General features: G+C 38.7%; 3 protein-coding genes across 10 annotated transcripts; 1 reads left to right on the top strand and 2 right to left on the bottom strand.

The window, feature by feature from the left end:
• Positions 1-27,718: 27,718 nt before the first annotated feature.
• Positions 27,719-43,529, bottom strand: DDX24 (DEAD-box helicase 24). Its single transcript, XM_050336341.1, has 9 exons — positions 43,411-43,529; positions 41,495-42,235; positions 38,852-39,229; positions 37,000-37,153; positions 36,116-36,631; positions 33,953-34,028; positions 33,186-33,374; positions 30,608-30,741; positions 27,719-28,864 (listed from the first exon to the last, which is right to left on the bottom strand). Exons 1-9 carry the CDS (start codon positions 43,508-43,510, stop codon positions 28,636-28,638), a joined length of 2,517 nt encoding a protein of 838 aa, XP_050192298.1. The 5' UTR covers positions 43,511-43,529; the 3' UTR covers positions 27,719-28,635.
• An 8,479-nt stretch (positions 43,530-52,008) lies between these two features.
• Positions 52,009-120,602, top strand: PPP4R4 (protein phosphatase 4 regulatory subunit 4). Of its 6 annotated transcripts, XM_050337102.1 has the most exons (25): positions 52,077-52,497; positions 53,011-53,084; positions 78,639-78,741; positions 87,124-87,271; positions 87,955-88,028; positions 88,453-88,559; positions 91,116-91,223; positions 95,230-95,351; positions 96,384-96,506; positions 98,716-98,885; positions 99,893-100,012; positions 101,509-101,586; positions 102,969-103,052; positions 104,324-104,506; positions 105,220-105,325; positions 106,090-106,237; positions 108,784-108,928; positions 109,791-109,832; positions 109,926-110,000; positions 112,003-112,078; positions 112,509-112,589; positions 112,929-113,022; positions 113,463-113,533; positions 114,322-114,460; positions 119,419-120,508. In XM_050337102.1, exons 1-25 carry the CDS (start codon positions 52,384-52,386, stop codon positions 119,441-119,443), a joined length of 2,610 nt encoding a protein of 869 aa, XP_050193059.1. In that variant the 5' UTR covers positions 52,077-52,383; the 3' UTR covers positions 119,444-120,508. The 6 variants fall into 6 exon arrangements, 5 of the variants coding, with proteins under 5 accessions (XP_050193063.1, XP_050193059.1, XP_050193060.1 ...); XM_050337106.1 differs by lacking the exon at positions 119,419-120,508 and having other exon boundaries at positions 52,070-52,497; positions 114,284-114,456; XM_050337103.1 differs by lacking the exon at positions 109,926-110,000 and having other exon boundaries at positions 52,082-52,497; positions 119,419-120,602.
• SERPINA10 (serpin family A member 10) lies at positions 118,129-131,584 on the bottom strand. 3 transcript variants are annotated; one of them, XM_050337109.1, is made up of 6 exons: positions 131,422-131,584; positions 127,782-128,522; positions 126,563-126,836; positions 125,681-125,828; positions 123,045-123,242; positions 118,129-118,360 (listed from the first exon to the last, which is right to left on the bottom strand). In XM_050337109.1, exons 2-5 carry the CDS (start codon positions 128,488-128,490, stop codon positions 123,051-123,053), a joined length of 1,323 nt encoding a protein of 440 aa, XP_050193066.1. In that variant the 5' UTR covers positions 128,491-128,522; positions 131,422-131,584; the 3' UTR covers positions 118,129-118,360; positions 123,045-123,050. The 3 variants fall into 3 exon arrangements, with proteins under 3 accessions (XP_050193066.1, XP_050193065.1, XP_050193064.1); XM_050337108.1 differs by lacking the exon at positions 118,129-118,360 and adding an exon at positions 119,349-119,536; XM_050337107.1 differs by lacking the exon at positions 118,129-118,360 and having other exon boundaries at positions 122,958-123,242.
• Between the last annotated feature and the right edge of the window lie 12,595 nt (positions 131,585-144,179).

The raw sequence follows: 144,179 nt of genomic DNA, 5'->3' as shown, positions 1-144,179 counted from the left end.
GGATTGTGTTGATGCTGTTAGGCAGAGGTTGTTAACTTTTCCACCCCCAACTCTGATTCTTTTCTTTTCAGTAGAAGTCATCAAAATGCATATATGACTTAGTGAATAGAGCACTATGTGTTGGGAAAGCTCCTAGTGTGCTCCCAACTTCATGTTGGGAGCAACCAGGGGTCCCCAGCAATCTCAAATGAGGTATTTGCTGAAAGTGAAGAATAGCAAAGAAATGTTTTGTGACCCAGTTGGGTGAGTTCAGGTGGGTGACTTCAAATCCCACCATATCCTTGAACAGAAAAGAAGAAACCTTGATGGGGAACATGGTGCCTGGAGATTCTCAGAAACAACAGTGCTTCTAAAGAATTTAGGACAATAGGGTAGAATGATTGGGTAGTAACTTTCCTGTGCATGTAAAGCAACTCTATCTGTAAATTTAGCATTGTACACTTAAGGGTGGCATCCCACAACATAAAACCAAACTGGCTGATGTCAGTAGAAAATGACTGAATTTAAATTTGTTTTGCAACATGGGGAAGGGAGATTGAAGAAGGCAGTGAGATGATTCATAATTGCAAAATCAGAATTTATAGCAAATAATATGGAGTCAATAAAAATAAAAAGGCAGAACAACATCATGATTAATACGACACATGTGTGCACAAGTGGTTGACTCAGCCCCAGAAAAGCCTTGAACAGATCTGGGAAACTGAGTATGTGCAGCTGCTGCTCACATTAGTCCATCTAATCCATCCATCAACTCTACTGTGCCCACCACTGTGCTATCTATTTACATGGCACGGAGCTCAGGCAAATACATGTATTGACCTACTTTATCTAAGTTGCTGCACAAACCTACTTACCTAGTTGCTTATGACTAGCTGAATTGCCCATCAGCCTCCTCAAAAGGCTTCCCATGTATTTTGGCAGTATTTCTTTCCAATAGAGTATCTCTTCATAAGAATCAGCAACGTACCAGAAACGCCCATTAATTTTGCACATTTCAAGACCATTCTCTTACAGTTTGACTTCAAAGACTTCCAACTCCAGTAATAAAACATTTTGGACTTCTAAAATTTATAACCATAAAAAAATCAAATACATAAGATCACATAAGACATTTTGTATAGCACTAATCCTGGAACAGAAGCCTCATTTTTCATATCATATCTGCCAGACTTATTCTGTGCCCAGTGGGAAATCTGTTGCTGGGCCTAAGAGACCAGGTACTTTCTTCAGTATTCCAACAGTTGTGTCCAAGAATTAATCTCTGCAGAGGTGGCAAGAAAAACATTTCATCTAAGGAAAATCTTCATGAGCTGTTTAACATCCATCTATACCAAGAGATTAATTCAAGAGACCATCACACTCTGAATTACACTGATAAATATATGCCAGTCTTGCTGGGCAGGTCCTGAGAGAATGGCCTGAAGTTGTGTCAGAGGATGTTTAGGTTGGATATTAGAAGATGATTCTTCACTAAGAGGGTGGTTGGACACTGGAACAGGCCCCCCAGGAAAGTAGTCACAGCACCAAGCCTGACAGAGTTCAAGAAGTGTTTGGACAATACTCTCAGGCACATGGTGTGACTCTTGGGGATGGTCCTGTGCAAGGTCAGGAGTTGGATTTGATGATCTTTGTGGGTTCCTTCCAACTCAGCATATTCTGCAGTTCTGTGACCTGGGCTTGCATATCTATAAAATTTCAAATCTTTGAAGTTAAACAGTGATGTTAACCTTAAAGAAAAGTGCAATTTCAAGACTGTCAGGTCGGTAATTTTTGGGTTGACTCTTCCTGTTGGAAACCCTGCCGGCCTCTTGAATGCCTTTCTCCATTGTGCAATATGATGCAATGTATTTGCTGCCTGGCCCCTGAATGCACTCTTAAAGTATAATCTTTGCACCAACTTGTCAGAAAGCTGGACAGGTCTGTTTTATGTTCTCTCAATCTGTATTTAGTCCACTTTGTCTTCATAAGGAGCCCTGCCCAGATAGATATATACATATTTATAAAAACACCCATTCATTTTATATACAGAACATCTCAAAGTACAGTCATCTCTGTAAACATTCAGGCCAAACCCCCTCCGGTATTGAAACTGCTGATGCCAGAGCAATGAAAGAAACTCTTTTCTTTGTCTCAACACAACCCTTTCTCCTCTTTGCTATCATGCACTACCGAGCAGAGCTGTGCGACCGTATGCCATGACAAAGCACCCCATATCATTGCTATTATCAGGCTTAAGAAAGGTGCTAGGAAGAAAATCTCATTACTGCAATCTGGTATTTCTCATACAATGTCTGATTCCAGGTTCAAATTCTTGATCTTTTTGTAAACATGAAGTGCAGTTTTTATTTCTTGTTACATTTCCACTTAATATTGACCCGAAAAGAAATGTTAAAATAACAAAAATATGACCTTGCTTCACAAAATAAAATTTTCCAAGTAGTGTAATTGCTTTTGAAACCAATCAAGCTTTATAAAAATCAGAATCTTAAACTTCCCCTATCATCAATTCATAAATTTTTTAAGAACTTCTCAAACTGTCACTGTATTCAGTATGCTAAGGACAAAACTATGAGAGACAAGGAGATATATCCTGCCCTCATCTCTTCTAATTAACCTTATTGTAACACTAACAAATGCAACTGATTCCCTTCCAATTCACATCAACATTATTGAGCTTATGACTTGGACAAAGAATTATTTGTCTCAACCAAAAATCTGTAACTAGAAATATCATCAAAAGAAATACGATGAAGGGTGTTGACTGGTCAGTCTTTGCTGGCAAATAAGTAATGCTAATTTTTTAAAAACGTGTCGATTGTGTAATTTTCTGGCTGATGCAAACATCTTGTCCCACATCAGTGGTGTTACCTGCCAGCAGAGAGAGTCCAGGTCTGGAATGAAGATTACCAAGGTGACTTGTGATTGTGCCTGGCACGGCTTAGGTGATAGACAGCAGCATCAGTATAATACATGGACAGTCCCTTCTGCTGGTCCCCAGGGGAAGGGAGGAGAAAGGATCACCTTCAGCCCTCTCTGTGAGATGAGCTCTTGCCCTCCTTACTTACATATTGCAGGTATGAGACCAGAAAGGTTGGAAGTCCTGTATGACATTTTGTTTTTTCTGCATATCCTTGGGTAACCTGCTGCTTTAACAGGTTTACACAGGGAAAGTCAGCTATGAACTCTTTTCTAAGGATGAAACGCCTGCTGAAGCCAAAGGTCATTTCACCGTGTACAGGCAAGTAAATATGGAGTAAGAAATTAATGATTTTGGTGATGCTTTGGTTGATTTGATGACTGTTGTATATTTTCCGTGGAGGAAGAGGGCAAAGGTGTCACTCATGTCCCCATCATCCACGAGGTGGGACAAATGTCTTTGCCTATTCTCATGTATGCCAGAGAATCTCAGGGAACAGCATTTTCTCATTAAATCAAAGCAAACTCTTCCCTATGAAATGATCCACTGCCCTCTCAGTGCACAGGGTCAGCTAAGCTCACCCCAGATGTTTCCAGCTAATTGTCTGTTGTCAGTTGGATCCAAGTTTGGGCCCCTAGAGAAGTGAAGGTATGGCACTCTGTTCTTCAGGAAAATTACCTTCTTATGGTTTATGGACAGCCCAGATGAGGCAGTGTCAAGAGTGCAGGAAGCCAAGCATAGGGTAGATTTAAAATGTCTGTTCAAATTTGAGTTGAGACACATTTTTATAGGGAGACATCCCTCAAAGAAAATTCTATATTTAAAAAATGTGCAATTTTTTGTACATACAGCAACCCGAAAGCAGTTATTCATTATGAGAAAAAGGCAACAAATCAGCAATGTAACCAAAAAAGAAAAATGTACTGTGTTAAGGAAATAAATCTTACTTCCAAGTCTTCAACAATAGTATCTGGATAATTCCAGTTTGGTTTATGATGTGTAGTCCTACCTCAGGTACCTCCTTCCCTCCTCTGTGCAGAAATCGGCTTCTGTGCTTCAATTCAGCCCATGTAACTGTGGTCAATGAGCAATAATCCACAGTCTGATCACCTTACACTGCCCTGAATCATGATAGAGAGAGATTAGTGGCAATAGGCAGTGTAGAAATATCATTGGCCCGTTACAGGATGAGGATGCTCACCTCACAAACAGAGACAGAGACAAGGCAGAGGTGTTTAACGTTTTCTTTGCCTCTGTCTTCAATGCAGATGACAAACCAAGGGGTCTCAGTGCCCTGAGCTGGAGGACCATGACCGCAAGAATGATCAACTCCCAGCTGACCCTGAAATTGTGCTTTCTCATTCTGGTTCAAGAAGTGTTTGGATAATACTCTCAGGCACTTGGTGTGACTTTTGGGGATGGTCCTGGGCAGGGCCAGGAGTTGGCCTTGATGATCCTTGTGTGTCCCTTCCAATTCAGCACATTCTGTGATACCTCCTTGGGTGCTGCAGAGCCTGAGAGGGCTACAGTGACATCTCAGGATGTTTACTTTTTTTCATTAGCTCCAGGGTTGCGTAATCATCTAACTTTTGCACGTCTTTGAAATGCCTAGGTGCCCCAGAAGACCAGCACATCCTCTACTCAGTTAAAAACCCCACACTAGATTAGATCTTTCTGGAGGTTAGGCCCATATCTAGCAAATTTGTCCCACACAGCCAGTGTGGACAAGTCACTATTTATTTAAATCAATATACACCCAAACCAGCATAAAACCAGCACTGTATGACGCAGGGCTGCACTCTGGGCATTTCCCATCTTGACCTGGCCATGAATGTACGAGGCTCTGAGGACTGCAGAGTCCTACCAGCCTTGCTGGTCATAATAGTGTGAGTACAGCCCAGCCTAGCCCACCACCTTCTCCTTTGCTGCACCTTAACTGCACCCTGATCAAAAAGTGCCTTCCCACTTTATGCTTCTTGGGGGCAGTGAGGGGATGGGACCTTGAGTCATGGTGGCTCCTTGCATGCTTAGAGGAAGTCTCCCAGTTTATTTCAACCAAACAGGGACTTCCTAAAACTGTCGTGCTCCTATTCAGGTTTGGGATCACCACATAAAGGGTATGACTGTACTATGAGGGTGAGGACTTGGAACATGACATTTTGACCAAATTTAGGACAAAGAGATTGTGCTCTGAATTGGCTTTATGCAGTCACAGGGGGGTTTGCTGTGTGCCTTTACTGGGTTGCAAAGCTGGTTTTCTTTGTTGGCCCCCAGCAAGATGCTGGAAAGCAGCACAAATATGCTCCAAAATAGACTCTGTTTCTAAAGAGAGGTCAAAGTCAATTGTGTCACAGCAGAGCTTGTTGCCAAGTGTCAAGAAATTAAAGTGAGGATGAAATCTGCATCCCAGCGGAGAGCAGAGCTGACCACCAAGCACATCAAGACATACGCATCCTTCTCCACTGTGCTAGGAGAGGTGAGCCCTGGCATCAGGGTTTAGTCCTGCTTCATTCCCTTGTAAGTCTCTTCTGGCTGTTCATGGGTAGTCTTTGCACATTCCCACACATTGCAATCAGTAGGAGATTTAAGCAACAGGCATAGTCCATTAGAGCAGGGGAATTGCTGCAAATTGTATTCTTTCTCCAAGGAACAGTAGTGTGCTCACTGCCTCTCTATGGGACATCCCACATGCAGTGACAGGAGTGACTTTCATAATTTACCATGACATGTGAGTCAGTGCTGCAGCCTGCATGGACTGCAGCCTAGGTCTAGTTCGATTTAGCAATGGCACTGAGGTCAGTTATTACATGAACATCTTCCCCCCTGCTCCATTCCCAGCATGAACACTTCAATTGTTTGGGACTTGATCTGATGGAAGCTAACACATCTATACAGGGCATATCTGGCAGTTTACCAAGCCCTTGCGTGGGGTGTCTCATCCACCTGTTAAATGCAGCATTTAATTTCTTTTCTGCCAGAATGCGAATCAAACTTTTAATTTTCAGAAGCTTTTTTAAGACTAATGGGAAAAGAGAAAATGAGGCAGCACAAACTGCCAAGCAGAAGTAGAATCAAATGAAATGACAGAGGGATAGAAAAATAAACTTGTAGCAGAGCTGAAAAATTGAGAGTCAGGTAAGGGCTAAACTCCCCCTGCCACAATATCAGACTAGTACATCTCCATTGTTCCATCTATTCTATTAGTAAAATAAATTAGCACAAAAGTACAGTACTGATAATAGGAACAAGGTACTAAAAGGGACTCACTGCATCTTTAAGTCGTGTGCCCTGCTATTGTTAGTAAACATTATGTACAATCCTCATTCAGATTATAATGAGAACCATCAAAAAGGAGCAAGGAAATACCAGCTAAAAAGAGTAAGGGGTTTAAGAACTGCTTAGCTGGACAAGATGCTGTTTTAAAGCCAAAGAGGACTCAAAAATCTGTGAGCTTGGGTTCCTTCTGCAGTCAGTGGGAATTAGCCTGTGTTATCTAGCCTGTTCATCAATAAAGCAGCTGCGTAAAAAATGTGGACGATGGAGCACTGCCTCCCCTCCTCTAGTCATGATTAAAATACAGTGCCTCTTGACCAGGGTCAGAAGTCCTCCAGATTTAAATTCCAGGACATCAGTCAGTGATCAGCCACTTTTGATGCAGCTCAGAGATGAGCAAAGAACGAAGTTGCTCAGCCTGAGCAGTGCTGGGCATGTGGTGATGCAGAGCCTGAAGCAACCAGGAGGCTCTCAATGCTTATGGCAGTGTGATAAGTGATTTAGGCACCTCCAGCATTACAGGCCTTTCAAGAAGTTGCAACTTGCAGTAACAGTGTGCCAAGGGATGGTGTCCAAAATGGCTGTAGCCCCAGCTCCTGTTAAACCCAGGAATATATTGTTCAAGACCTCTTTCCACTGATTACATGCTTTCTTCTAATTGACTCATGGTCCTTTATTTCTTTTGCTGCCAACTCTCTCCTTTAGTTTAACTGGCTCTTGGTTCTCCCTAATGTTATGCCCTTGCTTTATTTATAGAAAGCACTGGTATCCACTCTGGGATACTTTCTCACTAGCGGTGAGCCAGCCAAGTTCCCGTTGTCCCAGACTCAGCTCCCCTGCTCTGCTCAGCTCTCCCTGCTGCACCTGTGTGGTCTCAGTCTGCCTTTCAGGAACACTGCACGCAGTAATTGGGAGTAGATCTCATTAAAGTCTAGTACCATGGGACATTTATACTTGCTATTATTAAGTATTATGATTATTAGCATTTCTATTATTTCAGGAGACCACTGGGAGGCTGAACTGTCAGAACTGCTGGATTTCCCTGTCAAGGGATAGTTGTTTTATATACTTCTCCAACATCATGGAAATCAACCTCATGAGGCATAACACAATTAAAAGCTCCTTTGACACCAAAAGATTCCTTTAACAACATACTTAATTCTTACTGTTTGAACTAACTCTTCTAAAATAGTCATGTGTTTCTTCATTTTCTTTTCAGCCAGCAAAGGTAGAGAGAAAAGTTGCTAAATATGAAGTATTTGATGGTTTCCTGCTGAAAACCAGTGACAAATTGCCTGATGGTGTTAATCTATGGCACCTGCTGTTTCCTTTACTGTAATAACAGCAACTGACACTGCCTCCCTTTGCTCCTGAGCTGGGCCCAGTACACAAAGTCAGTCACCAGCACTCAGCTGTGCAGAAGTGCAGCTGGCACCTGATGGCAGGAGTAACAGGTCACACAGACTGGGGCTGAGCCTGTGTGTCTGGTCAGCACTGTCCAGTGGTAGGCAGAGGGTGAGGGAGCCAGATCCCTTCTATAATAGCTGCATCCCAGTTTGACCCTGGGATCTGCATAGCCTTATGGCTGGGAACTAGTAGCACAAACTTCTCCAGGTGATATCAAGGGACAAAATTCTTCCACTTACCAATATAATTGTGCCTGTGAAGAAAGTAAGTTAGGACTGCATAGTGCAGCTTAGCAGCATCACCACATTTAATTGGTGGGGTTGTCTGCTTGGGCATTGGGTTAGGCCAAGATGACATGAAGTTGCTGAAAGGATTCACAGAGTATATGGTTCGTTTCTGCCTTGCTGAGCTTGCCATTGAAGATGGGGTCTAAAGCATACCTCTTGCACAGGAAGCTCTGAGACCTGCAAACACCAACCATGTACCACAGACAGCAGGTCCGCTGAGCCTGCAGAAGAGGGCTGTGATACCTGGATGGCTCCTGCATTATCAGTGCAACCACAGGCTGAACTGAAAGTGACTTTAAGCATCCTGAGCCTCCTGAGCCCCGTTTCCCATTTCCATCATCAGCTGCTAGTTCTGTTTTGCTCCTGGCTCCACACAACCATACAACACTCAGGTGGAGCCAACCTGAAGAAACCTGTCTGGACAAATTGCAGCCTACTGGCCTTGCTTAACGCTTTTCTCAGAGCACATAGGCACATCCTCAGGCCCCAGGATTTGGGGTTTGACTAGGGTTGAATTTTCCCCCTCCCGATGACTGTGGATCTTGCCCTGAAATGCTCCACAGCACATGCTTACGTGGGAGAAATGTGAAGGGGAAACAATTCTGAACTTCTGCTTTCACCCTTTTGTGAGTGACACAGTCTGTATTTCTTCACTTCTTTATTAGAAGATTAGAGTTGCAGTAGAAGAGGCTCCAGACTGTTTTATAGCTCAATATTTTTTAGCAAACTGGTTGTGACCCCTGTAGCCCCATGTAAGACAAGCAAGAGGACTGTAATATGTTGAAACTTTTATTGCACTATAAAATGAATACAGTCCTGCTCCCTGACCTGCCCTCCTCCGTCATGTCTAAGGTCAGCTGTGCTCTGCCAGCTTCTCCAAACAAGCAAATCAGTCCAACAGGCTTTGATACTTTTTTCTCTTGCTTTTATAAAAAATATAGTGGGGTCAAGGGAATATTTGTGTTAGAATGAGGGGGGCTAGCATCCAGTGGAGGCTGTTAAACATAGATCCAGCTTGCAGAAGGCTCATTGGGTATAGATAAATCCATTTGTGCTTTAATTTAAACACTTAGGTGATTTTCTTTTAAATAAATCACTCTTGGGTTGTTTACATACAGATGAAGGACCTGTTTATCATTACCAAAAACTCTAATCCTGCTGAGTTACACATATCTTAGAGATGATGCATTAAATGCATCTTCATAAATGCGTCTTAAATCCTATCCAAATCCTTTCTAGCATTCCAGGTCTTTGGGTTTTTAGTCCAGTCTCAATCTGGAGTGATAATTTTGCACCAAAAGATTTACCAGACAGAGCTATTTAACACCTAGTCAGGTGTTAAGCCTATAAATAGTTTATCTCTTGGCAAGATTTAGACCTTGAGCTGTGAAAAGTCACTGGCTTGTTTTCACTGTGAGGTCAAGTCTCTTTGAAGGAGTAGCCTGTTTAAAGGACACAGAAGTCCCCCTGCAGACTTTGAAAAAACTACAAAACACAAAAAACTTTCAAAACTCAAGCCAAAACCCAAACCAAAGAGTTTTCTTAAAAAAACATTTCACTCATGGATGTGAAGTCTCGCACTGGATTGATTTCCTTGTGGGAATACAGAGTCCCACTGTATTCATTCTCTACTAATGGAGCAACACCTTACTTGGTGAACAGTTTTCCTCCTTTCTGTCTTTATCACCATGTTTTCCAGAAATTAGATTCCCTGGGATTAGAATTTTAAAGCTCTTTGACATGAAATCACTTCGGCTGTGCTGTCTTGTTTTCTTACCTTTCACATTCTCTGAGTAGAACAGGGTTGTTTCCTTTTGCCAGACTTTCACCAGCACAGGCACTTCACATCATTTTCTCACATCTCAATCCAGCCCATGCTTTGGACTCAGCAGATTAAGTAGCAGTCCCTCCTGTTCAGGTAGGGGTGAGAAAGAAGACACAGTGTGGTTTTGTCTCAGGAGTCTATTTCAAGCCTCTTCAAAGTTGCAGGGAAACCTGCAAGTGCATCTGAAAATGTGAAACTCTCACATTTGAAAACTGGCAATTGCAAAGCAATCCCAATTTCTGTTTTTGTAATTCTTCACTGCTGAGATGACCTCCAGATGTGGTAGAGGGGAGCAAGCTGAGAGCTGAGATACCAGTGCTCCTAATGAGTCATCTTGAATCAATTCCCACTACTAGACACACTCCCCAGAAGTGAGCTTAGGTTGTTATGCAGAAGTCCTGATTCTTTGTGGATTTTATAAGATGTAGCCACTTCCTCAGAGGTCCATGAGAATAATATATCCCACAGGAAGAAATCTGCACATCAGCAGGATTTGGCTCCTACCATGACAAAAAAGGACCATTAGGTATATGTGACAGATGGTAGGTGGCACCTCTATCCACTTTGTGGTCCACTTGCCTTCTGTCCTTCGACCGAATATTTGGAACTTGTTGAGAACTCAGGGTAAGGGGAAACACAAGAGTCAGCTGCAAACCAGAACTTGATAAAGAATTTAGTCATCCTGTCAGATGACCACAAAAAGAAGCCAGTATGACCTTGAAGCCATGCTATGGAAACATGATAGCACAAAAATCATGATGTTACTAAGTACGTTATTTATGGTTTATAGGATGGTATGTAGGTCAAGTCACACCACCTAAAAATCATACACTTTTTAGTGAATCCCATCTTCTTGCAAGAATTCTTTAGGGCTCAGACTCACATATAACAGCTGAAGAGGAGAATGTTTCTCCAGTTATTGCTGACCATAAATATAAAATATATCCCCCTCATTTGAAGAGGGTAGGAAAAAATCCCTTTTGTCAAATGAGTGGTGCCAGTGGCAACTGCACAGCCTGGATACCCTTCCTGTTGGAATCTCTCATGGGTATCAAGTGGGTTCCTGGAGGGAGGCCAAGTGCAATCCAGGCCACGGTGATACACAAACACGGTGACTGAAGCCTATTTTTGAACCATGTTTACAAAATGTTGCTGCTGAGGCTGATTTCTATGGTTAAAAGAATACTCACAATATTTTCGGTTAAACTAATCACCCTTATTCATTATTTAATTGGTATAAATTGAGAAACCGTGCCCTTGCTGGGAGAGAAGGCAGTCTCAAAAAGCCTGTCTCCTCATACCATCACCCTGGATCTGATCCATATTCCAGGCCAGCTCTCAGGGAGGCTCCAGTGGTGCCCATCAGGTGTGGGCTGTGTCTGGGTGCCACTACTCCTGGCATTAACTACTCCTGGCATTAACCTTTCTGCTCAGCAATGGCTGAGTGCTGATGCCAGAGCTGCTCAATGGTTACCTCAGCACTGACAGTGAGAGAAGGAGATGGTCCTGCCAGCAGGCAGAGCTGCACAGCCCCTTGCAGAGCCTTGGTGCTTGGGGACCAGCCCAGCCTACACTTGTCCCTGCCCGGCCTCAGAAGCAGGCTTGGTAAATTTGTGAAGACTCTTCTAGTCACTAAGAAAGCCACTTAGTAACTGGAAGCCATTGCAGGCAACAAGTGTTCTGCAAGTGAGAGACACAGCAGCAGGCCAGCTTTCTGCACTCTTCATCCTGATGAGTGAGCTATCACACTCCAGATGAAGGGTAGCATCTTGTAGAAAAGAAAAGAGGTGGTAATACACACCACCCAGGAGAAAAGTCACTTCAGACAGCAGGTGAGCAGTTTGCATGAGGCCAGACAAGATTCACAGGGAGGAAATGGGGACAGGGACAAAAGCATTAGTGTCATTGGGTAGCTGCCAGAAGAAATAGAGGATCTCCCAAAGGGATTTGTACTGGGCTGAACTCAGTGAGTTGCCCTGCTCACCAAAGCACTCTGGCAAATGCAATACCATCCAGACCAGCAGTTACGCCAATGGCAGCAGGAGTACAAACAGCCAGGAACAAGAAGCTCCAAACTGTCTCTCAGCTCTACAAGCAAGCTACAAACAGACTGGGGAAAGGTCACATAACACCATGTTTCAGTTTCCCCACGAAGAGCAATATTTCTCTACCTCTTGCTTTTATTCTGAAAATACATAGGTATATTAAAGAACTGAAATACTGGGGAAAAGGTTTTAGGAAGGGCTACATATCATCAGCAGCACATGCACCTACGCATTTGTGGTATGCACATTGCACAAAGCACAGTCTTACTTGCTGCCAGTCTGCAACATTAACAACATTAATGGATTCATCTCCTTTTAGGCGATCTGACAACAGACAGGCTATAAAGTCAGGACAGTGAGACTTGTACTTCTTGGCCGAGATATGTCACAACATGTTCTTCAAAGCCGATTTTTCAGGATTCAGCCCCTGGGAATGTAAACCTGAGGAGCAGAGTATCGTTGGAGAAAGCCATAGAGCATGCAATCTGCTAGGATAAATAAATCCGCTTGGAGACTGCCTAAGTTTAGCTATATATGGACATTTCTAGAAAGTGGGAACTGCCACGGTTTTCCCATTTATATTTCAAGGGTTTTCTCCAGCCTTTTCCAAAACCCTGTATTAAAGTGGCTTAGCAGAATAATCCTGTCTTAACAGAGTGATAACAGAGACACAGAGAAGTGCTTGGTCAGAGGAGGAGCCAGTGAAAGGGCCAATAATAGCATCCAGACAGTTCCCAAGCTGTTACCACTTTGGGTTTAACTCTGAACCTTGCCTCAGATCTCTCAATCTTCAGTTGAAATCCTGGTCCTACTGAGACAAGACAAATTACTTTACCTTGCAAAAAGAAAGAGAGGAGGAAATCAGTTGAGCTTTATGTCTCAGATCTCAGATTGTGGACCTAGTCTGTACCTATGTGCATTTCTTAGCAAGGGTAGGAAATCCTAATGGTAGTACATGCTAATAACAATAAATAATCCCAGTACTGGCCAGGACTAGTTAATGGTGTACAGAAATAGACTCCTTCACTTGTTCTGATCCACTCTGCTTGCATTCCTGGCTACAGCAAGTGCCTGCAAGGGACAGCACAGCCCCATGACAATACTATGGTGTTGGGCACAGGCTGAAGACAGCAGAGCTGTAAACTCAAATCCTGTCGATTAGGAGGTTACTTAAGGCAATTAATGGTTTCCTGCAGAGGAATCCCCTCTTTTTCCTCACTAGAATTCACTTCTGAAAAAATTCATATCACACACTTAGTGACACAGACTGAGGAATCTGGAACATTGCCATTTGGAGTTGGCTCAAAACAAGCTGATGGTGGGTAGTGGTGGAATAACACAATGTGGTGATAAAAAGTGGAAAGCATCCACATAGGCACTATTTTAGATGAATGTACTGTTGCTTCAACCCATTAACACTGCAAACCTCAGCATTAGGATAGCTGGTTTTTTTTAACTAGTTCTTCTTCTAATGCTCCTTTTCATTGCTTTTCAATGCATATCCAACTTGGTACAAATAGATATAATTGCTGCATAATAGAAACACACTGGTAATAGAAAATATTGACATTTCACTGGTTGTGCTACGAATCAGTGGGACCAGTGCACATTTTGGTGCTCTCTGATTCAGAGCATCCACTTTGACATTAGTGCAGAACCCTGCATTTTAATTCCTTCTTCTCCGGGAAGAAGAAGGTGTAACAAAATGGACAAATTATTACATGCCAGAACATCGTGTGGATGGAAGAGAGAGAAGAGTTGCATCAGGAGCAGAGGCTCTCCAGGGACAGATGATGTGAGCAGGACTGAGGGAATAAGGAAGGGCAAGATGCAAACCCAGCATCACAGAGCTCATGATACCATGACAGTACTTTGGTACTGGCCAGTAACACACACATTGTGCTATGTTATCACAGCATCCATCACTTTGTATGAGAAATTATTCATTACCTATGAAACACAGGGGCTCTACTGACTTATGCATGGTGAAAACCTTACCCAGGATTTCCATTGACATAACAGCACGTTCCATTCAGTTTTTCTGCAAGCTGCCAAATCTCTACACTAGGGCAAGCTTGTTAGAAAACACTACCTAATTAGAAAGGAAGAATCTGACATTGCTCTGCACCAGGCTGCAGTGAACTAACCCCTTAACTTCTTCCTCACACTCGTATAAACAGAAGGGCAGGTTGCTAAAGTTTTGTTTCCTAAGAGTCATGTCATTAGGCACTCCTAAGTGACTCACCAGAAGATGAAGCTGGAGGCACTCATTGCAGGCATCATGAAGTTCTTTCAGATCTAGCATCAAACTCATTGTCTTTTGTCTCAGTCCAAAGGTAGCATCAGTTTTAATAGCTCAAACCACTCCTCAAGACCAGCCCTCCTTGAGTCACAAAGAATTATCCAGCTACTAAAAGCCCTGTGTGACAGCAGCTGAGTACCGGTCACACCCCACGCTTATTGCCAAAGTCAACAAGGAGTGGTACTGGTGCAAAGAATGCTAACCTTTAGGACAGCAGCAGTGGTAAAAGCTTGCACTGGTGTCTCTGGCGGGTGTGGAGCTGTGTCCAGAGCACAGAGTACAGACTCACACATGCTCTCCAAAATGTCCCACCACAGATCCTGCTCCCCTCTCACCTTGTGAATCCTAAGCTACTCCCTGGGTAGCTGCTGAAGAAGGAAGGGCTTGGTACTCCCTCCACCTTGCTCTTGCCCAGGCACTGCCATGACACGTAATTTGGTCTCTCAGCCTGACAACAGGGACCTGGGTAGGCACTTGTGGTGAGAGGTTTGTTTCTGGTCCCCCCATACTCTCCAGTGAAGGTGTGGTAATGATGGCTCTTCATCCAAAGCATGAGCCAGTGGGCTGGAAAGGAGTGGGCTGCTCCGTGGACTGCACTGAATAATGTTTTCAATGAACATTTCTTCTGCTCACAGAGAGGATGGAAGTAGTACCTTTTCTCCAATTGCACCACAGCCCCATGTCCAGTGATTCCACTGGTAAATGAATAACAATTGCTTCTTTCAGAAAAGTGTGATGTAGCAGTTAATTCATAGAATGGAATTGGAATGAAATGGAATGGGTTGGAAGGGTTGGAAAAGACCTTAAAGATCATCTAGTTTCAACTCCCCCTGTCATGGGTAGGGACACCTTCCACAAGACCAGGTTGCTCAAAGCCCTATCCAATCTGACCTTGAACACTTTCAGGGATGAGGTGTCCACAGCTTCTCTGGGTAACCTGTTGCAGTGCCTCACCACCCTCATAGGGAAGAATTTCTTCCCTTTATGTAACTGAATACTGACCTCTTTCAGCTTAAAGCCATTACCTCTTGTCCTATTCCTACATGCCCTTGTAAAAAGTTCCTTTCAGCTCTCCTGTAGCCCCCTTTAGGTACTGGAAGGTGCTATAAGGTCCCTCCGGAGCTTTCTCTTCTCTGTCTGAACAACCCCAATACTCTCAAGCTGCCTTCATAGGAGGCATGCTGCAGTCCTCTTGATCATCTTTGTGTCCCTCCTTTGGACTTGCTCCAACAGGTCTATGTCCTTCTTATGTTGGGGCCCCAGAGCTGGATGCAGTACTCCAGGTAGGGTCTCAAGGAAATGGAGTGCAGAGGGAGTAGCACCTCCTTCAACCCAACTCAGTCACCCCAGATTCTGCTAAGTTCCACATTTCCGATTTTTGGATCATTTTGTGCTACTATAGTTACTATATACAGTGCTGCTGCATAGTTAAAGACCAGAATGAACCAGTACCTCTGTGGTTTCTACAAATATGAATAAAAAAACTGAATAAAACCACCAAAACCATATCACCTGTACTTCTTCGGAGAAGGACATAGATTTTCCTTTCCATAGGCTCAATTCAATAGTGTTTGGAAGCTGATTCTGTTTGATAAGTAGGAATTATCAAAGCTCATTTCACAGCTTTGAAACATTTAAAAACATCCCCTTTATAACAAACGACCAACCAGGACCAAGTCAGAAGAACAACTGACAGCAACTAAGTTGTACAGTAAAATAAAAAAGAAAATAAGAAAGTGCCTAAAGACCTGAGGAAGGCAAGTGTTGCTGTTGCTGATGTGTTAAGAGAAATGATTGAAAAACAGTTTATGAATGTGAAGCATGACCCTGGTAACTCTGTCCAGTTCAGTCAGCTGAGGGACAGGGTCCTTTACCAATGGAAGGGACAGGCAGTGCCATAGAGCTCTGTAAGGTTTCATTTACCATGGATAGCGTCATGAGTACCTTGTCTGATCAGCCTCACTGGGACTTAAAAAGCAGGATTTAGAAGTGACTGGATGCATCCTACACTTTCTGGATGCCTCTGCCCATCTCTTTACTCTAAGTGTTCTTGCTCAAGACTGCTACCTGGGTCTCTCCTCCCATGTTTTATCACTGTGCAGAAGAGAGGACAAAGCACCAGGCACATGGAAAAGCCTGTCATGTTCCAGTCCCAGAGTGAATCTTGGTAACTGCTGATAGGCACTGCTAATGCTGAAACTGCTTCTGAATGTAAACAGGACTTTCCAAAATTGTGCAGTTTGATAGAAAATGAAGCTGACCTTTGAGAGACTATAACAGATATGTAAATACCTGGAAAATGGAAGTCACAGGGTCTTTAGACTAGAGCTGAACTTTGCTCCCTGTATTCTTTAGTTTTCCTAGAGGCCAGGATCACCCCCTCTCCCTCAAGGAGCAAGGGCAGCGTCTCCCAGGGCGAGGAGGCTGAGGGGTCACCTCAGGATCTCAGCTCTAAGATGAGAATGACAGCTGCAAATGTAAAATGTGACTTTTCAGAGGCATGACAGCTCCTGTTTTGACTGCAATCTTTCATGTTTTCAGAAATTAAGTCAGAGTTTTCCACTGAATGAAACATTTCCATTTCAGCAACAATTTCCCTTGCTTCCCCTCTCCTACCAAAATGCTTGAAAGGATTTCAACTAGAACTGTAAACCACATACAATTTTTATTTTTTACTTTTTTTCTTTAGGCCACCTAAGGCCCCTTTTATGTAAAAAACCCAAATGTTTGGAGTTGCTGTAGTCTTTCTTTCAGTGACAGGCCTAGAAGGACAGAATGGTGCCTGTGCTGAACTTGGTTCCTTTGGTGGAAATCAGAAGACCTGGATGGACAAAACTCAGAAACGTCTCATTTCACCCTTTTGCACCTGTGCATTGTGTAAAATGCAACTGAATTGCACTGCCATCAAGCAGCTCTGGGTGCAGGACAGTGGCAACCAGGTGCTTCTATTCCTCACCTACAGTTCCCCACCACCTTCTTCCAGCTCCCATGGAGATTCCTGCTTTCAGCTGCTCATCGTTGCCCACTGCAGGGACATGCTTTTAATGCCAGTCCAGGTCATTACCCTCTTGAGCAAATTGGGATTCAGCTGCTCCAGCTTCTTCAGGGAAGGCCAAAAGAGGGTAGCAATGTCACCTATGGGTCGTGCTTATGGATTGCCCCATTGCAGCCCCACTGCATGCATCCACATTCCCACAGCCCAACTGCTGGGCCATGAAGATCTACACACAGCTAACCAGTATAAATGGAGAGCTGGTCTCAGCCTGTGTGAGCATCACAATTAGGAATTTACAGAGTATAAGTACCAATGACTGAAGCATCTAAGTGAGCTTTCCCAAAGGAGAAACCCAGAAAAAGCATTTTCTGAGACCATTTATGGATGAAAGTGTGGAGACTTAAACAATCCTTATTTCAGGTAGGAGGCAAATAAGAAAACAATCCATAAATGATGTGTCTGGACAGCCCTGGGACACTAATGGGGTTTGTCCATCTGAGCACAAAATGCCCATCCTTGCTGTCAAGCCCCACATCTCCTTCCTTCACACCATGGTTTTGTTCAGAAGTTTCCCGGTTTCCTTTAGCCTGCTTCACTGGAGTGGACTTCAAGGACAACCTTGATCATTGTCATCCCTAAGACAGAGATTCTGAGGATTTAAGTGAGGTTAAAGCCTAGTCTGCTTCATCGTCTTTGTTGCTGAGATAAATGAGTTACCAAAAAAATGCAAGTTTGGGCCAAGTAAAAGAAGCAGTGCAAAATTTACAGACACGTAACCTTGGCCTGGGACACCTCTCGCGGAGGCTAAAGGAACACAGGCAATTACACTGGTGGCTCACAATTATTCTGGTCACAGTCCCTTATGTTTCTCTGCTGCAGAGGCCCAAGTCCTGCTCCCGGGAGAGGGGAGGATGCGGGAGGCTCAGACCGGCCCTGGCTGCGCCCTGCTTTCCCAGCGCATCGGTGCCACCCAGCGTCTGCTCCGCCGCGCTGCCGACACGTCCCACTGGAGCAGCCCACGGCTGCGGCAAAGACAGTCTGGAAAGTAACGAATCCGCTAACTGCTCATGAATTTAGCTGGCTGAAGATAAATGTGACACGGAAGATGCACAATCTCTTTTGCATCCACAGGCATGCGGTCTTTGCAGCATCAGACATCAGGGAGAGATGAATGCTGGTCGGTTATTTCATAGAGTCATTAAATGGCTTGGGTTGGAAGGGACCTTACAGGTCATCTCGTTCCAGCTCCCCTGCCACAGGCAGGTTGCTCAAAGCTCTGTCCAATCCGGTCTTGAACATTTCCAGGGATGGGGCATCCACATCTTCTCTGGGTAACTTGTTCCAGTGCTTCATGACCCTCACAGTAAAGAAATTCTTCCTAATATCTAATATAAATCTACTCTCTTCCAGTATAAAGCCATTATCCCTTGTCCTACCCCTACATGCCCTTGCAAAAATTCCTCTCCAGCTTTCTTGTAGGTCCCTTTAGGTACTGGTCTTTGTAAGGGCTTCCTGCCCATGGCAGGGGGCTGGAACTTAATGATCTTTGAGGTCCCTTCCAACCCAAGCAATTCTGTGATTCTGTGTTTTCATCTAAAAAGTCATCATACTCCACAGCACAAAGAAAAAAAAAAAAAAACAAACCAAAAAACAACCTTAAATAATCCATCTCCAAATCCATCAATTTTATTTAGCCTGAATTTTACTATTAACTGTTTAAGCAAGACACCAGAGTTTTGAATCCTTTTTCCAATTCAATAGAAGCAATAGAACATTTTATCTCACCTTGTATCTGTGCAGTTTCGGAAGACAAAAAAAGGCTTAAGGATGACTGAACAGTCCTCCTCTGATGTTTGCAGAGGATCAGTACGCTCTGAAACATGGAGCCTGCTGCCTCCTGCAGGAGACAGAGTAGTGGCCTAGGCAGGCCTGACACAGCCATTGCCAGTGGGAAGGTGAGGTGAAGAGCAGCCAGCATTTTGCTTTGCTCAGCAGTAAGGTATTCCAGCTGTCCAGGAGATAAATGTGGGAGGTTTCGGCAATATAAATAGCTATTGCGTTAGCACTGGATTAACAGGAGAAAGGCCAAGCTTAATCCCTCTCTTAACATGCTCCTGCATGCTGGGAAAAGGGCTAATAAAGAGACTCTTTCCAGAGGTGAGCTAACAGATAGGTACAGAGTATTTTGCTTGAAAGAGGAAGACACTGAAGGAAAATACATCACCCAGAGTAGGAATCTCCTAGCATTAGTGGCTTAAATTCAAACAGCACTGTCCTATGGTGATTTTTTTTTTAAATCATGGTAACAAGAAATAGTATCTTAGATGTTGCTCCATTATTGTTTCCATGAAATGAACTATCAGCAATGTAGTTGTTATGAGTATTTATCATCTTTCAGGACCTCTCATTGTCTTCTCAATCACTGCACTGCAATAACACTGGGAAGATTTGTTTTTAGTGCAATAGCTGAATAAATAAATATGAGGAAAGCTGCAAATGAAAAAAGGAGAGAGGGATTGTTATTATGATAATGCCTAGAGAAGCAGGGCAGAAAGGTGAGTGGTAACTACATGTAGCAGTAAGGGACTTAGAGATACAAGATGCTGAAACAGAACTGAGAGGAGAGCAAGGCTCTTCCTTTCATCTTAAGGGATTTCATTTCCCTCTTTCAAGGAGGAGGCAGGATTACACAAGGAGAATAACCATGGCTTGTGCAGCAGCATCACTCTGGGTAAGTTTTGTATATGAGACTAAACAATATCTCCATAAGAGATCTCCATGTGAAACTCATCATCATGGCTAGGCTTCGCGAATGAAGATTTGAGAAGGGCTCTACCCATGCTTGCTACAAGTGCGCTGATGGCCAAAAAGGCCAATGCGAGACAGACAAGTCCGGTTGCAGAAGGTACAGCAGAAAGACTTACCCCCCAAATGCATCCACTGCTACAATGTGCTGTGCACTTTATAATCCAACAGTGAATTTTTTAACTGAAAATTTAGTGCTGGCTAAGCAAAAATGCACTATCAGATTTGCCAGGATGGATAAAGCCAGTGGCTAATGTAGAGAGACCTGTTTACTACTCACAACAGCTGTAGCCTTTTGAATTTGATGGTTTTCTTCCAAAACTTGAGAAAAGTTTTTGAAGGGTCATGAAATTTTTGTGCAAAGGGCACACAAACACAATGCCTGATATTCACCATTCACCAGATATTAACTGAGGAAGATGCCTGTCTATCCCCTAGACACCACGCAGCCTGCTGAACAAACAGGGTTTTAAATTGACGAACGATTTGGCAACCAAACAGGCTCAGACTTAGAGGACTTGAACAATCTTTTGCTCAATGCTTGTTAAGCAATGGCACACAGGAGCCTGGTCTGCACCTGGCAGTTCTGGCTGTATTATTAATAGTATTGGATCAGTAACTAATGAGAGCTGTCAGGAATTAGCAAGCACTGCTTATAAAGCTGTCACTTGAATACAGTTCTCCACACACACACTCTAAGGTACTTAATCAATTTTCCTAAATTAGTGTTTACTTTTCACATTAACTCATCTGAAAAGTTATGTTGATAGCTTAAAAACAAAACAGAGAGGGAGAACATGCAGTTCTAGCAATTGCAAGGTCACAGAAATTTTTCCTTGAACTCCCTCCTCCCTAATTCCTGGTTTGGTCATTTGGTACAGCAAAGCACATTTACCAGCCCTGCATGTACCTGTGTCCAGCCCATTAGTCCTCTGCTGGGGAAACAAGGCCATACATTCAAATGCCTGACTTGCTTTTCAGAGCATATGAAATGGTCATAAATATAAGTACACTAAAGAGCAGCAATGTTTATTTATGGCATCAACTGCCCAGCAGTGGAACCAGTGTCTCATGGCTGTTTGTTCTTGCACCATAACCCAGCTCTGGGAGGCATCACTCATTGTGAACTGAGTTCTGGTTTCACCATCTGTGTATAAGGAATAGTTTAATTAAAATGCAGGAGTAGCAAAGACAGTTTCCACTGATAGACATAGATAAACCTTTCTCAGTCAGAATGATGCCTTACAAGAGGCAGTTTTCCCAGTCTAGGTTTTTGGTTCATTATTTGATTTTGTATTGTTTTTAAATAATAAGGCATTGAAGTATAATGTGAAAGCAGTATAATGGAAACTACAAACATTTTCTTTATTCCAAGCTGAAAGTTGTTCCTGGCTATTGTAACACCCAGACATCTGTGTACAGAGAAGTTTTGGATGAATGGTGGTACTCTTTTCTAATTAAACAGCCCCTGATATATGTTACTCAGTGCTTACTTTTGTTCTCTCATTGATCATATTTGAAACAACGGGAAATTTCAACTTGATATATCAGGTCTTGATTACCTTCCTTTTTTTTTTTTTTTTTTTTTTTTTTCCTTTTTTTGCCTATGAATCAATATAATTTTTGCTATCCTTGGGCGGGAAATAGGAAGAAAAAAGGTAAGACCGTATGAGGAATCTTGTTTCAAGATTAATGGAAAGTGAACTTTTTTGGCTGAGATGCAGCCGAGATAGAACATTGAGATTTTGTTTCTTCTGAAATCTGTGTTGGCAACACTGTTTCCAGCTCCCTTTTGTTTATCATTTGGTAAACAAATATTTCATTTTTTTAATGAAACAACTCCTGAGGGAAGGGAGCTAATGACAATACTTGTTCTTATATAAATATATGTAGTTTAACTGGCTATAAGGTCAAATTGTGTGTATGTGTATACCCACATATAACTGAAACACTAGAAAATAGATTTTTGAAAGCTTCTATGATGAAAGGGACATACTTTCCAGTTATGTTTATACATGTATATATCTGCAAGAATAAACTTTTTTTCCCAACTGGAACTTATGAGATTTTGAAAACCTGAGAAAAGAAAGAAAATTAGTGAGAAATATTTCAGCAAATTTAACTCTCACAAGTTTTTATAACTTGTCAAGAAAACAACAGTGTGAGGTCCTCTCAGAACTGAGACGATGTAAATGGCCTCACTTGAGCCAGCTTAGGAGTAGCACTATAAGAAACAGTAATATATCACACCTTATACCTTATTCCTGTGTTATAGAAGAGATTTAACTATTCTCTCTAAATAGACTCCTTTAGCATTAGTTGCTTAGCACGTGAAGCTCTGGGCTGCAAGAGGCGACTGAGAGTAAGCTTTTTGAGAAAACTAAGGCTGCTAACAGAACTAACTGAATCCAGCAGATATGAGTGAAATGAAGAAGGTGGGGATGATGGAGACAATTTCAATTTCAAGAGAATGAGGTAATTTCAAAAGAAGGCCAGCCCTGCAACAACCAAAACCAATAAGAAATCAAGAGACCACAAACCAGAATTAAGTGACTGGACTTGTGGATTGAGTGATAGGTGGTACAAGTGTAACTGAGGGGCATGATCTGGGTAGGGGCACCTCCAGGTTTTGGTATTCCTGCAGCAGAAGACAGCCAGCATCTGTTTGCATTTATGTGGAAAGGTCAACAACTAACATGGACCCTCTTGCCCCAAGGGTTCACAGAGTCTCCTATGATATTCTCCTATTTGCTTAAATATGATTTGAAAGATACTGTGAGGATTTTCAGGCACAGTGGGATACTGCAGACTCTGGGCCCTGGGGCAGAAGCTACAAAGGCAGAGGGAGTGGGGCCTATACAGTGGGGTCCAGAGAGAGAAAATTAATTTCCAAAGTGTAAAAGGATATTTAGCTTCTGCTCCAGCACTGGGATCGCTGGATTACTCCAAATCCTTTGCACTATGGGTGCGTGAGAACAAAGGAGCAGCGAGTGCAGTCCTTACTCAACAGCATGGTCACACCGCCGCCCTGTGGCTTAGCACTCAGCTCAACGGGATCCTGTAGGGGCGGGGAATAACTTGCATGAAAGCAACAGCAGGATCAGTGACTATCACAGGAAGAAGCAGACCACTAACCCCGGGTCACCCAACAACCCTGTATGTCCAGCATGAAGTAAAACTGATTTTTAAGCAATATGTTATGCAAGCATTGTCTCCACAAAGGGTACATCACTCTGTATTAATGATCTTAAATTAGGATAATATCACCTTAAAAAGATGTAATATTCTGAATCCAGCAATTTTCCTGTCTGTCTCTTACAATGATGAGCCCCTATGCTAAGGTAGTGTTTCACTCCAACTGCATAGAGGAAGATCTGCAGGATCAGCCTCTAGAGAACTCAGATCTAACCCTTTCCACAGATCTTTATATTATGTGAATGTAAAATGATACACGGGCTATGTAGTAGCAAGAAACCTAAAGGTATTTGAAGCAGAACCTCTACAAGCCTTGATGACTACCCAAGGGTCTGAATTAAATGCATTAGCAACAGCAGCCTGGTGGGGACATTAGCCACATTTATTCTTATTGCAAATAAGTTTTTGGAGTGTGTCATGCAATGGATAGGCTACAGAAATAATGAAGTTTCCCTACCTCAGCAACAAACAGTATTTCTATCAGAGATGAAATCTGAATGCTGTTGAAAGCTATTCAGCTTCCATGGGAAATTGCTGTACTACACTGTCCAGCTCATACAAAAGGATACAGTAAAAGTGGAACAAATAATGAATTGGCAGATAAAGCAACTAAAGGTGCTGCCCACCAACCTATAATGAGTGTGGAACCATAATAACTCCCTCTGATTATAGCCGACCAGAGATCAATAATCCAGCCCAAATATATGCAGAGGATACCCTGGAAGAATGGGCTCAATGGGAAAGTTGCAAGGCTATGAAAGCTGAAACTGGAATTTGGACTCTTGGGAAATAATCCATTTTACCAAGAAAGTATTTAATTACCTTGGCTAGGTGGTTTCATGATAAGACACATGGAGAGATGATGGCCTCTAGGAATAGTGCTATGGGGTATTAGAAATACTTCTTTCCACCCTCTGGGGTTGTCACCAGCAGAAATAGGTTTTGGCAGGCACTTAACTGTGTCTGCAAACTTTGTCCCTGCTACAACCAGACTCTTAGATGATCATGTTACTAAATTGGTACTGGGGATACAAAAACATCTGCAAGAAAAGAGGGCCAGATGATTTCAACCTTTTTTATTATACCTTAAGATTTTTTATACCTTAAGATACTAGAATGGTTACTCCAGTTCACGTATTAAATCCTTTCTTCTATAGATATTTTGGTTCTCTAGAACACCAGGACCAAGGAAATAGTTCCAAAAGAATGAGTTAACTTCAGAAGAAGGCCAGCCCAGCAGCAGCGCAAACCATTAAGAAATCAGGAGACCACTAACCAGAATTAAGTGACTAGATTTGTGGATTGAGTGATAGGTGGTATGGGTATAACTGAGGGGAATGATCTGGGGTAGGCACCAAACTCAAGCTGTAACCTGAGAACTAACAAAAGAGGAATTGGAAACCATCACTTGGACATTATGTTTATCAGGGGATCCTAGAGTCGTACCCTGTAATGGTGGCCCATGTGTGTAAATCCATAACACTTAGCTTATACTGCTCAAGGTATTGTCATAAGGAAAGGAAAATAAACTTTACTCCTAAAAAAGCATCCACATTACTGATTAGACTGATATATCAATATTAAAAGAACATCAGACATCTAATTAGCCCAATGGTATCAAAGCCCAAGAGTAATTTGCAGTACCTGTTCTGCTTTTCCAACTCAGGTTTTGGGTCCGTGTTTTCTAACTGCAGCTCTCACCTAGAGAAATTTGGCAATTTGTACCGTCTAAAGTTGGTTGCTCTGGAAACTGGCTACAATTTCTTCCAGTTTCACAGCAAGAGCTGCTGAGCTCCAAGGCAAGCAAGCGTAGCAGCTCTGTTAACTTGCTTTCCCAGGCCAATGAACTTGCTGCAGGAGTGACAGATTATTTTTCTCTTTCTTACTCACTCCGTGAGGCCAACCCTTGGAGGAGCTTATGACTGATTCGTGAAGACTGAAGCCTTGAAATATCTTTCACAAAAAGAAGGTGAAATAGAAAATCTCTTACATGTCAGAATCAGGCAACATCTGCCCAAATATTAGAAGGGGGCACATAAAGGATCTATAGAGGGTTACAGAACCCTCCTACTCCCTGATCCCATGACCACTGACATCAACATACTTTTCTGCAATGACTATTGGGTATTACAAACATATTGTTGCTTGCCACATTACCAGTCTGTTACTAGTCACTCAAATGATGATCTTCTGAGCTCCTTCCCTCACCTAGCCATTCATTAAAAAATCTGGAATAGCTCAGGCACAGGACTAGCAGTCGGTGTTTTAACACCCAAGAAAGCACAGGGCTTCTTACCAGATTTTCCTCCTTGTGTAAGGCAGTATGAAGTGAGATAGTCAAAAAGTGTCCATTTCCTGTCTTCTCTCTCCCTTAGGAACCTGGATACAGAGACTGATTGCTTTAAGCATGCAGTACCCAACCCTTTCTCAGGAAGGTGCGAATTACCTCCCCTGTGCCACATGACCAGCGTGTGCCTGGGCTGCTGGCATATGGCAAGGCAGCACTCCAGTTTCTGCTTTGCTAACTTGCTGTTTTATTTACAGGGAAGGAAAGAAAAGGCATGGGGGATGTCAGGAAACTCTCCTGTTTAATGTGTGAGATCCCATCCAAACTATCTCCTCAGCAGATGCCTTAAACTGCAGGGACTCTTCCTTCTCTTGATAGAAGTATGACAGACCAGGAACGCTGTGGCAGGGATGAGGTCAACCAGCCCCATGCATTCAGAAAATAAAAATAAATGTTCAAAAGCTATTAGGGTTTCAATTTTCTGTTAGGCAGTACTGGTTGCTCTTGCTCTGTATCAGCTTGTACCCTACCACTACTCTGCTGAGCTCATGCTTTTATTAATCTGCTTGGAAGTTGCTGTGACAGCTTAAATAGACTTAGCAAGTCCTTTAATTAATGGGTGTTTTAGCAGACATAAGCTGCCACAAAACACAAGATTACTTGTTTGAGGCCTCAGCGTAACTGCTATGCCAGCAGAGCATTACAGAAACCATTTGATACTACGTTTCATTAAATACTAAGATTAAACTGCCCATATGGACTTGATGTAAAATTCTTCATGTCTAACTTGCACCAGTGGTACACATGCAAATCAGAGCTGGAGAAAACATTCAGCCTTCCTCTCTTCCTGCAATAACTTAATTCACATGGGCGTGGGACAGCTAAGTGGTAATATTTTCCAATTTATTGTTTAATTTCTTTAAATTAGCTAAAGCAAATATGAGGTTTTTCATCTAGGTAAAACACTCAGGGTGTCCTGGTAAGATAATGACAAGGCAAAACAGGCAGCTGCAAGAGAGTTTTCAAAGTACCAGACAAGTATTCTTTTTAAGATGAGATATTTTTAGGTTCCAAGCTCTGCTTGAGCTCCTGTGGGGGGCAGCATCAGTAGATTTAAGCATCGAGAGTTCATGCAGAGCACATCAGAGGCTGCAGAAGAAAACTGGCACAAGAGCATGTCCCACAAGCAAACAAGAACCATCAAGCACTGGAACAGGCTCCCCAGGGATGTGGTGGATTCACCATCCCTGGAGTGTTCAAAAAACAAGTGGATGTGGCACTTTGTGATATGGTTTAGTGGGCATGGTGGCATTAGGTCAAAGATTGGACTTGATGATCTTGGAGATCTTTTCCAACATTCATGATTCATGAAGGCAGCAAGGAGGGCACAAGTGTCATGCTCTGCCTTGGGGAAGACTGTGAGTGTGAGAACTAGACTGTTAAACACAATGAAACAGTTGAAAAACTTCATAGCAATAATGGAGAGGAAATAACAATACTCTCACTGTCCCCAAGTTCAGTTCACCTCATGATCTCATGGAATCAAGAACTGCCCAAACTGCTACTTCATGCAGATGGGAGGAGATGCTGAGCTGTATTGTCAGGATCCAGACTTCATTTTGTTGATGAATTGTAAACAGAAATGCATCACAAGACACAGAAAAGGTCCACCTGGTCTTCAAATAATGTGAAATGTCTTTTCATAATGTGAAAATGTGACTAAAATGGCACAGAAATGAGGGCATGATTGTCTTTTCAGTTCCTTTTTTCAACTTTCCTTACAAGGAACTGTCTTTAAATTGTTTTTATTTTTTAGATGTCGCATTAATGCCAAAGATGTGGCTCTTCACATGAGTGAGGAAGCAGAACCTTACCATCTCTTCTCCCTCAAAACTTTCTTCTTTGCTCCCAAGAGCATGAAACAAATAGCAAGTCTCACACATAATTGATAAGCTCTGTATGCTTATGATTAAATTGTCACAGCTCTTCTTCAGTAATGCATGGGAGAAAGAAAAGCCCTCCAAAGATGGGGATGGGAGGGCCTACAGTTATTTACATGGATGAAAGAGTGAAGACTTTGTTATTCTCATGTAACCAGCAAGTGGTTGAAGGGGGCATTCAACTCCACAGACAAATTTCTCCAAGTAGTTGAGTAAATTGGTGCTTCCTATCATGACAGTAACATTGGTTCCATACTGTATAAGACACAAAAACTCAGTCTTATCCAGAGCTGGCGGGTGAAGGTTACCTGTCCTCCCACCAATACAAATTCCACTGTCTTACCTTTTCGATGCTTTTCCCCTTTCCTTCCCTGCTAAGTGCAGACAGCATCAGCTATGAGGGATTTAGAAATCTCAAGTGACTGAAAACAGATACAGACTTAGGGTTTTATAGCCGATATAATTTAACAAAAATTCGCAATATATTCTTCTGACATTTTTAAAAATAGTTTTAAAAAATATTTGCCTGGGTCAGGTTAAAATGATTTAAAAGCATAATTATCAGGAAGCAATCTTCAAAAGTGACATTTCACAACATCATCTTTTCCATTAAAGCAAAGATTGTGGTTCTAACATGTTTTCAAATACAGGTTTAACTCCAAACATTAATTAAGAAAACACTGAGTAGCAACGCTTATTCCTTAAAAATCTACACATCTCCCAAAGTCTGTCCTGGCCTGTTGCCACCTTCACTTTTTTTGCGCATTCCAATGTATATTAACACAGAACTAAGAGAATTAAACCCAGTGGAGAACAGAACAGAGAAATATTGTCAGAGGAGAAAGAAAACTGGGAGACATTTCCATAACCAGAATTGTAGACTTGTAGACCTCTATTTGCTGCCTTTCTCACTGAGCTGACTGCAGGAAAAGCCAAACCTCCCATCACCACCACCTCTGACTGTACTCGCACTACATACAGATGACCTTCCCCTGTCCTTTAAAGACATTAAAATTCAAATCAAGTTTTATCATTAGACTATGCCCACAGTGAATTCTACCCACTAACTTTTACCCATCTCACAAAATGGAGTAATTATCAGAACTATGTGAAAAATAATTAACTTCTATTAATATAGAGAGTTAAGAAAAAATAAGAACATAGAAAAACAAGATCCAAGACAAGATTCAACAGTAAGTAACCTGGTGTTAACTGAGCCCTTTAAATCAATATTTTGGTTTTGCCTGCATAACCAATACACAGGTAACATCCTTATACTATTTGTTTTCTAGCCTCCATAAGTACTGACAGCCTTGATCAGGATAGTCCTTGCTTCTGTCATACTGAGTGATCTTGCTCAGTTATCTAATTTTATTGATTTCTTCTTCTTGGCTTGCTTTTTGGACACGGTACTCAGAGCTGAAATGCCCACTGATGTCTGAGGCAGGAGTAGTTTTCCAGACTGTGTTGGGTACTTGGTTTTCATAAGGACTTTAAAGAGTGGCTGGGACAACAGATGTTTCAGTTGTTTTTTCATCCCCTTCAGCATCTTTTGCTTCTGGCTTTCTTCTTGCTCATTAGCTTTTCTTCCTTAGGGCAGAAATCAAAGATACAGCATGTTACAACAAGAGAACAACTTGCACTGGAGACCTTTGTAGGGACAAGGGCAGATGCTAATGGCAGCTTTCTCTCTCTAACAAGGTCACTCAACTCCCATACAGTCTTCCAGTCATCTGCGTCACTTTCAGATCACCCAGGCTGTCCACAGGATGATGAGATCAAGAACAATCCCAAATACTGAGTAACCACAGCCCAGGTATCATTCTGCTAAAACATTCAGTTGGCTCTCAACCCTGAGCAGACTGAGGAACAAAAGGAAGGGGGTTCCCAGAAGATAAGGTATTCATTCACCCAGGGCCTCTAGCTCAGGCAAGAGCTTCTTCTGTGTATTTTGTTACTTTATGTATGCCTCATTTCAGCACCTGTAAACCAGGAAGTCCTTTCCTCTTTATACATAAACAAAAAATGAGGTGCTCAGATTTAATAACACAGGATAAAGAAGGGCATAGAAAAGATTTAAGACAGTTAATTGGGTCAGAGGTCTGAACTGGAGAGAAAATTGAAATCAAAGTTGCTGTAAGGTAAACTTGAAAGGGCATTACTAAAGCCTTTGTAACTGTGTAAGAGGCACTTCATTTATGGGAGGAATGACTGAGATTTTAATTGGTCTCCAAAAAGCTACAGAAGAATCAGAGACTGAGTACAACATGAAGCTGGCAAAGTTTCTGGATGGCAATTACAAAATGTGTCACTTGAGAGCCACAACTTACTTGGACTGGATGTGCTGTTTTGAAACTCATTACAAAGCACAGCATACTCAGATTATGTCAAAACAAGACAGCAGAGTGCTAATTATCTGAAAGTACCCCTGAACAATTTAGACAGAGATGATGAGCGTTTGCTAGTGGTTGAGAACCAGCTAGTCCAGCCACGAATAAAAGAAAGAAAGAAAGAAAGAAATCTAAACATATTTCAAAATTAAGGCATCTGCATATTTAGCAGCTAACAGGTTAGAGACAGATTCATCTGAAGCGACCTCTGCAGCACCTCTATTCAGCCTGCCTTCAGAACTGGTAGGAAATCATACCTTCAGCTTCTAAAATATGAACACAATGTGGCATCTTACTGTACATCTAAGCATTGCAAAACTTCATGGCATTGAACTAATAGGCATCGCAATCGCACAGCCCTTCACACTCAGGCACAGCCTGCAAAACGTTTAATTTATAAAATATAAAATATTATTTACTTATAACACTCCACCAAAAGCCTCAGCAACTTGAATGTATGTATTTGCCATTCTGCCCACACAAGTCAACGTACATGAGGCTCACATAATATTTGGTGTTCCCTAGCACTTCCTAGCTGTTCCCACACAGAGCTGTCAGGCTCCTGTCCTGATGCCTGACTACAGGGAGAGACAAGCAGAAGTGAGGTAACAGCTTTGACACAGGGAGGACAAGACTCAATCAGGACATACTGGGCTGTTTAGATTACTCTGAAATGCTTGCCAGAAGCTAAAGAGTTCTTGTCCTATGTTATGTAGACTTGTCTGTGACTTGCCAGAACTGTCACACCTCACTCCCTCAGCTCCAGTACTATCTGCTGCACAATCATCCTGAAAACACCAGTAACACCCTGTACTAATGACACTCCTTTCCTTCCCATTCTGCTCTGCACAAGTTGAAATTTGTCTGCCATGGTGAGGCTTCTTCCAGTCACCAGCACTGTGGGAACAACTGAACACACCCATGGACAAACACTTCTACTTGCCCATCAACATGTCATCATCAAGATCCATCTCAAGAGCCTCTGCAGCTTGCTGGAGCCAGGAGTTATGTTGCTTTGCCCGACTGTTGAAAAATTCTGCCTTCTCAATCTGCCTTGCCAAATTCATCCGCTCCTGCAACAAAAATACACTCAGACATTATGATCAGGTTTAAATGTGAGGTACTTTAGCAGAATCAGTGTTTGAGGGTATGCAGTGCAATGCAACTGGGGTACAGAGACACTTTTGTTCCCTACCCATGTTCCAGGAGATGCCCCACATAACAAAGACGTCATAATTTGCTAGTGTTTTACTTCTTCAGATCCATGACAGAATCTGGCTTCTAAAACATCTCAACTACTAAACATACTTGAATGTTAACTCAACATTCTATAAACAAATCATTACAAACACTTGAGAGACATCAGGAACAAATCATGATTCAAATACCAATCATTTCCAACTTACATATTTACATAGTACAGATCTCAGAGTTACTAGACTCAGCAGTAAGGAGCAGCCACTACCTTCACTTACTCCTGCAGGCCACAGGGATGGAACAGCTCAAGTCTTAAGGAATGCACCTGGTTCTTGTTTAGGCACAGGACAGAATGTCCTGTCCTTCCCGGCTGCACACAGGTGGAACAAATAAGTCCAGCAAATCTAACCTGACCTGTAGCCTTCCAGCTGGGCCAAAAAAATAATTAATTCACCGTGGAAATAAAATCTACACTAACAGTAAATAATAATCAACCAGCAGCAAGTTCTGTTGTTTGGAATGCGCCTGCAGCTGTATGAAACAAACCCTGTGCAGGAAACTGAATAGTTTGGTGCTACATGGTAACAGCACCAGCCAGAACTGGCACAATAATTAAGACCCAGAGAGAGAAGAAATTAAACGTGCCATGAACTACTAAATCAGTCAATTCTAAGATCATTACAAGAAATTTAAAATAGTTTTTCCATCTTTGAAAAATTTAAGTCCTCTTTAGGTCTATCCTCTATCCTGGTTCAACAATTCTATTCCTACCAAGTGTGAAACCCTTCAGACTTTTTCTGGACTTGGATGAAGGCATACAGAAACAGGGAAGGAGTGTGCCAAAGGGACAGACATACAGAACCAGCAGCACTATTAGTCTCAACTACAGTGACTTTGTGATTAGGCCCAGGTCTAGGTGTAAATGAGACCTGACTGTTTACAGAGCCCTTGAGGCTGAACTCCTGCAACTACAATTACAAAGACATCTCTTCTGGGAAGAGGAGCACTATTACAGACAGGAGAGAAGATCGTGAGATGGCAGCAGGAAAATTAAAGTGTGTAAACAATATTTATTTGCTCATTAATTGACAGACCATGATAAGAGCCAAGAATACTCATCAAGAAACACAGAAGGAACCTCTGAAGAAACACTTTTAAAAAACAACAGATTTTTTCAGTAGCCAGAAACATTTAGTGGGTGTAAGGGGGCAGTAGAGGAGATGGGGAGGAGGAAATCAAATTCTCTTCATTACTACCAAGAGGATAAAAATGAGTCTATGGAAGCATTTATTGATTTTCTTTCTCTTTCAGAAAGCTGCATCTCCTGAAAGATTCATGCTAAATACCCTATCTGCAGCAAGCCTGGGCTTTGAAACTTGCTGACGTTATTCCCAAGGTGAGGATGCTGCTGTTGCCACTGGGGTAAACTCTGAGCTCTGTCCAAGCCAACTGGATAAGCCTGAATCAGAATACTATAAGGAAGATATAGCTGTTGCATTATCTGACTGCTTGCGTTCTCCCTTGTTCTCAATGACTGTGTAACATTCAGACATTCCAACCCTGAATTCCTTTCAAAGCCAGTATTTAAGTACAGTCCATTTGTGCATGGCTGATATCACTCAAACTGTTGAGAGAATGCTGAGACATGAAATGGTCTCTTATTCAAGAAGTAGAAAATCTGCAGTGACTAGATGCTTTCTAAAACACATTGTTTTGTAAACTCTAACCATTGTCTATCTTGTGAGTTAGTGAATGACTGAATTCTCCTTAAAATGGCCAATAATCCAGAAAAGAGAACACACCCAGTTTGGCAGGGTTCAGTGGCAGCTGTGGCCTCATAGTATAGGAACTTTGAGAAAAGCAGACAACTCACTACTTCAGCTGGGAAGAGGCAGATGAAGACTGCTGAACACCCCTGGACCTGCTACTATTCTCCAGTCTGTTCCTAACACAAGAGGCTTTAAACAATGTACTTAGCAAAGCCATCCCAGCTCCCCAGCCAAAAAACATGCTTGCTTCCCTATACTGTTTCTGGAAATCTAGTCAGGAGAAGCTCTACATAACACCATACAAGAAAAACATGGGTGATGTTTATGTTTGAAGGCTTTTCTTGGGCCAGTTATTAGGGAGAAATCATAAACCTTGCTTAAAAAAATATAAAGTGTGATTAATTTCGTTTTCAAATCCAAGCCCTAAAAAGTAAATTTCACCTGAAACCTGGAAAGAACCACGATAAGCAATATCATATCAGTAATGTAAGTAATACAAGCAAGCAAGCAAGCAACTACTCAGGCTGCAAAAAAGACTGTTGTTTCTTTACCTTGATAGAAGTCATGCACTTGGTATCAACTGGGAAAAACGGCAGCTCCTCAGTCTTCCCCAATGTTTTATAAATTTTCCGAAAATTGATCAAGTCGTCAGGGCCAATCAGCAATAGGCTGAGGCCTTCGTTGGCAGCTCGGGCTGTTCGACCGCTTCTGTGCACGTACAGCTCAGAAGTACGAGGGACCTGAAAGTGTTGAGAGAAGCCATGAAGCTGATAGGGAAAAATAGCAGTAGCCTATCGTGCTTTGGACAAGAGGTTGCCAAAGAACATTGTGTTTTATGCACACATGGTAAACTGCAGGTAACAGAGAAAGTAATGTAAAAGATGATGTCTTGACACACTTTTTGTTCCCTGATCCAGCATTCTTTCTCGCATAATCTTTTGTGAGTCTCTCCTAACTTCTGACCCTCTGTCATTTCCCTTGAAAAGCAGGAAAACATTTTATGTGTCCTCAGAGATGAGTTATATGGCTGAGTCATTTGATACCTTTGGATATCGAAGCGAAGCAAAAAGCAAGGAGGATAATATCTGTTATGTCATTTCTAATATATAATCGCATATAGATGAAGTGCTACCCACTGCAGTCAGTCACTGAAGCAATAGGATCTGTAACTACAAAGCACTAAGACAGTTAAATGATTAAATATCTATACTTGGGACTATACATGGGATCAAGAATTACAGCTTTATAGCATTCAGGATTTGGATCAGGAAAAGCTTATTTCGAAACTGAAACAGTAAAACCATTAAAAATACTTAACCTGGTAGTGGATGACATGCTGCACATTGGGAATATCAAGACCACGAGCTGCAACATCTGTTGTCAGGAGGACACAGCTGAGAAAGTGACAAAATTTAATGAACTTAAAATTGAAAAGTAAATCATCTGTCGAGGAACATAAAATACAGCAATATAGAATCCTACCACAGCAGTTTAAGAAACAGATTTATACTATATCATCTGCTGGAACTACACATTCTGCTTGCCCTTACAGAAACGATACCCAATATTACATCAGAGGCAGTCTCAAAAAGAGAATTCTTAAAATAAAACAAAAAGTGTAAATGTTACCCTCAGCAAGTCTACTCTGTTTCCAATACAGAAATTCACTACCTTGCTGGATCCTGTTTTCCTATGCTTTTCTTCTCTCTCAGTTCACAAGAACACTAGAACAACTTGCTATCTAAAGAAGGGGAGTATGTTCCCCTCTGATGCACTTTTCATTTCACTGCCCAGGTTGGGTTTAAAAATATCTTTAGTGGTTATGACTACACCATTAACAACACAGCCGATCCTTTGGTAGTACAGACATGTTATTAAAAGTTTTACTAGTTGAGAAAAATTACATTATTAACATTATATATTTAAATAACAGCTTTGGGGGCTAAAATATCTTCTACCAACTTGCACTCAAATAAGCTCTCTCAGTAAATTAAAAGCTAGAAATATAAGGAGTAGATTCTGTTCTGACAATTAGTATTTCTCCTAATCCGTAGATATGATGAACTACTCAAAGATGTGGTTCTTTTATATAAATAGTCTAGTACAGAGACAAAATTGTCCTTAGGATTCGGAACAATTTGTTTTAAAAACATCTCCCAGCAACTGAAACCACTTACTTCTAGGTAATGGAGATTTATTAAGATTTTATGGCATCTGACTGCATATTCTATTGCTACAAGGTTCAAAGGAAAAAAAAACAAGAGAAAATTCTGTGGCTTGCAACCTGCAGAACATTGTGAGAGATGGTCTCATAGATTTCTTTCTCGCCTTGAAAATCTGCAGTCTCTGAAAATGACCCGTCAGACCTATGCCAACGCTATCAATACTTCATTTGCCAAGGGATACTGCAGATCCATCACAGCAATTCACCCTGTCCTCCCTGCCTGAATCTATTAACAAGGTACAAATTCCCAGACAGCATGCAGCAGTTTACAGCACAACTAAAATGCGAGGCTTCTGGATTACGGAAGTACCGAGACCACCCAAAGCCAGGAGGAAACAATGTTTCTTAAAATGGCAGGACAGGTCTGCCTGGGTAAACCCTGGCTGCCCACTGCTGCTGAAAGGTACAACTGCCCCTTCGCTTACATTGCTCCAGGATACCTTGACCCCCTGGAAGCTAATTCATCTAACTAAACCAGCAAAACTGTAACAAGCAAAAAATGGTTAGTTTTCTAATGGCTTAGTGAGATTCAATGACTTACAGAGGCTCGAATGAGCTGCAGAGCCAGGACACAGGCAGAGAGGTGTGCAGGATGGTCATAAAAGCCTATGTCTGAAAACAGGGCAAGTGACAGCTCCATCAGCAGCAGTGAGCTGCCAGACCACAGGATAATTCAGGCTCCAGAAGACCTCAGGAGATCTCTAGTCCAACCTCCTCCTCAAAGCAGGACAAGCTGTAAGGCTGGATCAGGTTGCTCAGGGTTTTATCCAACTGAGCCTCAAAAAACTCCAAGAACAAGCAGCCTGTTCCAGTGCTCAAGTGTCTGCACAGAGAAAAAGCCCTTTTCCACATGTAGCCTGAACCTCTCATTTCAACTTATCTACACTTCATCCTCCTACCATGCACCACTCTGAAGAGCCTGGCTCCATCTTCTTAACAACCTTAAGCTGCCATTCGGCCCCCATAAAGTACTTTTCCCAGGTGATATAAACTCTGTGCCTTCAGCCTCCCCTCTTGCAGAGCCAGTGCTTCTTGAACATCTTGGTGGCTTTCCATTGAACTTGCTCCAGTTCATCACCTCAACTATCCTGTGAAACCCCATCCTTCACTGTTAATAACTCGGGCTCATAAAGTCAAGGGTACTCAAATCCCCAGCTAACCTCCTCAGCTTGCTCCTACTCTAACAGAGCTATTTCCCTTTTCCACTACCTTTTACATGATTTTTTTTCTCTACTAGGAAGTTGAAAATCAACCTACCTCTCTCGCTCAGCAAACCTCTCCAGGTTTTTCAGCCTTTGCTTTTGGTGCATGTTGGCGTGCAAAGGAAGCGGATCACAATTTAAGATTGTGAGGAGAGAACTGAGGCGTTTTACACAGTCTATGCTGTTCGCAAAGACCATGGTTCTTCCTGGGTACTGGAGAAGAAAGTAATAGAGATAATAGTCCTTCTCATCTGTATTACAGTGGATTTTGGTTTCTGTCAGAGTCTCAACAGTAGCCTCCTTCCTTGTTAAGTCTATCACTTTGGGTTTGCTCTTTATTCCTATTTTTTCCATTAACAATTCTAGTTTGGTCTTCTTGTCCATCTTTTTAGCATTCTTTTTTTGTAAAACTCTTGTAGGAGTCTGATGGACTAAAGTCAACGTGGCAGAAAAAACAAAAGTCTGTCGATGAGGGTTATACTGTGAATCATTTAAGACTTCCAGCAACTGAGACAGCTCTAAGAAGTGACCTTTCTCAACCATTCGGTCTGCTTCATCAATCACAAGGCACCTGTCAAGTGGAAAACACAGTAAAAATACACTTGTGCAGATAAATACAAACCTGATATGCTTAAAAAGAACTTTTCCTGCTAAACACGTAAGGGATGTTCTGCATATAAACACCAAAGGAACACCAGGTACGCTGGGGCAGCTACAGTAGCCTTCTGCACCTCTTATTGAAAAAACAGCTTTTTAATACTATCTTTAATTGACATTTCCCTCCATCAAAATAACCACTGTGCATTTCAATACAACACTATGAGACAAAAAAATAAGTGATCTTATATAGTCTAAATTATTTAATCAGTTAGTAAACATAATCAGGGTGCAAGGATAACTAGTTCAGTATCCAGCAGTTATTCTAAAAAGTACATTTACCTGAGCTGACGAAGATTTGAAAGATGTGGGTGTCTCTCTTTAACTAACTCCCACAGACGGCCTGGGGTTGCAATTACAATTTCTGGCTTTCGATTCAGTACACGTTCTTGCTTCTGTGCGGCCATGCCTCCAACTAGAATTGCAGTCTTAATGCCTAGAACATATAATAGGTTTTATTTAACTAATTTATCAGTCAGTGTTTTTATGTAGATCCACTCAATGGTTTTAAACAGTTTATCCTGCAACTTTCAATTAGCATTTTGGTCAGGAAACTTTGGGGGTTTTATGTAACATTGAACATACAGCAACATGCTCAATTTTACAAAAAAAAAAATCCTCATTATAGTGAGATGTCAAAAATAAAGTAGTCTTTCTCTTAGTGCACCTGTCTTTTAATAGCATGAAGAAACACATTAGTTAGTTTTGTGTACCCATACTTCAGAGTCTCATGTTTTGTCAATTACATTTGCATGAACAAGCATATTCCTGGTATGAATAACCAGGAGGACACTTCATAGAATAAGACTGAGAAATGCTTGTCTTGCTAAATAACTGCTGATTTGCTATGGAATAATCCTACCAAGAATGCTCCTGCCCAATTAATGATTCTTGCATAGTAGTACAGACCTTGAGTTAGCTTTAAGAACTTTGCTGAGGTAGTGAAAGGAGTTTAGTTTTGGAAGGAGACTACACATGGCTTATTTCATCCTCCTTCTTCAAAGAATACATTGGCCCATAACAAACTCAATGCTACTGCCCAAGACCCTTCCAAGTATCCAAGCTACCACTGATCTCTCTTCCCTACTACTTGTGGAACACCATGCTTTCAGGCAGGGATTTTTTTTCAAAGTGTGTTTGAGGCAATAAAGCAAGCCTACATTAAAGCATTTTCCCTCCTGCTGCTGCAACTATGTATCACTTGGGCAACAGATTTTTACACATAAATAGCTCTGCTCCTGTCAGAACTGTATGACACAAACCAATTGTTTCAGGCTAGCAGTTAAAATAAGCCTTGTAATCAGCTGCAGACTGATGAACACAGCAGGATGTAGAGACACATCCTGTGTGCTTAGATGTGTCTGTAGAAGATGTGCTTAGAAGTAGTGCAATGCATTACGTATCTTCTTCAATAAATAAACAATTACTGGTGTTGGAGAAGTGGTGAGTCCTTTCACAATTCTCTCCCTCCTTAACAGTTTCATGTCCTCACTCATTCACTTAATAGATGTACTGACTTCAGGTTTGGAAGAGAAAGGAACAGGATGGAATTACTTTCATCAGGCACGTTACTCAGTAATACTCTGTGGCTTGACTGCTACAGGAGGCAAGTCAGACAATCCAGCAGTGTCATCTACCCTAAAAATTTATGGCCTTACTTTACTTTTTTTGATAGATCAAAATCATATATACACACACACATACATACACACACACATAAGTATCTACACTATATACAAAGATTGATATACCTGTCAAAAGTTGAAATTATTATATATATTAAAAATTTTATATATAATGAAATTATTTTTTATATGTAGCATACATTATCCATAACTAGGACAAAGTTAGCTGTGGTGAGGTATCTAGTACTCATTCTGTGTTGTGAGAGCACAAGTCAATAGCTATTTGAAGGAAGACACATTTTAAAGCAAAATATCTCACATTAACTGTTTACTTCTATGTGCATCTCACTGAAGAATCTTCATGCGTTTCTCACACATCAGGGACCACAAACCCTAATACTTCAAAAGCCACAGCAACTTTATGATTTTATGGAAGAAAGTGTGGCATGTTAGCTCAACACCAATGCCAAGATCCATAATCCGGCACATGGCCTGCAGGATCTACTTACCTGTAAACTTTGCCACTGCATCGATGTGGTGCTTTACTTGTACAGCTAATTCTCTTGTAGGAGTGAGGACCAGTCCTAAAAGGGGTCTCCTTTTATGGGAGCCAACAGTTTGTGTCTTGTCACCCAAATCAAATTCAACATTTTCCAGAACCTTCACACAGCCTGTTGTGAAAGATGCATCATCTTCATCTCTGCTATCTTCAACCTGCTGATGGGTTACTTTTTCTGCTTCATCCTCATTTTCCCATCTTGTTTCATCATGATGCTGATGGGACTCTTTAGAAACACTGTCATTTCTAGTTGTTGAGCTATTTGATTTTTGCCACTGCAGCACAGAGTGAATCATTGGAATTGCAAATGCAAGCGTTTTGCCGCTTCCTAAAAAAAACAAACAAGAATAATAGCACAGACCGACAAGTCATTTATTTGAAAAGATGAGAAAAGCAACAGCCAATTGCACACTGTTCTTAAAACATATCACTGTAACAGACTCAAATTCACAATTTTTAGAACACCAGAAACTTGCAGAAATAACATCTTTTCTCCTGTTCCCTTTATACATCTCCTCCAGATCAACAATATCATATTTCCTGGGGAACAGGTATTTTACCAATCTCTAGCAGGGCAGGTAGACTTATTTTTTCTGAAAGTGTTTTTAAAAGCTGCAGTTGCAATCAAGATATTTTTAAAGAACTGTATGCCCTTAAGGAGAATACCATGTCCTAATTGAAAGTTCTGATCAACATTCTCCAAATAAAGGAATAGCAAATGAGGCCAAGGACGAGCTGGAATGTACTTGAAGGATTCACTTCTATCTTCAATTTATAGTCCTGTATTTACAACTCTCTAAGAAACTGTACTTTGAAATACTCCACTGTCTAATTTCCCGATCTAGCACCATTTTTATAATCAGAACACATAAATCTGATTTAAAACAGATAATCCACTTTGGAGAGAAGGGGGTTGTCAAAAATGCTCCCAACTTTAATTTCAGGGGTTCTTGGTACCAAACTGCCAGTTACATCCCTGCCACATATTCCCTTCTGAACGATCTGTCAGTATTGAAGACATTAGGGAGAGCCTGCTAGCACATCCATTCCAGTTAAGGTTCTCAGATGTATCAGTTCATTGATCATGAATGCAGCATCCAGAGTACAAGACACTATTACACCATTCCTGTAATAGGCCACTGCTGGGAAGCAGTCCTCTGGAAATCTTAATTCATGTCCACATCACATTTATGTCACAAGCCATAAAGGTTTGCCAAATTCAGCAACACAGAATTTTTCCTATTTAGGAGAGAATCTTAATATTAGTTAATAAACAGCTAAGCCCAGTGTCATTATCCTGATCAATGCTGCTGCAAAGTCTCCTCGTATGAAAAGGAAGATTATTAGTTCTTTAACTTATCAAATTCCTCCCTCAGGCTCAATGGTAAGTGATGCTGTAGGATGTAGAAGAAACGACTGGAGAGTTTCAACCTCTCCCAGCTGCAGCACCTCCTTACAGAGAGTTGTCCATACCTCTCAAGTTGCTACAGGAACACCAGTGATCCACAGGGCTCTCTGGAGAGAACCTGGATTTCTCTAATGAAAGAATAAATGAGCAAAAACACAGTCCTCCTACCTCAGGGTTATGCAAAATTATAAAGCAACAACACAGCCTGCCACCAACCACGCTTTCCGTTCTGTAGCTAGAGAGGGATTTGCTTACCAGCACTGCAAAATGGCACTTTTTTCCAGCACATGAACACCACTTAAATTTTCAGTTCCATTTTCAAAAACACTCCCTGCAGGGATTTCTAATCTTATTAAAGCTAATAGCACCAACCTAGCTTCTAATTAAAATAAAAATGCAAATGACTGCATATCTTATTAGTTAGTATACCTTCTTGCTCGAGAGCAGTAAATGACTTTACAGACAAGCAGTGAGATAAGGCAACTGGAACAGATGAAAAGAGTGCAAAGGAAGCCTTTAAACCAAGGCAGCTTCCAATCGTGCTTCCTGTCTTTATGTTTTTAGGGGGAAAAATGTTGCAGTGTTAAAGAAGACAAAACTTTAAAGGCATAAGCAGAAGAAAATGTTTGAAGGAATATAATGCTCAGACTTCACAGCAATAAGTAAAAAAGGAGCTATAACAAACATGGCCTGGGCCATATTCATGCTTAACATTGTACCCAGTGTTTATTTACTGCTCCACGCTGGCACTGAATCACCTCCAGAGGAACCCAGTTCTCCACTTTGCCTTTCCAGGGGCACAAGTTTGGCTGCTGGAAAAATGACCCTACTTGTTTCATTAATTCTGCCTTTTGCAGAGCATCACCCTACTGCTCCCAAAGCAATTTGAAAGAAAAATTTGACAGAAAAAAGACTTGTGTCAAAGGCATAAAAACTATTGAGATTTCAAAGCTGTGCAGGCTGTACTTTGAAAAGACGGAACATCCCCATGTTAGTAAGTTACGAAGTTTTAAAACTTTACTAATATGTTTAAAACTTTACTAATATGTTGGATTTGCAGAAGACAGCTCTTTTCTTACAGATAAATGTTGCTGCTTCTAAATATAAAAACCTTGTAACCATGGGCTGCTTTAAAGAAGAGATGGGATGCTTGCAGCACACACAAGCAGTTTAATAGATTTGTACCTGTTTCTGCAGCACCAAGAACATCCATATTATCCCGGATGGCAGAAGGTAAGGCTAAGGCTTGAATAGGAGTTGGAGCACTAAACCCCAGGTAGCTCAAGGCCTGCAACACTGGTTCAGGTACAAACAGGTCTTTCCATGCAGACACATCAGCTTTTTGATCAGCTGAGGCAGATAAAACGTCTGTTGTCCAGTTTTTGCCTTTTTTAGAAGAAGTCATTGGTGGAAGAACTTCCTGTGCTTGAGAAGCCTTGTTTTTAGCTGCCTTCTTTTTCTTTTTCTTTGGAATGTCTTTACTGCTTGATGTGCTCTCAGTCACATGTCCATGGTCTTCACAATTTGCTTCTTTGATTATCTCACTACACTTTTCCTCTTTATCAACCAGCACATCAACTTCTGCTGCATTAGGTATATTGCCTTTATCTGTTTGGCTTCTCGAATCTTTGTTTTTCTTTTTCTTTTTGGGAGGCATGACAGGTTCTTCCACCTCCTCATTGCCTTCTTCTTCTGATGCACTCTCAGCTTTTCTCTTCTTCTCTTTCACTTTCCCCACTTTGGAAGAACTTACCAGCTTGTACTCTGTAAGTTCCTCCAAGCATACTATATCTCGAAACTCCTCCTCAGCAAACAGATTGGGGTCAATTTCCACAGTTTTCCATTTTCCTATTACTTCAATGCCTTTTTGCTTCTGTTTAAAGAAAGATTTAAATCTCCCTCCTTTTCTGGCCCTCATTTTTTTACCTGAAACAGACAGATAGGAAAAAAAAAAAAAAGGAACAAACACTAACTTGATGATGTTCAAACAAACAGGAAATCCATGGCATCCATGGCATTTTACTTTCTTCTTTAAAATACTAACAATATAACTTAGACATTAGTAACTTATATATTAATAATGTCAATATAACTACAGGCTAATATATATCACTATAACATATATACAATAGCCTGTTTAGGTATATATACACAGGCTAATATATGTAACTATTATATATATTAGCTTATATATATCCATATAGGTTAATATTTATAACTATTATACATATACATATTAACCTGTATAGCCTATATTATCCTGGAGTATTGTGTCCAGTTCTGGGCCCCTCAGTTCAGGAAGGATATTGAGGTGCTGGAGCAGGTCCAGAGAAGAGCAACAAGGCTGGTGAAGGGACTTGAGCACAAGTCCTATGAGGAGAGGCTGAGGGAGCTGGGGTTGTTTAGTCTGGAGAAGAGAAGGCTCAGGGGTGACTTCATCACTCTCTACAACTACCTGAAAGGAGGTTGTAGCCAGGTGGACATTGGTCTCTTCTCCCAGGCAATCAGCAATACAACAAGACGGCATGAGCTTAAGCTCTGCCAGGGGAGATTTGGGTTAGATATTAGGAAGAAATTCTTTACAGAGAGGGTGATCAGGCATTGGAATGGGCTGCCCAGGGAAGTGGTGGATTCACTGTCCCTGGAGGTTTTTAAGACGAGGTTGGATGTGGCACTGAGTGCCATGGTCTGGTAACCACAGTGGGGTTGGATCAAGGGTTGGACTTGATGATCTCAGAGCTCTTTTCCAAACCCGTTGATTCTATGATCATATATATATATATATATATATATACACTAGCCTGTGGTTATACAGCTATACATATATATGCATGTTATTATATATATTATAGTTATATACTACATATACCTATAACATAGCTACAGGTTATTTTACTTAACCATATTTAACCAAACACAACAGCAGGCCAGGCACACTGCCTGGCACACCTCCGGGGATAAAGAGAGAACCGCCGGATAAATCCCCGCAGGCCCGAAGCGCTCCCGCCGCTGCCCACCCCGGGTACTGCCCGCCCGAGCGGCGGCAGGGCCCGGTCCGGCCTCCGCCGGCGCACGCGGGCGCTCCGGGCCCCTGCGCTTACCGAGCTCAGGAGGCCCCGGGCGGCGAGGGACGGAGCGAGCCCTGCGGGCGGTGCCGCCGCCGTGACCGCCGCCCGCCGCGTGTGCTCGGGGCGCCGCCATTGCTGCGTGACGTCACTCCACAGGCGCCGCGTGACGCCACTGCGCGGCGCCGCCGGCGCGTGCCCGGGTTTGTTTTGCCCTCGACGCTGTGGGAAGGTGGCGTCCTAAGTGATACACTGCGATAGGAAATAAGCATGTTAAATGTTTTCAGGGACAGTTTCACTTCCCGATAATCAGCATTCTGCCATTGCACAACATGAGGAGTTGCTTCCCATTCACATCCTCCTGTGAAGCAAGGCTGAAGACCATTTGATGCGTGGTCCTCGTGTTCTGTACGAAATGAGTTTAAATCAGTGACTGTCAGGAAGTCAGTTCAGGGAGTAAGGTTTTATACAGTACTTTTAACTCTACGGCCAGCCAACCCTATGTAGTATTGAACTGGAGACAGCGATGCCCACCAGTGCTGTCTCACTGACAGAGGCTGGGACTGCGTCTTCATTGGTAATTGCTTTAATGAGGGGTCTCAGCAGTCTTTATGCATTCCTTCGTTAAAAGTGTATTTCCTTACAGGTTATTAGATTCAAATTTGCTTGTTTACAGTTTTTCAAACAAGACAATTATTGTTTACAATTTTTCCATTTTCTCTCTTTTTATTTTACTGGATATTAGCAGAAGCAAATTTGCAGCAGCAAAAGAAACAGATTACGGTGAAATTCCGGTGTGGCTGACTTAATGTTGTTCCTGAATAAAAAGTAAGAAAACAAATATGGACAGGAGAGTTCTTAGTTGTTAATCTTATGTTCTTATGCTATATGTATGACTTGCTGAATTATGCTTTTTAATGTATTTGTGGACATATTTTCACAGGACAAAGGCGTTATTCTGTTGTTGGTTTTTTTATTTCAGTAAGAATTCTTTTGTAAATGCAGCTGTCTTTTCTGCTTGATCAGTATTGAGCTCTATGTACTATTTACAGACTAAGGGACTGAAATTATAGGCCCTTAATTTGAAAGCAGGGATATGCCTACTTGTAATGAGCCTGGAGATTCAGAATGGTCTTAACTAAATAGACATGGCCCCTTTTCTGATTGCCATGGCGTGGGCTGCTTTTACAAGAGGCATTGACTGTTTGAGTTGCTTTGAAATGTCATAACCAAGGGAACTAAACATTTGCTTAGTATTAGAGTGACATTAATCTCTCTGAGCCTTTGTCACCTGAGAGAGACGCAGCTTTGTTATGTTGCGACAAGGCTCTGTCAATGAGAAGTGCCCTTTTGTGTCCTAACAGAGAGTCAGCTGACGGACTCCTGGTAAATACAGTTCCCTTATCTATGGTGCCAAGTGAGCTCTTAGTAAAAATACCAGTGAAAAATGAAACAGAGTCCTGCTTTACCCCCCTAGGACTTTTTTAGCTCAACAGTTATTTAAATACCAGGAAATTGTGAATTGAAGAGAATAACCTGTATTAATAAGTTAACGAGTCATTTCATTTGTCTGCTTGCATAACTCATGTCAGTACATGCATATTTTATTATTTTATCAATAATTTCCAAGTTATTTAAGCCAGTATTTCTGAGAGCCAAAGAGAACTTGAAGGGTTTGATGTCTTCATTACAGAACTTTACCAGACAACAGATCCTGTTCTTCCCAGCTGTAAACTATGGCCCTGCAGACCAGTAGCTCAGAGACTGTGGTTTGGTCCCTAGTGTGCAATATTAGATATTATATGTTTTGTCAACATTTTAGTTTTTTATAAAATATAGAAGACTTCTTCTAAGGTAGGTCAAGTCAGAGATTGCTTTGACCAATACCTTTAATTTTGGGGTTCACGTAGCTGAATTCAGCCCCAGTTGAATCTGCATGTGAGCAACTGATGTAGGCTTTCACATGCTAATCAAATTCTTTGGCTTCTCTCTTTTTTTCCTTTCTTTTGTTTTTTTGGCCTCTTGCAGGAATGTCAGTATCTGGTTAATTACTGATTTTAATAGTCATTACTGCTAATGAAAGAATGTCACCGTACTGTGATTTATATTAATACTCATGGTACATTGTGCACATGAAAAACATGCAGCTGCTGGTCAGTGGGGGACTTGATGCCTCCTGTGTTTTGAAGTCTTTGTGAAATTTGTTCTTCTGTCTTTTCTGGCATGAGGCCAGGTGAGGCTTGTCGTCCTATCCTGAAGTGAAAAAGTAAAGTCTTGGTTCTTGGGATCAAGGCCTGTATTTTCATACTCAGAAGTTCTGGAATGTCATTCTATGACTGACAATATCTTAAGACATAGCAGCATAAAAATAATAACTCTGGGATATGGGTTGTTTACTGGAGGAGTTTTAGAATGGATTCTTCTTTCTGTCTTCTGCAGCATTCCACAATATTTTTCTATATTTCTCCAATTTATTAGTTCTCTATCATTAAACCTATTTTGAAAATATATGCCCCTTTGCCTGTGCTGCCTATTTTTTTCTTTTTCTCTCTTTATTCCTTCTTCTAGCTTCACAGATGTGTTTCTTACTTAGCTCTGTGAAGCATTTTGTCAAAGACACGCTGCTCCTTCAGCTAATGTGTTCACAAAGCCAGGAGAAAAAGGTAATCTCCATGCATGAGATTTAAGAGTACTGGCATGTTTAACTCTAGTTACAATAGCAAAGACTGTTTCAAGAACAGAAGAATGTGTGATTGAAGAATGGCAAAGACACCTCCATTTAATGTGAGGGAAACATTTGGAATGGTTGCAAATGCAGTCAGATGCAGTAGATACTTCAGAATCTATTTTCAAGGGAAGAATTATAAAGAAAGTTAAGAAGATAGCAGGAAATTAAATAAACATCAATATTGATTAACCCAGGGGCAAATGGCAAATCAGGTCATGTCACTTAATAAGGTAACTGCTTTTCTGGGCAGAAAAATAAATGTCATCTAATCTATATGGACCACCTCAAAATATTTTTAATATGGAAAATGATTAATAACAAGGAATAGTAGAGAACTTTGAGGTGAAAGGAGTTTGCTAAAGAGGAAGAGCAATATATGTTTCATTTGGGGGAAACATGGTGTGTACATTGATAGATTATCAGTTATATCGAGTTTACTCGAGGAGTTTTCTAAAGTCTTGTGGACTAATCTTGTTTCATGAATAACTATGATACAATGTTAAATATGCTGATGACACAGTTATTAATACATAGGGGAAATATGATATCAAGGCAGATTGAAAGGACCTTGAGGACCAGAATAATTGGATGAATTTACTTATACAAAGTACAGCACCATTCAGGTAAAGCTAATAGAATTTAAACCATTAAGATGGGAGCTAATTAGTTTTAGATCACTGTGCATGACAGAATTATTGACCACAAGATAACTGTGAGCTGTAATTCTAGTATATTTGGTAAACTAATTACTGTACCAACATTCATTCTTCACAAGAGGCATTACTTCCCTGAATTTTTATTTTCAATACTGTATTCTGATCACCTTAATTCTAGAGAGGTGAAGTCAAACTGCAGCAGATACCAAGGAGACTGCTAGGGTGATCAGGGGAATGAAGAGCCTGTTTCAGGAGCAAAGACTAAATGCTGAGCTTAGCTTGTTTAACCCATGATTACAGCAGATATGACTGCAGTCTTTAAATACCAGGAAAGGGAGAATAATTTAAAGGAAAGGACAACACTATCACAAGAAGAAACTCAGTAAACTGGCCAACAGTAATTATAGGTAAGAAATCTTAAGTTTCTATGGCAACCCATGAGTAAAGAATACTGAAGGCAAAAAGGTGTTAGTTTTAATATAATGTTTGACATGAGTATGACAGATTGTTCATGATTGTCATAGCAAGGAACTGGACTCATTGGCTTCCTCTTTGTTATGAATATACCAGTGCCAGTCTTTGGTTTTGCAGCAGGCAGGTGTGTCTTGGTACACTCTCTTCATCTTCTGGGTCAGGGTGCTGGTAGAATGTGGTATAGACATCCCTACTGAAAAACTGATGACACTGAGATTTTTGCCACTATTGTTCCTATTTCTAAAATGCAAATAAATTCTGCTTTATCTGTATATTTGGAAAAGCTAGGAAACATGGGAAAAAAGTGTTCTGTTTCTACAACAGAAAATTAAATTTTGTAGTTTACTATTAGGTCCTACTACCAGGTGAAAAATCCTACAAATAGCTGGACAATATGAAGAAAAATGGCCCTTTCTATTTGCTCTGTTGTTATTCTGTCTTTGTGCATGTGCTATTAACTACTTTTGGATAGAGAGTAGTAGATTAGACACTGTAGGAGAACATTACTAGTTCTTACAGAAGGACAGGGAGAACACAGGGGTTGCAGTCTTACGGATTTTGTATATTACATGCAAACAAATTTAAGGATCTCTTCTGTGTTATCATAAAATAATCTTTTTAGGTTTTTAGAGCTTATTGGAGGGAAGTAAGTTACGGGAGAGAATATGGGAGACCAGGCTAAAGACAATGAAATCACATTGAATGCAATCCAGTACTTTTTCCTTTCTAACCATTTAATTATGTAGCTGGTACAGTGAGATGATCCAAGTGGCAAAAGAACAATCAAAACTTTTCTGCAAATGACAGTAGTAAAATGAAGCAACAGTTTCTTAGCAACAAATTACAAAATATGCTAAATAATATTTTTTCCTGCTGAGGTTTGTGTACGCTACATTCCAAGCATTGTTCTGAAGTAGACTAATATTTTTGTGCATGTTTCTTTTATATTAATCTTCTTACAGGTTTGCCTCAACATGGAGTTTTTCTGAAGAACCACTGTTCATGGAGACATTCTTACCTGGAGTACAAAAGGAATTAAAAATAAAAATCTTGTTTGGTAAGGCTAAGGCATTAAATGGAACGTTAAAACCGCCTTTTTTTTTAAGGGTTTGGTGAACTGTAAAAACCAGTTCCAGTCAGAGGTTGCTCATTTGGAGATGGTGAGCAACAGTTGTTACAGCTCTGGCTGTCTCTCGGTAGTGGTGAACACACTGAACTGAACTTCTACACAGTTCAGGTGCTCACAGTCTGGAGCAGAACTGTGATTACACAGTGCATAATCTTCACAGTGTACGTTATGAAATAGTATTTATTTTTCTGTGGATTATTAAATGAAAGAAAATGGGAAATGAAGAATGAAATGTTTAATTTAATTCTGATGTTTACGGTAATTCTTCAGTTGTCTAAATTAAAACAAACAAAACAAAACCCCAATCAATTACTTTCAAGTATTTCAACATATTGCTTAGCCCCCCAACATAATTTAAAAATATTTTGCTGATTTTTTCCTCCTTTTTTAGTTTGGCCATTGCATAAGAAATTCTGGCTTTTAATCGGGAATGGACACATTTTGCCTGAAAGCATTTCTTGGCATGTCCTTCTGTATCCCCCAAATCGGTAACTTCATATTTCAGCTGATTCAGGCATGACAATATATGCTGAGACTTCACAAATTTTCCATTTCTCTGAATAATTTGATTTACAGGGTAATTCTTTGGGTATATGTAACAGGTAAAGTATGGAACACAACTGTTTCCAAGCAGTTTCCAGAAGGCAGACAGCTAACTGCTGGGCAGCAAAGGAGATTGGCATCTCTGTCCAACATGTCAAATCCTTTCACCCAAGAATACTTCGGTTGAGCCAGTGTACCTAAAGAATTCTTCAGGTACAAAGTCCTTCCATCTGTTTTGGTTGTTTTTTTTTTTTTATCTTCACCTGTATTGCATTTAGAGTTCGTTGCTTTGGAAGGCCTGAATAACACTCTCTCTTCTCTTCTTCTACTAGTAAAGGGTGCTATTTTCCCAGGTTCTCTGTGGTTGTCTCCATTAAGGAAGGAATATTTGAAATTAGTATTGGTATTGGCTTTGCAAGCTTACACAGCTCCTGTGTTAAAGTGAAGGTTTCAATTCACTCTGGATTTCACAAAAGCAGCATGAAATAGCTCTTCATTCTACTACAGTAGCTATGACAAGGTTAGAATGAAGCTGAGAGTAGAGCTTTATTTGAGAGAAGAGAGGAGTGAAAAGGGGAGGAGCTGAAAGCAGCAGCAGTTGGAGGGGAAGTCATAGGTAACTTTAATCATAGATGAGAATGAGAGACTCCTTGCCTGCAGATTTACTATCAGAGGGGATTAATTTTTATATATGTGATTCTGGAACAAAATATGCAATGTGTTTTTGTTCTTCAAATGTGTGGGTCAAGAGGAGATTTGTTTATATTTAATCTAATTCCTCTTGTGATCTTTATTCTAGTCCAGTATTCAATTTACAGAAAAAAAAATCTTATTTTTATTCTGCTTTTAATGTTTACAGAATATGTAGATCTCTTTGACGTATCTGCTAATTTTAAAACTAATGTAGTCATGCCTGCACAGTGTTTCCTGGACTGAGTTAGAAGAACAGGAAAGGTTTTTAAAGGAGCTGTTTAAATATTTATAAGAAACTCTCTTCCTTAGTGGCTTACAAAATTTATGTAAAATATAACATCATAAATCAGCCTAATTGTATATCTAAACTCTGTGTTCTTCATTTTTTAATACCGAGTTATGAAATTCCTGGTTTGAAAACTGCACTGAGTTCCTAATTCAAGGCACACATAAAGTCGCATAAGATCTCTAAGATTCATGAGAACTACTTGCAAGGTGAAGTAACCACAGATTGGCTGTGAAAGAACTTGCAAAAGGATTTTCCTAACTAATTGCAATTTGGATTTCAGTATGTTTTCCTAATACTTATCATTGGCAGAAGCCTGCATGTCAGGATTCTGAGTTTGACAAAAGAAAATTTTATAAAACTCTTTTTATTTCCCCTCGTGGAGCTCGTTACTTAACTACTCTGAGACAACTTAAGTTCAGTTCTAACTATTGTACTTGCTGTCTGATGATGTTCCCTGATTAAAAAGATAATGCAAAGCAGATGTTCAAAGTACTGTTTCTCATTTTAATTTTTTGTCATGCCTGGAAAACTCCAAATGGTTTTGGTTTTCTCTTACATAATACTTTGATTATATATATATTTTTTGGATTAGACTTTCTGTTGTACATTTGCAATTAATGGAGAAGCTCTAATTTTTTACTGTTTTACTTGTTTAATTGAGCACAGGATTTGGCCTAATTGGTAGGCAGAGAAATAACACACAGGGGACCATGTTTATTTTTTGCTAGATGAAAGCTGAGGTCTTTACCAATCATAGAATAAAAGTTACTAAAATTCTGGGTAATACACTACATAGTAGTATCTAATCCTTACAATGTTTGGAATTACTTTTATACTTTATCAACAAAACTTATTGGGTCATGGGCATTTCACAGTAATAGTAAAACATTGCACTCACTCAAGCCCTTGTGAAATATTTACAGGAATTTTAACTCCTGTGTGTGATTTGCTAAGTTGTGTTCCATATAATTACTGCAAATACCACTGTCTAGAAGCCTGGTGAATAACTTAGCTCAGTAAATGCTGAGTCCAACTGTGTGTAATGATTTTTGTCCTGCATGAATTTTGCATCACTGACCCACCCCAGCAGCACCCACGTTTTTAAAAAAGATTTCATCCTCCATGCTTATTTTTCCGTGAAAGAGTGGTAAAAATGGTTTACCATTATTGTGAAAAAAATTCTCTTGTACCCCCAGTGCACTCCAAATTTGTGAATAAGCATGGTAAATCCTACAGCATCCAAGGCCTAACTGCATGTATCAGAAGACTATCCATATGGAAATCTGTGTTGCTGTGTGAGTGGTGTGTAATCTGGGTCTGGAATGTAAAAGGTGAAGATTAAGAATTTATGAAGAGTGCAAGTGACGTTTTCGGTGTAGATTCATAGTTTACTGCTGTGGAAGATTTTTTTTTTTTTTTTTTTTTTAAGATTAATATAAAAGCAATCATTGGAGGAGGAACCTGCTTTGGACTTTTCTTTAAAATCAGCTCATCTAGAGGTTTGTCCGGTGTAGTTCTGCTTTGACAGAGCTATGAGAGCGGGGCAGGACAGTGGTAGGGGGTCCCAGCACCACTGGCGGGGGACACCGCCCGGCTGAGGAGATGCCCCACAGGAGAGGCCGCAGCAGTGGACGAGGAGCTTCAGGGAGGCTGCAGCTGTGGGAGGGGAAGACAGCAGAAGCCACAGCTGTGGACCACCAGCAGACCCGCAGCAGGCCGAGGGACCCCGGCTGGGCAGGCTGGGCTGCGGTGGCCGGGGCACCCCCGGCGCGGTGCCGGCTCTGAGGGGGCGGCGCCCCCCGCGTGTTCCGACGGTGCCGCGCTCGGGCGCTGCTCTGCCCCGCGGAGGCCGCGGCAGCGCCGCGTTGCCCCGGCGACCGGCGAGGCGCTGCTGGGGCTACCCCGGCCGCGGTCTGTGGCGCTCACCCCCGCGACGCCGGGAAGGGAGCCCGGGGCGCCGCGCCGCGGGACGGGGGCGGGGAGCGTCACTGCACCACGGCAACCCTCCCTCCTCCCGGAGCGGGGGGGAAGAGGCGGCACCCGGGCACAGCGGTGGGGCTGCTCTGCTCCGCGCCCTGCCCTGCCCTGCCGGTGCGGAGCGAGCCCCGCAGTCCCGGTGCTGCGCCGGGTCTCCGCCGTGCCCTTCTGGCGGCCGTGGGCAGCGCGCTCCCCGGCCCCCGCAGCAGGCAGGCGCGGCCCGCGACCAGGGGAAACTTGGCTCGAAACTCACGCCCGCCGAGGCACCCGCGGCTGCACCGGCGCTCCCGGGTCTGCGGGTGCCGGCCCCGCTCGCTGCCCTGCCCGCCTGGGCCGAGCGGAGAAAGTTTCCCGGCAGGAGGCTGGGCGGGGGCGGGCGGCGCGGCGGGCGCTGCCGCAGTGAGTGCGCCGAGCCCGGGTTGTGCCGGCGGCGGCAGCACCGGGAGCGAGCGGTCCCGCCGCCCGCAGGGCGATGTGAGGCTCGGGGACAGCGTCGGCTGCCGAAGGCTTTAGGTGTTACATGCGTCCGCTAACCTTCTCCAAAATGGATTTTAGTCAGAGCAATCTGTTCGGATACATAGAAGACCTGCAGGAACTAACTATTATAGAGAGGCCAGTACGCAGGAGCCTGAAGGTATATAACTCAAAATAGATCGATCCTTTAAAATCCGTTTTAAATTGTCTGTTTTATTTATGCACAGCTATGTGAGAAGACAGTACTTTTTTTTTTCTTTCTTTCTTTTTTTTTTTTTTTAATGACACCAGGATGCTAAGCATTGTTTCCAGTCATTTTTGGAATAAACAGGCTTGAATATTATAGAGTAGGGACTTAAGATTTCCAGTATAAGAATATTAAGCTGGGGAAAAAATAGACTAACTTAGGTCTTTAGATTAATTTATATGTGATTTGCTTTTACGTTAGTAGTGATAATGCCTGACATGGAACTGTGCAGCTCTTAACATTACATGTTTTCCTGGTGGAAGATTTATTTGATTGAATTTGAAATGTTGGCTAGAGATTTCATGAATAAATTCAAGTTGCTCATGAAACTGTCCCTGGATATGTAGGGAGGCATGTTTTAAGAAGCTCAAAATGATGAAATAATAAAGCATTGGAAACTCATAATCTCTATTTCACACTTGACAGACACCAGAAGAAATAGAAAGATTGACAGTTGATGAAGAACTCAGTGATATTGAAAGGGCTGTTTATCTACTCAGGTATTTCCTAAAATATTGCTCTGAAACATTGCTGACCATCGTGTTTGCATAAAACTTTTTTTTTCTTTCTGTCTTTCAGTAGTTGTTTTAACCTTCCACTGTGTTAAACATATAGGCATGATAAAAGTATGTACTGGAATTGAAAAAAGCCACCCTGGAATAGGGTGTCTGTGTACATGTATAAACATTGCTGACTTTTTAATATGGCCCTCACCAACACAGAGCTGTACTTAATCATCTTTTTCCCTGCAGTTAATTTTACAAGATGCTGTGAATGTTAACGTTAAAAACACCAATCGTTCAGGAAGTTCATATTCCCTTTAAGTGAATATTCACTCATGGGCAGTTAACACAGGCTGAAAGAAGAGCTGTTCTAGCATCCTGTATACGTTTGGACTTTCAGATCAGAAAATTTGAGATTAGTTTTATAGTCCATAGGAATTACTGTAGAAGATACTGTCTTAGTACTTCTTTCTGTTCTGGTTTTTCATTTTACCTCCTTCTTACTGAAAGTATTGATTTGCAGCTACTGGAATAACTTAAATTTTGGTAGTTTAAAATACAGATCTTTCAGTCATCTTTAAAAGTACAAATGTTCTGAGGGATTTTGAGTTGAATATGCATTTTTAAACAATACCTAGTAATTGAAGAACCAGCTGCAGCTCTCTCTCAGTTTGCTTAGTCTGCTGTATTAAGTGCTTTTCTTGTCTATGCCTGCGCTCAATGTTTAGAGTTTTGCAGTGCATGGCATTATTTTTAGGTAAATGTTTTTGTCCACTGATAGTACTTTTGATATTGAACTTTGTTTATTTTTTTAATGCTGAAACGTACTAAATAGAGGATTTTAAAACATGCTGTACTATTAGTTCCTGTAATCAAAGCAGTCTGTTGAAATGGGAAATAAGGAGAAAACAGTTTGTATGTGGTGCATATCATTGAAAGGATGCATATCACTTTTGGTTTTTACCTCACAACAATCAGTAGAGCTGACTTCTTTTTCTTTCCCTGTGTGGCAGCAAATTTCTTTGTGCTTTTCCCAATTAAAGACCGTGTTTCCAGCAATCTGTGTTAAGTAGATCATTGCCTTGTTAAATGGTAAATGTTCCACTTCATATCTTTCCTCTTACCAATTGCTTTTCAACCTGGCCTTGACCTTCTCCTGACATCTTTATCTGCTTTCTCTCTACTTGGGCTTCTGTTCTGGAGACATAACATTCTTCTTCTTTTGATGAAGCTTTCCTTTTTGCCTCTACATTGTTCTTATTGCTGAAAAGTAGCTTCAACTCTGCTAGATACGCTTTTTGTAAGGCAAACATGCTGTCCAGGTATGTTAATACAATAATCCAATGGAAGCTTTGCTGTTCAGTAGTAAATTGCCTTTCAGGTACTTAGTGGAGTAAAAACAAGCAGTTGTAAAGCTACCTGTAACACACAGAGTATCTTTTACATAATGTACAAAGGTATGTACTTTTGGCTTTTCAGGAATTTTCTAATTTGTTGGAATAGAATATCCCTGCCCATTGCTGTTTGACAATATCAGTCTGGTCTTTTTGTTCCTTATTTTCTCGTGCAGATGCATTGTTTGCTGGCCTTCAGGTTGTACCTTATGTGGGATGCTCCTTGATATTATCCAAAAAGCCACTGCCTTTTCTGAAAATCCACCTATTAAAATAGCCTTGATGAGATTGAAAGGAATTGTTAATGATGGCTGTTATACCCCATTTGAAAAGGATGATATCTCCATATACATTAAAAATATTCAAGAACAATGTTAGAAAGTAAACCTTTAAATATCTGCAAATAATATCTAAATACTACTTGTGTCACAATGTCATTTATATTGACACTTACTTGTGGAAACCTAATCTGTAAATTGAGTCAGAATCACAGAATATTCTGAGTTGGAAGGGACCCACAAGAACCATCCAGTCCAGCTCTAAAGTGAATGGCCCACACTGAGATCAAACCTACAACCTTGGTGTTATTAGCACCATGCTCTAACCGAGTTGAAGATGTTAAATTTACTGAGAATATCTTTAGTGTTGCTTGTACAGTGCATTAGAGCTAATACTGAGTGAAACCTTTGTATACTACAGCAAAACTAGTGTTTACTAATGTTCTTCTGTTGAAGTTCAGAAAGAATCCACACATTTTAATGGCTTTCTTTCTGAATGAAAAACCCCAAACACTTTCTTCTCTTTTCATATGCTTTCCCTTGAAAAGCTGCCCCCAGCTTCTCCTTCCCATACCTGAGCTTGATACTCTGGTTTACTTATATACAGAGTTGTTCTGTGTTTACTAGGTACTTGTTTTTTTTCTAGAGTTCTGCTCCTGAAGTCTTACTATTGTAGTCTGAAAATGGGTTGACATCTGAGTTGGAGAGAATAGTTTTCTTTTTTTCCTAGTGATTGATTCTTTCTTTGCTGTGTATAGAGCAGTCAGAGATTTCCCAGCTCTCACTGTTTCATCAGTTCATTCTTCTTTTTTGACTTCTTTTGTTCTTCACTTCTCATTTGCCAGTAATACCATGGAGTCTCTGGCATGGTCTTTTACTTCTTGATATTGCAAAGGTAATTGTTTTACCCATCTGGTATTTATTTGTAACCACTTAACGATTATTTTGTATTTCCACAGTGTCTTGTCTGTGTCTAGACATGATGTATGGTCACCAATTTTGTAAATTTCTGTTCATTGTCTTCTCTTAAATATGGCATAATTATATACCTCTGAATTTTTTAGCTCACGGTAAATATCTGGACACAATAATCCTGTTAAAGATCTCACTTTCACAGGACATGATTTAATTTTAATTGTTTTTTAATGTTACCTATCATGTTTGTTACCTGTCAGTTTGCTTTGACATTCTAAAGTGATAATAATAATAATTTTGATAATATAAGTTTCTCTCTCTCTTTAATTATTATTTTAGGGGATGACTCTGCTTTCAGTCTTCCCTTTTCTGCTAGTACTGTTTTCCGGGTAACTATGTAATGAGGTAGATTGGTAAGATGATCTAGCTAAGGCTGATTTTTTTTAGTGACATTAATTTTCAAGTAAATCAACTCCTTGATTTGCTGCATCATGTGGATATAGAAACAAGCAAAAGGAGAGGACATACAGTAGCTCTCCTGGTGGCTAAAGTCACTTTAAGGTGACATGAGCGTGAGTGAACTTCTGCTTTAGGTTACTGATGCCCTGAGTACTCAGTTTTAATTAGATAACATTCTGCAGTTAGGCTGAGCAAATCCTAATTTAATAAAAATGTGGTAACAAATTGGACTGTCGTCTGTTTTAATCTTAATTAACCTTGATTCTTTTTGAGAAACTGGGCTTCCTTAGTCTTAATTGTCAGGGATGTTTATGAACTTCCCATTGAAATCAGATGGATTTAGGTACCTAAAGAGGGAGAGGTGTCTGAGTGTCTATGTTTTAGAGCTTCAGCCCTTGTGTTTGGTGGTTTCTGGAGGGTCTAACAGGAATTGCCAAAGAGTTGTATTCTGCTGGTGTTTTGCACACTGATTGCCCAGAAGAACAAGGACAACAGAATAACTGTGCATCTCAGCCATGTCAGTGTCAAGATTGATGGCTTATCATAAAACTTTCAGCATATTAAGACAAGATGCCAGACCACACTGAAACAATTGAATAGTTTGCATTCTACCTCAGGGCATCATGACTTCTACCAGGACAGTAGCAATAAGCAACTCAGGGACAGTAATTTTTATTTCTACTGTGAACTTTTGGCTGTTTAATTTCCATATTTTCTGATGTTTAATTAATTTTATTAGTTACATTAATTTGTCTGATTGTAGCTCATCCTTTTAGGGTATATGGCCAAAGTTTTGTATTCTTTGCCTGATGCGAATCTGGTTTTGGATACAAGGGTACTTACTGGTGTGTGCACTGCAGTGTGGTTTGTTTTCTGAGGACTTTCCTGATAGATTTCCCTAGGGCTTTTACATTGTTGTGTTGTATTATTTTGTATTCAGCTACTTTTTTTTATTATTATTTTTATTTGTGCCTGCTTAGTGTTAAAGCTTCTAGACCTTGACTTTTCTGTCATACTCAAAATAACAGGGTAATAATGAGTTATCAAGGTGGAAGACTGAATTATTCAACCTTTTGGGAACATAGTGTACTTTGGATTTGGAGAGATCCTATCTATTGATGTAGAAAACACAGTCCCTCTCCAAAACAGTTTTTGAAGACACAATAGATACTCTATCTATACTGAAAAGTGTTCAATGCCTCTAAACTTAGCACAACTTAAAAAAACCCAACAACAATAAAAAAGTTGTACTTTATTATAACCATTCTTGATTAGCTAGAGTCTTCTCAAATTCTAAAGATCATTTAATACCCTATGTAGTTAATTGTGAATGTCAAAACCACTACTGTTTAAAAATTTAGGGTTTTTATTTTTTGTCTAGTTTTTAGTCATCATGTTAGTTTTGGAAAATTTCTCTGAAGGCGAAGGCAACTCACCTGTGATTTTAAATGAAAGCTTTCATTTAAATGTGACTTTAGGAGCTGATGTGTACGGAGTTTTTTTGTATTACATAATCATGGAAACTGGCTACTCTATTCTGATTATACAGCTGCTGGTCCTGATGCATACATGATATCCTGGAAGATCCAGCTCTAATGCTAAGAGTATTGGAAAATAATTCGTCCATCCATACTGCTGAGCTGTAAATATTAACGCAAAAAGTACTTCTTCAGTACTTCAGAATTTCTTCAGTCTTCTTTTCTCCATCTTTTATTTTGTAAATTGCACCCTAAATTTTATAAAAGTTAAATTCTGATTCACTTAGTTGGACAGATAAACTATTTACTTGACACTGTGTTACACAAATAAGTTAATATATATGAAATTGATTCTTTCACCTTAAAGTGAAAGACGTACCCCTAGACTCCTAAAGTGTTGCCAAGTCACATACTTCTATTTAAATTTAGATTTGTGCAAATACTTCTGTTAATCATATTTGCTGAGTTGAAACTGCAGCTGAGGAACCAGCTGTGAATATACTGAGCAGAGTTAATATCGTGCTTTGAGAAGCCTCAAAAAAAAAAAAAAAAAAAAAAAAGGAGAGGAGAGAGAAAAATCTACATTTCAGTTTTCTATCTCAGGCCCCAGTCAGCGCAGGAAGATGGCAATGCCCATCCTCTCCCTTTTCTAGTAATTGTGCTCAGTTTATCCTTGTGCCTGCACAGCACATTGGGGAATTTATCTGAGGCAAACCCTGAAAGTGATGGTTAGTTTTAAAACAGATAGACTGTGTGATCCAGAACTCTGTGCACTTCAAGACAAACCAGTGCCAGCACAAAGGAGTTGGGTAGCAGCATGGGAACAATGCTCATGAGTGGATGAAATGTCTTTGAGACTTAGCACTTAGTTTAGCTGGCTCATGGTGTTTATGAAGGTAAGGTTTCCTGGTGTCTAGTTTCACAGTCAAACTTAATGAAGCTCTTCCTGTATTAGAGAGGAACTCTCCTCTCCTTTCCTTATGTGATTGCATGATCCTTATAAGTTTTGTGTATCACCATTAGTGCTGTTGCAGCCACAGTCTCGGTCAAATTAGAGAATTGATGCAAATGCTAACATTTTTCAGATGCCCTCTTCCAGCAAAGTGTGGAACAAAATACAAACAACTGCTTGTGCTACTGTAAGAGGGAGTATGAGCAGAGAAGTCACAGCTGATAGATGGCTCTCCCATCAATAGCAAACCAGATTTAGTTCTGGTTACTCTAATTTCGAATGTATACTTTGAATTTGTTAAGTCAAGTACTGGTTGAAATGACCAGAGAATATGAAGTATCAGCTGTAGTATATTTAATGAACTCTTTGACATGAAATGGACTTTAAGAATCATTAAAGTTGGACGAGACCTCCAAGATCATTGAGTCCAGCCTTTGACTGAACACTACCATGTCAACTAAAGCATAGCACTAAGTGCCACATCCCGTTGTTTTTTAAACACTTCCAGGCACGGCAACTCCACTACTTTCCTGAGTAGCCCTAACCATCCTTTAATTGAAGAAATTCTTCCTGATGTCCAACCTGAACCTCCCCTGCCACAGCTTGAGGGCCTTTGCCTCTTGTCTTGTTGCTAGTTGCCCAGGAGAAGAGGCCAACCTCCACCTGGCTACAACCTCCTTTCAGGTAGTTGTAGAGAATGATAAGGTCCCCATTGAGTGTCCTTTTCTCCAGGCTAAACATCCCCAGTTCCTTCAGCCGCTCCTCGCAAGACTTGTGCTCCAGACCCTTCACCAGCCTTGTTGCCCTTTTATGGACATGCTCCAGCACCTTTCTTGTAGTGAGGGGCCCAGAACGGGACACAGGATTTGAGGTGTGGCCTCACCAGTGCTGAGTAGATGGGGATGATCACTGCCCTGGTCCTGCTAGCCACACTTTGCTGATATGGGCCACTATGTCACTGGCCTTCTTGGCCACTTGGGCATACTGCTGGCTCATGTTCAGCTGCTGTCCATGAGCACCCCTAGCTCCTTTTCTGCCAAGTATCTTTCCAGCCACTTGGCCCCAAGCCTGTAGTGGTACCTGGAGCTGTTGTGACCTCAGTGCAGGACCTGGCACTTCACCTTTTTGAACCTAATACAATTGGCCTGAGCCCATCAGTCCAGTCTGTTGAGATACCTCTGCAGAGCCTTCCTACTCTTCAGTAGATCAACACTCTCAACCTACCTGGGTCTGCAGACTGACTGAGGGTGCACTTGATCCCATCATCCAGATTGTTGATAAAGATATTAAACAGGACTGTCTCCTGAGCCTGGGGAACTCCACTTGAGATTGAATGTAGCACCACTGATGACCACTTTATGGGCCTGGCCATCCAACCAGAGTTTAACCCAGTGAAGAGTGCACCTGTCCAAGCCATGAGCTGTCAGTTTCTCCAGGAGAATGATGTGGGAAACAGTGTCAAAGGCTTTGTTGAAGTCCAGGTAGACAACATCCACAGCCTACAACACTATTAAATGGTTCACCTGGTCATAAAAGGAGATCAGGTTCTGGAAGTCTGCGTGATAGCTGTAATGTGTGAGTTCAGTAGCTCTTCCTTATGCATTGTCAAATTCTCTGCTGGAGATGTCAATTACGTTTCAGAGCATCTTTGTGCATGACATAATAAGGAGAAACTAGGTAGCTGGATGTGGATGTGTTTTTTGATATTAAACACAGTTGGAAAATCTGTGGGTTTTCTTCTAAAAATTGTTCTGTTGCCCTGGGAAAACCTTATCATCCTCTCCTAGAGATGTTCTACGTAGGAATATCTGGCTAAATATTTCCCATGTTTCTTTCTTTCTACACAACTGATCACATACAGAAATAGCATGTTGCTCAGCAGGAGGCTGACTTTCTTTTGGTTTTGTTTAGATGAGCACTGGAATTTAATAAATAACAGCTGCATGGTTCATTTTGAGATGGCATATAATTAATATATAAGTATAATAATTCTCCTTTATATCACCTTCCCTAGAAAGTTACAAGTATCTATAAGAACATTTTGTACTTAAAAGGAGCTTTTATCCTCATGCTTGCTCAGTATGACCAGTTTAGGCTTTTATCATTTGCCTGATTTGGCAAGAGATGATGGTATTGCGCTAGTTTATGTCAGGACCTGGAAATGCATCCAGTAGAAACTCCATGAAGGTGTAGCTGGAAAAATGTAATATTTTGTGTTAAAATCCATCAAAGGTACAGACTTCTGAAAGAGTTGGTCAAGCTGTCCATTTATGGCAAGTCTGAGTACACTTGCACACTGTGATGCCCTGTAAAATAATGACTATTGTATGCAAGTGACTGAAGCAGTCTAGCTGATTTTCATAAAATCATAGAATAGTTTAGGTTAGAAGGGATCAAAGATCATCGTGTTCCAGACCCTTTGCCATGGGCAGGCATACCTTCTGCTAAACCAATTTACTCAAGGCCCCATCCAGCCTGACCGTGAACACTTCCAGGAATGGGGCGTCCACAGCTTCTCTGGGCACCCTGTTCCAGTGCCTCAGCATCCTCACAGTAAAGAACTTCTTCTTAATGTCCAATCTAAACCTACTCTTTTTCAGTTTGAAGCCATGTCCCCTTTTCCTATCGCTACGTGCCCTTGTGAAAACATCCCACTTCAGCTTTCCCGTAGGACCCCTTTAGGTACTGGAAGGCTGCTATAAGCTATCCCTGGAGCCTTCTCTTCTCCAGGCTGAACAATCCCAATTCTCTCAACCTTTCCTCATAGGAGAGGTGCTCCATCCCTCTAACTGTCTTTGTGGTCCTTGTCTGTTCTTGCTGCAGCAGGTTAATTTCGTTTCTCTGTGGAGGAGCCCAGAGCCGGACGCAGTGCCCCAGGTGAGGTCTTACCAGAGTGGAGTAGAGGAGCAGAGTCACCTCAACCACCCTGCTTTTGAATCAGCCCAGGTTATGGTTGGCTTTCTGGGCTGTGAGCGCACATTGATGTCCAGCTTCTCATCCACTGGCACCCCCAAGTCCTTCTCACCAGGGATGCTCTTCATCTGTTCATCCCCAGTCTGTATTGATACCAGGGGTAGCCTTGACCCAGGTACAGCACCTTGCACTTGGTCTTGTAAAATCCTGTGAGGTTCCAGCAACGCTCAGCTTCGTGTCATCAGGAAATATGCTGAGGGTGCCCTGGATCCCTTTGTCTGTGTCATGCAGATACTAAATAACAACGGTACCAGTACTGGTCCCAAACCTCTGAGGGACACCACTCATCACCTGAGCCAATCACCTCTGGATGCAACCATCCAAACAATTCCTTATCCACCGAACATGTTTTTCTTTCAAATTCATTCTGATGTTTTGAGGACTACTTTGTTGTAGGCTTGGGAATTCCAACACGCCTTGAACTCTGTCAGGTGTGGTGCTGTGACCACTTCCCTGGGGAACCTGCTCCAGTGCCCAACCACCCTCTGCATGAAGAACCTTTTTCTAATATCCAACTTAAACCTCCCCTGACACAACTTCAGACCGTTCCCTTGGGTCCTGTCACTGATCACCACAGAGAAGAGATCAGTGCCTACCCCTCCTCTTCCCCTCCTGAGGAAATTGTAGACTGCAATGAGGTCTCCCCTCAGTCTCCTCCAGGCTGAACAGACCAAGTGACCTCAGCCACTCCTCACATGGTTTCCCCTCAAGGTCCTTCACCATTCTCATTGCCCTCCTTTGGACACTCTCTAATGGCTTAGTATCTTTCTTACATTGTGGCACCCAAAACTGCACACAGTATTCAAGGTGAGGCTGCCCCAGTGCAGAGCAGAGCAGGACAATCCCCTCCTATGACCACCTGGCGATCCTTTGCCTGATGCCCCCAGGACAGGGTTGGCCCTCCTGTTGGCACTGCTGACCCATGTTCAACTTGCCATCACCCAGGACCCCCAGGTCCCTTTCCACAGCACTGCTTTCCAGCATCGCATTCCACAGTCTGTACAAACATCCAGGGTTGCCCCATCCCAGGTGCAGAAGCTCCTGTTTCACTAGTTGAACTTCAAATGTTTGATGATTGCCCAGTCCTGTAATTTGTGGAGGTCTCTCTGCAGGGCCTCCCTGCCTTTGAGGGAGTCATAGAATCATAGAATCATAGAACTAACTGGGTTGGAAGAGACCTCCGAGATCATCGAGTCCAACCCTTGATCCAACCCCACTGTGATTACTAGATCATGGCACTTAGTGCCACATCCAGCCTCATCTTAAAAGCCTGCAGGAGTCAACAGCTCCTCCCAGTTTTATCTCATCTGCAAACTTAGTGTCCCTTCCAGTCCTGTGTTGAATTAAATTATGAAGATGTTGAAGAGCACAGGGCCTAAGATGGAGCCCCGTGCGACCCTGCTAGTGAAAGGTCACCAGCCTGATGTTTCCACATTCACTGTTACCCTCTGTGCTCGACTCATGAGCCGATTGCTCACCCATCACATTATGTGTTTATCCAGCCATGTGCTGTATCAGTTCATATTGCATGACTTTGTAATCTTAATGTGAAGAGAAGATGTTTTACTGAGGTGAAATTCTGATCATAATTTAAGGACTTCAGGAACTAGGACTGCAGGCTTGGGCTTGTATCTGTGCCTCAGAAGATGTTCTATGACAGAATAATTTGGCATGAGACAAGAAATAGCTTTGTTGAGATTTAAAATTAATCCTGTTCTCTGGGGTAAACTTGTAGAACTATTTAGCTATTTTTAGAGTTAACTTTAGTAGTATTAATATTTCTGTCCTTTTTCTACCGGCTGATACTCTAAATTCCAACACTGAGTTACCCTGGATTTTGTCAAGCCTTGAAACCCAAAGCTTTATGTCATAGAAAAAAACCCAGGATTATTTAATAAATTAAACAAAAAGTTTTACACTGGGGAAAGAGATTGGGAATGTAGACAGTTCTGGAGACTAAGAACTCAAGGAGGTCTGTATTATTCATTGAGAAATTCTCCAACTTTGTTAGGGGCACCTTATTTAATCTTTTATGTGCAATTTTTCTGTAAGAGAAGTTCTCTTTAGCCCTTGAAGACAAACTGAAAAAGAAATTGAAGTTTCTGTGGTAAGGATTTCTATTGACATAGTCTGGCAAAAACTGTATTATAGCTAAAGAACCAACTGTTTAAATTCTGCACAATTATAGGCCACTGTACCTGAAAAAGAACGTCACTTCAGATTCCAAAACTGAGACCAGAAGTAGCATCTCTAGCCAAAGACTCTTATGTCCTCAGGGAATGATTTTTAAAGATAGACCACTGAAACGTAAGTGCAGTGACAGGAATTGTATGTAATTGAGTTGTTCTTGACACCCACCCTTTGAGAATGAACATATCACTGGCATTCTTGCACCTTGATTCTCCTCTCCTTCCCCTCTCCCCCCCCATGTATATTTACCTTCCTGAATCAGGTTTTGTATGGGCCTTTCCAGTCTGAACAGTAACAGTATCCTTTACAGACTTTGAAAATAAGGGTTCTCAAACTCTTGTGCCTCAGTCTCTTAAAACTAGTTTTACATGGCTATCACATACACTGCAGTTTTTGAAGTCACTCCTCTCTCTGAATAGCCTTGCTGCTCTCATGGCGACGCTTTTTGACAAGATGGAGCCTTTCCCGTTGAATGCTAATTCCCTGTAGCCTATCAGATGAACACAGAATACAGAAGAAAAATGTCTTTCTGCTTTATGAGTAGTAATTAAGCAGAATGAGGTAAGAGACAAAGACCCAGTTGGAAACTTCTGCTAGATTTCCTGGTACATCTGTGTGAGACATGCTTTATTGCCTCTGCCTGATACTTTTACAAAATCAGGAAAATGTACCATATGTTTCATACACATGTGATTGATTGAATGAACTCTTGATGATGCAGGTATTCTTATTTAAATTCTTCAGTTTAGCTTCTTTTGTATTGAAATAAATATTTCTCTTTGCAAAACGTTACCCTACAAGGGGTTAATGTTAAGGAATAAAAATATCAGGCTCTGGATGTATGTCTGCGTATCTTGGTAGCAGTTGTTTTAGCAGCAGTTTTCTTTATTCGATATTATGTGACTGTGGGTTCTGAGAATTTGTACAACTCTCATGTGCAGATTAGCTGAGTCATTCCTGAGTCGGTTGTATCAATTCAGAGCAGGACCAAGGGGAATTACTATGCTTTATTGAACTCATTAACTATTGTTGGAAATGTCTTCCCCATCTACCCCTGACATACTAATGGAATTTAGATACCTACCCCTTTCTAACAGGACGCAGATAGACAGTACTTCTTAGTCATTGATTAATTCCGAAATTACAATTGCTTTGTTTACAGAAACATACTACAGTGTGATTTTAGCCCCAGTGTTTCTCTGTAATGCCTGCTTTCATGTTCTTCCACTGTTCTTAAATTTACTATAGCATAGACAGCCAGATTCAGGCAGTATATAAGCAGGGGTAGATGAACTGTCATGAAGGGAATTACATCATTTTGAGTGTGTATGAATCCAAGCTGAGTATCGTAACTAGGGGTTTGTTTTATTGACTTAATCTACTTAGAGTAACCAGGAAGGTATCTGTAGGACTTCAAACATTTTTTTTTGAACTTACATTTTTTGTAAGATTATATAAATCAAGATGACCAGAGTAAGTCAGAAAAATGTATAGTGATGAACGAAGACTGAAGCCTCAAAGAGCAAAGTCTGCCATGCTTTCTAATGGAATGAAAACTTAATTTATGCATTCTTCTTGTCCTCATCTGATTTTCAATAATTGTCTAGTTCAAGAGAATACTTCTGGCTTTGCAAATGGATTGATACAGACATTTTTTCCTAAGGCATTTTTTCATGGGTTTTTAAAGTTAAATCTATTTGATTTTTTTTCTTTCCCCAGTTTATCTTAAATCAGAATTATATAATTTGTTATTATTTCTTTAAAATGACAGTGCCTTGTAACTTTGAATAAAATTACAAAAGTTCCCACATGGTTTTCTGTGACAGTCCAGGAATGTGAAGAATGGTATAAATGAAAGATCTTGGAGGCCTTGTTATTTTTTTGCTTATGGTAATAGCTTCGTGTCCAAATCGTTAATTATGGCTCTAGTAAGAAGTCCGCATTTCTTGAAGGAAAAACAGTGAATTAATTTGGGTAGGTATCAATTACCTTCCCCCCTCACCTCCACCCCTGTGACTGTTGTTGAACAACAAAGAACATTAAGCAGTGGAGCCACCAGTTTATGCTGTGATTAAATAAAAGTTATTCAAAGCTACTTGTATAACTCCAAAACATTTCTCTTTAGCAGGAAGAGCAGGAAAGGTGGATTCAAGATGGATCGAAGCATTTGATGATGCAATTCATTAACAGAGCTGCACAGCAAAAGCAATGTTGCACTCAATAATACCATTGCATTTTGTTTGCTGTGGTTTATGTTTACAAAATGGGATAATTTACTATTTACCTGTGCTGCATGAGAAGGGCAGCTGATCAGCTTTTTTCAAAGTAGTATATATTCTTCTTTTCTTTTCTCCTCCCTAGTGAAACTGCTTGGTAACTTCTGTTACTAAGAGTATATTGAAAAGACTGGACTAGGGAGTGGAAGAAAATGCTTTAAACATTGTAACTGTGTTTGTGTTGTAAATAGAAATTGATTGTATTGTCTCTGACAGAATAAACATATGTAAAAGAGAAATGTGAAACGTGTCTACTTTAATGTGCTTATTTACATGGTAATATTATTTACATTGTTGGGCAGGCTTGGAGATAAAAATGCAGTCTTTAAAGGGAGAAACATAAAAGATGCCATTTTCACTGCTGAAATTGTAACTGAGCTTTTTGAGGGGGAGGATTTATGTCCATATTAAATAGCAAAACATGAGTCACTGCCTCATTGCTGCTTGCACCAAAATTCTTCTGTTATAAACAGTTAACCTCTTTTATGTAATTTCATTTCAAAGCTCAGGATTAGGATACCTATTTCTCTGCCATTTTGGGAGCTAGAAGTTAGATTATAGTCTTCAGGGAGAGATTCAAGTTTATTTTTGGTTTTTGCAACTGCATCAACTGGTAACCATTAAATCAATGGAGAAAAGAATGACTATCTAAAATGAATGTGCTTCTTTACTACAGTCTTTAACCCAGGAGTATGTCTATTTCCTTTTATTTTTATCACCATGTAAAACCAGCTGTAGGTGTATTTTAAGGGTTACTCGTAACTTTTGAACCTTGCATGCTTGTTGTATTCATCATCATCATGGCTAGGCTTCCTGAACGAAGATTTAAGAGGGGCTCTACCCACGCTTGCTACAAGCACGTTGATGGCTAAAAAGGCCAATGTGAGATAGACAAGTCCGGTTGCAGAAGGCACAGCAGAAAGACTCCCCAGGTGATATCAGACGAGACGCGATTCTTTCTGCGTTGTCTTTTGTCCTCAAGAGTGATCCTGCGTGTGTTCTCAAAAGCAGCAGCAGCGTTATAGATGATGTGTCTCCAGGCCTCTCGATTGGAGGCCAGGGTAGACCAGTGGTGATGATCAGTATGGCCAAGGCTGAGGGATTGTTTCAGGCAGTCCTTGTATCTCCTCTTCGGGGCTCCTCTCTTGCGGCAGCCAGTGGCAAGTTCCCCATAGAGCACGATCTTAGGGAGGCGGTAGTCCTGCATCCTGGAGACGTGCCCTGCCCAGCGCAGCTGTGTTCTCAGCAGCATGGCCTCAATGCTCGTGACTGCTGCCTGTTCAAGGACAGACGTGTTGGTCACACAGTCAGTCCAGTGGATGTTTAGGATTGTACGGAGGCAGCACTGATGGAAGCGTTCTAAGAGACACAAGTGGTGCCGGTAAATGACCCATGATTCGGACCCATATAGAAGAGTAGACAGTACAATGGCTCTGTAAACGCTGATCTTTGTACTTTTCTTCAGGTGTTTGTTTTGCCACACTCTTTTATGGAGTTTACCAAAAGCTCTGTATGCCTTTGCTAACCTGTTGTTTATTTCTACATCAATCTTACCGTCTGAGGAGATGATGCTTCCCAGGTAATTAAATTGCTGGACTGATTTGAGCTCTGTTTCACCAATGGTGATATGGGGATGATGGAAGACTTCCTGAGATGCAGGCTGATGTAAAACTTCTGTCTTCTTCAAGCTGACTTCCAGTCCAAAAAGCTCAGCAGCCTCTGCAAAGCAGGATGTTAAACGCTGCAGAGCTACTTCTGTGTGGGCGACGAGGGTGGCATCATCAGTGTAAAGCAGCTCACGGACAAGATGATTTAAGGTCTTAGTGTGGGCCTTCAGTCACCTTAGGTTGAACAGGCTCCCATCCGTACGATATCGAATGTAGACACCGTTTTCATCATCGAGGTCTGCCGTGGCCCTTTGGAGCATCATGCTGAAGAAGACTGTGAATAAAGTTGGTGCGAGAACGCAGCCTTGCTTCACACCATTGGCTATTGGAAAGGGCTCAGAAAGTGCATTGTCATATCTGAATTGACTGTGCTGGTCCTCATGAAGCGAGATGATCATTTTGAGGAACTTGGGGGGACATCCTAAACGTTCCAAAATCTGGCACAGAGCTTTTCTACTCCCAGTATTGAAAGCCTTGGTGAGATCAACAAAGGTAACATAGAGTCCTTTGTTCTGTTCCCTACACCTCTCTTGCAGTTGTCTGAGAACAAATACCATGTCTGTGGTACCTCTGTTGGCTTGGAAACCACACTGGCTTTCAGGTAGAAAATCTTCTGCTATGGTGGGTATTAATCTGTTCAACAGAATTCTTGCGAGGATTTTACCAGCAATGGAGAGCAGAGTAATACCTCGGTAATTTGAGCAGTCTGATTTATCTCCTTTCCTCTTGTACAAGGTGATGATGACAGCGTCACGAAGGTCTGAAGGTGGTTCACCTCATTCCCAGCGCTCACCTATCATAGTTCTGATTTTAGCAAAGAATTTTTTCTTCCCCTTCCCCCTGCCGTGTGTGTGTGTGTGTGTGTGTGTGTGCTCTGTATATTGCCCATTAGGTGAACAAAAGAATCGGCCTGGCCCAGTAATAGCCAAGAGATTAGTCTCCTTGACAACGAAGGGGGAAGAGTTGAGGGGGAGCTGGTGTGTGGGCTGGAAGGAGGTCGGGAAGAGAGGTGTGGCTGGTGTGTGTGGGCCAGTGAGGCGAGGACCTGCGGTAAGCTGCAGAGCTACCTAGTTTGCTTCTTTTCTTCCTGTCGGAGTGGAGTTTGTTGCTGTTCTCTTCTCAGCTGTTGCTGGCTGCAGGCCCTGCTTAACACTAATCCTAATCAGCTGAAGTTCGTGAGTTTTCTTCCATTGGGAGAACTTTCTGTTTTATTGCTGGTTTTTTTTTTCTTTTCCTTCCCCCTTCCCCCCCCCAGTCCCTCTCTCTCCTTCCCCAGTGTGGGAAGGGAAGGGGAACTGAGTTTTTTTTGGTTTTTGGTTTGTACCTGGAGAGTACTGTTTTGGTTTTTTTTCGCCATCCCACGGGGCGGTGACTAGGGATTCCATAGCGCTGCCTGGTGACGGGCACTGGACATTACAAGTTCTGCTTCCTCCAGTGATCCAACAGCGCCACCTGGTGAATGGTACAGGACATTACAAATTTTGCATCTCCAGTGACCCGACGGTGCCCCCTGCTGACTGTGGTTGGAACTGCATCAAAGGGTGCAAAAAAATTGAACTGTTTGATTTTCTTCTTGCCGGTTTATCGGTTTTGTTCTTAAAGGGGATTATTGGTGGGTATAGGAGTATTGCTTAGTTATTTTACTTGGTTTTTTTCCGTGTTCCTGTTAATACACACATACCTTTAATAAAGGGCTGTTATTTTCCCTTTTCCATAATTTGTTTTCCTTCAATCAAAGCCTCTTAATTTTGGATTTATAATTGCTTGGAAAGAGAAGTTTGGGTCTTTTCCTCCTAATCCATCCTCAGCAAAAGACCCTTGTCTCATTTAAACTGGGACAGCACCACAAATTCATGAAACTTATCATGGAGTGCTTGGCCACCGTGCTTCCAGATTTCAGGTGGGATTCCATCAACCCCAGCTACCTTGCCAATTTTCACCTGCTGTATTGCTTTAAGAGTTTCTCCCATGATGGGGGCAGTATCCAGTTCAGTCTTCATTGGTTGTTGTGAAATGTACTGCATTGCTGAGTCTTGAACTATACAACTAGTACTGAAGAGAGTCTGAAAGTGTTCAGACCATCGATTCAAAATGGAAACTTTATCTGTGAGAAGCATTTGGCCATCTGCACTGAGTAAAGGGCTTTGAACCTTGTGTAGGACTGTAGGCTGTTTTCAGAGCCTCATAGAATCCCCTGTAGTCACCTGTATCTGCGCATAATTGGATTTTTTCTGCTAGATTGGTCCACCGCTTGTTCTGGATGTCACGAAGTTTCTGTTGGAGCTTTCTGCATGCGAGTTGAAAGGCTGCTTTTCTTATATGACAAGATGGCTGAGCAAGGTGGGCTTGGTGAGCAGTTCTCTTCTTACTCAACAATTCCTGGATCTCATGATTGTTTTCATCAAATCAGTCCTTGTTTTTCTTGAAGGAGAACCCTAAGGATTCTTCAGAGGACTGCAGAATGCTATTTTTAATAAGTTGGCAAAGCGCTTCGAGAGAGGGATCTGTGGAAGGAACTTCAAGCCTGGATTGAAGATTTACCTGGAAACTGTCCCTCACTGTAGCTGTTTGAAGACTGTTAACTTGAAGTCTCCTTCTAGCTTACATATTTTTTGCCAATTATGAAGGTATTAATAAATACTTTTCAAGTGTCTCATCTTACTTCCTGATTAAATGAAGGAAGTGTTTCCGGTCTTTGTAAATAAACAGTTGGAACATGGTGACTTTTGGACCTACTGTGTCTAATGCCCCACACCTGTAAGACCAAGGAGTTGAAAAGATTCCAAGTAGGTACTTAATACATCATTTGAGATGCTCATGACTCACTTTACCTGCCTTTTGGTGAAGAATGGGAGCACTAGGGTTTGTTTTTTTAATTCTTTTGTTCCCACTTCTGAAGTCCACCATACAAAAGACTCACTTTTCCCAAAATACTATTTCTTCCCTTCCATCTTATTTTCCTTCTCTTTGCCCTCGTCCTGGTGATGGAGGGTTTACCTTAAGTTCATGATCTTCAGGGCACTACACAGTGGATACAGTTGAGATGGTTTGTATGACATCTGTGAAGACTGTTGGCCTATGGTGCTTGTACAGAGCTTTGGAGTTCTTTATGTACTAGAATAACATTGGTATCTTGAGCCCTGTGTGCTGTGTTTAAGGTGAAGTCTGCCAGTAGATATCCACTTTCATGGATGCCTCATCATATACCTAATAAAAGTATTGTTCATGAAAATAATATGTTGTGTTAATATTCCGCCATGGGTTTATACTAAAAATTTCTGTCTCACACCTTTCAGTTAATTCTGTTCTTCTTTAGTTACAAACCATAGGGAGGAGGAGGGGGGAATGATGTGCAAATGGTATTGCATCAGCTATTGCCTTTTACTGTAGTTTTCCTTTTCCCATGTAACTTTTTCTTCCCTAGAACAATATTGATACTTACATAGTAAATAGATAAGCCAGATATTCTGGTGGTTAACACTGAATATATGCTGTGAAGGATCTGTGTGTGAGCACATTTGACATGCATTCAAAGGAAAGAGATATTCTTTTCTTCCAGAGATGATTCTGTACTAATTTTAGTAAATGTGGGTGGAATTACTGGTAAATGCTTTTATTTATTCTTTCCATTGGAGAATGTCAAACTCTTTTTAGGATAATTGTACCATTAGAAGTAAGTTAAAATATGAGTATGTGAGGAAAGAATAGTCTAACAAAAGGCTATTTAAGATGATTGTAGTGATTTTGAAGGTAGGGAACCTTATTAGGATTATAATTACTTAAACATAATTGAGTATTGTCATGGTTTAACCCCAGCGAGCAACCAAGCCCTACACAGCATCTTGTTCATTCCCCCACCAGTGGGATCTCAGAGAGAATAGTAAGGGTAAAAGCAGAAAACTTGTGGGCTGAGATAAAGACGGTTTAATAAGGAAAGCAAAAACCTCAAACACAAGCAAAGAAAAACAGGGAATTAATTCACAGCTTCCTATGGGCAGATAGGTGTTCAGACATCTCCAGAACAGGGCCCCATCATGCGTAATTGTTGCTTGGCAAGACAGACACCAACACTCCAAATGTGCCCTCCTTCCTTCTTTTTACTCCCACATTATATACTGAACATGATGTTATATGGTCTGGAATATCCCTTTGGTCAGTTTTGGTCAGCTGTCCTGGCTGTGCCTCCTCCCAACCTCCCATGCACCCCTAACTGCCTTGCCAGCGTGGCAGTACGAAAAGCAGAAAAGGCCTTGGCTCTGTGTAAGCCCTGCTCAGCAATAAGAAAAATATCTCTGTATTATCAACTCTGTATTCAGCACAAATCCCAAACACAGCCCCATACTAGCCACTGTGAAGAAAATTAACTCTACCCAGCCAAAACGAGCAGGTAGTCTGGAGGATTCTGATGGTATGCTTGTAATGATTTTAACAGGAATGCAAATGCAGATTAATTATCTGTATATATAATACTCATTTCTATCTACAGTTTGAAATTATTCTGCCAGAGAGATGGAAATTTGAAAGACTTGTGTCATCGCTTCAATTTGTTTATTATGTTAATTGTATTATCTGGTTTGATTGTCTGTCCACTCCAAGCTATATGGGACAAATCTCATGTATTTTTGAGAGACATGACTCTGAGTCTTTCTTCATTATATATATTATATATGGGATTGATACAAGATGGAATATGTTATGGTCAGAAAGGATGAGAAGGCATGATAGAAAGACAAACAGAGAGTAATAAAGTGGATCTATAATATAAGTGTCTATAATACCCCACACACATAAGACCCACAAGCTGAAGAAGACTGCAAGTATATTTTACTACCTGTTAGGTCTTTTAAATTTTTCATCTCTCTGATGCCACAGATAGATAACTGTGTGCATGAAATACATGGTAGAAAAAATAAGAGTGAAGAATGAAAAGAGATCCTGTGTCTAAATTAAACTTTAAGAGAAATTTAGGTCAACAAAAGTAATTTACCCTTTTAGAATTTGGTTAGCATCTGCAATTTTTTCCCCCACTTTCAGTGTAGAAAAACTACAGACCTTGTACTTTTTTCAGATGACTTCTATCACATAATGCATGCTCTGTAATGACAAATTGTGTTGAAAGTGAAAACTATAAATTTTGGGTCAGTGAATGAGCACTGGCAGGGCAAAAATAATACCAGCTCCTAGCTCATTTTTGCTGTATTGCCTAGGAATGGGAAATAGCATTGTCTTGATCTCGGAGTCAGAAGTTGATCTTGATTTTACGTTTCAAAATCAGATTCAAGATAAAAAAATACCAAGATTAATTCTTCCCAGAGATCGTACAAAATACCATGTTTTATAAGTCCTCTAAGGAAGAGGAAACATTTATCTTTCTAGGAGATTGTAACATTGATATGTTAATGAAAAATGTCTTCCTGCGAGGCACTTTTTATATTCTTGAAACTTTTTTTTAAAATTCAAGGGAGAAAAGCTTAATGTTTACTCATAATAATTAGTGTATAAACTCACAGAAACTGATGATATTAGGAAGAATGAAATTACTGTGTCGTTACATCACATTTGTTTTGGCTCAGGAACAGAAAGGAGTATGTATATGAATTAGACATTCTCCTTTCTCTCTTTGACAGATGTTCAACAAGCAAACAGAAATAAGAGACTTCAGTTGACCAAACTGATCCTGGTAAACAGGGTTACTGTGAATACAAAACTACTTTGCAGCTAAATCTGGGAGTTTGATTCTTACTTTATTGCACTAGAAGTTTCATGTTCAGATATTTACTAAAATCAGATTAGTTTCTTCTTTTTTTAGTATATAGATCATGTAAACTGTATTCACATGTGCTGTAAAATGACCATGGGCACGTATATCTTAAGTAGAAGATCAAGATGAGAAATGGGTTTTGAAAATTGGATTTGAATCAGCACAGTCATCTGGTCTATCAGATGAGGATAACCACTCCTCCTGGTTTTGTGTCATCTGCATACTAACTGAGGGTGCACTGTGTCCCATCATCCAGGTCATTAATGAAAACATTGAACTGTTACACCCCGGTAGACCCATGAGGTAAACCACCTGTGGCTGGCTTCCTTGCCACTCACCACAACCCATTAGGCTCAATAGTTTGTTCAGTTTTCAGTCTACATAATTTTCCATTTCTCTAGCTTGTACTTAATCAATTTGTTTATGGGGGTATAAGAGGACACAATGTCAAAAGCCTCGCTAAATAAGTTAAACAACTTCCATCATCTCAGCCAGTCATCATGTTGTAGAAGGCTGTAAAGTTGGCTGATCAGGCATGATTTCCCCTTCTTAAATCCAGGCTGACTACTCCCAGGCATTTTTTTTGTCCTCCATGTGTTTGTAAATGGTTTCTAGGAGGATTTGCTTCAGCTTCAAGGCAGTCCCAAATATCATGTGGACTTCATTTTATTAAGATAGAAGAAAAAGGTAAAGCCAAATGCAGGGGCTAGAGGGAGAGGGTTAGTACTATCCTTGTGCTTGAGAAGTGTTTTAAGGAGTGCCCTTCAATGGGTCTTGCAGTTAGACCAGCTCTGGTACTGCTGGCCAGCAGCGAGCAGCTGGTGTTGCAGAGGTAGTAAGTATGAGGACAGAAGTGTTCAGGCACGAGAATTTTCCTCCCTGCTTGAGGATTCCCAGCACTGGAAAGTCACTGGGATCTCCTGTAGGATGAACTCAGAAGATGAGTCTTGAAGTTTTATATTTAAATGGTATTGGGTATGTGGATTTTGCTAGCACAGAAGAGGTTGAGCTAAATTGCTTCTAAGTATAGGGCTCCGTTGTGTTCTTCTGTAGTTAGCGCTGTTCGTAAAGGAATAGCATGTTCATTACACTGAGCTTACTGTGACTGAATAAAAGATTTAGCATTGATTTTAACTTGTTTATTAGTACAAAATGTCTACATCTGAGCATTTAGCAATAATTCACTATCATTCTGAAGTCTTTAATATTTAAAGAAAATCTATGGTGCAGCTCTTCTGGTAGAAATAGAAGAAAAATCTTCTGCAGTTGGAAAGTTACAGACTGTGTAGGTGTTGAAATGCCTCCTGCTTCACATTCTTAATTGGCAGCAAGCCAGATACTAAGAATTTCTGGTTTAAAGGGAAATGCTTCCCTTTTCTTTACATTTTGATGAATAAAGGCAGCATTTTGTTTGCATTTTTTAGCAGTTAGGATTTCTTCCATCTTGATACAAAATGAATAAAGTTATCAGTTAAATAGCTCCTCCAAGTTACATTGAACTTTTGCATGATTACACAAAGATAGGTATACCTTTCAAGTTGTGTCATAAGAAGTTGTGGGCCTCATGCCCTCTGTGACCCTTTTCCACTCTGGGTGCTCTGGATTTCTCAGTTCTGCTTTAAAGCTTCATATCAATTAGCATATGATACTCAGAGAAATTTTCCATGAACATGAAAGACTGCAAAATTCATGGCTTTAAATTAGTTAATAAAATGACTTTGAATAATGCAAAAATATTGCAAGTTGTAAATATATCAGTTATTAATTATTAAGTTCATTTTCAGTAGTTGACAGAATACTGTCCTTTCACTGAGTTTAGATATTACTGGGAGAAGGTTTTTTATTGAGAGTGCTTATACGTGTTTAGCAATCAAGATTACAGGGATGCTGATATGAAAATCAGTCTGAAAGTCTAAACTCTTATCCATTCTTACTGGTTTTGAATGGCATTAAAATGTGCTTTGGTGTAGCTTTGCCCTGTCAAAACTTGTCAACATTTACAAAAAACAGTTAAATATATAGAGTGATGTATATAGTAACTAACCAGAAAATTGGTCCGTAATTCTTTTTAAGAAAATCACGTCAGCTTAATTTTACATAAGTAGGTAGTCTTAACAGAGGATTAAAACATGGAAAAAGTACTGAAGTGTTTTCTGTTGGAATACCCACTGTATTAAAAACTACAGTGTTGGATTAGCAATTTTGTATATTCCTAAAGTAAGATAAATACTGAGAGAAAACATAACCCATATTCAGAAATACAGGAAATGGTCATGGTTTTTATACTTGACTGTCAAGCCTTTTTCTCTTCCCCTTGAAATGATATATCTGAAATTTGTCTTGTTTTGAGCCAGATTTTTTAATTTATATTTTTGTTACTACACTCTGATACTGTGAATTGCAGTGTAATTTTTTTTCCGTCTATGTTGAACTCCATCTCCAGCTGTAATTTTTGTTTGCTCTTTATTGTTGTAAATGTATAGGCACAATAAAGTGTCTGCTCTAGGAATGATTTCCAGATTTTGCTTCGTGGGTCAGAATGTTGCAGCCTCGATGACAACAATGTGTGATAACCTCAGTGTTCACAACTTTCTGCTCACTTGCTACCCATCTTAGAATTTTGGATAAGTCTTCTATCTGCATTCTTATCTGTCTAATACTTAAGATGTATATGATCCAAAAGAAAGAAAAGGCAGAAATACTGGTTCCTTGCATTCATGGTGTGTAGCATTTTTATAGAACAGTTATTACCATTACTAAGTGTTGTAGTGGGTTTGACCCTAAGATTAGTTCAGTTGGTTCGACAAATGTGTTAATGATGCCAAGGTTCTGGGTTTGGTCCACGTATGGGCCATTCACTAAAGAACTGGACTTCATGATCCGTGTGGATCCCTTCCAACTCAGAATATTCTGTTGATTCTTGATTGCTCTGGGAAGTAGGAATGTTTTATTTTGTCCCAAATTAATTATGTTAGCTGCTGTAATCAGACGAGCTTTTGTAAAGATGTTAATTCGAGTTCAGTTTAGATGTAGGAAAAGGTTCTTCACTGGAACAAGCTCCTCAGGGTGGAGGAATGGATCATGGCGGTCACACAGGTAGTCATAGCACCTGTCAGAGTTTGAGGTTCTTGACAATGCGTTTAGTCATTTACTTTTAGGTGGTCCTGTGAGGTGCAGGGGCCGGATTTGATCCTTACAGGTCTTTTCCAACATGATATATTCTATGATTCTAATACATCACTATGTGAAAAATCAGTGGAACTACTTGCAGTGGTGAATCTGAGCATAAACATGAGCGCCTGTAGGACTAAGGCGTGTAATGTGTGTCTGTGAGTAGGAGCCAGCATTTACTTACAGCACAGCTATGCAGAGGAGAGCTAGTTTTTGTGTCACGTGATAAAGGGAAACAGGCACTGTCCATCTCATCTATTTAGGCTGAGATAAATTGCTTGCTGTTGAGTCTTATTTCTCTCCACTGATTATAAAGGATTAGAGACAGACATGCACAATCTAAGATGAAGTTAATTCCATCACGTATGCTTTAGTCACATACTTTGAGATTACAGACACTTTGTGTCATTCTGTACAAAAAATACCAAAAAAAAAAAAAAAAAAAGAAAAAGAAAAGACATATCTACTATAGCAAGATTGACTCTTTCTGGAGGGTAAAGGTTTTGTTGGGGAAGAGGTTTTCCTGTGTTAGTGCCTATATACAGAGTGATAGTTTGTAAGTGGTGAGTTAGGTAATTACACCTGTGTGCAGAATGGAAACCCAAAACATAAGTGAACTGGGGGAAGGTGTGACTTTCCACCTTGCCAAGAGGATTTAGATTCCTGAATTCCTGACATCAAACCTCTACCTAATCTTCCAGAATGTACTGCCTTCTAATGTGGAAAATTATCTTTGCAAGGGTAGTGAAGAATGCTTTCTTTCAAAAATTTTTACACTTAAATTGAAGTTTGATAGATACGATTAAGTTAATATTGATGATACCTAATTGCAGTTTGAAAATATGGAGTGCAAAGAAAAAAAAATCTTTCTAGTAATATATTACAATATTTTGTTTGGGGTATTTTAGTCTCTGTAGATTTTAACCAAAGATTTTACTTTTGTTTCTGGCTTATTATACAAACATATCCTTATTTTTAGAAGCATATGTGCATATATTTAACAAAATAGATCTAAATTGACCTGCTTAACTGTACCTGTAATTTCATTTGAGCTTCTGAAAGACATGAGTGTTGAGGACAATGTGGAGCATTAATGGAATGTGTAAAGATCTTTTCAGCTCTAAATGCTGCAGAAAGGCTTTACACCTTAACTGTTAATTCTCTAATGTACTTTAGAGACAGAACAAAACTGGAAGATAGTTGTGCAGCTCTCCTGTTCTGTGACCAATTTATGTATCTAGTCCTTTCCAGAGGTCATATGTTTCACTAAGGAAAAAAAAAAAAGGAAAAGGATGTGTTGATGTTTAGTTTTAATTTTAATTTTGTCATCCAGACCATTTCTGTTTCTGATTCTCTTCTAGAAGTTTATCCACTTGAGTTATCTTTGTTTTCATCTCATGCTTTTTCTTCATTGCTACCTACCACTTCCTTCCTATTCTGCTTTTTTTCTTTTCCTTTTTCAATTGTAGGATACCATTGAGAGAAACAGGATGGGGAGAAAGGTGGAAGAGCTGTAATCTAACCGAGTTTTTGCATCCTTTAATCATGATTGTCAGTATGCATCTGATTATATATCTGACTGTTTTCCCTACAAAAAGGAAAAAAATGTTAGATTTCTGTTAAAATGTTGGACATCATGTAGCTTTCATGTATATCTTCTATTTGTCCGTTTCCTATGGTTTATCTCTTGTATTGCTATAATACAAAAACTTCCATGAAACCACTGCCTTGAACATCCAGTTTGAAAAGATCTTTTGAAAGTTTAATGTTTTTCTCCAAATCTAAACTAAAAATTAAAACATTCCATGTAAGAAATTATATATAACAGCTTTTATGGTTGTTATTTTTTAATGCTGTCTTCTACAACATATTGCATTAAAAAAAAATTCCTCTCTTTACTTGAATGACAAAACTGAGTAGTGTTGGTTTGTTCTTGTTGTTTTTTTGTTTGTTTGTTGGTTTTTTTTTTTTAGATGAAAGCTGTGAGTTTGTAATCATGATACAGAATAATGTATCGTGTGTATTTGTTTTTTTAAGTTCTGGTCAGGATATCCAAGGAACAAGTGTGGTGGCAAATCTTCCGGTCTTGATGCGACAGAATCCTGCTGAAACACTTCGTCGGGTATTACCAAAAATCAGAGTAAGTTTTGTGAAATGAGGTTTGAATGTATCTTTTTCTGCAAGTATAGGTATTTTAACAATGGCAAAAAAAAAAAATCCCACTTTTATTTCAAACTCACTCTTTAGGAGGGCTATGTCCAGTAGGTCTTCCACATTAATTCACTGAATTTATGAAGTATTAACAGGTATTACATTTAAAAAAAAAAAGTCACAACTGGAAAAACCCTAAAACTAATACTATTTATGTGTTCTAAAGATTTAACAGTATTTTGACAGCTTTTTGAGGATTCTTTTTGAGGAGCATCTAATCATAATGGGTCATTTTGATCTTCTCAATCTCCTTCCATCCAAATATTGAGATTTTCATGCTGCTGTCCAGAAGAGTGTAGTTTGCTTTTAGCTGTCTGTGAAATGTCATACACTACCCTACCCGCATTTTTAGTTCGTTGTGGTAGATGCATGCTGACCATGTAATGTTATGCAGTAATTTTATATATGGATATGTTTATGTAAAGAATACTTGGGTTGTTCAACCTGGAGAAGAGAAGGCTCTGGGTAGACCTTATTGCGACCTTTCAATACTTAAAACAGGCTTATAGGAAAGATGAGAACAAACTCTTTAGCCTGTTGAGGGTAATGGATATAACTAAAGGGTAGATTCAGATTAGATCTAAGGAAGAGATTGAGAATGGCATGAGAATGGCAAAACACTGGAACAGGTTGCCCAGAGAAGTTGTGGATGCCGCATCCCTGGAAGTGTTCAAGGTCAGACTCTGAGCAGTCTGGTCTGGTGGAAGGTGTCCCTGCTCATTGCTGCAGGGGACTGGACTAGATGACGCTTCCAACCCAAATCATTCTATGATTCTGCGATTTTGAGGAACATACAGATCTCTTATGTATTTCTACTCTGCCCTAGATATGAACGCTTGGCTAGAAGAAATGTAAAAGTTCGTTTAAGGTGTGGTTTAAGGAGCAGCTTCAGCCAAATAAGAACAAACTGCATCACAAATACTAATGCAAAGCTTAATAACTCTATTTGAGGCTGTAGTAGGAATTATGACTTTGATTACGTTAGCCAGCCTGTTAGACTGGTTTTCAGTCATTTTAAAGGCTACCAGCTGGGTGGAAAAATACATTTGTTTTAGCTATCAAAATATCTCAAAGTTGGTACACAGCAAATATCTGAGTTGTTTTTGTTTATTTTTTATGTGATTAAATCAAAGTTTTGATTTACAACAGTCTCTAACTTGGTCTTGTGCAATTGATGACTTTGATATAAACACAGTTCTAATTTATACAAATTTTCAGCTGAAGGAGCACTATGTTTGTTAGCAGTTATTTCAGTATTTTCAAAGCATTGAGTTATGTTAGTAATTTTATGGACAGCCTCAGTTTCCTTGTTCCCCATGTATTTTTAGAGATACATTTGACACTTTCAGTAGTGTGAGTCAGTCATGATTTTACCAGGACACTTTTTGAATTTATTGGGGTTTTTTCCCATATAATTCTAAATCTCTCCCTTTTTAACACAATTTGCCAATAGGAATGCTATTTTCTTGTTGGAAGCAACTAATGCTTAACAAGAATATTTAGATCACTTGAGACAAGAAACATTTAAGTAGTTACTGACTCAAGCTAAAAGATTGATAATCTAAAATACATTGAAATTAAATGTAGAGTTATTTTAAGAGTCTGTGTTGTCCTTTCTATCTCAAGAACTTTAGGGTTGAGAAGAAATTTTCTGTAGTAGCTGCTGTGAGTTTTTTTGCTGTATCTGTATCAAATTCTCATTGCCAGGTATAAGAAAGCATGTATTAGTAGGAAAAGTGAGATGACTGACTCACGTGCTTATGTTATATAGTTTTCTATCTGCTGAGGAGATGTTTACTAAGTAGTGAAGTGGACCCATGCAAAAATTATTCTTGTTTGTTTCACTGAATTGTCATTATGTTTCATTGTTTTCTTTGCTGAAGTTTTCAAAAATTAATTACTACTTCTGTTGAAAACCTATGTGGATGTGTATCTCTGAGTTTGTTTTTGCTTTTTTTTTTAAAGGCAGGTACCATAACATTATATTAATAAAAGAATTTAAAATAGAGTCATATTATGAAAAATTACTTGGTATGTTTCTTACTGTCTGGGGAATTGGTCTTAAACTGAATCCTCCCTCTGTCTCCTAATGTTAAGGAAGAGGCTACTCAAGGGACAATTCAGTATTTGTGAAAAATTAATTTAATGAGTCATATCCTGCACATTGTTATGAATTGATTGACTGAAAGATGAGGAACAAATATTTTTGTAGTCCTTACCATGATTACTTAGCAAATATTCTTCTGTAGGTTATTTAAATACAAGCCCTGCTGCAGGGAGGACTTAGGTTCTGTGTGGTAGATGTACTTCACAAAGTTCTGTGCACCAATACATGCTGGGTATCACCCAGGTGAAAAGCTGCTTTGCAGAAGAGCACGTGTTGGTCACCAAGCTGAACATGAGCCAGCAATGTTCCCCTGCAGCAGAGCATCCTGGGCTGCATTAGACAGGACATTGCAAACAGTTCAGAGGTGATCCCTCCCCTCTACTCCACTTCCTACTCTACTCCACCTGTAGCACTTACCCAGTTTTGGGCTCCTCATAACAAGAGAGGGCTGGAACTGTTCAGAAGACCCTTGCAGAAGAAAGGCTTGGAGAGGATCTTATCAACATATGCAAATAAATGAAAAAGTCAGGCTCTTTGCAGTGGTACCCAGTGACAGGACCAGAGGCAGTGGGCTCAAATAGAAACACAGGAGGTTCCTTCTGAGTATCAGAAAACACTTTTTTACTATGAGGGTGACCAAGCACTGGCACAAGTTGCCCAGAGATGTTACTGTCTCCCTCCCTGGAGGTATTCAAAAGCAGTCTGGTCATGCCCTAGCTCTAGGTGGCCCTGCTCAAGCATAGGGATCAGACAAAGTGACCTCCAGAGAGCCCTTCAGTCTCAAGCGTTCTGTGAATACCAGACATCATCTCTAAACTTCATATTATCTTCTGAAACTTCTATGATCCCAGGGAGACTCTTATTTCTTAAGGGGAACTAGTCCAATTTTTTTCTGATTATTTAAATTCAGCAAATAGTTAAGAAATAACTCTCTTTAGAACTAAGGACTAGTAAAGACAGATTGTTTAGAAAACATTGAAGTGCTTTCTATTTATGTTCTGTGCTATAAGATGCAGATCGATACGCATTTTGTTTAAATATATATGTGTTTAAAAATGCTTTGAGAAGAATGACTTGAAGTTGCAAAGTACTTGGAAACCCTTCAATTTACATGAAGTATGTGCAGTTACTGCCACATTATTCTGACACAGGTAATGCAATCTTTCCTAAACCAACCTCACTGACTTCAGGAGAAGTTGGTTTGGTTTTTTTATGTTTAACATATTGAATCCATTTTTGCCTCTGGTGTTTCTACTTTGAGAGCAGATTTCATCCTGAAATGAAGGAGAAATAAGAAACACTGGGGATTTTTTTACTCTTATTTTTCAGGGTGTAGAGAAGTGCTGGTTTTGGCCTGTCTTCAATAAAAAGTCTATTATGGGAATACAGTTTTTGATTCTAGTCTTGTATTTTTTTTATATAGGGAGAGAGGAAAAATTTAGAAGTGTGATCATTATCATGAACGGGGCCAAGGGCCTGGAAAATATTTGTGCAGTGGGAGTTGGATCTCAGTGTGATCTTAGATCAGGTAGTACTTAATTGCTTTGTAAAAGTATCTTCCTGTATAATATTAAAGAACATTCAACTGAAAATAGTATGTGAAGAAAGAAGCATTAGGAATTGAAGACAGAAATGTTAGAAATGAAGCAGACAACTTTAATAATAAATGCAATCAATCTTTGAGTAAATTACTGAGAAAAGTAGTGTGGTTTTCATCTTACAGTGTCATTTAAACCCAAACTGGATGCCCTCCTAGATGATAAATTAAATGAAACCTAAGTTAATGGGCTCCAGGCAGGGGTAAAAGAGTAAAATGTAATGAGGTCAGTCTAAATCTAAGCATTCCTTTCAGGTTTAAACTTTATAAATGGAAACTTTCTGATATGTGTTAAGTTTTTTTCTGTAGCGATGCTTTTATAAAGCCAGTTTTTCAATGGTGTTCTGTTATCTAATATTTATTTAATCTGTAATAGAAGTGCAGTTCTGCAGCCATGTGCACTGCACTTTTAACTGCAAAACAGTATTGGCATCATTAAGTTGATATATTTTTTTTCTTATCCTTGTTTTTGTTGGAGGAATTTTCCTGACCATTAAATGGAAACTTTAATAGTCTATAAAGGCATAATTGAACTCAACTGTGATTAGAGTCTTCAAATGTAATCTGGCATTGCAGGGAAATAAGCTGATTTAAATTACTGCACTTGGTTCCACTTCTTAAGACAGGGAAAAATGATTTGTGAATTCATATTGGCACATGAAAAATGAATTGTTCAGTAGTTTCAGAGGGCTGTTTATTTGAAAGTATTGTCACCATATATATTGCATAAGGAAACCAATGTACTTATTCAGGATACTTGCAGAAACTCAAAGCAAAAATAAATACTGTTTTTATTGGAGCTGAGAATAATGCAGAGGAAGGAAGAAATAAATTTTCTAGCTAGATACATTACAAATTTGTATTTCATTCATGAGACATTGATAAACCTGGTTGCTTCCATAAATATAGGAATGTGTATATGCAATTGCTTATTATTTGTAAAATCTAATTAAATTAAAATTACATCAAAGACGCTTTATTTATTTAACATATTTTTTAGATCTGAGATGAGCAAAATCAGTATGTCAATAAATATGACATAAGTAGTGATTGAATTAGGTGTCAGTATTTTGGGTATGCTAACAAAACAAATACCCTGTATATAATGTAGATGTTAAAGTAGAAATGAGATTATGAAATATTTTTCTTAAGTTCTGTTAAAATGAAGTGACATCCTTGTATGGGTTCTTTTGTATAGAGAACCCCACTCTGGATTTCTGCATGCACCTCCTCATGAACTTTGGAAGTTATTGAAATGCAGATTTAGGGAAAGCTTAGATATTCTTATCAACTTCTCTTCCTACACCAAATGGCTCTTTTCAAATGATGTTAGTAGTATTTCCCTCCTTTCTATCCTTGGGCTCTGCAACCAGAAGTGGTGGAGGGAGACTACAGGTGTCTATCTGACTAATAAGAGATTTTTTTCAAATGCAACAAACTATGGTATTCTTGTTGTAGTATATACATCAAGCTTCATTCAATGTTGTCTGATTAATTTCAAACTCATTTTCACAGTTACTTATTTTCCCAATCTGTCCGTCTCCTCTTGAAGTTTTTCTTTTCCTGTAATTGGTTTTATAGTTTAAGAAGAGGTGGAGTGATTTTCATCCTTTGTTATACCTAACATTGGTCTTAAGGTCCATTCTCATTGTATCCTTTTATTTCTGTAATTTCCATTATTTCTGTGTCTTTTAGTCTTAAAGGAAAATTTCTGTCATATCAACACAATTACTAAAATGGTTTGACTATGTTCCTGCTTGCAGCATTCTTTCAAGAGAATTCTATTGTTGCAGGACAGAATGTGCATTTGAACTAGTGGTGAATTTCCTTTTTTTACAATTAATGGAATAAACCAGGCTTTCTAAATTTTGCAAGTTTTGATGCCTGAGTTTAAGTTGTGGACATTGGAACAGTCAAGAACATGCTGATACCTAAAATTCCGTTAAATATACTTGTCTCAATAAGATAGGAAAAGCATTTTTCCTGCAGTGAAAATCTGTGGAGTATCCATGTATAGAAAAATACGTTACCTTCTAAATAAATAGATTTATGTTAATTAAATCTAAGTTATCCAACTTAAGTGAAAATGGAAAGAGGAGACCCATACATTTTGAGAATGCAGAACTGTGCAGTTCTGAGTGCAGACATCAATGCAGACAGGTGTGTAAGCAATCTAGAAATTTACATTTCAATGTCTCCCGAGGTCCATGAGGAGGCACATCCAGAGAATGTGTTCTCACACATGACTATCCAGAGTTGTGTGGATCTGTGGAGGAGACTATTTGGAAACTTTGTTTGTTGGTAAGTAACCCTGTTTGTGTTGCGCACAAAGCAAATACATACATAAAACTGAATTCAGAGAATCATAGAATCATTTAGGTTGGAAACAATCTTTAAGTTCATCAAGTCCAACTCTTAGCCTGGCACTGCTCCATTATTTTCTGGTCTCTGTTAGCATCTGCTGGGCGTAGATAGTGCTTTTGATTATCTTGGGGATGTTTTTTTGAACAAGTGTGAGACAGAATCCCAGAACAGTATGGACAGATATTCTGATCCCAAAAATATTCAAAATGCAAAATTGGTAGGTGTCCTTATTCTTTCTTGGCTGTGGATGTAATACCAATGGAGGAACAAGGACAGAGGTAGGCTGTGGAAATAAGAGGGTGGTCTCCATGGCTATTGAATGCAGATATTTTATAACACTTGCTGGTAACAGCTCAGTGCTGTTTCTTTTTTTCATTTAGGGGAGGAATGACACAGGGAATCCTTTTAGAAATAAATGTGACCATAAACTGAGACAGGTCTTGAGAGATAAGTAATGGTTCTCCTTGAAATCAGATAGACTAATAATTGTGCATTTTCACATACAAACTAGTTGACACTTGTGGAATGAAAGCTTCTCATTTTTTACCAAATCTACTAAAAATTTCTCCGTTGTTCTTTACAAACCATTTTCTCAGCAAATTTCCTCTGCTATTTAATACCTAGAATCATAGAAACATTAAAGTTGGAGAAATCCCAAGATCATTGAGTCCAGCTGTTTACCCAGTACCACCATGTCCACCATTGAACCGTGTCCCCAGGTTCCATATCCACATGCCTTCTGAATACTTCCAGGAATGGTGACTCCACCACTTCCCTGGCCAGCCTGTTCCAATGTCTGAACACCCTTTCATTGAAGAAAGCCACTTTCCAACCACTCTACCCTAACCTTTACTGCTGCACGAGGTTGATGTGACCCAAGCGCAGGACCCAGCACTGCCTTGTTGAACCTCATACAATTGGCCTTGGCCCGTCAGTCCATCCTGTGCAGATCCCTCTGCAGAGCCTTCCTACCCTCCAGCAGATCAACACTCCCACCCAACCCCGTGTCATCTGCAGACTGACTGACCCTAGTCCTGGTCATCAGTAAAGGCATTAAACAGGACTGTTTCCAGTATTGAGCCCTGAGGAACCACTTGTGACTGGCTGCAAGCTGGATCTAACTCCATTCACCACCACTCTTGGGACCCAGCCATCCAGCCAGTTTTCAACCCAGCAAACAGTGCACCTGTCCAATCCATAAGCATCCATACACTTAGGTGCATAATGAATACTTTTGTAATCTGATCTAGGCTTATTTTTATTTTAAATTAAAAGAACAGATTATTTTTTATTTTTGGCAAGTGATCTGAGAATGCACTGTTCATCTCAAGCCCTTCAAAAAAGAAACAAAAACCATAAATATAACATGTTATGTAAGAAGTATGGGCTTTAAACTCTTACAAAAAGTTTGGAGTGACTTGTGAATGAGTGTAATACTTTAGTGGTAGAATAATGAACTCTTTATTTTCTCATGAAATAGATACATTTAGAGAAGTAAACGGAATGTTCACCTAGCTGATAGATATTTACAATTACTACTACTTACAATGAATGCTGTGTCATAGATTGCATCATGGAAGTTCTGTGCATAAATCTGAAATTTAAAATACAAATAATCTTTTTGTTTAATTCAACAAAATTAATAATATTTCATCCCCTTATTATCTTTGTTTAACTTTCAGATTGATTATTTTAAAGACAGCCTAATTAATTATATTCTTGTATGTTAAAGCTTAGAAATATTGAGTTAGCTAGATAAATATTCTACTCCATCTTGCCTTATTCTTAGGACTATATATATGTGCTTTTTAATTTACATTCCATGTTAGTTGTCAAGGGATGAAATTTAGGTTGCCTTCTGCTATTTTAGTATCTCTCACTGAATGAACGAAGTACTTCTTTTTAATTCATGTGCATAAACAGCGAAAGTGCAATTGTTGGCTGGTCTGTTTTTACCTCTCATTCTGAAAAGTTGAACAATCCACACATACACATTGATGAAACTGGAAGTCACAAAAAATATTTAAATAAAATATTATAATTAACTTTTATTCATGCTGTAATATAAGAAAATCTAATATCTGCAAGAAACTGCTGTTAAGAGAAGAAATAATTTTACAGAGAATTCTGTAGTTTACCCAACTTGTTGCACATTAATTCTAAAAGTGAATGCAAAAATTTGTGTGTTCTTTCAGTACATTTCTGCCTCATGCTTTATACTGATATAATTTGTAATTATACAGGAGGTTCTGCATGTTGCAGGAGTGGAAATGCAGTTAACAGCTGCTGTTTCATTTTTGACTGTTCTGCAAGAGGAGTCGGTGTCCATTCATACATACTCCCACTCCTTCCTACACATCATTCTCCAGAACCTGGAACACAGAGATGCAGGTCAGAGCTGTACGGCTACTCTGCTGACTGATGACTTCTATATGTTTTGTTTCCTTAGGGACCATACAATACTGGGTAAAGCAGTGAGTGCAGTCACTGTGACTTTGTATCTAAACTTGCATGAGTGAAATATTTTTGCATGCTGACCACTTCCATAATAATATTTAAATGTAATTCTGATTGAAGTAAGAACAACTCCACTTTGACTGAAGGACTTAATCCCGAAGTTTTTACTGGCTTGGAGTTTCTCTTGAAGTACCAAAATTTTGTGGCTGAAAAGTTGGAGGGAGGATGGTTGGCATTTCTTCTTTGTTGATTAGTTTTTCTTAATTTCTAGAATACAAAGAAAAAAAAAGACATTTTGTAAAACTAGAAAGTTTCAGTGGACATAAGGAAAGAAAATGCTTCTAAATGAGGGAAATTAGCTTTAGAAAACAAACAGGAGCATTATTAATTTTATACAGGAATTTAAAAGGTACAAGAAATGGGGACAGAATTTGCTTCTCACCTATCCTACTTCTTGGCTTGAAGCTTTAGACATTAATTTAGTGACTTCTAGGTACATAGCTCCTTGAAGAGATGTCTGTGAGAAGTTAGAACAAATTTTGTAAAACTGATGTCTATTTTGTTGCATGTACAATGTAACATGGGTTATATAAATTATAACCATTTCTTTTGAACAGGTGTCAGCAATGCATGGTTAGAAACTCTTCTTGCTGTAATAGAAGCTTTACCAAAAGAAACTGTCAGGCACGAGGTAATAATAATCTCTCACTTATGCTAACAAAAAGTAAGATTAAGATTGAAAGATTGTATTTCCCTGCACATTTTATTCACTTCTGTAAGATTTGTGGCACTTCTGTACCTGGCAAAATGAACATACTGTAAGAGAGGAATATTCTAGAATGTGATAGAGGATCTGTGGCTGTGATTTGAGTCATAAAATGCTGTTTGTGCCAATATAGGCATTTAATATTCTATAGTAGCACTGAATATTGAAATCAGGTTTCCAGTAGACTATTAATGTACATGGGCATCATTGCTGTTAGTATTAATTAATTCCATGAGAAGGTTAATGACATCTGGGATATGTTTTCCTAGCTTTTTTTAAGAAGAGGAATACTTTATTTATGCTCACAATTCTTTTGTTCATGTTTCTTTTTTTTTTTTTTTCCACATAGATCCTGAATCCACTTGTTTCCAAAGCACAGCTTTCTCCATCAGTTCAGTCCCGTTTAGTTAGTTGTAAAATCATGGGAAAAGTAGCTAACAAATTTGAAGTCCATATGTAAGTAAACTGAAAATATCTTTTCATTCCATAGTATAAACCAGTATTCTTTGTTAATGGACAAAAATTACTGCAAGAAAAGTAGACTTGTTGCAAAAATGAAACGATTTCTTCTTATAGATCCATTTATCTGGATATTAATTATTAATAAAAAATGTTCATTTTGTAACAAGCATATTCAGAGATGCTTATGTTCATCAATTCATAACTTCAGTTTGTATGTTCTCTCACAGGTTTGAATGGATATGCTTTTCATGCCATTCTTTCATATAATTTTTCTTACTAGAAAATACGCCAAACAGTGGATTTCTCTGCAATTTTCAGGGACAAAACACAACTTCATTACCTTAGAGTTTCTTGTCATAAACAAAAGAATTCTGTTCCTTTCTTTTTATTATCTAACCAAATTTAATATATGGAATTTTTGTTTTCTATCCCACTTATATGGAGATATATTCAGGAACCACTGTTGTTCCCTTATAGTATCAAGCCCTCAGATTCAGTGTCTGTGATTTTAGAGAGTGGAGGAGAAGAGGGAAGCAATGATAAAAGTAAATCTGACTAACCTACCTGCCCGAAGCAGTTGGTACAGTATGGAAGTTGGTATGGTACATTCCTTGGACAGTTTATCCCTGGACACTAGGGCCACTTCACCCAATGTGTTTCCAGGAGGTTGGCCACATCTGATTTGGAATTACAAAAGAAATCCACTGAGGGCTGCTAAATGCACAGAAACAGTGTCTAGCTGAGAAAGTCTTCTCTAATAATGATTTTGATCTGCCCCAAAATTTAAGAATTCAGCATAATAGAAATGAAGAACAACAGGATGATGTGACCAGAAATTTAGGAATAAATTTATTTACAATATGGTTTTTTTCTTCAATAAAAAAGAACTAGAAGGAACCAAAAGGAAGCTATCTGCATCGTCATCTGCTGTTTACACTGTGCTTTTTGGACATGAAAATGTTAATGAGCATGGTAGAGTAGTGTTTTTTTGACAAGGTTATCAAAGTCTTCAAAGTCTTTATATTCTGAATTTGTAGAATTCTGTCAGAATAGCGGTCCCATTTATTTATTTGAAGTTACATTCTTGTGAAAATAAGTGACTTTGCAGGTAGCTTGGAATCTTATGTGAGAATATAGTAGTATTAAGTAGTAGCTGTAATAATCATACTTTCTTTTGTTGTGTTTCTTTAATATGATTCCTTGCTGTTCAGAAGTAGGAAACCCCTCGTTTCAGTGAACAGATAATAGCTCCTTTTCTGCTCAGCAGCTACGTGTTAAAAAGATGGCTGAAAATTTTCTGGGACACATTGTTCATCTGGTAGAGAGCTCTGAGTGCAGTTCAGAAGGCTGAAAAGAGACATCAGTCCCCAGGTTTACAGTGTGGCAGACTAAGATTTGTGACACACTCTCGTTCCCCTCGCAGGAAGGCTCTTGGTACAGGCCCAGGAGACATACCTGTCCTCGGGAGTAGACAATATATAAGCATATCTTCACTTTCTTCTTCAGAATGGCATGATTTTTCCTTGTAAAATTTATACTATAATTAAAAACTTTTCATTTATATTTCATGCTAATCCCAGGTTATTTTACAAAGTATTGAGAAAGTCCTGACCTTGTCAAATAACATCAGTTTTTCTACCCTCTGTTCCAGAGTTCCAACAGCTAATTACAGATGCTGGTTTGTGGTTTTTTTTAAGTAGCCCTTACTTCAGAGTATTCTAAAATGCCAAACTTCCAAGAATTTGTACAATTTTTGAAACTTGAGGCCAAACTTTTTTATAAGAAGTAAATTAATTTTCACTGGAATGAGTGGAGACTTTGCAGGCTGGCTTGAACATTTGCTTGTCTGTGACTGCATATTATTTCTCATGAGTTTTGCAACAGCATAAGGATTTATATAGAGATATTTTAAGAATACTCATTACAGCATCTTGGGCAATGAGAGGAAACACAATGGCTGATAATGCCAAGTTGTAGTATGTGTTTTTACTTAAATAGAAATCAAAATTTTTATTTTATATTTGCCATTGATTTAACATGAATACTTGATCTACTTGCACAAAGGCATTGCAGTACTCAAGCTTTTAATCTTAAATTCTTTTTCTCCTTTCTTCTCAATTACCTCTTTGGTGATACCTGCATACCAAAGATGAGGTATTACAGACATTTAATTGGGATTTTCACTTCCCTTTATGTAATTCCTTTTATTCTTTCAGTGGCTATTCAAAAATTCTAATGAAGATGGTTATTAATTGAGGACATCTCTAAGCCTGCCTACTATTTTTGTAGTTTAAAAAAAATTAGTAGATGAAACATGACAAAATTATAATGACAGTAAATAGTCCTTTTCCTGTTTCTTTATAGCATATGTTTGTGTCCAATGTACAGTATTCTTTTATAATTGCAAATTCTCAGAAATATGATTTACCATGTGTGATAAATTTTTTTAAAGTTACTATTACAAGTAGTGTATGAGTAAAATTTGAGCACTACTGAGTGGATTTTACATATTCTTGTTCTGTATATTAATTAAAATGTTCACATTTTTAGTATTAAAAGAGAGGTTCTTCCGTTGGTGAAATCACTGTGCCAGGATGTGGAATATGAAGTTAGAACTTGCATGTGTCGGCAACTGGAACATGTGGCTCGAGGAATCGGGTGAGTGCAATTTGCCAAACTGAGTCTAAATGCAAAATCTTTCTCTAAAATATTTAATGGGAACCTAAATCTCCTTTTAAAATTGCTGAATTCATGCATACTGACTATTGAATTTGGAGTGCACAGATGTGCTCTTAGGGGTTGGCTGTTGGCAGTTGACTCTTTTCCACGTTTAGATTTTTCTTTTACAGTAAAATTGCTGAACCATAAAACTGACAGTTTTTTGTAAAGAATGACTTCATCTATAGCTTCTTGAAATCATCTCAGTTATCCATGGATGGTATTTGCCTTATTTAAAAATGGAAGAGGTTTATGGCAAGTGTTAGCAGTTTATAATAATTACTGTGCAGTTTTTTGAGAAAAGATGCTAAATTGCTTTTGTAAGCAAATTTCAGTTCAGTATCAACTTTTACTCTAAGCTTGAAGGCCTTCAATATTCATGTGTAGGAATGGAAGTATGGAGTTTTTATTTTAATAAAGAAGTTATGTTAATAATGAACATGTTAACTACCCACACAGGATTGGTCTCTTAGTGAAAAAATATTTAAAAGTTGGAGGTCTGTGCACCTGTTACTGTGTCAGGGAGTAAAAAAAGCTGTAACTTCTCCCACAGACTTGAAGAAGTTATCAAGTAAGGTTCTCTACCCTGTGTTAGACAGTAGGCATAGTAATCTATGAGGTCTATAAAGGGCTAATGACCTTTAGTGACCCTCTGTTTATTAAAATTGTAAATCTGTGAGCAAGTTCAAGGAGGAGGCTGAAACTGAAATGTAATTTAAAAGATAAGTATGTACTTCAGTCTGTTAGTACAGGTGTTTGTCAAAAGGATTCCTTTCTGTAGCTGTGGAATGATTTATTTTTTAATGGAGAATTATATTGTGGTTTAGATTCTGAGTTATTAAAAAAAAAAACACACACCAAAAAAAACCCCTAAAACAAACCACCAGATATTCCTGAAGCAATGTGATTTACCTCTCAGCCATGGACTACTGGAAAAATGTATGTTTGGACTGTTTTAGCTTACTCAGTTATAGGGAATTCACAGCAAGAACTAAGCACTACTGTCATGTACTTAATTGGACTTTGTTTTATTAAGGTCATGCAGGTTAGTAATGTCTAGATTCCTAGAAAAACTTGGGTTTATTGTTTACAAAATAATCTTATATGTATGCTTTAGGCACTTCTGCAAGCTCCTTGTCCTGCAGAAGTTCAGAGGATGTGTTATGACTCATCTCAGTAATGTTGCTCATTTGTTTTTGTACTTATTCTCTTTTATATCAAAATGTAGTTTAGCATGATAAATCATTCTAACATTTGCCGCACTGAATGGCTTTGAATATAAAAGAACTTGTGATTATAGAAAAGAAAGGTAGTATTTGTCAATATTGTTGATATTTGTAAAACAGGGAATTTAACATGCCTTTTACTAAACTGAATTACTGAATAATTTGAACTTGCACTGGTTTTTACGGTATGCATGGGTCTCATGTATCTTTATGTATCACAAAATTGAATTCTGTTTAATGGGACAGTAAAGATGAGAGAAAGAGAGGGTTCTGTTTATTTTCGGGGAGTACCCTGGTGTTTTTATTCCATAACTACTGAGTTTTGAAGGGCAAGATAGTTCTACCTGTCGTATTAATTGGAGGATTTTTGATACCATGAAAATGGAAATCCACAGAAACATGTTTGCAATTTTTTAAAAATCTATTTCCCCTCTCCCTGCTATTTCTGAGTTTTAATTTAGGGTGTAGTCCTACACTTTTCTCCTGTGACCATTCTTAGGCTGTATGTTTTTGTCTAGGTCAGTCACCTTCGTTCCTCTCTTACTAATTTGTTCTTCTTCAATCCCATGAGATTTTTTTGATGTCTTATTTGAGATGCTGTCTCCATTTATGTATGTGTAAAAATAATGACTAAATGTTATTAATAATAATATTAATAATAACTGAATTTGTATTATTTTCCTCAGTCCTTCTTCAACTGCAGTTTAAGTTCAACATATGCTAAGCAATGTTAAAGAAGAAGCAAAAAAGATGTTTTCATATATAACAAGGTGGCTATGTCTTATACTAAGTGGCCATATTGGAACCAAAATTTTCTTAAATTTGTTTAGTGTCTTTACAGTCAACTAAATTTCATTTATTTTATGTGGGAGATGAAAGTTTTAAAACAAGATAGGTGTTAAGCAGTGGTAAAGGACAGTATTACTGCTAATTTACCCCATTTTAGAGTGGTGGGTTTGATAGGGCTAAATACTTTGTTATCAATTAGTGGTCTGTCCTGTGTATTTTATTTTGATTCTTTCCTCACCAGCTTTTATTTTTAGCATGAATGTCTTTGTATAGACTGTTCTCTCTCTGAGGTTTTTACCTAATCCCTTCCCGATGCTTTAGATGCTTTAATCTCATAAGAAATTGTGAACATGGAGTATTTTCAGTATGAAAGCTATTTCAGTGTTTCATATTGAGGATGAATAGGTAGTACGTAAATAAAGAAAATTAACTAAACAGAAATGAGTATTGTTTAGGTAAATGTTGAAGGTATAATGTGACAACAGTCCAAATGCTTATTTTTACTAGTTAATGATATTACCACTAAATGATACATCATTTTATTGTAATTTTATTTGAATGTTTAATCATTTGTTTCAAAGAATACTGTTAAGCTACTGCTTGATTTGCTTGTAATAATAGTAAACTCTGTAAGGTGCAAATCACTTTGGTGCTGATTATAAACATTTGAATACATATAAGTATTATTGTTCATATTGACTTACAAAAGGGACAGCTATTACTACTTTAATCTGATTGGAAGGAATTTTTAATTCAGCATCCTGGAGGTTGTGATCAATTCAGTATTAAAAACTGTGATTAATAGATTGAAATGACAGTCTAAACCTTGCCTACTCAGTTGCTCAGAGTGTCATACGTAGTTTCGTTTTTGTCATCTTGGTTAATGCTCATGTAGTACAACTTTGTCAGAGTGTTTCCCTGTAGTTTTATGTCTTGGGCAGTACAAATGTTGAGAGCCAGATCCCTTGGTATTAGAAGTTGCTGAGGTCCCATTCTTGAGGTGTGATGCTTCAGGTCCTTTCACTAATTGAAAAGCAAAATCTATGAGAGTAGGACAAGATGGCCTTCTTACCTCAAATGCAGACAAACACTGGAACTAGACTACTATAAATTAAAAAATGAGCATGACAGAAAAAGCCCCAGTGAAAATAGTGGATATGTCTTCTTAGTTCTTGATAGTAGGGCTGGAGAAAAGGTTTTTCTAATTTCTTAAAGCAGCCAAGAATCAGTTATACACTGGGACATGGAAAATTACATTTCTTAGTAACTTTTACAGAAGCTATACTTTTGCTCCAAGAAGCAAATCTCTTTTCATCTTCTTAATGCCAGGAACAAATTTTTCTGTGTCAAGAGTATTTCACTCCTCCTTCGTGACCTCTCTGATTAAGTTTTGATTTCTAAGACAGTCCCTAATACAACAATCTGCTGCCCCTTCACTGATTCCGGTTCACAGGACTGTCACACACACAGGCAATACCAGTAATTACCAAGGCAAATAAAGGCAAGCAGAACCCTTTCTCATCTTTGAAGTACAAGATTTCCAGACACTTTAATCCAACATGGCTCATACTTAATAATTTTTGGTATTGAGCATATTTGATCAGAAGAGTTTTCTTAGTGAAGTAGCTGTGCTCCTTTAATTTTTTTTTCAGACTACATTTTCTCTCATTTATTTTGAGCTAATTTGAATGCTTTCTTAGTGGAAAAGTTTTGCATGTTGAATTTGCAGGTTTCTTTGGCTGGCAAAGAAAAAAGTCCTGAGATTGACTAGAGGTTTTTATATAATTTTCTTTTCCTTAGAACTTTGTCAGTTTTTTCTTCTTGACTCTCCAAAAAAATAGCTAAATAAGTATTTCAAGAAAGAATTCTGTTTTTATGTAGAGTATTATTTCATTGTAAGTTTTCTTTTGACTGCTTGCCTCACGTTGCAGGACAGAACTAACAAAAACTGTGGTGCTTCCTGAATTAGTAGAACTGGCAAGAGATGAGGGCAGCAGTGTCCGCCTTGCAGCTTTTGAGACATTAGTGAATCTGCTTGATATGTTTGATGCAGGTAAGAATTTAATTTAGGCTCACTAGCTAAATTCTTAGTGCTTTAGTGCATCTTATAATTGTATTTAAATGCATTTTGTTCTGTGTTCTTCAGACATTTCTGATTTGATTTTTTAAATTGTTTTATCCTTTATATATCCTTATTTTTCATGTTTTGCAGTGCTTTATACATAGAAAATTTTAAGGGAGGTGAACCATTTGTTAATAAAATCAGTTATCGTATTCCAAGTTTCTAATGTAATGTGGCTAAATGGACTGAGTAAAATTACTATATAAATTAAAGGAATATTGGTTACTAGTATTTATTAATTTAATTAATTTAATGCTATCAATACACAATACAAAATGTTAGCTCAAAAAATATTTACTGTATGGGAACTTGGTATGAATTACTACAATACATTGTTGCATTTAAGCCATATGAAGGAGTAGAAAAAGAAAAAATAAGACGGTTTTGGGGAGAATACCATAAATGGACTCTCAGCAGTTAGTGTTTATATCAGTAAGTATGATAGTAGGCTAATTTTCAAATAATTGAGCCTTTGGGTTGATGCTGTCAAGTCTGTGCTTCTCTTCACACCTCTCAGTCTTCACTCCTCCTCCCCCACCCCCGACTGCTGTAACTGCTGCTCTGAGCTATTGTAAAAAGCTTAGAGAAAGCAATCAGGGGTTATTTACAGGTTTTTAAGGAATGTGTTTCTAGAAGTTCAGGTTGTGAGGGTTTTGCTTTCATGGCTGAACTAGAAAAAGAACATTTTTGAAGGTAGATGACCCCAAAATTATATCCTAGCGTTTCTTTGCCACATTATCAAAATATTTCTTCTGCTTTGTTCAGCCATAATTATTTGATGAATTGTGTTATTGATATATCATTAAAAAATCCTAATCCCTTTAAAACTTGAACATTTTAATACAATTATTTTATTTAAGTCAGAATGCATAAATTTCTTAACTTATTACATAACTTCAGTCTCTGTGCTCTTTTATAAGTGTTGACAAATGGATAACTCTGAAAATTTCTTCTGTTTTTCAGATGACAGGAGTCAAACTGTTCTCCCATTAGTGAAATCGTTCTGTGAAAAATCCTTCAAAGCAGATGAATCTATCCTAGTTTCTTTATCTTTCCATTTAGGGAAACTGTGTAATGGATTATATGGTATGATTTAATTTCTTTTTTAAAAAAATCTTAAAAATGGGAGAATATTGGAGTATTTGAACCCTTTGAAAAATATCCATATTTGAGTGTATCCAATGAAATGGTAGTTAGTAAGGGAAATATGGAAGTAAAAGTTTGACATCATCTGTTGCCTTAATACTGGATTTTGGAAATTTCCTCTTTGTGTGATCAACTGCTTATTGTTTGTTGTTAATTTTGTTTTATTTACACAGGGTCAGAGATGGAAACATGGTGGTTTATGTTTATTGGTTTGACTGATTTATTTCGGTACTCTGGAGCTTATGATTTGAATGACTGAATTTTTGAAAATAGAAACCTTTGAAAACAGTACTATGTTAACTTTGTGTGTTCACTTGATTTCCTTTTTAAGACACAGTACAAACTGTGGCCCATAAGGAGCTTCAGGGAAGAAAGGAGACCTAATGGCATCTGGATTTCCCAGCTGCAGCTGAGGCTAAATCTGAGGCTAAATCTGCACCCATAATTTTTGTGCCCATAATTTGTGCTCAGATTTTCACTTGGACACAGCAGATCTTTCCTTGATAATTCCTTGATAAATTCCTTGTTAATTTCCTTGATAAATGCCCACCATATTTTACATGTGGGAGGACAGCACAGCATCATGGTTTTACATTATAATTTCTCCTGAGACTCTTTAAAACCTTTGATCTTTCTTGCAGTATTTGAAATGATCCTTTGTGATCAAAAGTGACCGTTGCTTCACTACAAATTACTTGAAATGGCTGTTCCACGGTGCCAAGCTGTTATCTCCAGAAACAGAGTTAGGACAGTTCATCCTGTATTTATCATGTCTTTCCAGTCTTCTTTTCTCTGGGTTAGACAAGTTTAATTGCTGTCTCTCTTCACCTCTGAACTCTGTCTGGCAAGTTCTTATTTTTCTTGAAGTGTTATGTCTTGGGACAGCTGAACAAAGTGAAAGGGTTACTTCATGTGTCTTGCAAGATGCATTGCTATTTACATTTTTCAGTATGAAAAAATGCCTTTTTTTTTTTTTTTTTTTTTAAATCTAACTTTTCTAGTTAGTCTTTCTCTTTCCTGGCCCTATACAGGCAATGCATATCAGGCTAAGCATGGTACCTTACTGCTGTCCTAATGGAATAATGTAAGACCCTATGTCCAGTTCCTGAAGATCATTTAAAACTCTGAGTTCTGAAGAAGAAGTGGTCTCGGTCCTTGGTTGATGTTATCAGGATACAGAATAAGCAAAGTCTCTCACTCAACATCCAAAAAATCAGTGAAAATACTGAACATTACCAGACCTAGATAGACCTTTATACAGTTGCCTGTCTTATCAGTGATCTGTGGGTAACTTTCTCTTAGTTGTTTTTCCAAGCAGTTTTGGAGCACTTTTGTAGTTCTTAATCTTTCCTTCCCATTCCCTTACTTTGCTTGTGAAAAACAGGATCTTTACTACCTCTTTGGTTTCACAAGTCAGTTTGACAAGTTTGCCTTTTGCCATGTTGGCTACTGATATTTTTTTGTTAGCTTTTTGGTATTTAGAAGTAGATTTTTCGAATTTTTTTGTGTGTGTTTTCAGTTTTTTTCAGAAGTGTGAAAGTAACCTGCTTGTCTGTAATGACATGGCTTGTCCTTCCCTTCTCCAGCTATTAAATATCAGTACCACTTCAACCTTTTTCTGTTCTGTTACCTGAATTATTTAAGTTCTCAGCAGCTAGTACTTAAATACTCGTGAATGCTGGAAGGAAGCCCATATAACTCTGCACATTTTTAAAACCTCTCATGTTTTAAGGATTCACTGACCTATTCCTTCTCTACTTAAAACTTGAATCTTAGTCATAGTTATTAATTGTACAGAACTTGATGATACTAGTGGAATTTAAGAAAGAAAATAAAAGTTTTAAGCATTTCATCCTTCTTGGTACCAATCACTAATAGCTTTCTTCTCTCTCTTGAGCAGAAAGTTGAGCCTGTCCCTGATTATTCTCTTGTTACTAATACACTTGTAATTTTTTCATTTTTCTTGATAGTTGCATTCCAGTTTGTTCTGAGTACTTTGTGTACTGATTGTACTCTGCTAGGCTCCAGGTGGGGGGAGAATTGACATATTTGATAGATTTTTAAATGGGATTTGTTTGGGGACATTATTAATAGCATTTGTAATGAGGAAAGTTTGTTGTTTTGTTTTGTTTTGCTTTGTTTTTTTGAGGCATTTTTACTCCTGAACAGCACTTACGGTTTTTGGAATTTTATAAGAAACTTTCCACACTGGGTTTACAGCAGGAGAATGGACACAATGATAATCAACTACAACTTCAAACTCTGGAACAGGAAAAGAAGTATATTTCAGTGAGGAAGAACTGTGCTTACAATTTCCCAGTAAGTAACATTAAGTTAAGGTTAAATAATTTGTGTCTTGCATATAGTTTACTAAATAGGACTGCATGAGTGATAGAGAAGTTATTCCCAAATTGTTCATTATTAGCTAGGTCCTGCACAGTTCAAGTTAATGAGGTTGTCCAAAAGAGTTACCTGGAAAGATTACTCTTTGCAATGCCTCAGAAAGTTATTGGCAAGTTTTGGCTGAGCGAATGCTGTTCTAAGAGGTTACTTTGTCTTGTTATTTTCTAAACATTTTCTCCAAATTCTGAAGCACAAAGGCTTCAAGAAAATGGCTGCAAAACAGTCCCCAGTTTCAAACCACCTAGAGCTACACTTTTGCATTCGCTGTGTGTGTCTGGTCATTCCAGGGAGTTGAAGATTGAATCGGAGTGGTTGGATTCATGTTTTAGTCATGTTCAGAAAGTCTTTTCAATTTTATGTGAGGTCTTTAAATATACCAGTCATGTTTCTGTAAATCTACTTTGTATTTTGACATTCTGCATTTGTATTCAAATAAAATGTGTTTGCACTAAGAGCCGGTAGACAGCTATTTTTATTCCACCTTTTAAAGACAAGGACTCTGTGTGTAGGTAGACATCTCTTGGCTTATTTGAGCAAAACCAAGGTATATACACACACAATCATGTTGAAATTCAGATTCTTGCTTTGCTGCTTGCTAAACTGTTCTCTGTTTTTGAAGTATCCAGTTGCAGCTTTCACTAGTGTACAGAAACGTTAACAATATTTATAAAAATAAGGTTTATATCTCATGGTTTTAGTCTATGTTATAAGAAAAAAGCCTGCAACATGTCTGGAAGATAATGTAAATTCAGTTCAGTTTTCAGCTCCAGATTTCGTCTGATGCCTGTGCTTTAACAAGGACATCAAAAACTCCACACTTACTCCTTAAAATAACAACCTGTTTTCTCTCAAGTTCATCTGATAATCTCTGGTAGAGTGGTCCTTCAGCTGTATAGTTAATAAAGGACATTATCTTCCCACAGGCCATGATTGTTTTTGTGGATCCAAAGAACTTCCATTTAGAACTGTATTCTATATTCTTTTGCCTTTGTCATGACCCTGAAGTTCCTGTCAGATATACTATGGCCATAAGCTTCTTTGAGGTAAGTCTACAATGGTTCTTTGTTACCACTTAGGTGGTTTTATTTTATTTAGTTTTTAATTTAGGCTTACAGCTTACTGGTGTATGTTGGTTTTCTGTGAGGGATGTTTATGTGGAACAAATCTAAGTTAAATGCTCAATTTAATATGAAACTACTTGGAAATTTATGCAGATGTAAAAGCATATATGCTCTTATAATTCCATTCAGTTTATGTAAATTCTACTCAGTTATTTTTATAAAAGTTAAAAAATGTACAAGTGCATAGGTGATATTAGCTATGTGGGGTGGATTCCAGAAATTAGGATACTATCTCCTGAATATAGAAGCCCATACAGGAAAATCTTCAAGGTTTTCAAAGTCTTGTACTGAGAATCCTTGTGTTTCAGTCCTTGAGCTTGGCTTTTGTCCCATTTTGTTGCTGGGGAAATTGGTAAATTAAGCAGTTTGCAGAAAATATTTAAGAAACTAGTAGAGGCACAAATGGCTTTGTTTCCACTGTTGTAAGAAAGATGGATGGATTTCCAGTTATCATTACCTGTTGGTACCTTCTTTTAGTGAATGATAATCCAACATAATTGTTGAAATTGTAAAATTTATATCTAATTCTACATAGTATTTTTTGTGAGATGTATAACACTATTAAGGTACTGCCTGAATATAAGCAAAGTATTTTAGTTCATTTAAAAAAACCTGTAAAATGACACCGTGGTCTGAATGTACATTTATTCTCATTGATTTAATTTTAACAGCATAACTAGGCAACCACGTGACAACCAAAAATGAGTAATTTATGGTATTCACTGTTAGGTGGGTCATTTCTTTAAAAAAATAAGATCACTGTAGCCATTTCCTTAAAGCTTCATCTTGATTGGAAGTAAGCTTTTATTTTCACTTGGCTTATGTAAATAAAAATTTAAAACCACCATCTAAATATTCCTTATGGCAAAAAATCTCATTTCTCAAGTTTTGTCTCGTGTTTGCTTTTTAACAGTGTGGAGATGGACTGTTAGTGTTTTTTAGAAATTTACATGAGACTTGTGAGTCACAGTCAAAAACTCCAAAGTAAGGAGTAAAAACTTTAGAAGGAGAGATTGGGGAAACCTAAATCCAGGCTAAGCCAATTTTTACATTTTATCTTTTGTAAATTATACGCAGGCTGACTGGTAACTCTCCTAAGGCACATGATGTACAACATTTGAATATTCCATGAGGAATTTTTCTAGCCTTGCAGTACAGCCTTAAATATTTTTGGAAAATGTGAAATAGAGTTAATTCTAAAAGCGTGTTTCATAGTTAGATAACAGACCTGTTTCTTGACTCATATTCTTTACGTAAGCGTATTTTTAATGTGATCAGTGGGAAAGCACACAACTTTAGGAGACTGATATTAACAAATTTTTCTGCATCCTTTCTTCAGGGTTGCTGTAAAATAAATATGTGTTGTTGTGACTAAACTAAAGAATGTTTCACCTTGCTATCTTACTGTCATTTTTTAGGTTGCTAAGCTTTTAAATTCTGATGTGTATACAATACATAAAGAACTGGTTGCGTTATTACAGGATGAGTCACTGGAGGTAATACATTTTTATTGGAACTTTCTTTTCCTTGTTACATTTGAGGCAGATTATCTTCATGTTTAATAACTCTGCTGTAAGACAGTAGAGTAACAATTTGAAATGATCAAAAGCTTTTACTTTTGTTTCACAGACGCTGTATAAAGACGACAGCCTTCTGTGAATAAAAAGGAGGAAAATAGGGAGATGTTTGAATTTAGTAGACCCACACTGAATTTATTAGCTTTTAAAATATTAATTCTAAATAGTTTTAATTGCTGTATTATTTATTACCTTACAAACTCTGGAAAGTTTTGGTTTTCGTACTGTATTAAAGTAATAGTTGATAGTATTCAAGGTTTTTGCTTTGTTTTATTTTCATTCTCCAATGGAAAAGGAGATGAAGAGAGTTGTGTGTGATTCAAAGATCAAGATTTATAAGAAAGAGTTTTGGCCTAAGGCAACCTGCATAAGACATGAATCACTTAGCTATATTGCAGTCAACATAGTGAGACTGTGCTAGATTGAAAAAAGACAAATATTTATGAAAAAGCACCATTTCCTCTGATACTGGTTACTCCAATACTTGACCTTTTTTGTTTTCTATGAGGAGCTTTGCATATGGCATGGAAAAATGAGTTCTGTATTCAGGTGCTCCTTTTTCTTTCAGTACCTTTTGTTAGATGTATTCAAGGAAATTAAAAGTGTTCATAGAATATCTACTTACAATTTATGAAATTCTGACCGATATTAGAAGATTTCTCAAGATGAACACCTGAAAGTTGAGACTTTAAAGCAGCTGGTGATTTTGAAAAATTCCTTGTTTTGATCCCTGTATGTTTATTATATGAATAATAACAAATATTTTGAACTTTATCATATATACATTATGAATTGTTGCAAAGAATGTTTAATTCATACTTTTCTAGTCAAGTTCCAAGTCTCACAACATTTGAAAGGAAGGTTAGTCTGTTAATGTAAGCTATATATTCTGTTTTTTCAATCAACTGCATTTTTTCTTAACACAGGAAAAATGGCTTTAAGATTACAAACATAAAAAAGGATGTTTTTGTTGAGGCTCTTAACTACTGCTGAAATATAGCTCTTTCTTAAGGATTACTCTTCATGCTAAAATACTGTATGCTGTGGATAGTCTAGAAAATTGTCTGATCACATAAACCAAAACTGAGACCTGTAGTACTTATATTACTTACTATATTAAAATAACAGTTTTAAATCTCAGTCCTCATCAATGCAACGGCAGTACTTCTCCTTTTTGTTTTTTTTTTTTCAACATGAGAGAGCAGTAACATAAGAGATGTCAGCAGGGATATGGTGGTGAGAATTAAAAATGGATTCGGGTTAATTTACAGACATCTTTCATGCAGCCTTTCTTTAAATAGGTGTTAGATGCCCTAGTAGGTCACCTTCCTGAAATCCTTGAACTAATGGCTAACAGAGGAGAAAACAATGGATCAGAAAGCAAGGTGGGTATTCTCATGGTGGGTTTTTTTTATTGCCTTTCTAAATGAAGGTAATAGCAAAGTTTAGATACATTTGATATGAAGAGGCTTTCATGAGTAGTTTCTGCTTTGGAGAAATATGAAGTTTTTGTTGGTTTTTTGTGGGTTTTTTTTTGATTGATGACTTTATAAACTGTACAATTAAAAAGCAGTATTGAAAGATAAGACTTAATGTAAAAATGAACAGTTTATCCATGTACTTTTTCTAATTAACCACACTTAAGTGAAAACAAAACTTAGTTTCATGCTGAAGGAGTGATAGCTAATACTGAATTTCAAATCCTTTTATATTGATGTGTTAACTGCCCATGGTTGCCATTTTCAGGCACAACTTCTGCTAGAAAGAACTCTGTTTCATGAAGCAAAGGCATTGAATTAGGATTTAAGAGATCTGTATTCAGCTCCCAACTTTTCTAATTTAATCACATGTGGCTCTGGATGATGGTTTATTCTGTGACTCCTCACCTGTAAGGTGGAACAGAAAAGAAAATTTCTTGCTTCAAGATGCTGTTTTGAGCATACTTCCTCAGCATATGGATAAATTGAGATATTGCAACAGTATAAGCACCAAATCCATTTTTTTTCTTGTATGAACAGAAGTTGGGAATGTAGTTTAAGATTTGAATTTGTCAGATGTTTACAGCTGTAGATATATATAACATACAGCAAATGCAATGTCAAGTGTGGCAGTCTATTTAATTTTTCTTAGTGCTAAAGAGAATTTAGGTTGGCTAATGTAATTATTTACCTTCTAATGAGAAAAGGTGTATAATTCCTACTAAAATTATATTGGGAAGAGAAAACAATAACTTCAGAGATTAGGAGGATAGAAGAAAAATGGGTTTAATTTGGTTTGAGAAAGAGAAGACTGAGGATAGTTGGTGTAATGGTCTTCATATGTGTAAAAGGGTATTACAAAGAGAATAGTGCTTAGTTTTGCTTTGTCAGGAGAGGGGTTGGAGATGAAAATGTGTTTGTTAAGTACTGGAATAGCTTTTGGACTACTTAAGTGGAATTTACTGCTTAAACCTTCATTACATTTTGTTACTTTTTTTTTAAGAACAAGTTAAACTAGTATCTACTGGAAATGGTCACAGTTGATCCTGTCTGAGCAGAAGTTAATTGACCTCTTAAAATCTCTTCACTTCTTATATTGTTGTGATGCGCTTTTTAAGCATAGTAACATGATACAAAGCTAGACAATGTAAAATTAATGTCTGCATTTCTGTTTCTAGTTACTCTCTATTCCTGACTTGATTCCTGCATTAACAACAGCAGAACAGAGAGCAGCAACTTCATTAAAATGGAGAACTCACGAGAAGTTACTACAAAAATATGCATGTCTCCCTCATATCATATCAAGTGATCAGATTTATTACCGTTTTCTTCACAGAATGTTGACAATCATTTTGACAAATGTGAGCCCACCTGTCACTTTCTCATTGTTTTTTATTAGTTTATGCTAGTTAGAACAATGACCACCAGATATTTGCTGTGTAGTACTTCATATGTTATATTGATCTTAAAGTACTATTTTTCATTGCATATGGTTTATCAAACTGTGTTTTTTAATAAAGTCTGAATTTACTCTGAAAACTTCCTGCTATCTGAGGAGCAAAATTTGGATTGACAGTTTGTTGTGGTTTGCCTCCTACCCTTTTTTCCTTTCCTTGTGCTCATTATCAGTTTATTTCTAGTTAAATCCAAACTTTTTCCTCTGAGATATGCCTTCTTTATCCTGATTCCATACAGTACTTTATATTGAGTTTGTTCTTTATGAAAGAACACTGTATTCCTAAAATAAATGGTCATTTAGAGCTACTAGTCTGAAATTTTACTGAGTTAATTCAAAAATAAAACTGTCTTTTAAGTTTTATTTTCTGACATCTGCAATACAGAAGGTGCTTATGAAACAGTTGAATATACAACTTGGACAGAAGAAATAAAGAAGTAGATGTCACATGAATTGGCTGAACTTCCTTATTCTCCCTGACATTATGAGAATTATTTCAAAATCTATAAAGTTAGGCTACTTTTTAGCTTTTTTTTTTTGTACTTCTAGAATTTTTTATATGTTTTGAATCATACTCTTTCAAATATGAGTAATTGTGTTCCCTTTATTTCTTTCAAGAATGTCCTGCCAGTCCAAAAAGCAGCTGCTCGAACTCTCTGCGTTTATTTGCGTTACAATCGCAAACAAGAACAGAGGCATGAGGTTATTCAGAAACTGATTGAACGTAAGATAATTTTTCCTTGATTACTTAGAGATGCACGTTAGTTTTGACTGCAGATCTATTTTTAGTTATATTTATTCAGTGAAATTTCCTTCTGTCACTGGAGGGATTACACTTGGAAGACATTCAGTTGCTCATATTATCACCAGGCAAAATGTACTGTGCATATGTGAGGACTGTATCTGAAGCTGATGTAAAGGGATTGGGAAAGAGGCATTGTAGGAAATTGATAATATACTCAGAACCCTCCAACCCTACTTCTTGTACCCTGAATTGCTAAGCTGTAGGTGTACCAATATACAAAGAAGAATTCCTCTATAAAAGTAAAATTGTCTAGAGGCTTCAGCATAAGAAGTGCTGAATAAATCTCAGAAATTAATGTAGTTAGTCATCTTAAGTTGACTTTTTGGTGTATGCTATGGGTTTTAAAGATAGGTTAGAAGTTTTAACAGTTACCATTAGCATTCCTTAATGCTATTAGTAATTTTGATATACCCGTGACATAGTTTGAAAGGCATACAGGTCTTTCTTTGTTTAACACAGTAGCTAGGTCAATTGCTATTTTTACTTTTTCAAGTCTAACTGACAGAAATGGCCATTGAATTCAGAATGTTAGTTTTTCACTAAAAGAGAGTTGAGGTAGGCTGAGAAGTTGTGCCTTTTGATGTGCATGTTTGTTATCTTCGAGTCAAAGGTTAACCTGTGAAATGTTTTCTATCTGACACTGAAAAATTGGTAGATAATATCTGTGGATTTTTATTTTTCAGAACTGGGCCAAGGAAAAAGTTACTGGAACAGACTTCGTTTTTTAGATACTTGTGAATTCATTATGGAACTGTTTTCAAAATCATTCTTTTGTAAATACTTCTTTTTACCTGTGCTTGAACTTACACATGATCCAGTGGCAAATGTGAGGTATGAAGAATACATAGCAGTGTACAGGAAAAAAAAAAGCTTTAAATAATACATTAAGAAATACTGTTAGAGGGTTTATGACTTGTTTAAATAATGGGACTTGAGGGAAAAAGTAAAGATCCTTCAGGATGACTGGTATTAAAGGTGTAAGGGAGTATGGGAATGATGTTAGAAAACCACAGAAGCAGATTAGTCTGAGTGTTTGGGGGACTGATCAAAAGCCTTAGGGTTTGGGAGTGAAGGGAGCAATGAGACAGAGGAAGCAGCGATAGATCAAAAGAAATGCTGATTCATGGGTGTAGGGAGAGAACATAACTTCAGTCTCCATTGGTTTCCATGCATTTCACTGTCACTATATGCAAAGTGAAACACTCAAGAAATTCTTTCAGTGGTGTGAGTTTAACAAGTTATAACAGGTTTTACCTTATGTAAAAGAGTATCTACTTCGTTAATAAAGAAAATTGAAAAAGAATAGAGTAATATAATGGAAATTAGGATGTTATTCATATTTATATGGTGTTTTTTTCTGTTATTTTTGTAGTAATTTTTTCCCTTGTTTTCTAAACATATAGGGACCTGGCAGTTATTACCATTAAGAAAATAGATCTTTTTTTTTTTTTGTCACATATTTTATGTGATTTTATGCTTTTAATCTTGTTTCTGACATGTCATTCATGTTGTCATCATTAACATATCTGAACATCTAATAATAGTGCACAGATTTACATAAGCATAATTTGCACATACATGTGTGCATTCATTGAGCTTCACTGCATACCGTGTATTACCAAGTGAAACTGTTTAAATAGACACTCTCTTGGTATAACCACGACATCTAAACTCAGCAGGATCCCAAAAATTAAGCCATTTATTGCACATAGCTTAACATTTGTGTCTCATGTCATTAAGAGAATTATATTAAAACAATAAACCAAATTTTTATATAATCTGAAGTAGCTTAGTGCTTTTAACAAATATTTTAATTAAAAGCTCTATTGATTCAATATAAAAATTTAATGGAAACTTGAAGCAACTTGCAATCCCTTAGCTGACATTAAAATTCATTTTGTCATAAGTATTTTCTGGATTTTTCTCTAACTCCTTTTACAAAAGGAGTAGTCTGCAGTGGAGTGAAGTTTAGAGGTTAGTCATAGTTGTTAGCTAATGGTTTTAAAACAAACTTAGGGAGATATTCTGGCTTTCTAGTGTGGTGTAACTCTGTAATGGGAAATAGTGAAAGTTGAAATGTTGTGAAGGTATAAAAACGGTAAGATGAATTAATGTAAGAAATCTTTTTGAATGTTTATGATCACAAAGTTACCGTCTCTGGCACAGGAATGTTTCTGATCAGAAGACAGTGGACTCTTGAGAACAGCAGAGCATCCTGCCATGTATTTTTCTTGTACCAGCTCCCTCAGCACCCTCGAGTGGATTCTAAACCGTCCCATAGATTTGCATGTCTAAGTGGTGTAGCAGGTCACTGACCATTTCCCCTTGGATTATGGGGGCTTCATTCTGCTCCCCATTCCTGTCTTCCAGCTTAGGGGGTTGAGTTCCCCGAGGGCAGTTTCAGTCCTTAGGACAGGACAGTCATAGTTAAATTCACCTAAGTACTTCATGCCATACAGATTCAAAGCAGGCGAAGTTGAGCTTCACAGGGGCGCTCTACTGTCAGATAAAATGTATCCACAGTGTGTGTGAGCAGCAATGTATTAAGTTTGAAGTTTCTCTTCTTTGTTATTTTATATGAATACTTTTTCTCTCTGAATTTACTGTATTTAAAATTATTTCCTCAGTCAGTAGAGCAGCTTGCAGCTTCTTACCCACTTTGTCCACCCCTTCCATTGCCTTGAGGGATGCTTTTTGGGCCTTTTTCTAGGCTGATTAAACTCACTAAGCCATCAGAAAACTGTTCAGTTTTTCTACCCTCTCCCTCTCAAGTAAGTTAGTCTCCTGTTAGATTAGTCAGTTGAAGGTATAGCTGACTGAGCTGATGAAAGGTCCAGTCAGAAGCAGAACCAACACAAGCAGAGGCAACCTCTAGATAGAAACAGGAGGACAGGGTAGGGGAAAGAAGGGCTTCCTCTTTTTAGGACCCAGTTAATAGTTAAATCCTTTTAATCTGTTCAATACATCTTCATCCTTGCAGTTGTATGGAATTGCGGTAACATGATTTTAGGTGAGATTTGGGTTTCTTTGTCACAATGGACCAGATTTCCAGGTTATTTAGGTAACTGATTAATTAGGTGTGTAGAACATTCAGGAAATCCAGAGGTCTGCTTATTTTTCTAGATTAAAAAAAAAAACCCAACCAAAGACATTATGGACTTCAAGATAGAGGACTGTAGTCCTGGTCTGTGGTGAAGTTTTTGAAAATACTACAGTATGTCTGGAAACAACACATAAGCAACAATCAATTCTGAAAAATAAGAGCTATTAAATATTTTGTGTCAAGTGCTAGCATGCAATACGTTGAGAAATGAATAATATTTATTAAACATCTGCATCAAAAAGAGAATATTTACTTTTTTTTATTATTTTGGTAGAATGAAGCTATGCTATTTGTTGCCAAAAGTTAAATCTACTCTGAAGATTCCCACTGATAAACATTTACTTCAGCAGTTGGAATTATGTATAAGGAAACTTCTGTGTCAAGAGAAAGACAAAGATGTCTTGACTATTGTAAAAAGAGTAAGCATTTCTCTTTTCCAGCAGCGTTTTGTCTTGGGGGTAATCATTAAAAGTTAAGATGAATAGCGTTATGCTTTTTTTTGATTTCTTAATGTAAGAACAGGAGATTAAAAAATTCTACTGTCTATTATGAAATTTTGAACAATTAAACGATGATGTGGTATAGTACATTCTGTGAAATTTAGTAGCTTTGGTGTTTCCTTGGTTACTTACATTGCAGTTATTTTCTAGTAACTGAGATTCAGGATTTTGGCTCAATGACCATTTATGAAGAAATAGCAGATGACTAGAGACAGGATTAAATGTTGATCCTAGTAAAACTGATTGGGTCTTTGAGATAGTGATATCTTGTTAATCTATATTATACAGTATACAGGTAAAGCATTGCAGGATTTTGAAAAGTTACAAATGTCTTTGTAATGTGAATATTCATAAAAAGTACATCTTTAAGGAATGCCCATACACTCAAATTTAGAAACCATGAAGTGAAATAGCTAAAGTAGGTGGCTTCCTTACAGGGCCAGTCTGCAGCAGAGATTGGGTAAACACCTGCATGGAGCCTTCTGAGTTATTCACAGATTCCTGAGTTGTTCTTTTTCAGTTTAGTTTCCTAAGCCTGTGCTCTAACCATTTGTGCTTCAGTGCTTGAGTATATTTTGAGTTTCATATAGATATTGTATAATTTTATTCATTGTGAGTCTCAGCAGGGCTCTGGGAATACACTCTGACAGTATTTAACTGCATTGTAGCACAAAAATAAAAGCATAGGCTTCAAATATTTAAGAAGAAAAGACATTTTTTTTCTTTGAAAGCATGACATGCTCTTGAGTAATAGTAAATAATGTTTTAATTTTCTTTATAGACAGTGTTAGAATTGGACAGAATGGAGATCTCTGTAGATTCTGTAAGTACTTACTAACTTTAATACTTACCAACTACTTTAAATTTCCATTTTCATATAGTGATTTTTTTTATTTTTATTGATTTTATTTTGAAGTTTCAGAAAAGATTTTATGAAAATGATTTATTGGATCAAGAAAAAGAGAGACAAGAGCATCTCCTTTTGGAAATGGTATATTTTATCAGTACACTGTCATTTGTTTAACAGATTGTAGCTAAATATTAATGAAGCAATAATTTTAAGGTAGGGGAAATTAATACTAAGGAGAGACCTGGTAGTTTCACAATCTGTATGTGGTTTCATTTTACACTTTACAATAAGATTAAGTCCTTCAAAGTAACATATAACATCCTTTTATAACATCCTTTTCTTTACTGGCTAAATTCTGCTGTATCAATTAGAAAGGCAAACTGGAGTTTCTTGAAAAATACCATGCATAACATAATAAACTGATACTGGAACACCTCAGAATTCACATACAGCTTCCCTAGGCAAAGAAATTAATGTCCTAACTTCTTTAGTCCCAAGGAGGCTGAAGGAAGCTCTGTCTGTTGCAGGCTTTCTAGTTAGCCAGAAAAAAAAAGAAAAGCAAAAGCTGCAGTAGGGACTTCACTACATAGTTTACATCTTCACCACGTACTACATTTTCGCAGAGCCAGGATTAGATTACTGCAGTCCTCTGTGTCCTCTGTTCTGCTGCCTCCTCTCTAGCCCGAGGTGGGAGAAGCTAAGAAGCTGATAGGATTTAGAAGATCCTGAATTTCCTTAACATGGTTCCTTTGACCTGTAGTAAATGAACTTCTCTGTAGAGAACCAGAACAGATTCAAGACTGCCCAAACAATGTAATTGTTTCGTACATTTGTGGTCCACTTTGATTTCAGTAGGTCCTGCTGATCTTCTCTTGGACAGCTGATTTACTCAGTAAATATATCTGACTTATGTACTTCCTGCCTCCTCCCGTTATCTCCAGACAATAGTTCAACCTCATTCTCAGGACCTGCATACACATATTCAAAGTCTTGAACTTAGCTTTAGCAGTCTTCAGGTGGATACAGCAAATACTTTTACAGTGAAAGCATTTGTGGTGGTGGAAAATAGCCTCTGGTGTGCTCTGTGTTACTGTGTATTGTATGATAACACTGATTTTCACACTGTTTCTACAGCTACGCTTTAAAAGATCACCTGAATTCCTATGATATAGTCCACTGATAGGGGCAAACCTTCTGTATCACAAAGGCCTCATTAAGCATTGTCTGTGACAGGCATGCTTTTGGGGGACGTGAGGTGCACACAGCAAATTGCGACATGTTGCAGTCCTGAACAGATGAAGAGCCCACTTAAATGTATCTGACTGCTAAAGATTTAATACTGAATATGTTAATAAATTTCCTTAATTTTAGTAGACTTTGTAGAAACTCTATTGTAGAAACCTTGACTGGAATTAATTACCTCTTCTTTTTTTTTATTAACTTGGGTAGTAATTAGAGTGACATGAAAAAAAATGGAGTAGAACTATTATGGTTCACTTAACACTTTTTATTTATGAAGATGATACAGAAAACAAGCTAATATTTTATAGTTTTTTGAAGCTGGAGTGATATCTATTCACCAAATGGAAGATAATTCAAAGGCTAGCTAATACTACAGAGGGGCAAATTAATTCCATGAACCTGAACAATTTTACATAGCTGATTTTGTTTTGCATAAAGATATACCAACTGCACATGTTAGTTTCAGACCTTTATAATGTTTGAGTAGATGACACACCGTAGCATTTGAGAAAAACATTTTCACTGAATTGTATTTTCATTGAATTAAAAATATTGCCAGTTCTAATTTCAGTGTATTTGTGTAACAGAAAATTATTCCATTGCCAGCTGACAATTTCTGTATCTTTTTAAATATAAAGAAACCCAAAGGCCAGGCATTATTTTAATAATAAGTTATAGATTTGAACTTCAACTCTCTTTTTATAGAGTGTGATTTTTATGAGATATGTAGCCTGATTTCATTCTGTACTGTTTAATTGGTTCTCTGGATATTCACAGGGGTTGTACTACTAGTAGGAGAGAATGAACTGTTATCTCAGTGATTTGGAAGCAATCCCTTGTTGAAACACAATTTATTTATTTTTTCCTGAGTAATATTCAAGAAAATTATTCATTTTTTTAGGAACAATTAGAAAAAGAGAAGCAGCAAACTGAAAAAAGATCTACAAATATTAATGATAAAATATTTGAAAAGAAGCGTAAGTTTATTTATTTGTGTATATATTGTTCGTGCATGCCTTACTCTTCTACAAAAGTAGTAGAGAAAGGAGGAGAAATGAGATGCTTTATACCCTACACAGAGTTTAGGGAAGTGGCAATAAAATTTGCTTCGATATATTTCTAAAGTTATTTATGAAAACTGGCCGCATTATATATTATATATTATATATAATAATATGTATATTATTTTGGCTTTATTAATATAATACATTACAATTTTAATTCTCTGTTATTTTTCATTTTGGCATGTAAGGCAAGGACTCTTCTGTGGTATTTCTGAAGTGTTAGTAGCGCTGGGTTTGATATTTATTACTGTTTGTCCTGGAACTGTGATATGTTACGTCCTCTCTTTTATATAAATCTAAGTCTTAAGACAGAAGTGATTATACTGGACTTTTTTTTTTGTAGGTAGAGACAGTAAAGCATCATCAGTGTTGGCAAAAAGTATCAATCTCTCTGTTCCGGGAAGCTCTTCTGGTACATCAGCAGGTTAGAACTGTTTTATAAACTGTCCTAGAATGCTTTGATCTCATATCAGCAGATCAAACCTAAAGCTGCTGTGGACAACTGTGGACCAAAGTTTCACCTACTATACAAAGGAAAACATTCCACTCCTAGAAGTGAATGTGTTTTCTGTGGGGTTTAAGGTTTTTTTCATTCCTTAGTGTATAAATAGTGACCCAGGGTGTTTTTTTCATTATTAAAGTATTTAATTCCATTTCTTCAGCTACTATGGGTTGACAGAAAATTATATGTAAAAGTGTTCTTAATTATTGAGGAAATGCAATGATATTCATATTAAAAAGTATTTGCTCTTACTAATTTTAGGCAAAGAAGAAAAAAAATCCAAGTTGGTTCGAAGCCAGTCTTTCAGTACTCAAGCACTGCATCCAAAATACAGCAACATAGACAAGTGTCCTAAGTATCTTTATTATCTTCATTGCTTACCTTATAGGCAACTGTTTACTAATAGAAAGCTGTTACGAAATTATATGCACATGAATCTATGAAAGTAATGATGTGCTCCCTGAATTGTGATCTAAATTTTCAACTTTCTCTTTAATTGATTAGCTGAGGGAAGAAATACCATCTAAGGCATGCTGAAGACTACAAAGTTTTGTGAATTCTTTTGAAGTTAATATATTATTGTCACCTTCTGTCATATATTAAAAATAATTTTCAGTATGAACCGCTAAATCTAATTTTCTACATTATTGAAGAGATTTCAGCATAACTTCCTCATTTAATTTCTTCATATAAACTCAGAAATGTCCTCCAAGATTATTAAACAGCAGTATGATAGAAGTGAGAGGAGCACTTTCTGAAATAAGCAATTTGGTTTTGTTTTGTTTGTTTTTGAAGTAAAAGTTCTGCTACAAGATATACATCTTCAATATCAGGAATTGGAAAAAGCTGTATGTTATCCTTTAGTGGTAAGTAGGTTATTGTATTATATTTTACTTTAGTTTTTTGTGTGGATGTTGAATATGTAGGCCCATTAAACAGGCATATTTTAAGATGTCATTCTACTAAAGACAGCAGAATATAGATATCCAATACACTTGAACATTTAAGTGGTAGTGTAGTTAGTGTGTTTTTCAGGTTCTTCTCTTTCTTTTCTTAAAAATTTACTTAAGATTGCATTTAAAAGTAGTAAAAATAAAATGAGTGTCATGACCCAGTTGGAATTTTGGATATCATAAAAAGATCAGTTTTGCAGTTCTCCCCCACCTATTTTACATAAGAAAAAGGAGTATTACATAAAATTGCTACTGAATTGAGAAAGAGAAACTGCTGTTTGCACTTCTTTCCACTAGAAGTTGAAGAGTTTGGATGATAAAAGATAAGACTGAGATGAATGACTTCGTAGAGGAACCTGTCTTTCCATTCACTACCAATGGCCACTAGACAATTAAATTATATTAAATAGCTACATTTTTAGCAGCTAAAGATTGGCCAAATAAATCCTACTATTTTCATGTATTAAATGTATTAATATTTTCTTAAAAAATATGTATTCTCGTTATTTATTAGGGTTTTTTCTTTTTTCATAAAAATACTTGAAGAAATGTTAAGTTGAAACCATTCCCATCAAATTTTGGATTAGTGCCATAGGAAATATGCCACTATTACCATGGGAAAAAACCAACTCATTCTGTTTACTCTGTGTGTATTTTTTTCCACCAAAATTCTTTGTCTTAGCTGCAACTCTTTATTTCAGATGATTCATTCCGGGCTCTTTCTACTGGTAGTAGTGGGAATGCTGCCTTCCTTTCTAGTCCTTCTTCTCACAACTTATTTAGCTCAGCTGACCAAAAGAACAATGGAAATAAGGAGAGTCAGTCCCGAAGGATGAGCATGTAAGTGGTTAATGAGAGGTTAAACCAAACTTACGGGGAACATTTTCAAAGGGAATTCAAAGGAGCTGTGTAAAATTCAGCCTATATTTATGATACCTCTGCACACAGATTTTGAAATACTAAAATAGCAGGGTAGAAATGTGATGTGTGCAATTATAAGTGTTTCTAAGATGGCATTACCTTCTAATTAGTCTTTCACATTGTTTCTCTTGCACATGTTTGCATTCAGCTGCTAGATTATGGGGAGGGTAGAATGGGACAAAGTGAAGGTTAGTGCCTTTGATATATAATAATTACAGTCACGGTGATTTAGCTGCCTGTAATTGGAGAAATAGAATATAAGTATTTTTAGACTACTTAATTTTTCATTATCCTTCTTTTTATGTGCTTATATAGTTTATCATTATGTAACCATTTAATGATGAATCTTGAGACTTACAATGAACTGGTACTGCTACTTGTTATTAATGCTGCCTTCTTTGCCTTACCTTAGATAATTTAGCCATTTAGATAAATCAAAAATTCAGTGCTAGGCATCTACCCTAGGCTGGTTCTCTCTAAACAGCAGCCTAAACTGTTCAATATTTTGCAAGAACAAAATCAAGAATGTATTTGTTTGCTCCTCTGATAAAACTGTAAGTCTTAGAAGATCACTGTGACACATACTTAGTCAAATCTCTGTAATCTCTGGCAGGAAATTCCCTGCAGATTCCTTTTACACTGTAATTTGTAGGTCTAAATTACTGCCATTGGAGTAATTGTAATTTTGGGTGCTCAAACTTAGACTTTTCTTTGCTAGCAGAGATTTTCATTTGTAGCCAAGGCAGAATGGAGAAGGGAAATGAGCCAGGTGTAGCAAGAAAGCAAGGCTGTTTAGAAAAGTAGTCTTGTGGAATAGAAGCCAAGATAGAAAAGAGGAAACACCTTACACTGCTTTGCCAGATATAAAGAGGAAAAAATAGTGTTATCTCTTGAATGGTCTTTTCTGGTGAATTAAGTATCAATATAAATATATATTTCCACTTCAGTATTTTCACATTCCTTTAAGAAAGCAAACCAAAACATCCCCCCAACTTTACTCACAATTTTAAGTTTATACAATTCGTAAATTGTAAAATAAAGCACTCAAAATTTGAACAAACATGAAAAGAAGTTCTCTGAACAGCATTCATTTGTCTACTTGTATACTTGCATACTTGATGTATGCTGGAGTTTTACCATCTTCACTGTACAAGACAATTTTTTTCTGGAATGAAGTCAAGCTTGTGTAGTCACGTATTGTTTTTAAAATTGCCTTTCTCGGTAGAAAAGGTTGGAAGGTAAGTAGTGAATGAAGATGGACTGTTTGTGTTAAGTGGTTTCACAGTAATTGTACCTTAAGGTGTCAAATCACAGTGCCCTTTCTCTCTGTCTTTGCCAGTGTCTAATGCCTTCATCTTAATAATACCCACAGTACTTCAGACTTTTTATAGGTGACCATTAGGTGGTCACTTATTTCAAAGTGCATTATTTCAAACTTAACAGTTAGATTAGTAGATATGCTGACATTTTCAGATGTCTATAAAGTAAATGGGACATGTATCTTGAGAATGTAAAATGTCACAGAGTGCTACGTAGTTTCAAAAATTAGATGTGCTCAAAACCTCATTTTCTTTCACTATATACCTCTGTCCCCTTGCTTTAAAACCAGAAAATAAGTTTAAATGTGATTTTTTTTTTTTTAGCAATCATTGTAGGAATTCCAATTACTCATATGTCTCACAAGGATTTGGGGAAACTAAATGTGTTAATATTCACAAAGCAGTTAGATGCCAAGGTTAATTAAACATATTTTTTACATCATGTAAAACTTTTCCAGATTTCAAAGGTTTTTGTATCTGTCACTTAAAAGAAAACCAATATCTTTTGCTTGAATACAAAGGGACAGAAAAAGGCTCACACAGGGCAGTTTACACCTTTGTCTTCAGGCAGGAGAGTGGAATGTAAGAGACTCGCCCAGCTTCAAGTCTCAAGGTACCCTTCCCACATGAATTCCTTAACAGCAGAGTATTTGAAAGTTTGTATCTGATCAAACACAAAGATCTGGATGCTTTCCCTGGTTCAGAAAGTCTCTAAACTGCATGGTATCAGATGCCAATAGGATATACTAGGGGAAGACAAACGTTTTTGGAGAAAGAAGAGGAGGCTTAGGATGGCCTACATTTAGTTCTGAATAAGAGTTTTTCTTGAGGGAAAACACATCTCTCAAGTTGATATAATGTCTGCTGAGCTGTAGATTAATTTTCTCCTTTGTAATCTGGCCCAATACTTAATTATTTTTATAAGAAAGTGGAGCAGCTCTATAAGGAGGTATTAAGAGATACAGATAAAGGAATGTTGGGCAGTAAATGCGTTCATTTGCATAACCTCATTAACCACAAAAATCTTTGAGTGTACCTTTTAACTTTCTTTTGTTCAGAAAGTCAGTCCTGGTGCTAAATATACACATACTAAAATAAATAAACTCAAACATACCAGTTTCAAGGAAACATTATTTTCCAAGTTGAAGGATGGATAAAACTGATATCCAAATATATAAGCAGTTGATGGAAATGACTCTGAGAGGAGAATCTGAAAATTGTATAATGAGAAGTACAATAGAATAGGTGCTCATGAATGAGTGTCACTTTCAGTGAACTCACTCAGGGAGAAAACTTTGAGAAAATAATAATCGAGTATATATTTAGACTGCATCGTCATGTAATTTACATATGTGCTGGTTAAACTTTGCACTGACCATCTCATCCTAATTCTGGCAAATCCTAACTTTGGGTTTGCTGGCTCTGCAAGCTGAATAAGAGAACTTCTAATATGTTGCTTTTTCTAAGTAATTAGGTGTGTTATGTGGGCAGTAACACATTGTTTAATAATTCAAATATAAACAGATATAATTAATGATTCTTAGTTCAAAGTGATGTATGTTTGGATAACATATTGTCTAATTGCTTAAGCATAATATTTTCCATAAAATTGCTCTACTGAATATTGGCAAATGTTCACTTCTGACAATACAGTGCAGTTTGCAAGGATGAAGAATTTCTGATTTCATATATGATGATGCTCCAGGAATTTTTCAAAACTCAGAGTGACTTTGATGGAGAACTGAGGTCTTCACTTACCATATTCAGGAATTCAAACATGTGGTTTGTTCCATTTCAGATATGTGTGAAAATAAGGTATATTCAAGAAAAAAATATCAGTACATCATGTTCCAGTGCTCACAAGACAGGAGAGTGACCATTAGCATTGGTGTAATTTGCTAGACCTTAGGTAATAGTAAGGCAATAGAAAATGAAAGAATTACACTAAAGATGCACCCATATAACTTAATGGTGGAATCACAAAGAGGATCAATCTCTGCTTTAAGTACCTTATGGAATAGGAAGAATCACAAGGAGTACTGGTTGAGTATTTTGTCCCACAAGTGATCTTACTTCAGTCACTTTGCAGAGCAGACATGCTTTTCTGACTTGCACTTGAAGAGTTGCCAGTTAGATCATGAATCATCCTAGTGCAGACACTGACATGAATCCTGAACACTGCATTCTGTCAAGCAGTCCAATCTTGTATCATTGTGCTGTGTAGCTTTATTATATTCTTTTGAATGTTTTCAGTTTTATTAAATTAGGATAGATATAATCTGTTTTGCTTGAGTTTACATTGCTGTAATATGACTGATTTCAGTATGCAATTGTTTAAAACTATTTAGAAACTTTATAGATTCATCAGTAAAAATATCCACAGCGTATAGACAGCATTTAAGAATCTTGCATCTTACCTATAGACATACAGGTATTGCTTGATTTTATTTCACTTTCAATTAAAACTTTCTTCAAGAATGAGTGGTGTGGGTTTTCTGTTCTGTAAAAAGCAGGAGTAGGTTTATTGTTGCATAGAAATTAATTTTTTAATAATAAATTTATATCAGTATTTTATAAGCTGTCCACAGCTGAACCTTAGGACATCTAATTTTGTTGTGTGACCATATTGTACCACTTATATGTGTAAGTGTGTTAAATACTGTCTTTCATTCAGTCACATAATTGCTTAGGAAGTTGAGCACAAAATGAAATAGTTCTGTCACTGCTCTCCTACAGTTTTAGTTGGTTACTTCCAACTTCTAATCATGTTTTCATCCTGACATTTAAGACGCTTAAGGACTTCTGAGGTCCAGTGGAAGTGGAATGTGTTTTGCATCATATTTTTATGATGAAACTAGTAGGTATCCTGACACTAATATATTATCATACAATATATGCGGATTTTAAATATTCAGCAGTTTTAAAAGGGTGAAACAGATCAATATATTGTGTTATGTGTAAATGATACTGTAAAATATTGATGCAAATTAATATCTCCGCAGAGTTCTAAACGTTGAGCCCCATTCTTTGAAATATTTCTGACCAATACAAACAGTTTTTAATTGACATAGCCACAACTCTGTGAAGCTGAAAACTAGTACATTTAAAGATTAAAAAAATGAAGGCATGAATAATACAGAAACTACCCAGATGACACTGTGGTCAACAGATGACCTAGAAATCACACTGTAATGAGCTCTAAATTTCTCTCTCCTCCCCATCTCCACTTTCCCCAGATTTTATCATGGATCAGGCTGGAGACCTCTGGCATTTTTTGTAGCCATGAGTAGACTGCTTGTAGTGGCTTAACCATCTCACTCAGACAGATCTCTACAGGGCCTTCTGTAGACAACTTAATGGAGAACTTCACCCTTGTTGTGAAGAATGCCCTCAGAATGTGTCCATTTGGCTTTTTTAGTGAGTGCAGTAGAGCAACTAGTAATTTTTAAAGTACAGCAGCTAATAATTATGTTAAAATATTGTGCACATTAACAGTTTGTTATGTTATTTAATAATATAGCAACAACAAATAATGTATATTTCTTCTTTTGTATGAAGAAAAAACAGAAAATCAAACTCCTAGATCATCTGACAGAAAAAAAGAGGGAACCAGAGACTGGTGGAAGCAACGTTCTTGTGAGATAAGTTGGGAGCAGCAGATGGGACTCTCTAATACCTGGAATGAATAAAATACATCCTGCAATGTTAAAACTCTTAAGTAAATTTTTTAAATAAAATTCCAAGCTGTAAAATATGTTCTGATAAACAATATAATGGTTGCAGAATTGTGAAATTATATGAAGTATAACTTCAGCTATGTGCTCTTTACTGCTGTAGCTAAAGTGAAGATTTTGTTTTCTTCTATTATGCCTTTGTAGTTCAAATTCTTGGATTTAGAATGCACATACCCATTATTTAATTGGCTTATCTACAATTTTAGCAACTCTTAGCACACATGTTTTATGCAAGTAATAGAAGGAATTGTTTATGAATATGAAAAAGTAATCCCACATTTTAAAGAATCTGATTTAAGACCAAAGTCCAGAACCATTCATCGGTCTTTAAAAAAACCCATAAACCTTAGAAGCATTGTGCTGTGAATTTGGAGTTAATGCTTTTCCAATTACTCAATTCATAAAAATTCTGTGTAGGTTTCAAAGCAATCTAAAAGCAAATGTCTCCAGATGATGTAAAAAAAAGTTTTATTTCATAAGTTTTGTTGTATAAATACTTGTTTTAATTTTTAGTATTTCAGATTGTATTTTCACTTGAATAATTTATAATAATGAATCTAGTTTTTAATCAGCTGTAATTGCAAGCTATCATGGTTCAGTGAAGTCATCTGCATTTGTTTGTACTAATGCTAATGTTTCTATCAAAATTTATCTGTGGAAAACCATGCAATCCTATTTTAAAAAGTGCTATTTATGCCAGTACTTGAGAGGGAGCCTATGAAGCTATTGTCAGCTTCTCTATTCCAAAATGGAAGCAGCATAACTATATTGATATCAGAAATATGTGGTTTTTAAGATTTATTGGTGTATGATAAAGATCTGATCTGTGTATGCGTATGCGCGTGTGGTTACTTTTTATAATGTAAAAACATGAATGATGATTTACTCAAAATAAAACCTAGGACAATGCTGTACATGCATGTTCTTGAAAAAAATTCTCAGGGCATCTTTTATAATTAAAATAAATAAAGGCATTTACCCATAGAGGGTATTTATTTAAAATAGTAATAGTGCTGGATGTATGCTGTCTTGTGTGAAGTAGAAACTGTGTCTCTGGATTTGGCAGTATTTCACTCTCTGAATTCTTAAGCTTCTTACACTGCAGTTGGATTTACCTGTATTCTGACTTAAGTCACAGACATTGTTTATATTCTGTGGAAACACTTAAGTTTTCAGTTTGCTCTGCAGCCTGGTGTAGGATCTTGTAAATGAGAGATTTCTTTAAAAGTTTCTGCAAGTATTGCAGTGTTTAACATTCACTACTGATATAGATACACAGATGACCTGTGCTGGCTCCTCCTGGGTTCTGCTTTTGTCTCATAATGAAAACAGATACTCTCAGCTCCCCATGGACAACTAACTCATTGTGCCAGCTCCAGCTGCTCACCCGTGGGCCACAGGAGACTGCTCAATCTGTTCTTAGTCTGACTTTTGCTAGGGACCAAACTGAGATCAGCAGTAGCCAGCTGCAGAACAGGACACAAAACTGTGTTTGCCCTTTCAATGCCTTTACTAGAGCAATGCAAAACAGCCAGTAAGTTCAGAAATGAATCTAAGCTCTTTCTCCCCTTATAAGCATGTAATGAGTTCTCTATACAGTCTGTCTTTTTGTTTCATGTCAGCTATCATTTGTTTGTCATTGTTAGCTGATTGACTTATTCAATACTGATAACACGTGCTCCACTCAATAACCCTGTTATGTAATAAATTCTTGCTATGTAATCTTTAAATGCTCTATTTAGACATTTTTTGGACTGGGCAACTTCCTTGTGGAATACCTCTGGTGTCTTGTGCATATTTTCATAAGTCCTTCACAATACAGACCTTCATCCAAGCAGTCTTTTTAGGGGCCACTCACTTCTGGGTTAGTTCTTTTAAACAGCTCTGATGCTTTTGAACCCCTCAAAGCATTGTTTTTACCTGCTGATCACCTCTAGGTCCAGAATAACAGCTGAAGGTCAACTGTACAGTGTAATTGGTTGGTTCTCATATACACCAGCAGCAGGAAGGAGTGATTCTCTTTCTGGGTACATTCATACTGCATTGAGGAGTTAAGTTAGATGTACCTTAGTAGTCTAGTCAGATACCAGAGCCTCCTCCTAAGTCCTTTTGCGAGTGTCTTACCCCAGTGTCTGGGCTGTTGTGGGCAGACATCTAATGGTAACTGAGGTGATTTTTTGAGATTTACCATCTTTATCCTCTAATTTATCTTTTGTATCTTCCCTCGTGGATACATCAGTCCATGTGTGTTTACTGACAGACGTCTTTGAAGCTCCTTGCCAAATGATTTTGAAGACTCTTCTGCTCCCTTTTTGGCAACTATTTTGTGAAGGTTGTATGAGCAAGTAGAATAAGGCTTAGATCTGTTAGTTATATAAAACTAGAAGTAGATTTTTCTGTTGTTTCATACTTTATATATAGGACTCTGCTAATTAAAATGTGATGAATGTTAATATCTTGCACTTCTATTGAAATCACTGCTCTACTTGAATAAAGGGAATTGTATTTAGATCATGGAAATATTTTTCTGTAACATTTTGGGAACATGTTTTGGACTCTAGGATCAACTCCATGAATAGATTTATTCCAATTTTATGGAGCTATGGTTTTTTCCTACCAAAGTCTGTCATAGTTGAGTCATAAAATCCTGTTACATAGCTCACCCTGGTATCTAGATGATATTACAGGCAGAAATTTTGGTTTTAGTAGAGGCCCAGCTTGGTGTTATGAAATAGTACACACATTTTGCACATTCAGAATACCTGAATTCTGAAGGCCATTCATAGGCCAGATTTTCCACATTCAGAATACCTTTTATTTTGTCTTTAATACAGGGAATATTTTCAAAGCAGTTACATCATGTACTCTGAGAAAATGAGGTGATTTGATACTCTGCATAAACACTTTAGAAGAGGTCACACTCACAGGCAATGTAGTAGACTTCTTGACAGAGTCATTGCAATTTTGTCATTTTTAAAGATCTCTAGAGAGAGGCTATAAATTCTGTTTTAGGGCTTGATACTGCGTCTGTTTTTATGTGGTAGAAGTATTCTAACGTTGAAGTCACTAGACTCTTAAGTGTCTTTGGAAAAGAAGATAACATTGAGGAAAATGCAGTGTTTGGGAATATTTTGGCATATGAATCAGGGGGTTTATTCACACCACTAAAATACTGATTTTTGAAAGTTCAGTTCTGTGTTCGGTTGTTATTTTTTGTGGGTTTTTTTCTTTTTAATTTCAGATGTAGATTTTGAAAGTCACATTTTTGCCACTTTGAGCCTTAGTGAATCTAGTTTGTTACTTGGCATTAATAATTGCTAGGATGACCTAGTGCTAACTAGAGAAACAAAACAGGTTTTCACATTTCATATTTCGGTGTCTTTTTATTCTAGTACAAATTAATAAGATAAAAATAATTCCTCTTATCTACCAAAGAATAGACACTGTTACCTTTATTCACATTTTTGTTGGATCAACCACCCTTCCAATGAACAGTAATGTTTTAAAAGTTTCTTCGAAAATCATGAAAAGGAATGGTCGGTCCACTTTGATGACAGGAGGCACCGTGAATGCAATCATTTCTGACCCACTGGCTGCTGCAGCCTCAGTTCCTTCTTCATCCACCTCAATTACTGCCTTTTGAACAACCTGAAGTACAAGGTAGAAATAAATTATGTGACAGAAATGAATATTAACATGAAGAATATTTTTCCAAGTGAGACATTCTGTTGAAGTAGGTTTCTACGAAGGATTAAAGTGAGTAGGTCAGTGCAGTCTCACTCTGCTAGACTGGTAGACCCATGTGCTGTCTGCTTCAGCAGCAAAGATATTAATGCAGCCACCATGCCCACAATACTTTCATTGTGGATGTGAGTTCAGGAGTCATTGTGCTTTTCCACATTTATGAGCATAGACCTCACTTAGAGATTGGGGTTTTTCTTCTTGCAGCTGGTAGCATGAAGCAACCATTGCATTTGTATAGTGCTCTTCTTTGACACCTAACTGTGCAAGGGAGAGTTTCTCAAAAATAGGGAGTGTTTTTATCAGTCAAAAACACTAGCTGGATATGTCATCCACAGTTGATTTTGTGAGAGCTTAGGGAAATGCACCAATCTTGGCGCTTTTTTCTGTATATTTCTAATTTTTTCATTTGGTAGCGCAGATTAAATATGTGCAGCAATGAGGTACAGTCCTGGATTGGTTTGAGGACCTTCCCACTGAAATCACAGCCGGGCAGAATCTGATTCTTTTCCATTTTATTCTTTCAGCCTGAATATATCTCTGAGTGCTTCCTCTATGTTTGGGTCTGTATTGGTGAACTGCTTGGTCAGCTAGTGGATTTCCAACTCCCAAAATCCTAATTCTAGGAATTACTTACATGATCTAGTTAAAGAACTTCACCAGTGTTGAGTTCTCTGCTAAACATTCCTAAGTAATGAATTTAGATTTCATGATCCACAGGAACAGGATGCTCCTTTGGCACTTTGCAGCTGATGCACATACTGTTTCTAATACCAGTTAGTAGCTACTCTTGAAGTGTGATTTTTTCATAACACAATAGAGTTAACTGCTGAGAATCAGTATGAAAGTTATATGATCACGAGGAAGGGTGGAAAAGTGCTGCAGATTACCGTTGTATTTCCCAACAGTGAAATAGTTTATAACAAACTGAAAATCACTGCAATTTTAATCCATTAAGTATTTATTCTTTAGATGTTACATTTTCCCAGAAAGGTTGTTTTGCTAAGCCAGCACAATTTTGAAAACCTACAGGTCAGGCATTAGAGTTTTTGAAACCTGTATAGAGGTGTTTATTATACTACCCTATTAACTGGCCAATCACAAAGGCTTGTATAAGGATTTGGTGTAGGGAGACTTGTAAGAGCAGCACCTGGAGAGTTCTTTCTCATAGGATACAAATACCTGAAGGAAGGATGCAAAGAAGATGGAACCAGGCTCTTCACCTTACGTAAGTTTACAAAGCTACATTTTTAAATCCTGTGTCAGATTAGTATCGTCTGGGTCTTGTTTTCCTCAACTGTTCATAAATTCATCCTGTTTCAGAAATTTTGTTACTTCTACTCTAATGTAATTTGTATTTAGCATTAATTGCATTTTATCTTGTTCCACACACTCCATTCTGAAGGTACAAGTTTCTTTGTGTGGTATATCTTTTATCTCCTTTCTTTGATCATGCTTTTTAATTTTCTATCATCAGCAACTTGTCATTTCTATAGACCAACTGGTTTGTTTTATAAGACATCTCTTGTCACACAGACCTATTCCTCTTGATATTGGTGTGATTGTCAAGTCCTTTGTTTTCCATTTCTTCTGCTTCTCATTCTGCCTCTGTTTTCTATCAGTCTATTGAAATTCATCTTTGCTTTCCCTTAAATTGTGGTACAAAGTAGCTCCTCCTCCTTTTTTTCCTTGGGGTTGTGTTCCTGTCTTTTTGGTCATTCACCGCTCTTGCATTTGCCTGTTTAAAGGATCTTTAAAAGTTCCAGCATATGAAGTAGAACATCCATTTGGGTTGGAATACAGCTATGTTGCACCAGTGCTCTGCTGTGAGATTCTGGTTTTAATTTTCCATGGTATGCAGAAGAATAGACAAGAGTGCTTTGACTTCTCTTTCTCCCTGTTACCTTTTTGAGATTTTATTATTTGAACTTTCTAAAGTTCTTTATTTTTTGAGAATTATGCCTGTCTCTGGACTGTGTATGATGAGTTCCCTCTGGCTTTCTCTCTCTGCTCTGGCTTTTGCCATTTGACTGGGATTTACAATGTCTTCCTTGTTCACAGTTTTTATGCAGTTGTGCTCCTTCTCTGCCAATCATATTCCTCTTGAGGCAGAGCTCTTCTCCTGTGATGGATTAGCTTTGGGAGGTGTTGAGCATGTGTGAGATGTAACTGTCCCTTACTTCTATACACCTCATACTTGAAGTGAGATCTATACTGAATAAGGTGTCTAGATTTCATATGAGGTACTTTGGTATTAGTGTCCCTATAAACTTGTATGACAGTCTCTTGGCTGGGCCATTTATATACTATTACAATCCAAATAGCAAGAATTTTGGAAGGCTTACCTGTGAAACTGCTGCATATTCTTGATCTGTGAGATGACTAAGATCTGCTGTACGTGTAAAGAGTTTTTTAATTCCAAGAGCATGAAGCAGTTTCTTCATTTTATATTTTTGCTGTAGTTTGAACTTTGGAACTGAAATATCCACTTTTCTGTTGAAAAAAACCCAAAAGCATTCAATGCAAACTTGGGCTATGCAGTAGAACATTTGGCTGCTGAAATGCACACTGCTCAGGAATTAAGCTTTATACAGAGAAAGAGGGGACAAAAACTGAAGAGTCTCTGCTGGCATTTAGGTTGGCAGAAAATCATCTCTGACCTGTTGATTGCCAATGATCCGAGAAATCATTTCCTTCTCTGTATAAAATACTTCCAGTGACACTTACAAGTGCCTTGATACCAGGGTGACACACTGGCTTATTGACTAGTGAAAATAATTGTCACTTCAGGAATTACATTCCACAGGAATAATTAGGGTTTACTTTTTCATATTCAAAATTACCAGTTACTCTGGATTTCCCCTGGTAAGAAATGTTTCATAAATATACTGCATGTTTAGATTTATTGTGGACTTTGCCTGCCAGTGCTATATTTAAGGAGAGAGAATACCTAAGGAAGAATATGGAAAGACTACACTGACTGTGTCCTCAGAAAGACAGACACTTTTGAGATGAGTCAAAGATTTGTCCCCCCAGAGTAGGAACTTTCATGTGACACTTGGGTTGTGGACAGGCCAATAAAGGACCTCTGCTCTGTAGATACCGAATGCCACAGAGATGCTAACATGTGAAAAGGCTTAGGAAGACCAGCTAATCTTTGTTGAGCTCTGTTGATTTGCTGCAGCAGACATCAAAGACATCAGGGCCCATGGATGTCAGAGCAATACCTGATTTTCATGTTTCCAAGCCAGGATTCCACAAGCTCTGTAGACAAATGGTCTTCAAGTGAAATGTAGTCTCCCTCTTTTTCTGGGATAACAATCAGCATGTAGGCATTCCCTCTATAAGGTGTTTTTATCACAGTGCATCTTAAGTTCTCATCAAAAGTTGAATTAATTTTATCTGACTTGAACATCATGGGTACCTGTACACTTCTGTATTTGTTTATGTGGAAAGTCTCCATTTCTGTAAATTTGGAGTTAAATGGATAGACCCACTTGCCTAAGGAAAGAAAGAAATTAAATCATCATTTGCTTTTAGATTTGTTGAGAAAAATGTTCAGAAAAGCTTAAAAAAAAAATCTATGGGATATTTTCTGTATCTAATTGAAGTGGCTGTCAGTTGTGCCTGGGATAAGTGGATGACAATTTCAGTACATTAAATTATACACAGAATTTTTTTACATCAGAAAAAGGAAAAGGAAGTAATCCACAAACTCCTTCATTTGCACAGAAATAAGGGAAATATTTTTCTAGGATTGGTTAGCTGCCACTCAGGTTCAGAATTGATATCCTCTTTGTTTATTAAATGCCTGATGAGCATCTGACCTTTATTGACATGTAACCTTCTCTGAGATTCTCTACCAGCTGTTTAATAGCCTGTATGTAATTTAATTACACAATCCTTTGGATGGGGATTCAGTAAAGCACTGACCTCTCCACAGAATGGTTGTGCCCATCACAGCTATTTCTTTCCCTCCCCTTGTAGGTAATATAATGGGGTAGCTGGGTTCTCTGGGGAAAGGGATTCTTGATGGAAATAGAAACATTATTTTTGTTTCAATGATTTTGTGTATGATGTAAAATCAGTCCATAATTTTATGTCCAGTATCCAGCATTCAAGACTGTTGTGATCAAGGCTTTTTCATTTTGGTGGATGAATGAAAATTAAACATGCTTTTGAGTCATAGAGATCATTTGGGAATGTATTGAAATAAGAGGTTTTTTTCTCTTTGAGACTCTTGTATGGAAGGAAACGTAGAAGAATCGTGGTTCCCTATCATGAAAAATCATTTCCCATTAAACAAGCCTAATGGAAGGAAGTAAATCTAGATAGAGACATAGAGAAAAAGGACATCTGAATTCATTTAAGCTCCTCCTAATGTAGCTGAAGTTAAGAGTTTTGATTCTTCTAATAATAATTTTGCAATATAAAACCAGAGATTACCTTTAAAGACAATGTAGTCCACAAGTAGCAGTTTATTATGGTGGTCAAGCTCTTCAAAAAGATCTGGGATTTTTCCTTTGGTCCTTTTGTAAATGTTTTGATTTATGAGAAGTTTTGCCTGGGTAAAGTTTTCAAAGTCCACTCTTAGGAATTCCATATCAAAGTACTGCTTAGATAAATTCAGGAAAGACTCCTTGAGTCTGAAGTCCTTTTGGATAAAAGAAACAGTACCTTGCATGAGGAGAAGTTCTTGATTCATTGTGATGTTATCTATCAGTTGTTTAAACAAGGCTGGTAAATGGTGGCCATCCATGCTGTCCTTCAAAGCATGGAGGTTTAGACCTTTTACTATTTGTCTGTATGTTTCCCCTTTGGCTGCCAGCATATAAACAGTCATGAGAGCTGATACAGAAAGGGGGGAGATGATCACATTGTTGTCATGTGTCATTGCAATTTTTCTGTAGAGGTTAAATCCAAAATTTGCAGTCTTTTCAGTGAAGTTGTAAAGAGTGAAGTCTTCAAGACCTTGGTCTTCAAAAGACTTAGAGATATTTTTTTGATGATACCACTCTTCAGAAATATTGACATTTTTATTTTTTTCCAAGAAATTATTGTCTTTTTCCTCCTTTGAAATGTTAGGTTTGATGCCAGCCTTGACGAATTCAACACATATTTCACTCAAGAGAAGTAGGTAAATTCCTTTTTTCATGTTGACATCCAGTAATGAGCTCTTTTTTTTCTCTAGAAAAAAAGAAAGGCAACACAATGACTTTTTGGTTTGTTCTCTTCACAAGGGAAAATGTCACAGATGTAATGAAGTGATCTTTCTGCATTTTCAGGGTATATACTCTAAATCTAAGATCTCACTCCTGTTTGAAAAGTCAAATTTAGATCAGTAAAAGAGAGAAGTTTCCAACATAATTAAATTAATCCAGAAAAGATACTATGATCTTCTGGTATTGCTGGTTCATGTCAGTAGTTCACTGATTTTCCATTGCTCACTTGTATTTTCTCTACAAAATGAAACCCAGATTTCAAGCACAATATGCAGCTCAAAGATGAAAAATGGAAAACAAAAGATGAAAAATGAAAAGCTGTGTTGCAGCGTCCACCCTGTGAAATTGGTGTCATCTGTAAGCACAAGAATTCTAGGCAGCATGTGGTGGAAACAATATGCTTGGGTTTCATAATTTCATTTCACTTTTCATCCTTCTGCCATAGGTTGTTTATTACTCCATTCAGATCATCCTCCTGATCACATGCCATAGGATTCCCTGCTCTTTTCTACTTCTCTGTCCAGTAAACGCTGAAATAGGTTCATCAGTGCTGTTTCCTCCTTGAAAATAGCGTTTTCAATGTCAAATAGCAGAAGGATGAAACAGTTGTTCTATGTTTAAAAATATAGTATTTTACACAAGTTATGATTTCTGAGAAAAGTTAATACAGAGTCTCGCCTCTGACCAACAAAACTTTTGGAGAAAACTGGACACATCTTAGAGTAGACCTCAGGCAAACTTTAGCATCAGACATTGATTGTGTAAATTTGCACATGAAACACACTTTTCAAGCATAAAGTGCAAATATGATTGCCATTCATCTTTCCATTAAAGCAGTATATGAATTCTCTCCCAGACAGCAGTGTTGAATTGCACCTTGTGGAAAAATTTTGAATGGCCACAATCTTTGGAGATACATTTTCCCATTGCAAATTAAGCAGGATGTCCAAGATCACCAAGCCTGCACAGATTCCTTTTGTAAAGCAGTGGCATGCAGAGTGATAAGTGACATGAAAAGATGGATTATATGGTCCATCATTAAAGTAGTAAGTGATTCAATAGTCTAGAATCATATAGCACTGTAAACTACTTTAAGTTAAGGATCTGTACAGCAAATTACGGTCATTGTATAATTTGTGATTTGGCATATGGGAAAACTGCTTTTATTCAATTTATTCAGAGTTCAGCTGAATTTCACAGTTGGCTGATTCAGGCTGTGGGAGTTAGTCCTGAAAAGGTATGTTGATGTGAGTACTGAGATTTTCAGGTGCCAAGTCACAGGGTGCTTTTGGCAGTCAGGTGGTGTGCTATTTTCTTTTGAGATAATAGGTCACGTTCTGTACTTGGTGCAACACAGATGGGCTGTCATGACTTAATCGGGAGGCAGTGAAATCCTGAATGTTATGCCTCCTCTCGAGGCATAACATGGCAGACAGAGAACAGAGTAAAATATGCAGCAAATATTTTTTTCTTTATTTTTCTTTCCCATTAACTCCTGATTTATTTTCAATGAGATTCTCTGTGTCTGGATTTTGCAGGACTGGAATAAAGAAAAGAATTGCTTGACTTCAGCTCCTGACTTGCTATTCAAATGGTGCATGTGATCTCTGGACATTTGGGATACTCACTGTCCCCTGATGGACTGTAAGCAATGGAGTTCAGAGCTATTGCAGTAACTGCTGGGCATTTCTGCTGCTTATGTAGTGACCCACTTCTGTGGGAAGTAACGCAGGCACAGAGGTGCTGCTCCTGCTGCAATGCTGTGCCTACCCTGGCAGCAAAGAAGGAGGTTCTTTCCTCTGGGAGTCATCCCTACTTCAAAGAAGGATATTTGGACACTGCAGAGTCAGCTCTAGCAAAGAAGCAGGGATTGGAAAATTTTGCTTTTGATCATATTCAGTCACAGAGAAAGGGTTTTCTGCCACAGTCTCTCTCTCTAAAAAAGCATCAGGCCTAACTGCCCATTAGGCATTGCAGAGTGTCAGCACTTCCTCGTCTTTTCTAGGCATAGTGCAATTCCAGTGCGACATCTGGGAGTGTTGCCTTTGGCAGATGTCACTCTTGCGTCTCTCACTGAGAGGTGGGGACAGTACTTGGCTCAAGTGGGCCACCAGCTCCCTTGGAAGATGTAAAGGGACTGAATGGGGAAAGTGGTGAGCTGCCTTCCAGAGAGCTCTGCCATCCCAACACGAGTAGGTTTCAGACTGAAAGGACAGGGCAAACGTGGAAGCTCTTGTTTACAGGCACATCCCAGACCATTCAACAGTCAAAAGATTGATAATAGCATACACAAATAGTAGCATACACAAATGCTATTTATTTGGGTGTAATGAACATCACAGGAATAAGAACCTTGCAGTTGCACCAAGTATTACCCGCAAATCTGAGAGCGCAAAAATTTAAAGTTAACATTACAGCAGCTATATCATTCTCCTCTACTAACAGTTAGAAATAAAGCATGTCCTCTAGAAATAGGAAAACAGTTCTGGGAACAATAAATTGGAATTTTTGTACATTATAGACTCAGGTTTTTAGACCCAAGTAAAGCTTATTGCTAATTTTAGATAACTCACTTTATGCATAGACAATTCATTAATAAACGTGTATGTGTTAGAACAAAATAAACATTATTTCCATTTTAAGAAATACTTGTTTCTAGCAGTATTAAAGAAGTTACTTGTGTAAATGCCTTTTTCTTCTGAAGGCATTAGAGCAAGAGAAAAATATATTAGAAGCTACCTAAGACCAACTAAAACTGCTCATCTAAAGAATCACTGATAAATATGTAAAATTGCATATATATATATATGAAAAATATAATCTTTCTTTTACAATCTAAATGCTTCATATAAATCTTGTCTTACCTATTAGGTAGCTCCTCTGTTACTTTTCTCAGTCAGCTGTATTTAAAAATGAGAAGAAGATGCCTGTCCCATATAGATGTTTTTGAACAAATATTTGCCCTTCCAAAGAGTGGTAATCTGGTTTTGTCTGTTATAAATTAACTGCTTTATAAACACTGAATTTTGTTTCCCATAAGCAGCATAATGAGGGAGGGTTATATTCCGGTAAATATGTTCTGTCTTTCATGAGAAACAAGAAAAGAAGAAACTCTTTGCATCTTGCCCTTCAGCACCCTGTCAGGTTGTGGCCCCACAGATCCAGTTGTCCATGAGAATTACTTTACAGCAGGCTCTGAACTACTCAGTGGTGGAAGCAGTATCCAATCCTGCCTAAAATACCCCGTTACATAAAAGGCTATGTCACAATTCACTGAGGCAGGGGAAACATGAGGGAGGGAGATTGGAAGGGAGGGAGGGAGAAGGTACAGAACGTTTGTAGGGGTGTTAACAGCTCCCTCGTCCTGCCATTTGGCCATACTTTTGGAGGAGAGGCCAGGGCTCCACTCCCTCTTTCAAGAGCATGCCAGCTATTTGGTGACGTATCAGTATGCCAACATTAACGAGCTGATAAGCACTGAGGGATGTTTCTCCTATAAAATACAAGATGTGGGGAAGCTGGTATTCCCACAAGAGTTATGCAGAGCTATGGGAGGCATGGACAAAGTTTTTGAATTTTCAGTTGGTCTTGCCTGGACAGGTTTGACAGGCTGATTTTGGCCATTCAGCATTATTATTTGGGTAAGACACATTCTTCCAGACAGTTTATTCAGCAATTTCTGTAGCATGGTGTGAAGTAAGATAACACACAGTTATCCCTGAAATGCCAGGCAGTGGAAGGATTGTGGCTAAATTTATTTCCAAAGTCGAGAACACTAGACTTAAAAGAAGATTATCCTAATGGCGCTCCATACACCAGGCATGAGAAGGACACGCCCCCTTTCTTCTCAGGGCTTTTATAATTTCTGTCCACCCTGTCTGTGGGAAGCCTTTGACATGTCTGTGGACTAATCTTTTTCTGATGCCAGGGACCATTTCTCTGGAATGCAGGAGGAGAAAACATCTAAAACTTTCTCTGGGGAAAGATGCCTCTCCTAGGCAGGAAAGCTTTCTTACGTGAAACAAGCTCTGATTTCCTCACCATAATTCTTCCAGAAGGTCATCTACCCTTATACATGGGCATGATCTAAACTCGTCACTATTTGGTCATTGGTCTAATTCCAAATAGAGCATATACATGGAACTCCCCATCTTCCCCTCAGGCTCCTAAATTACTTTTGAAAATACTCCCACGTGAAACAGAACATTTTGATTTAGATTGTAAAAGAAAAAGAATTTGGCCTTAAAATGTGAGATAAGGGGGCTAGTCTCTAATTTTTGACTGAACTGAAAAAAAATATTACATGTGGTGTAAGTGGAAGTATTGGACATTTTAGAAAGCCCATAATGGACTTCGGCATCCAGGACTCAATGCAAAAAGGCTTTTGTTTGTTGCTGATGAGTACTGCTTCTATAAAGGGGCAAACAGTGTTTACTTTTGAAGTACAAGATTTGATTAGGAAGGGCTTAAGACCTGAAAACTGGCTCTCCATGGTCTAACCTGGTTTAAATCCTCGTTGCAAGGACATGTTACTGGAGGGCAGTTGTGAGTTTTATGCTCTTGGAAAGTTTGAGAGAGGGGTCACAGGCTCTAGCTACTTACATTGTTCCTTGGTTTAAATTAGTTTAAAATATTCTTCCTTTTAGAAACAATCCTGGTCATAATAAGCCCCCAGTGTAGGCATTGTATTACAGAATGTGGGAGCATAAGGTGGGGTTACTAAGCGAAGGCCCTACTGTAACATCAGGCAGTCTATTCCCTCCACTCTGAATGTCCCTGAGTGACTTCAGAACTTTGGTTCTCTGTCCAGGTGACTGGACTTTTTTCTCCCCTACCTCGTAGTCTAAATTTATTTGTGTTTAATTCAGTTGGATTTGAAATTCAAATGCCTTCTCATTGCATGGAAGAAATTTGCATCTGATATGGTTGGACAAAGCTGTATTACTGTGATGTGCCTCTGAATCTGTGCATCTTCTGCAGACTCTGGTACTGTGGTTGTGGCCCAAGAAGAAAATGCGAGGAAAACCTGATGCACATAGAAGCCAGTTTTTGTGCTCAGCAAAATTAGCAGTTATTTGCAATGACAATAGCGACCAAGCCTCTTCCACCTCGCACCAGGACTCTGACGTGTGGTCACTGCTGGAAGCTCTGCAATGAGCTAAGATGCGCAATACTGATGTTTAATATTCAAAATATTGTCTTGTTTATAGATGGTACTGAAAAGAAGGGTTTAAAGAAATCTTACAGTCCGTGAATTCCTCAGTTGAATCTTTTCTGGACCACAGAACCTGTATCAGTCCTCTTTTACGTGGAGGAATGGCACATTGGCTGTGTAACAGAGATCTGAGGGAATTGTTTTCCTCTCTAGTTACTCACAAAGCCTGTGCTAGTTTTTCTCCTTACACTATCGGGAGTAACGTTTTCCTCCCACCAACTACTATTTATATTGTCAGTCGCCCTTTGGTTTCTGCAGAGCTTTCTGAGCAGTGAAACGCCACACAGCATATGGGTGACACTCTGCCAAACTATACATATTCGCAGAGTGAGTTGCTGGGAGGGGATTGCCAGTGTGTCCCTTTTGCAAAATTGCACTTCTCCACAGTTTGGGACAAAACCACCTCTGAGATCAGAACAAGCAAGGCCGATACATGTGTACTGCTGCCCAGCTGTGTCTCTGCTGGGACCCTGTGCCGGCACAGTGCCGAGACTGAGCAATAGGCAACTGATAGGTCAGCAGTTGAGCTAAAGACCGTCTGTTTTCTAATAAACAACTGTTTGTGGATGCATATGTAGCTCTGAAAAACTTGGCAGTAATTATGTAGTCCAGGTTCTCACCAATCTGTTTGACAAAGCCCTGTGACTCTTGAGTACCTGGGGGTAGATACTGCAGAGGCAGATTGAGTGGCTTGTTCCAAGTATTCAGAGGGTTTCTGTTATAAGACCCTTTCATCCTTTTGTAGTTCTTCCTGTGAGGCTGGCAACATCTCTGCTTCAGTGGCTGCTTTTCCTCTTACTTGCTTTCCTCAGTCTATTTTAGGAAACCTTCCCTGACCGTGAAGCAACCAGTCATCCTAATATTTGGGTTTTTTTGGCTTAGGTTCCCTGCGCTAGCCATGATTCCTCCCAATTACAATCTCCTTGGTACAGCAATAGTACTTGCTTAAGTAATGCCTCTGTTCCACGTGCCATGACCCATTTTAGCAGTATGTAACTCAGCCACAGCTGAGATTCAAAGTGGGCTATGAGATATGATGGGCATAATTACACTACTGAGAGCAGGTTCCAGGAAGGAGACAGGTGGTTTAATTAATTGTATCTGTACCAGGTTCACGGTAAGAGATTTTTTGGAACAGAGTTTCTTGCATTGCTCAAACAAGGTAGTAACCAAACAGATATATTTTATTCAAGGCCTTGCAAATTTCTGTCCCCAGCGAGTGGCTATCCATTTGCTTTCTCAAGGGCAGACACAGGATATTTACACCTGTCTTGATGGAGCTAGTTGAAATCGGTCAGAGATACTGTCCAGGCTGGAGTCTGATGAGAGGAATAAAGGTGAAAAGTGTCAATTTAGGAAATATTTCGACTGAATGTGATCTAACCTCTTCCATGTTTTTTAGAGTAAACAAAATGCCTGGAGTAGTTCAGAAGATACACAGGGATGATTCTCAGGGATCTGTATTTCTTCTGAAGTCTTACTGTGAAATTACAACACATAAACTATTATTCTCCAACAGTTATAAAACAGCTCTTTTTACGGTCTCCTGAACATACTTAGTTTATCAACAAGCTGATTCATCAAGGTGACTGCTGCTTCTCCCACTCAAAGAATGCACAATATAATTGAAGTCATCAGGATGCAAACACCCTGTGGCTCCAGGCTTACCCTGTCCATAAGCTTGGCCCTTCTGTAGAGAACTAGACCTATGCTACTGTTCATGTGACAGGATTCCTATAGCATCTTTGGAAGGTACATATTCCTTTATCTCACCTGAGGTGGGATGGGTGCATTACTGTACAAGATGGACAAAGAGTAAAGCTTTAGTATTTCATAACATAGGGCTGAATTATCTCCATTTTATTTTTAACTTCATAGTAAGGCACTGTATAATTGTCCTTGAATGCACAAAACTGTAATTGTCTTTTAATAAGACATCTTACTTTGGAGTCTTGTGTAGGAAATGCAAAAATAAAGAAACAGGGTAACAGTGTGTCCAGAGAAGCACTATCAATTTTCAAGAAGAGGTAAAACAATCCTCCATGAGGTGTGATGGAAGTAGCATGGACCTCTGCTTTATTCCAGGGGTGAAGTAAATGACCTTTTAAAGATGCCAGACTTGTTTTCTTGTGACTTTCTGACTTGCAACAATGGGAAATTTTAATTTGCAATAATTTATTTATCCTGCATTTTTACACAGAAGAATTGAAGTGCTGCAGCAGGGACTGGCTGGTGTTTGCCGAGTCCTCATAGAGCCAGCAGGTGTCATCAGAACCTTTAGTTCTCAGATGGTAAGAAGGATAATTTTGCGTGTTTGGACAGCTGTCCTTCTCTGTGCCTTATTCAGTTTGTGTCATGAGACAGGACTTAAGCAGGCAGGAGACACAAACTTAAAAAAATGGCATTGGAAGATATTTCTGTTTTCTTGGGAAGTCATCTCAAAGTTTCTCCAGTAGATGTAAAAGGCAAGTGCATTTCTATTTTAAATTCTTGAAAAAAAATCAACTTGAAAGGCAGGAGTTACAAAGTGTCCAAGGGGTTGGTATATCTAAGAGGTAAACCCCATTATTACTACACCTGCAAAATGGCAGAAAATTTTGCAATCAGTGACTTCTGATGACCTTAACTTGAAATATGATCTATTTTCCCACTATTTCTTATTCCAAACTCTGTGTTTACATGCACTGTATGTTCATCTCCTTACTGCTGTGATAATCAAGTTGTGTTCCAGGGACTTGCAGTCTTTGGCTGTCTGGCCTGAAGCAATTATCTGATGTAATGAAGAAATGTCTGCACTTTGGCCTCTGCAACAAACGAGCAAAAGGTGCCTTCGGGCACTTAGGAAATGTGCTGAGGGTTGCTAAGTACCAAACGAGTGCAAGTTAGTGCTACCCACATTGCCCAGAGTGGCTGCCCAAGAGCTCTGCATTGTGGGGTTGGGTACTTGGGTTTCTTTGGGGTTCTGCCACTTGAACAGAGAAATCAGTACAGTGACCTGCTACAGGGCTGATACTGAGCTTGTGATTTCGGTGCGAGGCTGCATGAGGTGGGTATTCAAAAGCCACTCTTCTTCCTCAAGAAAGTGTGTTGTTATCTACCTGGCTGCACTTACATGGAGTATTTAATCAGGCATTAGTTTTCATACAGGACTTGATGTCTTTGTTTAAACTGCTTCAGCACTTTACACTACCTGTTCTTCCGTGACACAAGTCAGTGTCTGTGTGTTTCTACCCATTTCTTGTTACCAGGCCCTTCTTGAGGTTTTCAAAGATGGTATCTGTGTTTACCTGAAGACAGTAAAACTAAAGTGGAGAAGCAAGGACAGATAAACAAATCTTTAAGATGACATTCATATTGTCTTCAAACAACATATGAAGCCGTTATATGACAACAACACAGTTCTTGTGAATTTGAGTTCAAAGGATAATAAATGGCATCCATAATGATCAGCCTCAAATGTAAGGCCAGAGACATTGCATACTTGTGTCTGTAACTCAGTTGTATGCATAATATTAATTTTCAAGAAAAAGACATGTTATACCAAAAACCCACTAGCTAATATTTCCATTGGTTCTTTCTGATAAGGAAGATTATTTGGACAGTGAAAGAGTTAAGTGGACAGCAATCGCTGTCTGTGAGCTGTGTAGGGACTTAAATATGGCTTTCTTTATGTTTCATAAGAATATTGCATTTAATATGTGGGCAGTGCCAGATGTGCAGTGTGAATTTTTCATTTCCTTGATTTAGGCGCTAATACCAATTAGCAACCTTACACATCTTTGAAATGGGACTTCTTAAGGATGCACTTACATTGCTAATGAGAATATAATTTATGTTAGGAAAATTATTTGGGAAACAGAGCAAATGCATGAACATCTTTCACTCCTGATGGAAACCAGGTGCTAAGTTTATAGCTCTTTTGAGAGGTTTCCTTTAGACAACTACAGTATTTGGTTGCTTTTCTCAGTTCCTGATTTTTCTGGTTAAAGTGCCATCAAACTTTGCAACTTGGAGTCAGTGAATTTTTGGCTTGGATTTTTTGAGAAAATTTAGGTTATATTTTCTCTGTCTCATTCCCTCTCTCACCTTCTCTCTTTTATATATTTTGAAAGTATTCTGGTTTTGCATCTGCTGTGGCAAAATGATAAAGGTCTGAAGTATATCAAGTTCATGAAGCTGAATGACCTGATCCAGGACAGACACTTTTACAGCCTGCACTGTGATGAGCTTGTCTTCTCTAGACATCATATAATGCACACCAGAGAAGCTACGGAAACCAGGTTTCGCTGAATCCACAGGCCAGATAACTGTTTATATATACAAAAAAGAGCAATATTTATCTTTATGCTGCTAAGTTAGGCCCAGCGATGTGTTGGAGGTAAATGAACCATTAATATTAACTTCCTGGATAACAAAGACTAGTGAGGTATGTCCGTGACGAGCAGTTTTTATTTAAGTATCCATTCCTATAGGGTGGTAGGACAGCTGGAGGGAGGAGAGAAGAAAAGTATGGCAATCAAGGCTGCAGAAAGCTGAGACTTTACTGAACAGAGCTCAAGAAAAATAACCTTGGAGACACTCAAAACCTGGCCCAAGATTCCATCAATCCATGAAACTAACTGACCATTCGAGATCTGTTCCTTGGCTAGCAACAGCATTTTCCCATGTGGGAAATGCAGTCTCTTTGGGACCCTGGTTCACTTGGAGTAGAAAGTTGTGCTCCCAGAGGATGTGTACCGTGGGTCAGCTCGAAGCACCTTCACCGTCAGAGCCCCTCTGGAGATTCAGCTGTAGGTTGGTCTTGCTTTTCTGTGCTACAGCCATAAGCACAATATCAGTGCTTTTCTCTATGCCTTCTCTTGGAAAGATTCCCAGCCTCCTACAGTCAGGATTTTGTGCCAAACTGAAGTATTTAAAAGCCTATAATACACTGTATTATATATTCCTTTAAGGAGAGTAGTGTCTCCAGTGTGGGAGCAGTCTTACTTCAGACACTTCCTGGGGCTGTGGCCAGATCAGAATAAGTGACTGAACACATCCAAGACATCCTTCTTACCTCCCAGAAGGCCTGATCTACCATCTTCATTTGTTCCTTCTTAGTCATTTTTGATTGAAAGCACCTATTTTGCTCCCTATATAATGAAACAATTTTTGGATCCCACTGAAGTCACTCTATAGTAAATGATAGTAACCTTGGCCAGCATGTGATTATAGAACGAATGTGAGATTTCTGCATCGTATAATTTGCTTTTGATGGAGGTATTCATTTTTCTTTTTGGCATTGTAATGAGCATGGAAGCATTTGCATTGACAGGAGGTTTAAATTAAAAGCCACCACCCATTCTTCTTCAGTGAGCAGTGGTGTCTTCAAGTTCCAGTCACTGTCCTCCTAAAGGACAGCCAGTTCCTGTGGTCAGACTTCTTGTAAGCCAACATTTCTGTTTAGTAGAAGATAAGCGTAGAGTGAATATGATACTTCAACTACATTTTATTGAGCAAGTAGCTATATTTAACAAGACTTTGCTCTCTCTGACCAACAGGCAAACAAGTGCTCTTGTGAACACACAGTGCAGTAATAGCACAGAATTGAGGACTCTATATCAAGAGACTGCTTGAGAAAAGACTTTAGCCTTTAACATCATGGTTCATACATTTGCCACCCAAACCCGTATCTTCATAGCTTAGGCACAACGTATCCATAATATGCATTGGAAGATCTAACCTTGGACACAAAGATGTTCCCATTCTATAGGAAGAACACGGTCACTGGACCTATTTTGATACTTGTGGAAGGTCAGACTCACTGATAATCTGCCCTGTACTCCATATAGGCTGGACTGGCAAACACTGTTGCTTTTAACATGCTCCAGATATCTGGTTTCAACTCCTTCTTAGACTTGTACATGCATAATGTGGATCAGGTGTGGCAATGTGCTCAGATGCTCAGCCTCCTGCTATCGTGCACCAAAACAAATTGTTCTTCCTAGGTGATGTATAACACAATGGGCTACAGAAGATCAGGCATGCTAAAGAGAACATGAAAAATAGAGAACTAATGTTTTCCATCTGAAGAAAGAAACCTGTAAGATATAGACCATTGTAATAATGAAGAGAGGAAAAAGAGCAGTCTTTTCAGTGTTGATGTGTTTTACTGTTAAATCAGTAAAATGTAATTTACATAAGGCTGTTTGCTTGAGGAAATGATGCAGTGGAACTGTAATGAGAAAGTGTTACTACCCTAAATCCTTGTGTGGACTTTCATTCCAGCATGAGTGACTTCTTGGTTGAGCTCTGATTCTTAAACTCTTCAACATGTGACAAAAAAGGATTTCTTATGCAAGAACAAAAGTTTCTGTATGGGAAACTTTCAATCTAGAACTATATTATTTTAAACCAATCCTTTAGATCATAGAAGAACCTTGGTTTTTTCTGCATATAGTGTAATGGAAGGTGGAATTATTCAGCACATCACTCAATATAATTTTTGGAAATTGGTGTAGCTGTTTCTGCCTTTTTGACCAGTATTCAACATGTGAAGCCTTGCAAAACTCACAGCTTCCACTGCTAACTAGCATGACAAGAATAGGTCCTTTGACCTTCTGTGGCTGTGTGATTCCCATACTTAGCTGACTTACAGAGCTGCTCTTACTCTAGGCATGCCCAGACGTGCCACAGTGTGGTAGGTTTGGAGTTCTCACTGAGAGCTGAGCCAGTGAGAGACTCCCTAAAGCAGCAATTGAACCAGTACAGCTGTGCCCATAACAGCTCATGTTGCTCAGGGGAAGTGGCAAAACCAGTCTCTGTACAGCAGTTGTATAATGACATAACTGTATTACTTCACTGAGCAGGCTGAGGGTTTAACTGTCCTTGCTCAGGCAAGGACTGTTTTAGTAGTTAATTATGCACATGCTGCAGTTTATGTTGGTGACAGCATGTCTAGTTCAAGTAGATATGATAGATGCAAGTGTTGAGGAGAGTCCACAGCATGATACTGAAAGCCTGCAAGCAAACAAGCTCTAACAGATGAGATTGCAAAAGCAGAAGTTGAAGCCAGGCTGGAAGTTTGATCATAAAGCATGCATGAAATGCAAATGCCTCATCTCTTTTTCAGTTCTACTGAAAAGAAAAATGAGCTGTGCAATGGAGTCTTTGCCCAGAGTTTTATCTCCTAGTTTAAAATCAAGCAATAGGGAGTGGGGGTGGAAGAAATATGCAAAGTCAGCATGCTCACTGCAGTGCAAACATGAGTGTTATCTTAAATTTGACCTGAGAGAGCAGAAAACAAAGGTATAAGCTAGCAAAGCATTTTCTCACAGAATCTCCTCTGTGCACTGAAAGTGTCTTGTCCACAATCTCCTTTAGAGTCATTTGTTTTAGTTTTACTAACAGGGGTTAACATTTCTGTGTCTCCAAACCGTACAACATAGATGAGCATGTGTCAGTGTGTGCAAGTGTATCTGTATGTGAATGCATCTGTATGACAGAAATACAATGAATCTGAGCATAGCTAGGTGGCAGGACATTAAGTGAACCATTGCAGAGCTGGAAAGACCTGGGCTGTGCCCCTTTGCCCATTAGCCAAAGTTTACTCAGGAATGGTGGCAAATTGCAGCCACCCTGAGAGCAGATTTCAGGAAGGAATCTGTGAAGATAGCATGCCTCGGTGGAGTACAGCCCACTTAGGGAGCTCTGCTGGCATGTCAAACAGCATCAGCACTTCTCAATGGTGTGGGTAAACAGCCAGGAGGGAGCAGAGTCCTAGAACCCAGAGTTCCTTTTGAATCTCAACAGTGATGCATTTGACTGGGGAGAAATGTGTGTTATCAAGTCCTGTTATCACAGTCTCCTGGTAATCTCAAAAATATCAAGATTTTGTGCTACCTTGATGTATGGTTTTGTGCATGGGATGTGAGACATCTCCTCTTGAAGCACTTCAGGAGCCATGAAGATACACCCTGTGTGGGTCAATGTAACCTCTATTGGTTACAAAATTATATACATGGTAGATAGAGCTGAGTTGAAACAAAATGTGCTGGCTCTCTTCAAGTGTCTGTGGTGATATCAGTTGTCATATCGTAAAAATTGTGGTTTTGCTCATATCAGGTTAAAGGGGACATTCGGAAGTCGATATATTTTTTGCAGGGGAGATCATGCCTACAAATATGGCAGCAAAGTCACTTAAACTCCTGACTTCAGATTTCCAGCTTCATGGAAGTCTCTCCTTTCCCCTGCTGTCCCCATCTGTGCTACCTGGAGAAGGACAGGACACTCAGGGACACCAGGTAGATGGCAGTGGAACTTTTGCATCATGGTCAGTGGCTCACCACTTGGCAGTGAGGCTGAGAGCTGCAACCCCGTGGTTCCTTCCACCTGAACTCATCTTATACTCAGCCCTCACTGTAGGAATATCCCTGTTTTCTCATCCCAAGTGGCCCCACATGTGGCCAGGCTCACCCCCAGCACTGCCAGTCCCAGTGCCATCGGCAGAAGCAGAGTGGGCTGACCTCCTGTGCTAAACCATGGGGGCTGAGCTTTTCTGCAGCCGTGTCTTAAACACACCCTTTCTTTCTTGAACCTTGCTTTTATATTTTACTGAAGTCTGGAATCATTAGGAAGTTTTTCTTCTGTGACCAAAAGATGTCAGCTTGACAAAGAAAAATGCATACAAGATCTGCCTGTTTGGGAAGACTGCTCAGTCAGCCAGGTTTCTCTGACTGGTGCCAGTGGACTACATGGCATAGCATCATCCCCGCTGCCCAGCATGCTGAGCTCATTTCCATCACAAAGTGAATCCAAAAATGTGTCGTTTTCCTGCTACTATATGAGGAACTCAGGATATATTTTGAGAATATTGAAAAATAAATCCTTTAGGTATGTATTGTTAAAGCTTTTGTAAAAGTTTTGGATGTTATACAAGTATTAGGTCACACTAGACTTTTACCTGTGGCCAGACATGTTACATTAGTTAAACAGTTATTTCCTGTGCTTTGAAGCCAGCTATTTCAACACACCAGGTAGTCTGATAATCTCTCAGCTGCACCGTTTACCAGGCAAAAAGCTTCTCTGTGTAAAAAAACATAGCAGACCCAGGATTATAAAATAATGGATAGAACTAGATCAAGCTGTAATACAAGTGCTCCAGATTATACTTAGATTGGCTGGAGAGTGATCACATAAACAACCAGATTCTCTCTCCCCTGCAATGAATAACCCACACACCACAGGTCACACCTGGTCCACAACAAGTTGTCCTTAAAAATGCTGGCTGTTGTCAGTGCTCCAGCACCAACACCACCGTATGTTTCAGTGGCATTTCTGGTCAGAGGCTGGGCGCTCTGGCACACATGAATGAGCACACAGGGGTTTTGCCACAGCAACTTCTGTGTTGCTGTCACAGGACAGACAGTCATTTACAGCTGGGAAGATTTATTTTAAAATAGACTCCATGTAACCATGAAGAAAGCAACCTACAAGAGTTTTTAGCTGTAATTTCGTCTCCTTTCAGTTAGCTGCTCTCCTTTGTCAGTGGTAGAGGCATGCTGATGCCTTCCACTAATCAGTAGCTGACTGGCTCAGCTACTGAAGATAAGACAAAATAAATAATGATGAAATCTTTTTTCTTATAGCTATCCAGGGGGGTAAAAAAGGTGCTTTTGATCAAGTTGCTAAACATCTAGTGACTGAATAACAGAGTATCAGTATATCAGATAAGATAAGGAGGCACAGAAAAAGGAGTCATACTGATGCCCATTGTACTGCCGCCTTCAGTTTCTGGACTAACAAAGCGGTGTGAAATTCTGTCCATGGGACAGATCTCAACAGAGCAGAAAGGATCCTGTTAGCCCCAGAGTGGTCACCCAGCTGGTCCCTGGGCTGTGTGTCACAGCCTCCTGCCTGAGGGTGTCCCCTTGCACTCACAGTCTCCAGATCTTGCCCTTTCTCGATGTGGCTGGTCCTGTGCCAGCCTTCCTCATGGTCTTGCTGCCCAACTGTGGGGAAGAGCTGAACATCCTGTGGTCCAACACACACCAGCAGGCTTGATGGGAGGGCATCAAGATCTTTGGAGGAGAATGGGAACCTGACTGCCACCCAGGGCTGTCTCCTTGCCTCTAATTCCTCTTCTTCCTATTGCACCAACTTTTACCTTTTCTCCCACATTGGTCCCACAAGGTTTTAGCCACTTGGCAGGTGGCAGAGCTCACTGGTTGACTATAAAGGGGTGTTGGGGGGGGGGTGTCTTTTCAAAACATCAGTTCTTCATGTGCCCCCATCAACCAGGCACTGGGAGAAGGGACCTCTGGTATCACCCCGTGAAGCTGATCTTGCACTAAAAACCTGCTTTTGAAGTATACCCATGATGTATTTCTGCTCCAAATACCTCAAAAGCTGACATCCAGGGCAGCTTTA

This window comes from Myiozetetes cayanensis, unplaced genomic scaffold (assembly GCF_022539395.1).
Source record: "Myiozetetes cayanensis isolate MyiCay16 unplaced genomic scaffold, myiCay2020 scf6-25, whole genome shotgun sequence".
Lineage (NCBI taxonomy): Eukaryota > Metazoa > Chordata > Aves > Passeriformes > Tyrannidae > Myiozetetes > Myiozetetes cayanensis.
The sequence above is the reverse complement of the archived record's forward strand: the minus strand, read 5'-3'. Positions and strand labels throughout refer to the sequence as shown.

Excerpts from the sequence above, each read along its gene's own strand:
- DDX24 (XM_050336341.1), bottom strand. The coding sequence starts at position 43,510 with ATGGCGGCGCCCCGAGCACACGCGGCGGGCGGCGGTCACGGCGGCGGC. Across the intron at positions 37,154-38,851 it reads TGCAGTGGCAAAGTTTACAG|GCATTAAGACTGCAATTCTA; the intron begins GTAAGTAGATCC and ends TATATGTTCTAG. Across the intron at positions 34,029-36,115 it reads AGGTTTGCTGAGCGAGAGAG|CTGTGTCCTCCTGACAACAG; the intron begins GTAGGTTGATTT and ends TCACTTTCTCAG.
- PPP4R4 (XM_050337106.1), top strand. The coding sequence starts at position 52,384 with ATGCGTCCGCTAACCTTCTCCAAAATGGATTTTAGTCAGAGCAATCTG. Across the intron at positions 78,742-87,123 it reads GGGTATTACCAAAAATCAGA|GAGGTTCTGCATGTTGCAGG; the intron begins GTAAGTTTTGTG and ends GTAATTATACAG. Across the intron at positions 112,590-112,928 it reads CTCTTCTGGTACATCAGCAG|GCAAAGAAGAAAAAAAATCC; the intron begins GTTAGAACTGTT and ends TACTAATTTTAG.
- SERPINA10 (XM_050337109.1), bottom strand. The coding sequence starts at position 128,490 with ATGAAAAAAGGAATTTACCTACTTCTCTTGAGTGAAATATGTGTTGAA. Across the intron at positions 126,837-127,781 it reads GGACTACATTGTCTTTAAAG|GCAAGTGGGTCTATCCATTT; the intron begins GTAATCTCTGGT and ends TTCTTTCCTTAG. Across the intron at positions 123,243-125,680 it reads AATATGCAGCAGTTTCACAG|GTTGTTCAAAAGGCAGTAAT; the intron begins GTAAGCCTTCCA and ends CTTGTACTTCAG.